The sequence below is a fragment of the Pholis gunnellus genome (genome assembly GCF_910591455.1).
Source record: "Pholis gunnellus genome assembly, chromosome: 21".
In the NCBI taxonomy this organism is placed as follows: Eukaryota; Metazoa; Chordata; class Actinopteri; order Perciformes; family Pholidae; genus Pholis; species Pholis gunnellus.
The window spans coordinates 14560610-14703493 of NC_136548.1; the positions used below are offsets into that span (position 1 = coordinate 14560610).

Here is a 142884-nt window from a genome sequence, read left to right on the forward strand (position 1 = left end):
GACCACGAAAGCTACTGAGACCGAAGCCTGCAGGTCTGAACTTCAAAGTTCAAGCCGAACCATTCGCACTTAAGTGAACTACAATTTACCATAGCGGTGCACCCGTGTGCTTCTCAGTATGTGTTTCCAGCAGCTGTTTCTCCCTCAAATCAATATCTGGACTCCTGAGTGAATGCCCTGTAATTTGTTTTCATGCTCTGTACAGATGTGGATACACCACTGTATTGGTTTACACATCTGTATAAAAGAATTCCCTGAAGGCTATGCGTAAACTATTCCCACTCTCAGAGAGAGAGAGAGATGGAGTCCCTTACATCCGTGAGGCTTGGTTATGAAAACATTCTCAACACACATCCTTCCAGGTGTAAAAATGTGTAAACAAGGCTGCAGGGGGAATGGGAGTGATGTAAGAGTTGGCATGAATACACAGCTTTAGATTGAATAAAGCATGTATTGTGACTTACAAACAGCAATTCAAATCAGCATCCAAACCAGTTATATGTCTTTATGCTGCTTTGCTGCAAATGTAATTTCCTCTTATGGGACCTGAACTGAATTGAACCTGCAGCCAGCAGTAAATTAAGATACACACATACAGTATATAGGGTTTATATGAGATTATTAGAGCACATTGTGATTCAATTAATCTATACAAACGCTATTTTGTGCAAAACAAGGTTCCAAAAGGCACATTTGTGCACAAAGCAGTCCTCTGGAATACAACAGGAATTCTGACATGAGGTAAGGTCACTAAACTCACCACAATTTCAGATAATTATGAACAATTCTGTCACATAAACTCGTGAATGTCATTTTTCACATGTGCACATGCTGGTACAAAAAAAAAAAGAAGCAACGTGCACTTTCACCACAGAGCTGAAAAAATATCTGCAGCAGCTTTTTACAACCATTTCCTACAAGTTGTGGAAACCCCAGAGATGACTGCAGTTGCGTTGTTTACGCCTGCTCTCATTCAGCTCCGGTCGTGAATGAACGGAGCGCAGAAGCGCGGGAGAGGGTGGTGCGAATCCTTCATTCACAGAGTTAAAGTCAAGCTCACTCACACCTGCATCGCTCAAAATGATACGGCGGAGGAATGAACACAGCCATATCATATTAACCTGACAGTTTCTGTCTGATGTGGCGAGTTGGTATTGAGGCACTCTGGGTCGGATCTTGATGCGGTTACGCATCGCAAGCTCTCCAGTCACACCGAGGGGTATCCCTTCAAGCAAAACAAAACAAACAAACGAATAAAAGAAGAGGGGGTGGCGGATACTCACAGCTGTCGAGACAGGAGACATTTCCATGAGCCGGTGAGGACCGATGGAGCTGATGTTCCAGGGCGCCCGTGCGGTCGGGTCCGATGTGGGGACCAATGGTCCAATCAGGAGACTAGAATCCATTCCCGGACCGGTGGTTAATGAAAAGTGGTTGTCTGTGTGTGTGTGTGTGTGTGTGTGTGTGTGTGTGTGTGTGTGTGTGTGTGTGTTAGAAGTGGACCAGAGAGATGCGGAGTCTATGAGGTGGTCTAGGAGTGCAAGTGGCCAGTCATCATCGCCACCCTGCTCTCTTACCCACTCTGACAGGGCTACTGGGAGTACAGCAGCTGTGGAGGGATGGAAAAGAAATGTTCTCTGTCTCTCGTCCAATCTCTGCCCCGGGGATGCCTTTGAGTGTGTCATATGCGTGCGTGCACTGCAGAACTGGAAATGTTTCTGTTTGTTTGTTTGTTTAACTTCAAGGAATCAATGGAGCAGTTATTCCTCTCATATCAATACTCCCTTTTTATTGTGTTTTATGTGCTCTCTCCACAGACACAACTAAGTATAGGTCAGTCATTAATAATACAATTCATGTAATCACAACAATATTTCTCCCCCCCCCCCCTGGCTTGTGATCCATTTACAGTGTCTTTTCGTCCCCTTGTGCAGCAGCAGAGAACAACATTTTCAGGTATAGCTTACAGAAGTATTGCTCACATCTTCTATGGAATCTGTATTTATTGTATTGCAGCAACATGACTCAGACAACTTAGACAACAGACCACATAAGGGCAGAGGGCTTTGGGTTTTTAGTACATCTGGGGAAAGGTCGAGGTCGCAGTAGAACATGCTGCTACAAAGACTGGAGAAGGAGATAGGATTAAAAAGGAATTTGTTGTTCAGGGTTGATTTGGACAGAGTATGTAATGTTTTAATCCTACAAAAAGGAAAGAAGGATTGAGTGAAGAAGTAAGAATTCAGACAAAAAATGGAGGGATGTACTGAAAGGAAACATGACAAATTCATGGGAAATTATCTGCGTCCATTCTGACAACTGGTCTCTGTAACTTTGTGTATTTATTATTACTGCAGACGCATTGTTAGGATCCCAATGCAGTTGGTAAAACTCAGACTCAGAAACAAGTGTTTCAAAAGATGAATGTGACACTTAAGTTAATTGGGAAAACTTCAGGAGGCTGGCGCTGCTTGTCCTAACCAATGGAATACGGAGCAGTTCAAATGAAAAATACCATCATATTCTTTTAAATCAATCGGTTTACTCCTACAATAACTGTTTTTTTTTGCTCTTTGGGGCATGTAAGCAATGTTCTAGCAAACGGTTTCTTTTTTACACATCCAGCAGGTAATAGAAACATATTGATTTGTGTTTCTGGCCATGATAAAGGGAAGTCCAATATTCACTCTCTTTTTGATCCGTCTTTGTTCTCCACCAACTCCTGAGGGAAATCAATGGGGTTTAGCTAATGCTCCACTATATTAACCAGCTCGTCGTTAACTCTGTATGTCTATCATTTGAAGCTGAGCAGGTAGCGTATAGGTGGATTTGTCAGAGATTCCTCACTGAACACTGAACAACCGCTGCCTGTTCGACGCTATAAGAGTAGTGAGAGTGAATCAGAACAGTAAAGTTTCAGGCTGAGCAGCTGAAAGATGCTATGAGCTTCAGAGCTGAGGGGAACTGTAGAGCCGAGAGTCTCACGACCCCATTCATATATATAAGTAGTTGTGTGATGCATTGTATATATATATATTTATTATATCAGTTTTAAATCTAGAAGCATGAAGATATTTCCCGAAGCCATTTCTTTTCTCGGTACAACTGTAAAAAAATCCCATTTGTGTGTGAATGCTTTGCACAATTTATTAAAGGGGTAGCTCAAAGAAAGCAATCTGATTGGTTCATAGCGTATAGTAACCAGATACCACGGCTTTGAGGAATAATTATGATAATCAGTATCACTCCGTGTCTGATTATTGATTATTAATTAGATTAATGAAATGTCATCGTTGCTTTGCGACAGGGTCACTTCCACCAACATGGAACCGTTACATAAAGACACAAAACACCCGTTACAAAATGATAACATTTAAGGTCAACTTTGACCTCCAGGGTGGTCTCATCATGGGGAGTGGTCTGAGCAGGCTCCAGAAATAAAATCGCTAAATGACAAGCAGAGCTGCTTCAAGCTGGGTTCACACCGGACACAGAAGCGCCACAAAGCGCAATGATTAATTAATGTAACTGTCATTATTGATTACCATTAATGGCCCTGTAATTGTCGCCTGAAGACAACAATGTACTCACTGGCATTGTGAAAACCCTTAGAAAAGTAAGGCCTCAACACCACAACATCATCATGCTTTACTATCAGAAGATGACTTCACAGCGATAAAGAAGGTGCTGGACCGCAACACACACCCGAGGGGCTGCTAAATAAAATGTGCTTTGACGTCTAACTGGCCCTTTGGGCGCAGGCTAAAGTATTCAACACTGCCCTTCAACAAAGAACCAAAGAAATAAAGAGAGCACAGGGGGAATCCAGTATGAACAGCCTGACGATCCCCTTTTGCACCGTTCCATTAACGGAGACATATATTTACCACCTACCTCAGACGCAGCAGCCATTCTAGCTCCACCCACTAAGAAATCAGATCCATACTGCAAAGGATAAATGTAAAAAGTGTCATTTTCTGTTTGGTTACAGGTATACACACCAGACTCAATGGCCACAAGTGTGAAACATCACTCCAGAGCTTTTGGCAAATGAAACTCTGGCACCGCAGAACGTGGAGAAACATCCCCGCAACGCCAAGCAACACACCTCCACGAAAGGTCTACACATATCGCTATACTTGATGATCTGGTCAAACCACGCCCCTTAGCTTCTATATAACAACAACATACCATGCCCTGTTGTGAGCTACCGCTTGAGAATACAGCATGATGCAAATTATTATTCAGTGTCGTCACAGGACAGGCAGCATGATTACACATTGAAGATGCACTAAAGTGTGTGTATGCTGCATGAATTTCTCTCATGTCTCATGACCTCTGGGGAAGGTATAATGGATGGCTGTGCTGCAGTAGAGGGCGAGGAAGAGAGAACTGTACTAGAGCATGCTTACTTGTGACTCTCACTGCTGCTGTGAACAATAAAGCGTGCCTTTAATGACATTCAGCCAAACAGCAGAAAGGATGAAAGGCTGAATAATTGATTGGAAATATTTTCAGATGTTGAGGAATTTCAGCGTGACAGTTTGTGTTCCTTCTGGAGGGAAGAGGTCTTGTGACGCCTCGCTTTCATGATGTCGTATCCCTTAAACCTCCTTTCCTTCTTCTTGCTGCAGCCCTCTCTGTTAGCCTTTGTGCTTGCTTTTGGTTTTTGCAGACTAACCCATGCCCCCATAACCCAATTCACCGCTTATAGAACGCCCTACTCCGTGGTCAACAATAATATTTTGCTAATGCTCTCTAATGCTGTTTAATACTCATACACAGCACAATACAGCATAACGGAAATTCTGGGACACAGCGGATCGAAGTTAACTCTGGGATTTACGCTTTTTTGGCCTGTAGAAAGATGTGATTGGTTCCAGGAAAGATGAGTGACAGGAAAAAGTATCTAGTGCCTTTTCCGGGCTTGACCCCTGTGCACAGGGTCACCATGCTCTCTGCACATCTGCCTCTTTCATAGCACCGCACTAAATCATTTAATTTTAACAACTTCTCTGCCACAAAATATCCACAAGCACACACACAGACATGTGAGTTTAGGGTTGCACCATGTCTGACCGTTTCTAATCTTCTTGCCTTCTCACTGAACTCTCTAACAAACATCTTTCCTGAATAGGGGTTGTGTATTTTGATTTTGTGTGTAAAGCGTGTCCATGCGTGTGTATCTTGTATCTGCAAGCAACGCGGCCCTCTGGGAGCTGCAAGACCCACAAAATAACTGGTCCCATGACGGGGAGTTCTGGCTGATATTAAGAGGATCACAATCTGGGTCTGGACTTACATAACATTATATAAACAAAGCAACTAATACAAAAACCAAAACAATACCACTTTGTCTGGCAAGACCCCCCCCCCCCCCCTCGAACTTCCTTCCTTCCTTCCTCCATTCCTTATCCCTGTTCAGGTCAGGTGACGTTATTTAATGACCCAATTTATGTTTGTTTGTTGTCAGAAAAACACAATGTGTCTACCAGATTAGTCTATTAAGCAACATTCAGAGAAACTAAATAGTAAGTAAGTCCTACAGAAACATATACAGCAGAATCAATGAAAGCCTGTAGCAATGACTCCGCTGTTTGCGGAGTCATTTAATTTAATAGCAATTAAAAGTAAAGAACTGTTATCAATTGTAACAACCAGATTCCTCTACTTGCATGCCCACTCACTCCGGTGAAGGGCAGAGGAAATTGGATGAACTAGTAAAAATAAAATGTGTTTTTCATGATGGGAAAAGCACAGCTAATAGTATATATATATATATATATATATATATATATATATATATATATATATATATATATATATATATATATATATATATATGAATAATGGCTCCATCCCTGTTAAAACATATCAAATATGAAAAATAAAGATATGAGGAATGCAGACGTCGTTAGCAGATAAACTTCAGTCAGAGAGGGGACTTGGGCATTTGCTTTTTTCGCTATAATTAAATGTCAATACGCAACAAAAAGTTCTGTCGGGCTGAGCAACCCAAAGAGCACCTGAGCGGACACCATCCCTTTATTACTAGCGCCATCTGCTGTTACCCTCCATCATCGCAGCTCCAGTTACAAAGTGTCATACCCCATAGCTCCCATTGGGACCCCATCTAAGCCTTCATTTAAAAGCCTTGGTGTACTCCTGTGTAAGTACACAGTGATATCAGCCTGGCTACTGTATATGCCTCAGACAAAACTGTTTCGCTAGGTGTAGTTCTGCATATAAAACGACAGGGTTTTTGTGCGACAGGGGGGCTGCCAGAATGATTGGTATATGAAGAGAAGAGCCATCAGATGGGGAAATGAAAGAGCTTTTAGATGACCACAGGGGGCATTGATCCACTTCAGTCTGACTGATGATGTCTAGTGGCGTTCTGCTTCTACACATGTTCTTGGAGCTGGTGTTTCAATGCAGGGTATGTGGAGCGATTTAGGACATCCAACTGTCCTTCCTCACCAACACATCCTTGCTGCTAAAGAGATTCTGTGTGTTGAGGTAAACCAGTTTCCCAGCTGCACTCCCTCTAGCTTTTTCAGTGCGTGCATCCAAAGGGGCACACAGGCAATGCACGAGTGAATGTAGGTTCGATACGTGACTCATATATCTGACTTTAAATTCCAGGAAATGAAATGAATAGAGCCCTTTCTCCCTGTTCTCACAGGAGCTGATAAATAGTTCCCTTGAGCAATGATTTCTGTCCTCCATTGCTCTTTTTTACACTATCAGGGGTCGTGGATCAGTGAGATAAAGACACAGCTCTGGAAAGGGCTGAAAGCAACCACTCACACTCTTACCATGACGCAGGCATATAGGTGAAGACACTTCAGGGCATCCGGTCCAGCAGACACTATAGGTGTAATGTGAGTCAGTGTTCGGATCACTGCAGCTTTTGTTTTATTGTTCTTTCATCTTTCTCATTCTCGCTCAGGGTCAGCAGCTCTCCTCTGGAGTCATATATACACACACATATATATATATATATATATATATATATATATATATATATATATATATATATATATATATATATATATACACACACACTGTATATGTGCACTTGTGAGAGGGCTGGAAGGCTGTGCAGGTGTCACACTGCAGGGATAAACAAAGCTGACAAATAAACACGCATATGCACAGATGATGTTAACATGAATGCACACATACACACACAATCTACATGCATTATATTTACCAAACAGCCAAACAAATTGAAAACATAATAACCTCTGTTTCAAACAATAGCAGCTTCCCCTTTAAATCCCAGAGATTACAAAGGAATTTCCAACGGGACAATGCAAATTGCAATTTACTCTCAGCGCTGAAACTTTAAGCTTCTTTCAACAAAACACCTTTCAAGGTACAGATGAATCATTAGACAGTAGGATTTTTGTTAAACCACATTAGGACCCATTTTGAAGTAATACTGTGTTGAGCTACTCAATCAGCTAAGAACTCTTAAAATGAAATAGAATACCTCCTGATGACATACAACGCGTTGCATTCTTCTACATCAACCCCCACAGCTGTTCATTCAAATTATAAGAAGAGTGATCTGATTAAAGTATCGTACAAATTCTGCTAATGTCTAATTTGCAACCCAGCGTTAGAGAGAACTATCATAAAGCAACAACTGTGGTTTGCTAATGTCCAATAAGCGCGGCAGTGTTTGACTCCAGAGAGCTGGATTAACATGACTAATTACTCGGACTGTTGAAATGGTATTACAAGGGCCGGTCATGTTGACAAGCTGCCTGTGTCCCACTTCTGGCATATTATATGTACAAGCTATTAAAAAACTAGTAATCTGCTCAAATTGATTAGATCGATTAAATGTTCAACTTAAGTTAAAAACCAAATGATTGTTTAATGACATATGTTAACCATATTGCCTTTAAAATAGAAGGTTAGCATACCGCATCAACTCATATTTATGGGACATTAACGACCATCTGTCTGTGTGTTTGGTGATGTAAGAGAGCTGGCCGAGGCTGTCGGTAGAAGCTGGGACTGGTAAGCTGCTCTGGGACCTGGAATCGCTCCAGAAGAACCAGTTTAACAACCGACCCAGAGGGGTTTGTCAGAGTTTCTAGGATGCAACAGACTGACAGGCTTATCATATTATCTCTTCTTCTGGCTGTCCACATGGTAGCTCTATCTCAAACGTGACTAGAAAATGCTTCTCCTGCAGAAAATGCATGCGAAGATGGAAGACAATAAAATGATATCGTGTAATAAAACAGAATCAGCGATATTTTGCAGGTGAACCATTCTTCTGCAGCGCTGCGGTTTGTTGAGAACGTTATTATTTTGTTCATGCTTGAGGTCAGTTAGTGTGTAAATCCTGTTAAGACCGTCCTGCAACAGATGACACTCTTTATATAATAGAAAATACTATCGGACACTACACAAAATACTGTAGAAAACAATTACTTTATGCAGAGCTATTCTTGTGTAAGATGTATATCTAAACCACTTCACTAAATTTAAATTTAAATTCTAAATTCAAGACTGCAACTCACCCTAATTTGATGAGTAATGACGACCAGGAAGAAACAGGATGAAAAACAGGTGTCTTCCCATTATATTACAGGGGGATAGTTACATTGTTTCCCTTCGTTTTGAACTATGAATCGCCAAAATACACCTCTCTGATCGCTAAGGGAACATTACTGCACACACAGGGTGATGCTAACGCATGTTACCACGGTGAACAAATGATTTGCATGAATGTACAGTATAAAACGCACCAAACAAGGTGAAAGCGGCCTTCACATCCAAAGACAACGCTCCTGTGCCTCAAACCGGCGACACAACGCAGCAAAATGGCTGCATGTGACAGATTTCTTCCTCCCCCCGCCACGGCATGCATTAATAACCTCAGCTCGGCACTATAAAGATATGATTCCAATTGGTGGATTAAAACTGCGATAAAGCAACAAAGAGAGGAGCACAGGATTCTGTACGGTGGGCACTGTGCGTTATCCACTTCAGAGTTCAGAGTGTACTTTTAAGAATTATCACATAAAATGAACCATTCATGCACATCACAGATGGGAAAAGAGGGCGATGAATGAGACAGAAGTGTTGGAGACAGCAGAGATGTGGAGAGGAGCATCAGATGACGAGTGACGAAGAGTTGGAAATGTGTTCTTAAATCCTGCTGAGACCCCCGAGCTCGTCAGCAGGACCGTCAGAGGGGATCTGGAGGCGCAGGGATTACCAGTGAAATGGAAAAAAGCAGGATCTCTCTGTTTTATCACAATAAACGCTGATCCAGAGCCAAAACCTCCACATCTCTGAAATAGACAAATAGATATAACACATAGTACACAGTCGCAGCAGTGATGTGTACGATAACATGCAGCAACATCCACTTGATACCACTTACTTCTTACACACACACACACACACACACACACACACACACACACACACACACACACACACACACACATAAAATACCAACAGGTGTGTTTTAAAAAAAGAGGGGAGGAAATAAGAGGCGGGAGGATATTAAACAAAGGAGGCAAAGGTAAAAGCTGTTCAGTCTGAAGCTTCAGACTACGTCATGATGCCATGAATGACCCCCAGTGCTCAGAGTGGCAGAAAAACAAGTGCGGTACTCACATTATCAGCTGGAATCAGCAAATAAATAATTAAATAAATCATAGGTTTACTTACAGAAGGCTCCAAGAGGTCTTGGGGTCGGATGAGCTTCCGTCTCTTGGGCCAAATGTCTGCAGAACATCACATCAGTGTGAGAAAAGTAAATTAAATGGCACAGCTTGAGTTCAGAGTATAATAAAAAGCCTTTAATATTGCACGACATCTACATGTTTCAGCCAATGTCCAGGTCAGGCTCGAGAAGGCTTTTCCTGCTTTGCTTTGGCCCCTTGACTCTAGAGTGAGACTTTCTAAATGACTTTCCCCCTAGACACACAACAGTTCTCTTTCTTCTGATGCATGTGAGTGACACTTCAGGATGGTACAAAGATGAGAGGAAAGTAACATAACGAAAACTAGAAAAGTGCTCTCAGTAGAGAGCAGATCTCCGCCAGGTGTGTCTGCAACGACCGCTGCTGTCATGTTTCATTGAATAAACACAACCCACGATTGGACATAGACTGCAAGTGTCTCAGACGTGTTTTTCACTCGCATGTCTCGCACAACAGATATGCTCTCATTTTAGCTCTCAGCTCCGTCTTGGGGGTAATCCCGATTTGAAGCATTTATTTAGGCTTGTAAATATACGTGTAAAAAACGAGGTTGAATGCCCAATAAAAAGGCATGTAATATCTGTCTCTGGGCACAGAGTAGCAGGTTAAGAGTAGTGAGTGAGGAGTCAGCAGGCAGTCAAAGGAAGCATCAAACAATAAAAAGGCAATAAAAAGCGTTTCGAGAAAGTGTGAGTCACCGCAACCATGACAAGTCCTTGAGGATGCAGCCACAACTGGCCACGCAAAAATATTGTGCAGTTTGGTGCAGAAGTAGACAACGATGAACCATGGACAGACACAGAGATGCACACTTAGCACAACACGCACGACCGATTTAATTATCTCCTGGCAGAGATGCTAACAATAAAACAGAAGTGGAGTTTTTTTTTATAAATTATATAGATCAGTTTAATACACACACATAATCGGTGGCTTTCATCAGAATATCACGAACATTTCTAGAGTTCTGAACGCAACATGAGACAAAATGATTTGTAAGTGTTTGTGAGTCCATCTCCTTCCTTCTGGTCACTACCCAAAGCTTGTGACCACAGGTCAGGTCAGACGATTATCCCCCGTCACAAGTTAATTATCAAAGTGGTTTTCTTGTGATAACAGGTTCATTTATTATTGATTTAGTCATCTTTAGAGAAAACAAGATAGTTTTCCCCAAGAGTTAATTATCCGGTTCTCTGATTAAATACATAAATTATCTTGAGATATTTTAAAAAGAAGTAACTGACCCTTCGCTAAGTCCAGCCCCTCAAAAGCATATTGGCCAATCATAGCGTGGCATCGGCAAGCTCCGATCAGGGTCGGACAACTATCCGACTCTTCTCCATAGACTCTCATGCAATTGTTTCAGATTTGTTTTCCATTCTCAGTATGGTTTAGTGGATTTGAAGCTATTCATGCTAGAACGTTGTGTAATAGTGATACTAGTTACCCGAAGAGGTTGGAAGAAGATTTACGTTTCTAAAACGTTACATTTGTACGTAAAAACCTGTGGCGCTAACGTCAGCAGAGTACGTTAGCACATCATTAACAATCATAAGCACTTCTAGGCTACGCTAGTGACGCAGAGACGCCGAATACGGCTCTTTTTAGGAAAAAAACAACATGGCGACGGCTGTAATTCAAGATGGCGACGACGAACTCAAGGCTTCATAACGGCAGTCCACAAATGTGCGAAGTCACGATGATACGTCCACTTCTTATATACAGTCTATGTCTGTAGCTTTAGCTTCTATCTGACGATGACGATGGGTTTCTCAGCTCTCTCCTCACCTTCTTACTCTCACATGTGAATAAAAGCCAAACTTCCCCCCAACGGTTTGAAGCAATCTGCCTTTTTCTGAAGCCGTCCGTGGGAAGACATAATAAAAGCTGTTCTACTTTCCTGTCGTCTGCAAAGCTGCTCTGAAAAAAAGTATATTGGCTGAAGTTTCCTTTCTCCTTGGCAAGCAATCATAGAGACGCTCTGCAAGTGTGCGATTCCACAGTCGCAAAAACAAGCTGTGAACACAACACTGAGATATTATCACTTTTTCAGTTGATGTGGTGAACTTGTTAGCAAGTAGTTGTTTATTTACACAGATACAGAGTCATATCAGCATGCATTTGGAGTCATGCCTCTGTCCACATTGTGAATGGAAATTCAACATTCACTCTCTTTTAGCTCTGTAGTTAGTCTCCACCAATTCCTGAGGGAAATATCTAGCTCATCAGTTGCTAAATGTTCACCAGCTAGACATCCTTTTGGCCAAATAATGCCTTCTAAACAATAATCAGCAACAGCTGATTTTTGTAAATAAGTTGAATTGTTGGTCTCTTTAGGTCCGAGAATTAAACAACAAAAGACGTAGTTTGCCGATGCGCTCTACGATGTCACATAAATCGTTTACTGATCCGAGCCCGTATCGGCAGGATGGTATAAAAACTACTTGGTTAGGTTAAAGGAATCTTGGTTTGGGTTAATGGTTTAGATAAAGGGAGCTTTGTCGTGATAATTACAATAACAGAACACGTGTCTAAGGATTTGCAACCACCTTGGTCATGGTTAAAAGAAACCAACATTGTCTGTCTGGAAGAAAAAGGAGATGAAAAGTGAGCTCCCACTTTTAAAATCCCAAGGTTGTTTTGAGCCATTTGTTGCTCTGAAACAACGTCCCCGACTTCTCCTTTGACCCCGTCATGATTATTACAGCTATGAGCAGGTGGAAAATCCTACTAAGAGCTCGTCTATGGCTTATGTTTTGTTGTCTAGCTCTCTATGTCTAAAACTAATGTTTGGACGCAGCTGTGCTGTCCAGCCACCCCTGCTCCACCATTATGCTTTCTACCCACAATGCCACGGCTACGTTGTCTACCCCAGAATGCTTCACTTCAAGGATCAGTCAGAAGCAGAGCGGCTTATCCGGCACAGCCTCTTTAGCCAAAATCTGTGTACCCTTTGACTTATTATCTTTTTTTTTTTTTTTTTTTAAGTCGCTGAGAGTCACTTCTTACTGTTGTGTTTTTTCACTTTTATTCCACATTGAAAATCCCCCCTTCCCACACACTCTTCAACCCCCTCTACGCTCTCAAAAACCTGATGATGAATGTCATTCTCTCCCCCGTACTCAGTCTCACCTAATCTCTTCTTTTTATACACGAACGTACACGCAGAGAAAGAGTCCAACTGGCTGTTTGTCAGTTTTTGACATGCCCTCGTTCATCTCGTCTGCCAGTATGAAATCTCTTCACCCGCTGTGCCATCATAATCTCTTGGATGCCATTTTAATCTAATCTCTTTGCCTTTTCATGTGTGGAGTAGAGGGATGCTCCCTTTTGGGGCAGATGCTTCTTTTTTTGTGGTAACCCCATCAAACTCAGAGACGTCAGCCATAAATTGTGATTAAGTGATGTCCTCCCGTTCATTCGCCGTCATCCTCTCGTGTGTCATCATGAAAGATGTGAACACGTACAAGATTCTGTTTAATCGTCTGCACTCCTTGTCAGTGTAGGAAAGGACTTGATGAGCATCAGTGCTGCAATTAGTTACATGCACACTGGACACGCTTCAACCAACCAGATGATCCATCTTTTTTTATTGCAGATATCCTCTGCTCTGCCCATCGGGTTTGTTGAGATGATCAAAGCAGTTCAAAGTCAAGCGGTCCATCTCTGCTTGTTAGGATCTGCTCTGGGATTGCAGCGTTACTGTACATCTCTCCCCTCGCATATAAATTAATGTTTCCAACGAAGCAAATCAATCCTCTTCCAAAGCATGACCTCTAATTTGCTCTGAAAGAATAATTTATTTGCTCGAATGCAGCTTTGACAGAGGCAGATCCTTATTTAGTCTTCAATCACACAGATGTATTAAAGAATAACTGATTGCTTCCTTCACATCTGTGGCACATATTTGATTTCCACACACTCCAGACAGACAAATTGACTTCACTAACACAACGTTTCGCTGCCGCCAAATGAAAACTCGGAATCTTTATAAACCTGAACTATGAAAAGACAGTTGTTTTTTTTAAAGAAAGAACAATTCAAACAGTCATTTCAAGAAGTGCCCCAAGACTAAAAACTGTATGTTTGTGTTCAAATGACAAAGCCCTCTAAATACATACACGCTTAACCACACACAACAATGTTTACAGTGCAGTGCTGCCAGGTGTGCCCACATTCAAACGCATACATTCAAATCCCCTTCTCACTCTGAACATACATTGCACTGTGCCTCTAATCTAACGTTGCATCAAGCGATTATTGGTGAGATTGGTGAGATAGTTGCTCATCTGCATGGAGATCATGAAGGGATGTAAACATGTTAAACTGGTTCACAGGAGGCTGCGCTTAAGTCCTCGTGGAAACAAACATCTTTTAAGCGAACTAGGTTTAAATTCAATTTGTCCAGTATATGGTGGCAAGCACACACACACACACACTCTGTATGATGTCCAGCTGCTCATCCAATTATAACTGTGCCATGGGGGTTCGGGCTGAGGGCCAATTAGCTGGTCAGCAGAGATGAATGGAAGATAGAGGCACTACGGAGGAGAGATAAATCTCTCTCTGGGAATCGGAAATGACAACCTAGCGATGAGGATTAAAATAGACAGCAGCGTCAGTCACTCAGATTTAGCCAGTATTTGTCACAGAGCACCAGATTGCCTGTGAGTCCAAAAGAACTTATGACACCCCTTTGACAAAACCTGGAAAAAGTGGCACCACAGATGACAGAAAACATCCGCCCAAGTTGGATGATCCTGCTGAACACGATTGACATCTAGAGCCAACTTTCGGTGCACGTGCAGTAAGTGATGCGTTGGTTATGTAGCGTGGAGAAGAAAAAAAATTGGATTTAGCCAGACCGAATGCGACAAGCTACACAAAACAGCCAGCTTCCATTTACTTCTTCTGAGATGCAATGAATCCCTCCGAGGAGGAGTGGAGTTCTGCAATTTATATGGGCTTAAACTGAAATCAATGAAACATGGACGTGTCCTATTTTAGACCAACAATAAATCCTGTTTTCTTCTCTTTCTTTATCTTTTACCGCCACGATAATCTCTCCCTAACCTTAACCATGTGCATCTAATTGCCTGTTGGCACTGAACATCGAACTGGTGAGTCACTTTGCTTGTTTTGTCTGACATTAAGAACGCAATACCCCCCCCCCCCCTTCAGGTAATGTTTCAATAGATTTTTTTCAGTATATTATTATTAATGTGTCCTCTGGCTGGAGCTGCCATGAGTGACAGGGAACAGTTAAGCCACCTGATCTGGAGGGATGAAGCGAGGAGATATGAGAGACTTTGGGGGGTGAGAGACGGAGAGGATGACTGAAAGGGAACAGAAACGTGGAGACAAATAAGGAGGGTTGTAAATGCACAGCAGAGTCAGGGAGAATGAGAGAAAGGATGACTTAAGAGGCAGAGTGAAAATAAAGTCGCAGAAAAAGATACAGAGATAGGCAACGGAAAAAAGGGTCCATTATGCCTGGAGAGAGTGGATGGCATTGGTTTCAACCATTACTGTGATGGATTAAGAGTTAATGAACCAACTGGAGGCCTTTTAATAGAAGAGTGGAATACTTCCATCCCCCCCCCCCCCCCCCCCCACACACACACACATGCACACACACACACACACGCAGAGGACTGTGCTGCTGTGCGTCCGAGGCCTGAAATAAAAGGCGGCGATAATGAGAATAATAATTGCAGTGATTACTGCTTGTTCGCATTTCTCCCAGCCATTACTCAGATGTTTTTTTTTTAATTTTTCTTTCTCTACTCAGATGTGTAGCATTCATTAAATATTGATATCTGGCGCTGTCAGCAAACACAGCTGGGGAGGAGATTTAACAAAGAAAAATGCTCCGGAATCACAGATATACTGCGGAACAAAATGTCATCAGTTCTGACTTTTATTCAATATGGAAATAAAGGCAGGTTGATGTCTTTGTATGTGTGTGTGTGTGTGTACACTGTTGTTGTGAAGACATTTTGGCAGATCAAGTTTATACTACAGGACTGTTGTATTGGATTTCATCACAGTGCCCAATGGTTTCTGTTCCTCTGTCAACGCAGTGTCCTCACGAGTATACCGAAAACTTCAATGTGCGAGGGAGCGAGACAAAGAAAGAACACAACAGAAAACACATTGCGTCGAGGAGTGACTGAGTGAATGAATTGCTTAACTTGAATGTTGGAGGGAAATTAATGACCCGGTCTGCACATGTGCACTGTGATACGCTGCCGGGAAAGTCACGGTTGCTAAGGTAACAGTGATGTCTGTCTGTCTGGGATGTACGAGCTGGAGCTCTATGTTTATGTGCTTTGCAAACATTCACACCAGCTCTGTGTGTTTTAAAGTAAAGTGCAGTGATTTGACCAAAAAGTTGAACAGTCTGAATAAAGATGGCGCTGTGTGTGTGTGTGTGTGTCTGTTAATGAGGGAAGCAACATGCCAGATTTTACTTTATGACCCTGAGTCATAGTCAACTGAACAAAGATGAAAGTGGGGGTGCACACAGACAAAAACAGACCAATAGATGAAAAAGGCAAAAAGGGTTTTTTTACAGAGAGGAAGCCACGGTGGGAGACAGCAGAGGGACGCATGGGGTAAAAATAACCCCAAAGTTTCTATTTCAGTTGTCTTCTCCAGCTCATCTCCCTCCGCCGCTGCTGCGCTATTTTTAGCCCGCGATGACTCCCCCACAGAGAGCGTGAGCGTCTGTCTGCCGCCACACCGCACGTGAGCCCCCCGCACGTGCGGAGACACGACCCACACCGCCGACGGTACCAACCGCAGCGGAAGGAGAGAAGAAGAAGAAAAGACGTGTGACTGCATGTGGTCTCATCTGCTTTTGTGCTGCAGGAATGTGCTCTCTGAACACCTTCCTAAATGTAGCTGAGCTGCATTTCATTGGTTAAAAAAAAGGCATGTGAGGGATACCATCCGCACGTGTTTTCTTCAGCGAATGTGACATTTGAAACTTAATGTGGCTGCAGGAACTCTGGGCTTTATGTGAAATGGCAAAAACTAATTCAGAGGATTTTCAGCCACACTAGCAGCACTGACGTTTTGTCCATAGCACCACAAGCAGGTTGACATTTTTGGCTAATGGACGGATCGCCATGACATTTTGATACAGACAGTCATGATGAATTATAACAACTTGCCCCTGACTTCTCCTCTAGCGCAATAATTAGGTTAAAATATCATTTTATGACCAAATGTTAAACGAACTGGTAAATATTACATCTGCCTAACATCAGCATGTGAACGTGCTCATGCACAAAGCATCGCTGTGCATGAGCCTCACAGAGCACAGCTGTAGCTTGGTTCATACTAGCACATGGCACCATATGTGAGCACACACAAGGACGTTCATGCTCAGCCCGCTAATTGTTGCATTATTCTTGAGTTTAACTGGCAAAACGCCATAAATCAACCTCCACAAGTTTTGATTAACTGTTATTTTAATTATAAATAACAATAAATTTATATCTGTTTTTCTGCATAAAAGAATGACCCCAGTCACTTTTACAAAGTGAGGTACACATCTTAATAATTTATCGGATTGGTTCTCGGTATCGGCTGAAACCCAAAGCCCAGGTATCCGTATCAGGACTGAAAAAGTCATATTGGTGCATCCTTATGATTAATGCTAACGTGCTGAATTTAGCATTAATAAAATCCAGACCAAATAAAGTTCTGCTGAAGTTGGCAAGCCGCAGCTGAAGATGATGAAGGACATCTGAAGGGGAAGAAATAAGCTGACAAAGCTAACGGAAGTTGAGCTATAGAGTCATGCAGTGAAGCTAAAATGTATGAAAGTTGAGCCAAGCTTGAAAAGGTGAGACTGAGACATCCTTCGTATTTAAATCAGGGGTTTTTTTGGCGTGTTTTCAGCATTAACCTCTTCTGAGTGTCAACATGTGGTTTATGATCAGATTCCAAATGTTTTCCACTGAAAAACTAATTGAATCCGTCTTCACATGCTGCTCACAGCTTCTCCTTCCTGGAGGCGGACCGCTCCTAATCCACTCCTGGAAGCATCCACTGACAATTTCACAGGCAGGTTGACGCCACCGTGTTTTAAGTACAAATGTTGCAGTGATTAGTTTTCACTCCATGCTTATTCTCACAGTGCCACATCACACCTTCCTGCCTGAGCTCTTGGAGCCGTGCGCGTTCAGATAGGATGGGAATAAAGTTTCAATTACAAAGTACCTGTTTTTGCATTAACATGTTCATGATAACCTCACCTTGTCTGATTTGCATCCCAACATTAGTTTCTGCATAGCCTTGGCTTCCAGGTACTCCGACAATCTATGTCCGTCTTTAAATTAAGCCGATATTTGCAAATTTGCATTTTAACAATCAACTGCAAACACCTCACTTCTGATATCAAGGAAGAAGGTTGTTTCCAAGCACCAAAGATGTGAAAAGTACATTAGCCTACACACATTCCAGCCCTTGGAGAAGCGAGGAGAGAAGACCAATTACAACGACTGCACTTAGCAACAACATCCAGTGTCTCTGAATTCAGGTGACTGGATCTCAACGCACCGACATAAAAGAACCATTAAATGTACTCTCCCAGTTCCCACTTCTCCCAGGAGAGAGGTGTATGTGAAAGGTAATGGCTATTCATTTATCACATTTTCCTCTGCTCTGTTCTGCAGGGATTCCTGAGATTTCTTCTTCTTCCTGTTTCCTCAGCAAGAATTCTGGCAAACTCTGCATGTCACCTTGAATTAAAACAGAAGACGTTGACAACAAAAGGCTGTTTGTGTGAGCGTGTTCGTCAGTGATGACAGTGTGTCGATACTTCTGTGAATGAGTGGGAGTGATTGAATTTGTGAATGCATGTTGGAGGCCAGTGTATCGCTGCTTACATCTAGTGGCAGAGGCACAGACTGCAGACCGGCCAACTCTGGCTCTTTACTCCATGTTAAATTTAAAATATGTTGCATCTTCCATTGTATGAAGCCACTACTACAAGAGTGCAGAAGTTGCTTTTATTGAAGAAAAACCAAAACTTGAATTATGTCAAAAAAGTACAAAACTATAAGCAAATTAGAATGTCCCATTTCAGAAGTATGTAGGATATGTACATCACTTTCATGTTGCAGCTGGAAACGTTCTGGATCATTTTAACTAATTATACTTACATTTTTTTATAAATTCAGTGGAGTCAATTAATTGAATACCCTCCAAAATGTAGTGAAGTAGAAGTATAAAGTAGCCAAACAGATGAGGGAAATATTCAAGTAGGCTTAAGTATCTTGAGTAAATTACTTTTAAACACTTTCAGAGTTCTATACAGGGCCACACACCACACATAGTGTACATTTGTATAGCATTAGTATTTAAAAAGCATTTTTACCCCCAGTGATTTTTTTCCATCTGACTTGAGTTGCAATTAGCGTCAAAATAATGGCGTTACTCCTCGTCGGTGTCATAACTCTGTCAAATATGAACATGCAGACATTCATTTTTAGATTCAGTGTGACTAACACTTACCGATAACGATGTCCGCTGCAAACAACAGTCCACAAATCCGCTTAGAAATCCTAGAAATAAGACGCTCCATACTCCAACTCCAGAACTTGGCCGAGAATCTTCACGTTTACGTTTTCTTCGGTGTCATAGAAACGTAGTGATAGTTGTCTGCAAGGCAATGACTGAAATACAAACATGAACCGCTAATAGCTAATTCGGCATATTTTTAATTGTGCTAATTTGCCAAAATGTTAACAAATATAGGCTAAAACAAAAAATGTTATGCCAGCTAAGTGGCCCCATGTCAACATTCTTCTTCCTGTTTACACCCGTAAATCAATCAGCCCGACTGCAAATAGCCCAAGAGAAATATCTTCATCTTAATTTGAATGCACAAAAGAATACCAAATATTGTTAATATTAAGTGTTCTGTGTTGTGATTGTTTCGGTGTCAAGATAAATTACATTATATTAATTTTACATGAGCTTATGTCTAAGTATTGGAATAAAGAAAAGGACTCAGTATGTTACAAGTTTGCATTTTTTTCCAATTAAAAGAATAAATAACTTGTATCATGAAAACTATGTAATTCAATTAGAATTTCATGTCTTCACTTCCCGAATACAATAGGAGATAAGTATAATAGCTAATTAAAAATACATCTGGATAATTTGTGTGCAAGTGTGCATTTTTCAAAGATATGATTGATATTTTTTCTTATCATGACACTGGGCCCTTGAGACAGTCAGCAACCTAGCACTTCCTTTCATTTTACATTTCTAACACCTGCCATTTCTAATAAACTATTTCTACAGAAATGAGTGCTGTGACATGTAATTTAGGTCATCTTTCATGTGTAAGAGCTGACACCTGTTAAAATATTTAGGTAGGAGCTTTTTTTTCTGAGCTCTAAAATTAAAGTAACCTGTGTGGTGTGAAATGACCATTACAATGTATTAAAGGATTCCTCAGAGAATAAACGAAATGCAGTATTATAAACATTCCATGCAGAAATGAAATCATAGATTTGTGGAATAAATTAATACAAACAGAAAGTGGAAGATGTTTTTTTTATCTTGTACTCGGTCACTGCAGTTCTCAGGCGGAGTTGTCAGGTTGACATCATCTTTACTCCTGATCGTTCAACAAATGATGACACAGTTGTACGGTGGTTACGCCCCCTGTGGGAGTGCATTGGTAATAACTTTATTGCAAAAATACAGGTTCCCTCTTTCCCCGAGCAACACCACCCCAGAACTGACACACAGTCTACACACACCCACATACAGTGAACCGTCTGCATTCTCCAAACCTCTCTCTCGTCTCTGACCACCACATCATTCGCAAACACACACTTTCATCCTTTAGTTTACATTCATTCGCTCTCTTTCTCCCTTTTTTTGCTCTCTCCCTACTTGTTGCTCTCTTTTTGCATTCCGTCGGTTGAAACATAGCAGTTAGATTGCAGAACAACAAAGTTCACCAGCAGCATTAAACATGAGATCTCCTCCACCTCTGCGTGCCATTGCCAGAGTCCATGAGAGCGCCCGTGGTGTGGGTGTGTCTGCCTCCTGACTTGTCTCTGATACAGGATCGTGAGGGAAGGTTGATTTGCATAGCGGACTCATGCGCTACAATTGGCTACATTCTCCCACATCCAGAACCCAAAAACAAACAAACAAACCAAAAAAAAAACACAACAACAACAACAAAATCTGAACCTAAATTTAAAATAAAAACAGCAATGTTAAATACGCTCTCTGAGTTAAGTGCCAACCTTTGGTTTAGTTACAACGATCGATCAACATCATTAAAATTCGTAAAGAACTTTATATTGGCCAGTTGTTGTATAAGGACTCTGTTATTTCATGTCATATTAATTAGAATAAAGTATATAATAAATGTACTCTACACATGTCAAAATGCTCCTCAGTAAAGGGGGTGAATTAAGTTATAACTGTTCGACACTTTATAATAACTGTTCATACAACTGAGGAATGGTTGACATCTCTGAAGAAGATAGCTCACTGGCTGAAAATATACCTCTAATACATATATATCATATAAAGCATATTCATATTAGACATGTCACTGTCTCAGGCTGAAGATGAGCATTTTTCTATTCACATCTGAGGTCTCAAAACCAGTTTCAGTTTGAGGGAGAAATAATAAAGTGTGAATTGATAAGTGCCACTAAAGTTCACCTGAGGCCTTTAAGTAAAACAAACGCCATCGACTTCTCTCCAGCTGCTTCTCAGTCAAATAGCCTTCGGAAAGTGCACTTCTGCCGAGTAACCTTGTAAAGCGCACTTGAGTCATCTCTTTTATTCATTGATAAAGCCTAAGAGAAGGGTTTCCTAACCTACATACGTCTCATTCCTTCATGACTTTCCTCCCCTGTTGGCCTATTTCTAGTGCTACCGTTTCCTGTTTGGAAGTAAGAAAGAAAGCGCGAATAAACGACAGCAAGAAAGAGGGGAATAAAGGAACGAGGAGAGAAGCAGAGAAAAAGGAAGCGCTTTTCATTGTTTAATCTCCCGGTAGAAACGGGAGAGCTGTCATTAGGTCGGCGAGCGGTTTGGGGAGGGGGGAGGGGGGGCGGAAACTCCTGCTAGACACTTGTGAAGTGCACTCCACTCCTATTTGAAATGCAGACATGAGGAAGTACCACTTTAAGTTTATCAATATTTGTTAATTATCATTATCAACATTCCATAAGGTCTTATTAATTAACATACAGGTTTCATACATGAGTGTTTCTGTACATGACTTTTAGTAATTAGTGAGTTCGGTCTCGGGCGGGTTTACTGTGCGCGCACACAGGAAGAAAACAAAACAAAACAAAGAGAGACAAAATATGGCTGTCCATCTGAAATAGACCCAGTTCTGCTATGTGTGCGTCCAACAGGAAAGGCCCGTGAAGAAAGAGGAAGAGGCGTAGCTACTTGGTAAGAGTCCCCCCCCTGAGCTGAGGGTCCCATAGGATGGAGGACAAGACTGCCGAGAGCTCAGGTCCCCGTCGGACCCGGCCAAGTGAGCGGCCAAGCCAACGACACCGCTGAAAGCGGCGTGCTCGCCAGGCTGACTGCATAGGGAAGCCCTCTAAAAACCCAGGGGGGAGACAAGAAACAACAGTCCCGGGGGAGTAAGGGGGGAAAGGTTGAGGTTGTAGTTGGGGGTCAGAGTGACTGCATAGACAGAATAGTAGGTCAAGAGAGGGAGGGAGGGAAGAAGGCAAGGAGAGGCTAAGCGGGGTGCTGCAGGCGCTGAGGGAGGCTCTACGTCAGTGCAGATGTGCATGTGTGCGTGCATGTGTTTGCGTGTGCATGTTGTTTGCGGGGACAAGGAGGAGGAACAGGATAGGAGTCGAGCCGGATCCTCCCGAGCCGATTCCAGGTCCGTCAAAGGCGAGGCCCCGTCCAGGACGCCGGCGCTGCTGCCCCACCCACCCCCCCGCCCCTCCAGCGCAGAGGTTGGCCGCTTGTGAGACATTAGTGAAGCAGAGCGGGACTCTGGTCAGAAGACAGCTTGACGCCCGTCAGACACAGCCAGAAGCTCCCCGCACCGCCCGGCAGCTCCTGAGACGAGACAGGAGACAACGGGTCGGATCAGCATGAAGGCGCACCTCAAATTCAACCATTTTGAGAGGTTTAAGGGTTAAACTACTTGAGCCTCTCTGAAAACACAAACCCACTGGTGTTCTAAACAGCATGCGGTGCCGCTCTTTGGTGGAAGCTTTTCACTACTTAAACACTGACGTTCTATTTAAATCTGCCCCTAAGTAGAACATGTTGTCCCAAAGCGTTTCACAACTTAAATGTACTGAATATAAACCCTTCGCCGGATCAATACACTCATTGAGTGAACTGCTTAAACACAAGACGTCATGTTTATTGCTGCACCATTTCAGTTTAATTAATTAAATGTCTTTTATTCTATATCATTTTAAAGGCATTTCCTCAGATGTGTATGTGCAAACTTTTACATTTAGCTAGAATTTAACGTAAAGTTCTTAGTAAAGTGATTTCACATCACATCAAAACAGGACTGGAACGCTAAATATATGTGATATGACAAGAATCTATCTTTTGCACATACAGTGAATTCTATTAAAAGAGGGATGTTTTCCAGGTGTTATTTATTCAATTAAAATGTAACTATATACAAATTTAGGTTTAAAGAGCAGTGAAGGTTATTTTGTACTGAACAGGATTCAACCATCCCAATAATGGATGAAAACGTGATCTTTTATTTTGTAAAAGAAAGACCTGTATGGTTTTAATGTTTAGTATTTATGGTCATTTATGTTCCTCTTGTCTAGCCTTCTCCAGTCATATGGCTAATTGATGGACTGTGAAAAGTCAACCAGAAACCGCCTCAAATGCCACACCGCAGCATTTACATGCACATTATCATCCGTTTCTGGCCGTGACCTTTACATGGAACATCAGAAACATGGATCAGGTTGTCAAGTTTCCTGGTTTCTCTCAGAATACTCGAGCTGTTTTACAGAGGTGTCTGAGAACAAGGATGTAACGTTTACATGCACAGAACGAAAGCAAGGCAGCCGAAAAACAAATGGGGGAATAAAGCCTTGTGTTTTAGAGACCAGTTGTGCGGCTTCACATCCAAAACAGACAGAAAACAAATGCGACAGGTTTTATGAGTCAGGGTCTACTCGCTGTTTCTTATTCTTCTGTTTCGTATTTGTAATATCACTGTTTTTCCGGGTTTGTTTATTATTTAGGTGCCTCAGGCAGCTTCCCCCACAGGAGTTTCAGTTTGATGTACATATCTGTTTGGGATAAAAAAAAAAAAGTATTTTCTGTTGTCAGTGTTTCCTCTACAAAAGGAAGCGCTGAAGAGAACTGACATGTTCAGTGATATATCAAGACTTTCTTCTTCAAACCAGCAGTGCCTTCATTAGGGCTAGAGCCAGTTGTTCCAAGCTGTCGCTCAGGGCAAAATAATGGAATTATTACTAATTATAGTATTCAACAGTTTTTCTACTATAGAGAACAACAATATTTGGAAAAATATTTCAGATTGATGCGCGTTGGTCTGAGCTCCCACAGCGATATTCGCACACTGAAACTGAAGAAGCGTAAAGACGTGGCAGATGCCGCAGACTGTAAAAAGTATCTAAAAAGAGAGACCTTAATTGACTCAAACAAACAGCTCAGCAGTTTTTCAATGCGTCATGCACGGAGTAAAGCTACAAAAGGAAATAACCGGCGTTGTTTCTGAAGGTGGATCGGATTAAAGAGATGTTGTTGGTGATCCTCAAAGAAGAATGACGGTACAGATAGATAATGTTTTTCTTTTGGAAAGTTGAACTAAATTTGACACATGACACATTTGCACAGGGGTGAAAATAACCTTTGGGTCTCCACAGTTATGAAATGAATGCACATCCCATCCCCAGGATATAGCTTTGTGCAAATAGGGGCTTAATTAACCTACTTCTGTGCCAGATGAGTTTGCCAAAAATTAAAATGTTCACCAAAATATTAATAACATACCAAGAAAAGAATCTCTCTCCCACACACACACACACACACACACACACACTCTCCTCTAGCACTCAGAGTAGCTCAACCAAGGAAATAAGTACACTCTTCCAAGTCCTAAGATCAAAAGAGTAACGTCACACGTGCCCAGCGCAGTGTTTACCTGTGAAGCGGTGGAGGGAGGTGGTGATGAGAAGGTGTTGGTGATGAGGATGATGGAGGAGATGATAGTGGTGGAATAGCAACAGGGACTCAGAAGAGAGGAAGTAAGCAAGGAGAGGCACTGACATCAGCCTGCTTCACCTTTGAGAGAGAAAGAGCAGGAGGAGAAGCAGAGAGAGAGAGGGGGACAGATTGGAAGTCGAAAAAGCAGCACAAAAGGGAGAAATGAGACAGACAGCGGGGGAGAGGAGCCCGGGGAAAAGCTATGTGTAAAGTTCAACGGCCACGGGAGGTCGGGGCGGGTGTAGTTTAACGGCACGGCCACAGAGAGGCGGCAGAGCACAGGAAGTCACACTCACAAAGCTGCGCGTTGCAGTCAGGCGGCTGCGGCGCGAGGTCACCACTGTGCCGCTCAGACTGCGTCCGATTCGTCTCAGGTTTTCCCCATCGTCAGGCTCCACCCCGAAACGCAGATCCTGCAACATCATTGGCTGCAGAGGGAGAAAACGTTTGTCAGACGCTGGGAAATGGATCAGATGACCCGTGAGGGGCTTCTGTTGAAGAGACGTGGACGTTACCTTGTTGAGGTAGGTGGGGGGGCAGTCCGTCCCGTACACACTCCTCTCCATGTCTGCGTTGGGGGTCTTGGAGCGAGCCTGGCCTCCCACCCTTGATATGAGCCTCTCTGACGGGCTGCAGCCTGAAAACACACACAAAGCAGGGCTGGAGGTCAAAACACGAACATACAAGGGTGGTCTCTAAAACATGTTGTCTGCCATTTTAGTGGAAGCTTTCAAAAAACCCTAATGGTCCCTATGTTCATAAATCTACACCCTTACATTAAAACATTATTTATTTATTCAACATGAATTCTGTAGCAGCCCTTTACTGAACCAATACATCACATTTATCGACTAAACTGAGGGTGTTTTTTATGGTTGCAACATCTCAGCAAATTAAAAAGTCTCTAAAAGAATTTTTAAATATTTTAGTGTAATTGCTATTTGGAAACGTTGTAATTTTGGCTACAATTGAATATAAAGTTCTGTGATTTCATAAAGTAACGTGTCAGCACACCAAAAGGCCTCTTAAAGGACTCGCTGTTTAGCAAGAAAAACAACATTGAAATTTCCCAGAATCCATTGCAACAACCTGCAGAAACATGCTGCCATTCTATGTACTAACTGTGTACAGAAAATACTACTTATCTACACTATACTATACTTATATTTACAGTTTACTGTCTTTTGCAGTTGGTATATAAGAAATCAACATACATCAGTTTTATACTATTTATACTATCAGGTAGTGAGACAATGCAATACACCAATTAAACTTGAAATGACATTTTGACATTGACTTTAATGCTCTTACTATTTTGAAGGGTTTTTTTTGGCAGCCGTGAGCAGCTCATCCATTTCCTATGTATAACTCCGTCACATTTACAGTGTGAACACGATGCACACTCACAAACATTCTCACAATCAGCATGCAGAGTAGTATAGAACTGAGACAAAGTGAGGGATTTTAGCTTGTTTTCAATTTCTATTCATTCAGATATTCTCTATTAACGATGTTAATAATGAAAGGTAACGCTGATAAATTGCTGTTACAATTAATTGATAATGTAATTTGTTGATCAATGTTCTGACAATTGACTAATTAATTAATTAATTAATAGACTAATCGTTTCAGCTCTACTATAAATGTATTTTTAGTGATTCATATTCAAATGAAACTATAATGTAATAATATATGTCATTGTAATATATTTTAGAAGTTGTACTGTGGTAGCTCTTAGTTATGTTGGTTTTGTACCTGACTGTGTGTGTGTGTGCGTGCGTGTAAGTGTGTGTGTGTGTGTGTACCTGTCTTTCCAGCCTGCAGACTGGCCTGGTAAAGGGAGTCAAGCTCAGACAGCTCAGCCTCTTCGCAGTCACAGCAGGGATCCCCGTGTTGCCCTGGGGCATGCTGGGAGATGTAGTGCCCTGGAGAAGCCTGGCAACTGTAGCTGTAGTGCTGACTGGTCGTCTGCGGCCTGATGGGGACACATCGGTCGGGGGGCGTGTCATACGGCGTCACCACGGCGTCGGGGCGGTCCAGACTCCAGGAGGACCAATGGCGCGTGCCGCTGTCGCCGGCAGCTTCGTGCCTCGGCCAATGCTGAGCGGCACCGGCGGTGGAATGGGGCTGGGGGGGCTGCCAGAGAGGCGTGAGAGGTTTCCTTTGCCCAGAAGCTTCCAGGGGGGAAGATGGGGGAGGAGGAGAGGGCCGAGGGGGAGGGTGTGTGCGTGTGGGTTCAAGGTGTGTGGAGTGTGCGGTGTGTGTGGTGTGTGTATCCCAGAGACGCAGAGGAAGCGAGGGCAGAGAGATGGCTAAGTGCTTCCCCAGGGGTCTGACACTCACCCCCCCTGCCTGCAGCAACTCGCACAGCCTCACTCCCGTCCCCTCCCTCCCATCCTCGCCTTCCTCCCCTCTCCTCCCCGCGCACGCACCCTCTCCCCCCCCCCCCTTGGCTGGAAGGGGCGCAAGGGTGAGGGATGCTGAGGGTGAGCGGGGGTCGAGGGGGAGCGGGCCGATAGGGTGGAGGGGGCGGGTCCGGGCCCAGCGCAGCGTCCTGGTTGGGCGTTGCCTGGTCCTCTTCCTCCTCCTGATTGGGCGTCAGCAGTACTTGGACCGGGCCAGGCTGTTCACTGGAGGACACAAGGGAAGGAGGGTGTCAGTCAGCCAGCAGCACGGAATAAACCCCCCCCCCCCCCCCCCCCCACCCCAAAAAAACAAAAAACAGAGCTGCTCTGACGTCAGGTGAGTTACTGCATAGAGGGAAGGTCACAACAGCACATCAGGATAAACAAGCAGAAAACAGACGCACACACACACACAAGCTCACTTTCATACAGAGCGAACAGCTACAAACACATGATGCAGCTTTGTGTGTGGGATCTCACAGCCATGCTGTTCATGAGTGAGGCACAAGCTCAGCTTCTGGAGACTGACAGCTCGCTGCAGATTCACCAAACTTCACCCTCTGATCCGAACACATACACATCCCCAAACAACCAAAGACTTGGAGAATTTAATCTCATTATCAAAACAGCAATCTAGCCGCTGCTGCGCTGATGCAGTAGATCAACACTGAGCATAAATGTGGCCTCTACAGTCTGGAGTAATTCAGTCTCGGCGGGCCACTATATTACGTTATTGATTTACATACATTGATATGTGGAGGACATGATATATGTTGACCATTAGTGGATCCTCTCTGCAGAGATTCTGTACTCTATCAGTGTAGCAGTGTGTGTGTGTGTGTGTGTGTGTGTGTGTGTGTGTGTGTGTGTGTGGTAAACTAATGTGTGTTGGTATGTGTGAACAACAAGTCTGTAAATGTGTGGGTCTATTTTTAAAGAGTGTGTGCACTAACCTGTCTGTGTCTACGTGAGTGTCAGACCCCATCCCCCACACTAAACTCTCCCGTCTCTTTTCAGCCTTCGTAATTACCCAGCAGCCTTTGCAGCAGCAAGCTATAAATCTGAGGCTTGTGTTGATCAATAGAGGAGAGGAGGAAGGTAATAAAAGAAGCTGAGCGCTGAGCTTCACCTCCTCCTTCTTCCCTCCATCCTGCTGTTGGATTTACAATTCATTATTTTTTTACAAATTTCGCTGCAGTTTTAATTGAGTTCTAATGAAACAAAGACTTAACCCAACATTAACATGACTAATGAAGTAAATCAATCATTGTCTTACCTTACCTTATCACCATAACTTCTGTCTATATTTCTAACTTGCTATCGTCATATGAGTTTAACCCGAGATCCTCTGTGAGGATAGCTTTTAAATAGTTTTTATTCTGTGTCTCTCTGTGTTTTATTGCATTAGTACTTTTATTAATCACATTTTTATTCTATTTAATCTCCTTTTTAAAATTTTATTATTATTATTATTTTCTATGATCAATGCATTTTATTTTTCGAGTATTTTGTTTAATTCATTTATAATAATTTGGTCAATAAAACCGTTACAATGTCCACAGCTGACATCTTTAAATAGCTTGTATTGTGTGACCAACAGTCCAAAACCCAAAGGTATAAATACATAAATAATTAAATCCATGGGATGCTTGGGCCCGATACTTGCCTGCAAATAACTATTATTATTGAACTATATTAAATATGATTTATTCTTTATATCAGCTTCTAGATACTCTGCCTCACTCTATTTAAATATTAAATATAACCCTTATCATGAGAACTTCACTGCTGAAGCTCTCATTCCCCTCCTCACACAGCCAAACTAACACATCAGGTGGGTAGCGGACTGACTTACTGTAACACACAAACACAGCAACAAAGAGCAAAAAAAAAAAAAAAAAAAAACAAAACAACAAACCACAGCACAGGATCTGTGACCACAATCGCACGGCAGCACACGGGACAGAAACACAGAGACGGACTGCAGCTTTGCAGTGTGCAGAGGGACACAAAGAGCAGAGGGAAGCCTTGGCAGCACACGGCTACAAAGAGCAGCACAACAGCAGCGCAGGGAAGCAGTGAAGCACGGAAAAGCAGAGAGCGACTCTGTCTCCCTCTTTTTACTCTCGATGGCTACACAGAGCCGAGCAAAGCAGGTTTTTACTGCACTGCAACAAACACACAAACACAAAGGGGATAAGAAGTTACTATATATAGTCAAGTGTGTGTGCTTGAGAACGCACACACATTCAGACACACGTACACACACACACACACACACAGCAGGATGGGAGAGTGCAGTGCTTGGATTTACAAAAAAAAAAAAGGGGTTCTGGGATTTTGTTGCAGCCAGAGCTGAAGACACAAACATGAGGGTGTTGAGGTGTTTTTAGACAGCCAATACCCAGAGGACACACACAGAGGAGTCCTGGGCTGGGTTTAAGGACAGCTTGAGCCGAGGACACACACCAAGTGAGGGAGGGAGGTAGGGAGGAAGGGGGTCTGAGGTGGTTTTGAGACAGGCACCGCTGCGGACACATAAGGGGGGACAGTGGTGGTACCTGCGAGGCCCCTGTGGGTGGGTGCTTCCTGTCTCCCGTTCCATTTCCTGTTCCTGCCTGCGTTTGATTGGGCCCCCAGTGCTCCTCATGCACGCAGCTACAACCAATCCGCTATGAGCGTTAGCCTCATGCAGGGGTCTGAGCACAGCTGAGGATGTTAACAACAGAGTGGGAGATAAAAAAGAGAAAAAGACAGGAAGATATAACGACAGGGTGGCAGAGAGAAAGAAAGAGTGAGGGAACGCGAAAGGAGAGAAAACAACAAGAAGAATACCAGAAGGAGAGAGAGAGTAAAAAGATAAAGACAGAGACAAAGTATGAGGATGAAAGAACAGCTGAGACAGAAGGAGACAGAGAAAATAGAAGCAGAGCAGAAGGAGTGGTTATGAGGGGGCCGGCATGCAATACGCTCCTCTACTGTAAGTCAATGCGCGTCTATTTTATACATGTTTAGAGTTGCAGAGTGGGAGGATTTATCGTCGGGCGTCCTCTTTATTTTACAGTTGGAGAACTTCTTTGGATTGGTTAAACAATACATACAAAATACCATGATATTGATACACTAATGATCCACTTTAAAACTAGATCATGTCACTTTTTAGATATTTATACTCTTACAAATTAAAAGTTACATCCATAAGAAATATAACATAATAATGCTCAATTTAATACACGCAGGTATTTTACACCCAAAGCCTGGTCTGGTAAGACCTGCTTATGATGGCTAATGTCAGCTAATGTTGGCATATTCAATATTTCTGTCCAGTATAACAAACAGCACTCAGTCTGTTCTCTGAGTTTGTGACTCTTCTCTACTTGTGCGACTGTACTGTTACACTTAATTTAACCAAATGTGTTGACCAACATTGAGGATAACATTATAAGGAAACTTAGACTTTACAGGGTGGAAAAATATTCCCAAACCCAGCATCTCTTGCCACTTTGCAACTCTACAGTAAATGCATCAATCTGTAAACTTGGACTGTAGTTAGTCAAAAAGTCAAGATTAGATACACGAGGAGCAACGTAAAGGCTACGTTCATGAAGCCACAGACACCAGACAGGGTGTCTACAGAAGTACAAAGCTTTCTATGGTGCGTAGACTTTTGAACGCACCCTGAATGGTGTTAGTTTGTTGTAAGAAAAGATGCAGAAGAGGACAACAAAAGAGCAGCCATCATCCATCCTGGCTTGAGTTTACAGACTTTTGATTGATAGAGACAGAATAAAGGACGGTTGACGGCAGCTCTGTTGTTGCCATTGGCTGTAACATCCTCGAAAACACTGAGGCAGATTGTTTAGAGTCCGGCTGAAACCATCGATACGGATGTGGGAAACCAAATTCTGTTACGTAATGGCACTGATAGTGATGCCATCTGTTCATTCGCAAGTCGTCCTTTCACTTCATCAAGGTTGAGTGTACTCACAGGGGTGTGTGTGTGTGTGAGTGTGTGTCAGGTACGTGAGGCTGAACACACTGAAGCACACACAGTAGGACAGACAGGACACAACATGATAATCCCTGATATAGATTTAGTAAGTGCTGAGCTGGAGGGGAAAACCTGCACACCTGCAGTTCAGACGAGGCTCTCTCACACACGAACACGTATTTTCTTAAAATAGTAACACAGGCACAGAAACATATAATGTGTGGATGCAAGAACCAAATATGCATGAAAACACACGCATACAGGAATGTGGACCACACCAGAGCCACGTGGCAAGTCCGTCAGAGTAAGTCTTAGTAAAGGTCTCGTGTCATTTAGGTCATGTCAACGTCAAGGCACAAGTCTGCAAATTGCAAAAGTGTCATGCTACCCATGAAAATGTTGCTGTTGAAGTGTTTTTGTATCTTAATGTTTTGTCTGAAATAAGTCAGCTCACAGCAATCAAGTCTCAAGTCCTGATTGTGTATTTAGGACTGCAAATCCACAAAGTTGGGGGACTTGCCAGAGACAGATTAAACGAGACTAAGAGTCTACAGCCATGCTGGCGTCTCTCTGACTATCTGTACTTAGGCCCAGCGGCGCTTCGAGCTAAATGCTAATGTCAGCATGCTAAAAATAATTACCAGGTATATCGTTCAGCATTTTTGTTTAGCGTGTTAGCATGTTAGCACATGGCAAAAACACAAAGTACTGCTGAGGTTGATGGGAAACTCATTAGTTTGGACAAATTCTATTGTTGAGGCGCTACAGGAAAAGTCAGGAGATCAACAGAGTCAGGGAGGATTCATCCTCTTCAAACCACAAATGTCTGAACAAAATATCCAAGCAATCCAACCAATAGGTGTTGAGATATTTCAGTCGAGACCAAATTGGTGCACCAACAGAGCTGCTAGCGTGGCTGAAGAAGAAATTGATGCAACTACCAGCTTCTAGTCTCTAGTATGAGTCAAGCTCCAAAAACAATGGATTTCCCATAATGCACCACTACATGTTTTTCGTTAGACCCTCCATTCCTGGTATGTGACTAAATATTTCAGTACTCCGTGGCCCCAGTTTGTAATGTAAATGAGGAGTCCCAAAGCCCAAAATGAGATTACTCATCTGATGTAAATTGAGTAATTATGTAAGAAGCTCCTCCAGAGCCACAGAAGACATTACAGTCTCATTATTCTAGTTAGTAAATTGACTTTGACATGTATCCCTTTAAGTTTGACTTAAGTCTCACATCTAAAGCTCTGAAAAACACAACCCTACACACACACTCACACACACATACGTAAAGACACACCGATACACACATGACTACATGAACACAGGGAGACACGAACATACACGGTGTACACACACACACACACACACACACACACACACACACTCAGAATATGCAAACTAAGAAACTCACGTGCATTGTTAACTCCCTAGAGCTCTGAACTTGGACTGGGTTTGTGACTCTGAATGGAAATTACCCTGAAAAGTTTCCAACTCCTATTGTTGGTCAGTAAACGTCCCACAGGAGTCATGTCGGTAAAACCTGATCTGACCACGATTTGCTCCCTGAACTTTGCTAGCTGGAAATGTCAAACACACACACACACACACACACACACACACACACACACTTATTCTGACATAAAAGACTCATGGATTACACACACAAAAAAAAAATATATATATATATATACACAGTACAACTAAGAGTCACACACACTAAACTAATAGACAAATAAAACATTCCGCCGGAGGGAGACAGATGGAGAGACAGACGAACAGATGGGAATGAGGACAAAGAGGAGGTCAGACAGAACGTATAAGTCACTGTGACTGCTAAACTAGACAACAGGTGATAATGTGACCTTGAATCTGCACCGGGCCAGATTTTAACATAAAAATACACTTTATTATTCCGGATCCTAAAACAGCCTCACAACCCTTCAACTGAAAGTGCCATCAATTTGCCCTGTTTTTACTGTTTGTGAGTGAAAATTGAGATTGAAACTGACCAATAAGTCGGTGGTTCTTCTTCTTTAAACATAAAGAGTTTCCCTGTGCAGCTTTTAATGCAGCTGTTTAAGGGCCAGTTCACACAAATATACAAAAACATATTTTCACTTGCTGATTCTGGTATTGCGGCATGCAGACAGTTTGCATCGGAACTAATTTCCAGAAAAGAAATTGTCCATATGAACTGCTGTAAGAATCAAAAATGTAATTCTATTCCCATCAATTGTGTGGAAAAAGAGACAGAAATCTCAAAGACGAATATTATAAAACTTTAGGAATTATCTGCATCGTTAGATACCACTAGAGGTAAGTGAGAGAAGATGTTTTCTGTAAGTCGGGTGAACCGTTCTTTTTCGCTCTCCTTAAATAACTTCTAACCTCCCATCTCTTCTTTCTGCTCCACCCTCTCTCCCTCCCAATGGTCTCTTTCTGTCTCTCTCTTCGTCCCTCTTTCCGTTTCCATACCCTGGTGTTGGAGCTGGTCCAGGTCCATGAATTTGCTGGGTTTGGGGTTGAATCCCATGGCAGCCTCCCGCTCTGCCTCCCTCCGCTTCTGCTGCTCCTGCTGGCGGGCTCTCCTCGCCACCTCCTCCTGCAGTTCGTCCAGCTCACTGCGCCCTGGGCCACCTGAGCAAACACCAAAAAAATAAGATGGAAACGATCAATCGGGTCAAATCCAAGTTGCAGTAGATTTAATGAAAACACATGCAGTAATACACACCTGTGTTGGTGCCGCCGCCGCCCCAGCTGGGCGAGGGCAGCTCCTGCAGTATGGCACCGCTGCTCTTTGACTTGGGCACCGAACGCCATGAGGGTCCTGACATCAGCACCCGTTTCTGTTGCCCCACCTCCCTGTGGAGGGAAAGAGAGCAAGAAAAAAAGAGACAAAAGAGGAAGAAATGTTGAGAGTGCAGATCATATGTCTCTTGACAAATCTGTCCATTGATTGATTCGTTGCTATGAATTGTTGGACATGTTGTTGTTGTTAATTTTCACATTCGTATTTCAAGCTGATGAAGTGAAATTGAATGTGACAGAGAAACCCTGAGAGGGAAAGACAATGAATGACGGAGACGGAGAGGAAGGGACAGTAATTGTTATTGGTGAGTCTCCTACCTGTCGGGGCTGCTGCTGTTCCTCTCGCTGCTCTCGTAGCCACTTTCCATCCTCTGAATCAGACGTGGCTGGTGCTCCACCCCTCTCAGAGGTGGAGGGGGAGGGGGACCCATTGTCCGCCCGCTGCCCAGAGACCTGGGCTGTCCGACCAGCCCAAACCCCGCCTCCAACTCCCCAGCCTCCCTCCCTTCCGCCTCTTGCAGCCCCGGCTGTGAGGGCGGAGCGGGTCCCGCCAAGGGAAAGAAGTCCTGGGTCTCCGGAGGGAGGGAGGGACCAGGCAGGGTGTTGTAGCCCAGAGAGGAGCCTTTCGGTCGGGTGAAGATGCTGTCGATGTTCAGGGCCTCTCTTCTGGGCCTCCAGGTCGGCCTGTAGCGTCCTCCAGAAGAACTACAAAGCAACGGAGGAAGATGTTACACGAGATGTTACACGGCCTCAGGAGAGGAAAGAATGATGTTATGTCCTAGCCAAATATAAGTTGCTTGACTGGTGAAAAATACTCAAAAGGTGCACATGCATCTCTCAGTAAAATCTTCTTAAAAGAAAGTAGGACACTCATTTTAGAAGGTAGTCAGAAGTAAGAAATACATGACCTACAAATTAAAGTAATCACAGTTCAGTCACATGGAGCTTTAAACCATTTATTCCATCAACAAAACTGCAGTGTGGTTCTGCTCATGTGATGCTCTGGAACTAATCTTTTGATACTTTAAAGTACATTTTATTTATAGTACACTAACTTAAGTAAGATTTTGAGAGCAGGACTTTTGCATAAGGTAGAGGACTTATCACTTATTAACTGCAAGGTGTACGGATCTTTGCGCATGTAAATAGTCAGAAAATAAAATCCTAAAAAAATATATATGAAATGCAACTTTACACGGTTTGAATGGGAATTCAAAAGGCAGGGTGCCTAAAGTTGATGTGTTTGTGTCTCAGTGGCGCAGTACCTGGACTTGCTCTCACTGCTGGTGCTTTCATCCTCCCAGTGGGGTCCCCCAGCCCCGCCCTCACAGCCCCCGACTCCTGACGAAGAGGAGGAGGACAGGGGACGAGAGGAGGAGGAGGAGGAGGTGAGTGGCCGGCGGGAGGAGAGGAGAAAGACGGCCGTCTCCTGCAGAGGAGGAGAGGGAGGGCGGGGAGGACCCTCCACTGCTGACTCTGAACGTGGGAGAGAAAGACAGAAAAAGTAAACCCAATAACATTTTCATTTATCCCACAGGGGCCAATTATGTAGGCAGCAGTGCAAGTAAACATGCGAATAACCAGTAACAAGGCGGATAACCTAAAGAGTCTGCAGGGATGAAGCACAAACAACTCACTTCATTACCATTGTTTGCTCTTACTTGTTCCTCGAACAAGTTCCGCAGTTTAGTACTTTCTCTGAAAACACTGCAGTCACTTGTGTATTTGCAGTTTTTCGAAGCTGTCAGGGTGTTTTTACCAAAGGTGCAGCTTTACTGTGTGAGCTTTAGGTAACTTGTATCGGTAACTTTGCGCCGGGACATAAAAATGCAGTATTACCTCCGGCGTCAGCACCGTGCGGCGGTGTGCCGATGTCGTGATTACAGACCACCGTGGTCTGGGATTCGCTGGAGAGGTGGCTGCCCGTGGACTGGTGGAGGGATCGGCTGCGGGAGGCGCGGTGACTCGAGCTCTCTGTCGAAGAGTCGGTACGAGTATCGCTGGATATGGACGGCTCCCGACCTGAACAAGAGAAAGGGAGATGACCTTTCAGTTAATCCTCCATCCCCATATGGTTACAGTCAAAGGCAGGAAAATAAGTTCAGGCTCTGCAGTATACAGAGGCTGAAGTTGGATTATAGGGTTGAAGGTCAGAGCTTTAAAGCTGAAACAATGCCTGCCCCCCCTAAACACTCAGTAATCTGATCCGTAGCAGAGTGTGGCATCTTTGCTGTACCGGAGTCTTCGCTGTCGTAACCAGCCTTGCTGCTGCAGTGCTGGAGCTCCAGCTGCGGGTTGGAGCTGGTACAGGGGTTGGCGCTCTCCTGCAGTATCACCGGCGTCCCACGGGGGTCAGCGTAGAGCAGCAGCAGGGGCTGATAGTGGCCTTTGATACAGCGAGACACCACGTCCTTCCACTTAGGGCCGATCTGGAGGGGCAGCAGGGCAACACACACACACACACACACACACAAAGACACGCATGAACATACATATAACCCCCCCCACACACACACACAAACACACACACACACAAAGAGAAAGTAAATCTATCCATATTGAGATACAACATATCCCACGATAACTAGAAGGTCAAACACACATTGTGCTGCTGTAGGTGCTTCTTGATATCATATTATCACATTCTTCCATTCGCTCAATGGCCTAATATGACCGACAGTGTGCACAGTGCCTGATAAAAGTGTCAAGGACATATTGTATTACTATAAATCACAGTTTCGGCACAAACAAACCCGGCCTCCGTCGGCTCAGTCACCGCAAAATGTATATCCTTTCCCAGCCTTATGGAGGATAGCTCCTGTTTGAATCATGAAGTATCACAACATAAGACGCGCTACGATTAAACAAAGACGAGGATTAAACCTCCAGCGCACAATCGATCTCAAGCCGCCCCCGCTGACCATGACATCACATGAACTCACATGCACAGCGTAGTTCTTGTCACTGCTGCTCTCACAGGGCACAACTGGGAGATGCAGCGGATACTGTGCAGCACCGCACACCCTCCCCGCGTTGCAGCATGCAGACTCCACACTGTGTCTCACCTCTTTGACGTGGGCGTCGTCGAAGTACATCCACTTGCGTATCTTGGTCTGGAAGAAGAAGGTGGAGTAGTGCTTGCCGTAGTAGCACACCATGCCCACCAAGTAGAGCTCCGCCTGGCGAGCCCTCTCCTCTGTCACACGGTAGAACAACTACAGAGAGAGAGAGAGGGGGGGAGAGAGAGGGAGAGAGGGGAGGGAGAGGAGACAGGAAGGGAGGGAGGGTTGCAGGGAAGAGAGGTAGGGGAGGGAGGTAGAGATAGGGGGAGTTAATGTGAATACAAGCACATTTTTGGTCACCTATACAGTATGCTGCATGCAGTAATCCTTCACACACTGTACTCTCTCACTGTATGCAGCACATACTGCACAGTGATGCACATATACTGCAGCTTTTCGTGCCGATGGGATGCACAAATCTCACAGTAATACAATGTGCACGTGTTACATACACAGATCAATACAATCTAAAGTACTGAGGGTGTTGGTTTAAGAAAGTAATGGCGGTCCACGGCTAATCCCGCGCACTGCTGGACCCGTCAGCCTAATATTTTTCTGCGACTGTATGCTCAAGGACCTCTCGGTTACACTGACTCACACTTTTTGAAGAACATCTATAATTTGCTGTTTTATACCATACCGTCACTGACTCAAATTAGTGATGAACAACTGCTTCAGTTTGGACTAGTTTGGTGTCACGATATACCCGTATTTACGATAACCTTGACATTTAAAAATGAGATATTGATATCATGTTAACGATACACTCGCGCTTTATTGTTATTGTTACAGACTCTCTCTCCACCTTCCTACATGCGTATTTTGAGTGGAAATACTTTCCCCAAAAAAGGGACAAAATGCACAATAAACTAATTTAGATGAATTTGAGAGATAGCATTGTTGTTGTTTTTCTTTCATTTTTTCATAGAATTTGCGATAATATCATTTTCATGAATTATTTTGGCAATCTGATACCATGACAGCCCTCGTTTGAACCCCTGTTTCTGTATGTATGTATTTAACTATCACTCAGCACTGACTACAACCGAGGCTGTCTTCTTGTGTCGGTAGGAGGAGAGCTACTGAGACGTTAGCAGCCGGTGGGAGTAATACAGTGTGTTTGGCTGACAGAGCTAACAGCTAACCGGGCTAATACACAGTGAACTGCAGTTTAGCTGCACGGAGCCGGTGCAGACAGCTGCGTTGATTAAAGTGAGAGTGAATCTGTTGTGTGAGACGTGCAAGTTCTTCTCTAGTTGATAACTGCTTTTAATCAATTAGTCTTTTGTCTACAAAATAGCAGTAAATAAAATGGATGTCTTTTTTTGTCAGACCAACAATCCAAAAAAAGATATTCAATTTACGATACCAAAAAAAAGAGCAAATCCTCATATCTGATCAGTTTGAACCAGCAAGTTTCCAGCATTTCTGCTTGATAAAAGACATGATGTCATCTATTAATTGCAATAGACTAATCGTTTCAGCACTAAAATGATCTAATCTAAGGAGAGAAAGAACATAAAAGAGTAACGGGGAAGCAAACGGGAGAGAAAGCAGATGCAGAGGACAGACAAAGAGAGAAAGTGAAAGCAGTGGAAGAGGAGGAGAGATACAGGAGGCAGATGGATTCACTTTGTCTGATTTGAACGACTAAACAAAAGCAGAGAATGCGATAGATTGTGCCTCAGATTCGTATCTGACAACTAGCTTCATCTCACAGGAGCGGGATGAAAAGGAGGGAAACGGCAGCAGGCGGAGACAGAAGATAGAGGAAAGGACTTGACTCACTGTAACACATATTCACTTATCCATTATTCATAGATATCGCTTCAGAATGTGGCTGGAGATGTTACAGTTGTCTTGGAAAGCATCAACATTACTCAGTAGCGACACGGAGTATCTGGGGTCGGACACGTGTGAGGTGTGAAAGCAGCGGCTACATGAGAATAATGGAAGTCAGGTGGTGAAATGTGTTATAATTTGTTGTTTTTCAGAGTGAGCTGGAATGGTATTGGTTGAGTTTACTGGGCTCTAAAGCACATGTCGAGAGTGTATTTGAGTGTTGCACAGCATTGCATTCAGACGTGTCTTTCTGGTATCGTTTATTTAATATTTCAGTTTTTTATTGGTCTTTGACATCGCGGCGAAACAAAGGAGCCGAGTCGAGGGGCACGGATGAATCATGAGAACAGATGAGTCTTTATTAACGTTCTAGAAGTTTTGGACAGAAAAGATTACAGCAAAAGATTTGGAAGAAATGACTGTAGTTCTCAAAGTAATTGTAGAATCTTTGTTAGAATCACATAGATTTCAGTCTCTAATAGCAACTGCTAAAGTTATGCTAATGTGACATCAGAGACGCCATGAGCCTATAAACCTATAAATTAAGGGATCAAGAAGTTAAAGGATTTCTTGAAATTTCAAGAACCAATTGAATGTGACGTCATTGGGACTCATGTTCCATGAAAATAATGAATGAAACTAAATGGGAATTCAGTCTGATTATCAGGCTAGAATCTTGCCAATTTTGTCATAAATTATAATCCTTATTTGATTGAAAATTTAGCTGGCCTGATGGGGATGCTGTATTAAAAGTCAGAGGATCGTCAAAGTCAGTAGGATTCAACCACGAATGTTTGTACCAAATTTCATGGCAATCCATCCGGTGTTTATTATTCTATATTATTATTTATTATTTAACACCTCCGTAAATATTGTAAACATGAGTTTATTATCTCAATCGTTAGTTTCAAGTCTTCTTCAACACAACATGATGTTCATTTCATAATTTAGTAAAATAGACAATAAAGCGGAGCATGCTTTAGTGTGTGGCTACCTAGAGATTGGCATGCCGCTACGATTATATTGTACTATATTATTATACACATATATATATATATATATATATATATATATATATATATATATGTTACTCTATTAACATTTTGGGCACTTAAAAATGTCTTGTTTAGCATTCTGTTGTTTCATCCTCTCGTGTCACGTCTGGTTCCAAAAAACCAAGATGGTGACGGCCAAAATGACGAACTCGAGGCTTCACATTCGTAGTCCACCAACCAATGGGCGAAGTAATGACTACGTCCACCTATTCTATACAGTCTATGGTAGTAGTTTGGCAGGTATTTTGGCATAAACCATTTTCATTTGGCCTGATGGTGGCGCAAACTTAAAAGTCAGAGGATCACCGAAGTCAGGAGGATTCATCCTCTGGAAACATGAACAAATTTAATGGCAATCCATCCAATATGTGTTGAAACATTTCAATCTCGACCAAAGTGGTGGACCACACGACCGCCCCACAATCCTGCCACCAGAGAAGCTATAAATCTGGCACATCCATGGGAAGTCTCATGAGCTCCCCGAGGCACTGACGGTGCAATCACCACCATAAATATCTCATTGGCACGTGCTCTACAAAAAGTAGAGTCTTGCGTCTGTATTCATGTGGGCGTGCGCGCTTGGCTCACATAGGCGTACATAACATATGTTAATGTGTTGTAATGACAGCAGTAATGTGCGTGTGTAATGTGTGTGTGATCCCCTTACATCTCCCAGACGCAGGCAGGTCCCCAGGCTGTGTATGACGTCCTCCGCCAGGTCAGAGTGGTCCGAGTCCCACACCAGCCCGATGGACACGATCTCCGGTGAGTTCATCAGCACCCGGCGGATACGCAACACCTCCCCACAGTTACTCTGGGATGGAGGTAAAAAAAAAAGGGAGAGCGTGTGATCAAACAGGTTTATTCATCCTGCGTTATCATCGCTAAAACCATCCCTTTATTTGGCAGTGAGGAATACATGGGCACGCACGCAGTTACACACAGGGATAAACTGAACAGTAGGAGAACGAGAGGCAGAGATAAAAGGCAGGAGGAAAAAAAACAAGATGATGGGGGGGGATTGTAAGAGAGAACGACAGGGGAAGAAGCGCTGTGCTGAGTTTTATTTGTCTCTTGAGCCTTCTGTTGAGTTCAGAACCGCCTGTTCTGAATCCTTCCTTTGAGTCATGACCCACCGCAGAGCTGGCCGCACACACACACACACGCACACTCAAAAGAGCACACACATGCTGCACACACATGCACACACTCGAGCATGCACGCAGCGCTGGCAGAGCGGGCTCGGAAACAGCCTGAGAACACCCTGGCAACCAGACACTCTGCCAAACACAACACTCGCGCGCACACACACACACACACACACACATATGCACAAGCACACACAGAGCTCTCCCCTTTTGTGGGCGGCGTGCTGTCTCGCGCTGGCACCGGAGACGGCAGGAAGGTATTTTGCCAGGGTCCGCTTCTAAATTCTCAGGAAGGGACACAAACATAAAGCCAGGGAGCAGCAGCCAAACGGCACAGACACCGGGGCTGCGTGTTAGCTCAGGACACATCGACGGGACACACACACAGCCTCGGTTGGCTCTCTGCGCCGCACTCACTGCTGGGAACAGCCGCTGACAACATCATTCATCAAATGATCGTACAAACAGATTCGCTCTGCTTCACAGTGCAACATTGATCGGTGCGGTCTCATCTCTGAATGTGATATGCAAAGATTTCTTTCTTTTTGTTGTTGTTGTTGTTGTTGCTGTGGCTATGCAGACCTTTCCAGGAGAGAGTGAGTTATATAACAGTGCTGCTGGTCAAAGGATAGGGTTTGCAGAATGCTGATCGTGGCATTCTTCAGAACAAAATGAAACAACTTCAGGGGAATGTCTGCGCTTGTGCTTCCTCTTAGACTCGGTACTGCACCGAAACAAAGAGACAATCCCACTTTTATCAGTGACTTGACAGCTGAGGAGGCAGACGTGGGATTGGTGAACAAAAGACATCCACACATTCACTATACTTCAAAGTTAATCCCAGTTTATTACAACTCGGGTGTTATTTTTCTAGTTTTGCCCATCATTTCCATCAGTCATGATAACATGGCATCTGGGAAAATGCCAACATGGCAACAACAACGTCTGATGGGGCAAGAAACAAAAGCAGTTAATGATACACGCTGTAAACAAGCCAGCGGTTTAGCCTGATGATCAATCGTTTGATATTTTGATATTTTTTAACATGGGAAAAGATTTGAAAAATGATTCGACTGCACCTTCTATATATTCAATTAATTTTAGCATTTTTCAAATCACTAAAAATAGTCTATTCAGGACTTCAATTAATCATCCTCTGTCAACTCTTTGGCACCAAGCAAACATCCTCTCCTATCATCAGTCTGGCACCTAAAGCTTCCTCCAGCAGCCTCGCTCCCGTCCAAATACCATCACTTTGTTTGAGCTAAGCCCGGCGTGGTATTAACAAAAGATCAGCGCTGCAAGTGATGGAAGATAAACAGAAGGTAGGTTCGTGTGACTCCCGCAGGACTGCACACACACACACACACACACACGACGTCAACGCTTGGGCCGAGAATAAGCTAACGGTATGTGTGAGCCGCGGCGGAGGTTGTGGTGGTGCCGCTGTGTGGAGAGAGGGGCAGCTGAGAAGGCTCTTTGTGCGGACACTCTGGCAGAGAGCGGGGCCAAGCTGGATCTATTCAGCAGCAGCATTTTCCCATGTGGCAGCACAACACACAAACCTGCAGAACAAAAGGCATCATACACGTTCCCCTCTCCCTCTCTCTCTCTCTCTCTCTTACTGTAATCTCTCTTCAATGCAGCAGACAACAACACATTTGAGGCTCGTCTTTTTCTTTTTTTTTCCCACCCCAAAATACCCACATTTTTCTCATTCTTAAATGAGCATTTTAAAATGACTTTTTTCCCGCACGACAAACCAATCTCTTGCGTTCATCTGCGAGGCGATGATGATCATTACCTTTTACTGTAAAGGAGGTCATGAGGAGAAGTCATGAAATGCTTTCGGTTATAGAAAGCGGGGAGAAAAATGGGACGAAAATGCAAAACGAGCTGCTGCTTATGTAACGTAGACCCACCAAGAAAAATAAAGGGGAAAAGCAAGCAAGAAGTGATGAAACCACCAAAGTGGTTACGCTGCGAATTATATCTTTATAATCTGATTTTCACCCTGATTTTCACATCATTATTTGTTTTTTCCCCCCTCTTCTTTTAATATACAAAAAAATACTTTTTACACTCTCATTCTGAAGTTAACAGTATGAAGTTGCTGAGTGTACTGTGTGTGCATCGAAATGTGCGTCTGTGTGTTACGTGTGTGTGTGTGTGTGTGTGTGTGCTCTCACAGGGCAGTTGCGCAGGTCTCCCATGTTGCTGGCGTTGCGGAGCAGTTCTCCAAACATGTCCGGTGTGGCTTTCTCTCTGCACTCCAGCATCCTCACCGCCTGGTTACTGCAGCATTGGATCACACACAACAACAACAACAGAACGATGAACGCAGTGAATGTGCATGCTCCCGGGAGGAGAGCTTTTGTGAACAGAAGAAAACATCTATTGTGAAGCCCAAATGTGACTTGTGGCCACCAGAAACACTGTTTCCATTCTTTAAACGCGTCGAGTTTGTCTGCTTTGTGGTTCTGTGCGGTAATTTGCAGGCGATTGTTTTATTTTCTCTGGTGTTTTTGGTAGAAAATCTGTCGAAAATCTATTAATTCCACAGTGTATTGTTCAACTGGCCCTGGGTATTGCTAAGGCAGCCATTCACACACACACACACACACACACACACACACACACACACACACACACACACATCTACATTGACTCTGAGTCAGTCCCGCAGGGTTTTTCTCATTTGCTTTAATAAAGAAAAGAAAATCAAGAGTCTCGAGTAAACAGTCATTAAGACTGCGAAAAAGATTCACTCTGACTCCCCGGTGACAGATTATGATCTTTGACCTTCCTAATGTAGTCGTGCTAAAAGTTAATTTCCCTACAGGGGGCAATAACAGTACCGAAGCATTATTATATAGTTTATCTACAACTATCATAATAGCTTTCATATTGAGCTGCATTTATCCCCTTTTCTAAGTACAATTGTCCTCTGAAGGACAAACTCAAATATACATTATTATCATCCGTGAACACCAAAAGGACTTGTGTAGCTCAGTACCACATGTGGGATTATGTGTGCAATGAATCAGAATTGTTTTGTCTTTTTACTGGTGAGTTTTCCTTTAAGAATAACGATTTTTTTTAAAACATCCAAATCTCTCCTCCTTCTCCTCCCATCCTCCCATCCTCTCACCCCTTCCATTTGCCCGAAATGAACTCAACTTCTTCTATACTCTCTTTCTCTCTCCCTCGATTTCAAGCTCTCGCTCGTCCTCTCCTCTTTAAATGCCCGGGAAGATGCTAGGCTAAAAGAAGGCAAAAGAAGAAGAACAACAACAACAACACACCAGCGACAAACACACTTCTGTGTACTTTTGTCTGAATGTGCTTGAACTAGAAATGTTGGTTTGTCTTTTTGCTTGCCCTCTTACTCATGTTGGCTTTTGTATGTTTGTCTATCTCGGCTGTAAACAACAGGCTCCACTAAGGGTAAAAATAGCTTGGCAGTGCTAACAGGCACAAACACAGAGCGCTGGCACCGCTGCGCCCCACAACTACCTTGACACACAGTGTTTATTTGTACTTTTGCCCCCCATTCACCCCTCTATTTCCTCTGCCGCGTTCCATTTCCAAAAGGCATATGGAGTGATATATCCTCTTATTTCCCTCTCGTTCGCCTTTCCGACCCACTGTTCCACTTATAGATTTATGTGGCCCCCTGGGTCTACTGAATCAAAGAGCTGATTGATTACTTCCCCCCGTTTCCTTATTTCATTGACTCGGAGCGTGTGGGAGTTTTGTGTATAGCTCGGAGGATGCTTCTCCTGTGTGTGGATTTACCTGCGCTGACATCCACATGAACATGGGAGAGACATTATGCACGAGCTCACCTGCTCTTGCATATATATGAACATACACGTGTGTGTGTGTGTGTGTGTGTATGTGTGTGTGTGTGTGTGTGTGTGTGTGTGTGTGTGTGTGTGTGCATAATGTGTGCATGCGCATGTGTGTGCTCACAGTTCAGTGTTCAGCAGGGACCCGTGCGAGGAAGAAGAGAACACGCTGTACCTTCCCTTACTGCCACCCAGCCTCAGCTTGCTGCCAGATTTACTGCAGTGTGTGTGTGTGTGTGTGTGTGTGTGTGTGTGTGTGTGTGTGTGTGTGTGTGTGTGTGTGTGTGTGTGTGTGTGTGTGTGCGTGTGCGTGTGCGTGTGCGTGTCTGGTCTTACCAGAGGGATGTAGTGGAGATGTAATGAACCATCTGAATGAAGGGCAAGGGGTCCGACGTGGCGCCACAGCTGTTACACACACACTGCAGACACAAACACATCCTCAGCTTTTCAAATGTGTGTGTGGACAGTTCTTAATTTTTTTAAACTACAGCCACAAATGTGAACCATGCGGCAGCTATTAGAAGTGACAGCGGGACCGAACGACGTCCTACCTGTTCGAACAGAGTCATGGCAAACTTCTGGTGTGGTATACAGTGTTTGGCTGTGCAGATGTCCTCTCTACTCTCCGCGCTGATGTGGAAGTGGATACGCATCAGAAGATTCTCCTGAGACACACATAAAGCAAAATAGACATCAATTCATGTGTGTGTGTTGTGTGGTTAGTTGGCATAGTTGCTTGTTTGTATTGTATACATATGAACAGTGTGTGTGTGTGTGTGTGTGCTTGATCGTTCCTCTCTGTTGGTGCTCCTGTTAATCTGACCGTGGGAGCAGCATCTATATTTCATAAGAAGCAGACGGATTCCCTGACTGAACACATTTACTACCAATCGATCAGACAGCGCAGACCATGCACACACATAAAACACACACACACTCACACACTCACACATACACACATACACACACAGTGGAGGGCTTTAGGTGTAAAGAAAGAGACAGAGAAAGTGGTGAGAGAGAGCTAAGCTGAAGAGAGGAAGACGATGAGGAAGTGCAAAGACATAATACAATAATAGAACTGTGACTAATGGCGCTTTATTGTCTTGATTTCCCCCTTCTACAAATGAGAAGAATTATTCCAAAATGAGACACCTGCTATTTGAAAAATGCAGCACTCAGTGTTGAATAAAACTAATGTGAAGATCTTTGCTTGTGAAGTCACAGTGTGGAAACTATTGTAATCAGTGCCACCGGGTCGGATTCCGATGAAATCGCAGGGAATCGTTCAACAGAAAGTCCTTCATCTCGGACCCCAGCAGGACCTCCGGGCAGCAACCGACCGACCGTGGACAAACCCAGATCAAGCGTCGCTGCCGCCTTTGACCTGCAGGAGCAGAGCTTCCCACCGCTGGGAGTCAACGCCGGCACCACTCTGCTGGAGGGAAGGGAGTTACGGGGGAGCCAGAACCAGAATCAGAACCAGGACTGAGCAGGGAAAATTGTCAGACACCTGCTGCATTAAAACAAGAGCTTTCCTAAAGGGACTCTTTTGTCCACAGGGACCACCAAAATCCACACAAAATGAGAGTTCCTCATAGTAGCTTTAAAATAGAGCCTGTGCTCTGCACCAGCTCAAAGGAACAAGCGGTGGACAATCTAACAAGGAACACCTCGCACCATAAAACAGTGGAATAAACCTTCAAACTAAAATTGCTGCCTAACAAACACACAGAGTCACACACAAAAAGGAGCTTGGCAGGCTGCTGAACTGGGTATCCCCCGAACATTTCTGACTGCAGTGAAGATGGGAGTTCCTCAGACACTCACTCAGATGAGCCTTGAGGCAACTCCTCACCTTGTCCTCGTATATGCGCGTGTGTGTGTGTGTGTGTGTGTGTGTGTGTGTGTGTGGTGTATCAGACTCACGAAGCACTCCGCGGCGTCGTCCATGATACCCAGCTGAAAGCGTTGTTCGTCTTGGAAAGTCTTGGCCAGAGCGCTCCGCAGTGCATCTGATGGCAGCACACGCTCACTGCTGAACTGAAACTGAGCAAAGATACTCTGCAAACACACACACACACACACACACACACGTATAGAAACATATTAATTCTTTATTCCACTGATGCCATAAATGCTTTTCCTGTAAAATAAATTGTTAGAGTCTGTGCACTCATGTTTATTTATGTGCATTTACTTCTCTCAGACTGAAACGAATCCCTCTTAACACATTTCTCCTGTATTCCGTGTTCTGTCAACTGACCCGTAAAACAGAACCAGTGGAGCCAGTTGTCAACTTGTCAGGAGCCAAAGTGCTGCACAACAAACCCAGACCGGACCAATACAAACACCGCGGCCGAGCCTCACATCACAGCTGGCCTCAATATCAGACCATATCAATAATAGATGCCATTTGTAGTGCACTTTTCTCCGGCAAAAAAACAGCTCTCGGAGTGCTTTGTAGCAGCAAAGTAGAAACCGAATCCAACTGTTGCAGGGGGCTCGGAGAGAAAGCTAGGCCACTGAAGTGTGTTTCGAGGGCAGAGCCGTGAGAGGAGGATCAGTCAGTTTGGAGAGGACAGAGCTGCTTCACACTGTTTGCCTCCATGCAGGTCCAGATGACTGACAGCCTTACAGCAAGTGTTATTATAATGACCCTTGTCGAGAAGGACGTGATGTCGGTCCTATTTGCATCTCCTGTTTGAGAACAGGGCTTTAAAAACTTCATGACACACATTTGTGAAATTTGGTCTGCGCAGTACTTACATGTGCTTATTTAAAAAGCATTTCACATTTCTGCTCATATTTCCAAAACCGCTGGTTCCCAACGTTTTTTTGACCTATTAGAATGAAGCAACGTCTGCTGGTAAACCGATTGGCTCAGGTGTTAGAGGTTTTTGCGCCTGAGGAGGTAAAACTATCCACAAAAAAGATAACAAACCAGGAACAGCAACATCCCTGGCTCAGGGGATCGGGTTCAAATATAAAAAGCATTGTGCAACTAGAATTAAATTAGTTTGACAGGTGCAGATATCTACCCAAAGCAAAATAAGTAACACACTTCAAATTCTCACAAATCATTCTGGTAAAGAAGTCTAATATTCCTGCAAAGGGTTAAGAATTTCTCCAAAAGAGCAGGACTTTCACTTTGTGCACTTTCATCTAAAATTGTTATAAAAATGACACCATTAGGTTATTGTGTTGTCTTCCTAGAGGAGGCATGAGCTAAATACTTTTTAGTTATCATTACTGTCATAAATAGTCGCAGTAATAGCGGTAGTAACCTTTAGTAGTACTGAAGTACCAGACAACACAGTCTTGTAAATTACTCTGTGGCTCATGGGGGTTGATCAGTGTTTTAAATGCAGTAAACGTGATTATAAAAAGTAGCACTGAGTTCAAGCAGCAGCAGTGAGAGAAACTTATGGACTGAAGAGAGCTGCAGACGTCTAAAGAGGGAGAGATAGAAGCAGGGACAACTTTCTCTAGAATGCCAATGGACCAAAAATGACCTAATTATTTTTTGGGTAAAAATTCTCCGCTGGAAAAAAGCAAAACTCGAGCGACTATTTTTGACCCACACTAAAAACAGCCCAAAACAGAAATGAACACAAGCCAGCTTGGCGTGTCGGAGCAGTGGTTGGTGCTCGGCTGGTTCTCCGTCCCAGCGGTAATTCAATCACTGATTAGATGGCTGCACTGAAAACCAGGAGTCGCTCTGTGTCCTGAAGACGGAGAAAGCTTCTCTGCATTCGTCCACAGACAGTTCAGTGGGAGATGTGCGTGTGCTATGCTAGTAACAGCTAATGTAGCCTCGAATCGCTAGCATCAAGCAGAGATGAGGAGCGGGCAGCAGATATCTAGTAAGCTCACTTATTACAAACTCCACCGATTTTTTTCGAGTTTGAAAAAAATGTTTGGCATATATACGCTGAATGTCAATGTTTTTGCAGAGCAGGTAACGTAGTATAATAAGTACAACAAGCAAGAAAGTCCACTAAGAGTGGGTGGGAGGGGACAGTCAAACAAACACAGGACTTTCACTTAGGAGATCGCTGTTCTTGTCCTTATTTAGGAAAATATTTTTGGTTCAGAAACGTCAACAATCAACGTATCCCGCGGTTTGCAGAAACGTACAAAGTCAAAGTCCTTTTCTTTGTACACTCAGCTATCTTCCTCGACCTCTTCACTATGAACTCCGATGGAGACGAGGTTGAAGCACCTGTTGTGGCTGCTTGGACTTAACCTCTTCTTCTGTCTACCGAACCCATCTGCCAAACCCTTTGCTTTGCTCAACCAAAAACCAAAGTTTCCAAACACACGAGTTCACTATCTCAGAATAACAAGATCATACAGCCAATCAATTCATCCCAAGTCGAGCTTCAATAACTGGAGCTGTTCCTAGTTTTATTTCCTCTCCTTACGTTTTTGGTTATTTCCAAAAAAATGTAGAACCCATAAGTGATATTTTCGAGGCAAGACAGCCGTGATCAGATGGGGTAGAACATTTTATAAAGCAATAGAATGAGTGTGTGCAAGCTGAGATTTGGCAATGGGAAAGGTAATGCAGTCACACTGGCAGGGAGTGTGTGTAGGTGTGTGTGTGAGGGAGAGCGGGAGGAAGGGGGAAGAGAGGGAGGAAGAAAGAGAAACAGAGAAAGAGAGAAGAGGAAAAAGAGACCGTACAAGCAATAGGGTGTGTGTGTCTATGTGTGTGTGTGTGTGCGTGTGTGTGTGTTATGGCTGTGCTGACTGCAGCAATGCGCCAAGGAGAATGGAGGGGGAATATACCCTACAGAGAGAGAAGGAGGGAGGGAGGGAGGGAGGGGAGGAAGGAGGGAGGGAGGAGAGGAAGGAGGGAGGGAGGCAGCAGGCAGAGTGAATAAGAGAGGGAGGTGTGAGTGTGTGTGCATGCACTGGTCCAAGTGTGAAGACAAGAACAATCTACACCAACTCCCACCTTCATTCATCTTTCTCTTTTCTTCTGTCCCACTTCCTCCTCACTCCCTTTCCTTTCTCTCTCTTCCTATTTCTTGTGTGTGTGTGTGTGTGTGTGTGTGTGTGTGTGTGTGTGTGTGTGTGTGTGTGTGTGTGTGTGTGTGTGTGTGTGTGTGTGTGTGCGTGCTTTGCTGTTGAGAGAGATAAAGTGTTGCAGTGATTTCTAGAGGGATAGCCGCAGGCAGCCTCTGAACTTATGTTTACTACAAAGGCGGGTGTCTTTATCTGCTGCAGATAAACCCAAATCCACACACAATCCCTCCAAAATAAAAGAACCCACGATCATCATTCATCTCTTTAGGTTATCTAAAACGGATGTTTGAAAACTTAACACGCCGTTAAAGTTCATTTGGTGCGTGTCTCGCCCAGTTATTCACAGACTTTTATCTGCTTTGCCGCTGGGACCGCGGCTCCGAACAGACTGTAAGGACAACGTTACATCTGTTTCTGACAAAGGAGAGGCGGCGGCAGGACGGTTAATGAAAACTGACAGGAAAGTGTGAACAACATGGTGACAATACCTTTGATTTGTACACCAACGGCCGACGCACACACAACACACCCACATGCCTCTGTCTGTGTGTGTGTGTGTGTGTGTGGTATCCCAGCGGGCATGCATCAAGGTGCATGTGTGTAGCAGCCTAACATGTGCAGCATTCAAGTAAGATTTATATGCATGCGTAGGGGTGTGTGTGTGTGTGTGTGTGTGTGTGTGTGTGTGTGTGTGTGTGTGTGTGTGTGTGTGTGTGTGTGTGTGGGGCATACCAGCGTGGGCTGTGCTAGCTCAGCGCTTTCAGTCAGCCAATTAATTACAGAGAAGCGCTGGAGACAGAACAGCGTGTAGAACACACACAACGACGCTGCTACACACAGACACACACACACACACACACACACACTACTACACTACAGCACATTACACACAACACTTCCCTTCACTCAGACACCTATTTGTCATCATTGATGCAACAAATGGCTGGAGCAGAGCTGCATAAGGCTCGTTCATTACGAGGGTTTCACGATGTTCATCCTCTGTTCGGTTACTTTCTATCAGCAGCCGCAGGAAACACAACAGTGATTCAACCCAAAACTACGTTATAAAAGCTATATTGCTGTGTTTCTAAACTTTTACTGTAAGGCAGCTCTTTATTTGGAAAAAAGCATCTGGTGCAAAGTACGTGATGTGTTTTACACGAAGGAGGACGACGAAGAAGAAGCAACACTGCAGAGAAAAAACGACGGTATTACAAGTTAAAGTCCTGCATTCAAAGTGTTTAAAAGTAAACAAGTCATTTATCAAGTAATTAGAAAAAAAAGTACTCATTGTGAAGAAGAGAAGAGTCATTTGACAAAGGAAAGGAAAGTATACAGTGATGGGAAAGAAGGACAAAAAGAAGGAAGCAAGAATGGAAGGACAGAAAAAAGGGGAAAATAGAAGGAGAGATGTTAAGAAATGATGAAACGAGGTTACAAAGTAAAGCACAGAACAAAGAGGGAGGGAATACAGTAAAAAAGTAACGTCACAGGTATCATTATAGTTCTATATTTACTGTTGGAAGTGTATAAATGAAGCTGGTCTTCATTTTGTTTGCAAAAGCTCTTTTGTCGCTCCTTTTTTCGAAACAAGTAATACAAAGTATTGCGGTGGTTACATAACCCCCTGCAAGAATCTCCAGTGCTGTGTTTATTAGGGGATAGGTCTCTCCTACAGCCAGGTATAACCACAAAATAATAGACAGAAGAGAAGAGAAAACGTGTGTCATATGAGTTCACGAGGTTTTATATCATGTTATTCTAGTCTGATGAATGCAGCACTCTGTCTCCCTCTGAAAGACTGAAAGTCTCCCAAAGGGGAAACACTCAAGCAAAGTACTTGTACCTCACATAAGTACATCACTTCAGTAAACGTACCTCAGCCCTGACCTCTGGTTTACATTTCAGGCAAAGTCTGTGTATTAAGCAGAAGGAAAGAAAACAGCACGGCCAACACACCAGAGTAATTGTTCGCTGCTTAAAACCTAAGACCTCCACAAGCCATTAGAGTACAAAGCAGAGTGTTTTTACCTTTAAAGCGCAGAAGATACACGAGTCCTCCATGCACTTGTGTGTGGTCAGCTGGCGAAAGCTTCTGCGGAAGATGTCGAGATGCCACAGAACCTGAGAGACAGAACACGCGTTTACAGACAGAGGAAAGGGAGATAAAGCAACTGAATGATTCTGAATGGGATGTACTGTATATCGTAGTTAGCCACAAAGGCAATGCATCGCAATATCATGTTTTGGTGATACTTCATCGATTGAGATTAGAGGCAAACAGTTGCTCTGATTGCGTAAAAAAGTTACAGGAATGCAAATGCAGATTGCAATTTGGTGGTGACTGCATTTAAAAAGTCCAGGGTCTACTTGTAAACAGTTCATATTTTAACTTTCTTAATAGTTTCACAAGATGCTGCTTTTTTTTTTTTTGGAATACCAGGATCTTGCTTGAGTTATCAGTATCTTTTTCACTGGCAAACTAATCAAAAAGTCTCATTTACACATTAAAAAAAAAGCGATCTGTATCTAGATCAGTGGTTCCTAAAATGGGTGTCACGGCGCCGTGGGGTGCCTTAAACACGGGGCCAAGGGGGCCACATGATTTGCTCATTCCTGTCTTTTTATATCGCTGTAATAATGTTTCACTAAACAAAAACAAGGCAATATGCACTTTCTTTAGCTACACTTCTATATCGTGTTTTTATTAAACACAACAAGCACTAAACACTGTAATCACCAATTTAAAAAAACACCGTTAAATATGCAATTATGCCGCAGCGAAGATTATTGACATGACAGCTCATGGTTGGATGTTGGTGGGCAGCTCACGAAACATGCTTTCTGGGTGACCAGCAGTCAGGAATAGCGACTGACGGATGGAAAGATTTGGAAGGAAAAGTTATTTTTGCCGAGGTTCAAAAAAAGGTTTGTGAACCACTGATCTAGATTATCTGGTTGTCGGATGTCAGACGTTACTGTCAAAATAACTGGTGAAGCTGCTGCTTTCAGTTCAGTTCTTGATTGAGTTCATTTGCATATGTGAGAAATGATGCTGCAATCCTTTATTCATGACTTTATTCTGATGCGTTGTCTGACTTTGGATGCTCAGTAACTCGCATGTGTAGATTTAGGGTAAAAAACAAAGCTAGATTTCTTAAAACTCTCATTGAATCAAATGACTCCCTGAAATGTGAGATGGTTGCACAGAATCAAAACTCAAGTCCGCAGCTCTGTGTGGCTTTCAGCCACATCCAGCTAATCGTTTTTCCCAGCAGCTCCCACCGAGTGCGTACTTTGTATATTTCCAGCAACTAAAAGAGTCAGAGGGAGGGATTCAGTGGGACAGACGGACAGAAAAACGACCAGCGCAAAGCAGAAAGAAACGAGGAGGAAACCATGAGAACTAGTAGAGAAGTGGTCTGCATGATTCAGGTCTCTCTCTCTCTCTCTCTCTCTCTCTCTCTCTTAATTAGAGGAAAGAGCTCTTAGTGCATTCATTCAGCATCCTGAAAGAAAATATTGACACAACACTGTCCCTTAGGCATCGACTGCAGCGCACACACACCTACAGAATGCACATACAGTTGTAGATCTACATGCACGCACACAAAAACCATAATAATACAAGTCTGCACCGTGTGTGTGTGTGTGTTAAGGATAGAGTGATAGGTGGAGGAAAAAGGGGGAGGAGGATGACAGGCTGCATGCTGACGCTAGTGTATGCGTTCTACCTTTTTTTCCCCCCTCTCTCTTTCTCCTCCTCTCTCTGTAGTTTATTTGGTCGTGATGAATCGGCTCCCTGCACAGCACTGCAGCAGCCACAAGGAGGGCACACTACTGTCCATGCCCATCTCTCCTCATCCGTATCTATCTATCTGTCTCTTTATCCTCCTCCAAACACACCCCCTCTATCTCTTCCTCTGCTCGTCTTCCATTTGTGTCATTTGGTTTTCCCTCCCCTCCCCTTTTTAACTTCTCTCGGTTTATCTGCAGAAGCATCACAGAGAAAAGAAACTACAGTATAAACTAACGAACATACAAAGTGATGGAAACATACACGGGATAGAAGTTAGCCGCATCAGCCCGTGTTTTTAAGCTGCTCGTTGACAATGTAATCAAAGTCACAGACAAATCTGAGCAATGAAGCCGGAGGCAGAAACGCCCGTATTTGATTGGCCGAGGTGGATATGTTGGCCCGAGGCGGGGTGTCTCTAAAATACCAGAGTTTTGAGCTCATTTCTGTGCTTTCATTTAGAAGGCCGTGCTATCTAAGCTGCCAAGATATTTAAAGTTTCAATCCTTCAGATTTTCGTGAAACCAAACCCCATTTTTAATGCGATATATAGGCTGCTTTTTTGTGCTATAGTAATTCAAGTCTGACGTTCATTATTTGTGCTTTTATGTGGGAAACTGTTATGCTGCTGTCTTGGCCATAGGTATTTTAAATATCAATGGGACTATGTTTGAAAAAGTTGGATGAATGAAATCTAAAATAAATAAAAAATTCCCTTGCAGGCATGAAATCCAGCTCATTTAATTTAATATCCGCCTTTACTGTTCATTGTCTTTACACCATAAAATTACTGCTAATGCAAACAGACATACCTGCTGCTCTGCATTAAAATCGTTCAACTGTTAAAACACAGGGTGGCTTTTATTGTGAAGGAGCAACAGGAAATGCAATGTGTTTGTCCCCCCCCAGTAAGCGCCAAACAGGATCCGTAAAGTAGGTGCTCAATAAATGTGTTTGCTGTAATACTGCACCTTGATTCGTCACCAAATCCACCAGGCCAACTTTAACATCCTTTGTTGAGTTTAAAGTAAATCACCTTAAACACACACGCGACACGGTAAAAAAGGAATGTGTTAATTGATATTTCAAAAGTGACAAAGTCTCACTTTAAAGTTCTTCTTAAATACATATGCATACAGTAACAATACACAGTATTTCTGAGTTGTTGTGTGTTGTATATATGTTTTTAGGACTTCTCTAGGACCCCCTGAATAATTAAAGCTGAACTAACATGTAGCCTCAGTGTTGTTTAGTTCATGTGACTGATTTGTAAATTCTTCACATTTTTGTTCCAAAATGCATCAGTTATAAAGAGTTATTAAGTATTAATTAGTAGCTTTTTTTTAATGGTCTGAAGTTGCAAAAGCCAATTATTTTTGTTAATAAATGGATTTTTTTCTTCCCGATAAACAGCTCTATTTAACATGTATTTGAATGAACGTCTCTCTGAACAGTAAGCATAAATAAATAAGTTATTACACATACAGAAATCAATCAGTTATGACTTGTAAACCACTTAATATGCAGCCTCATTAAACTGGAATCCATTATTTGTAATAGCTGCTGTTGCAAAAATGGTATCCGTGCACAAATACAACCAGTAAATTGGCACATTTCTTTGCCAGCAATTGTATTAAATTGAAACAATAAAGGTATCTTTCTGTTCCAACAAGCTCTCCTTCTCATAATCTGCTCAGTCTCCTATTACCTCCTTTTCCTGCTAAATCCTGCACCGCTGCTGGAACTCACTGGGAGGCCGAACAGACGAGTGAAACAATCCAAGCAGCACACGGTCCTGTATCCTCTAATGTAAAGAACACCATCAGCAGAAATACTTCAATAAGGTATTTGGCTGGAAAATGTCAATCAGTGTTTTATTGGCGTTCCTCCAGCTGCAGCGCAATCCGGTCTCCTACAAATTACGTCTCTATATTACTCAATAGTTTTCCTAATTACACTGTGATGGTAAACGTAATCGCTGACTGGATTATTCTCAAAGGGAATGTTGTTGTTTTTAACTTTTAATAATTAAACGCTTCATTAATGAGGCAGGCCTTAACCCAAGTGCTGATAGTGTCTGAATATAATCATGAAAGGTTGCATTGCATGATCGGACGTGTCAGTGGAAAACAATCTACCTTTTACTGATACGTTCAGTGGCAACATTTTTGTGACTTTAGATACTTTAAGTAACTACATTTCCTCATGATTGGTTAGCCCGATAGCCCAAAACATCAGAAGTTGTTCTTTGTTTGATTTGTAGTTTCTGTGATACTACATGTAGCATCATGAATGTATATTTGGGTCTCTTTTGCTTTGTCAAATAATTGAGACGTTTGCTTTTTTCTACATTGCGAGAGATGGTAGCTTTGTATGAAGCAGACTGTGACCCTCCGCCCAAGACCGTCCAACCATAAGATTCAGTAACATTTCATTAAAAGCGCATGATACAAAAAAAAAAATGTAATATACACGGCTGTTTAACTTACAAATAAGTTTTTGTATCCTTTACCATGGCAAAATGCGAGTACAAATGTACGAGGAATTCTTGCTGATAATAAATATTTCTTCCTTACTGTGCATCTCACACACACACACACACACACACACTGCTGGACGAGTGAACCCATGTGTTTCTGCTTTATCAAAGCCTCTAACTCCTTTAACTATTTTATTTTTACACCGTGTTTACACAGAGAAAAGTTGCTGATACAGATGCTGATAGATGTTCGTACACTTTACCTCACAGCACCTTCCTTCTCGCTCATTAAATTTCACACATGCACACAAAATAACCACCGCTGCTGCTGCTGCTGCTGCTGCTGCTGCTGCTGCTGCTGCTGCTGCTGCTGCTGCTGCTGCTGCTGCTGCTCTTGCTGCCCAGCAGCTCCACTGCAGCAGCGGGGGGTTAAGTGCCTTGCCCACGGGGCCCATGGGGTGCCAGAAGGCAGCAAAAGAGTATTTCACTATCAATGAGTGCAATGAACAGCAAACAGCAGCACATTCGTTGAGAGCAATTTTGAACTGATTAACGAGTAATTCTGTATCATTTTATATTGAAAATCTTTGGGTTTCGGACTGTTGGCCACACATTTCAAGACATCACCGTGAGCTCTGGGAAAATGTGCTGGATGTTCACTATTTAAGACCAAAGAAACAAATTGGTAAATGATTAAAAAAACTAACGATCAATCATTCCTAGATGAGGCTGAACTGCCAGTGTCGTTGTGAACCTAAACTTTGACCCCTTATTCTTCACCTACGCACGCTTTAAATCTATTAAGATAATATGAGCAAACGTGAACACACACACACACCAATACACAGTGAAACAGCCAACGAGCATCTCTTAACGTTCAGCTTATCCTCACTTATCTGTGTCCTGTTAAAACATCCCTCTCCCCTCTTTGTGCACTTGTGTGTGTCCTTGAAATGGCCCACTTCTCTCCCCATTGAAGCAGCTTTTGCATGTCTTTGTTGAGACATTTTCTCACAGAAATATACCTTGTGTCCTTCACGATGTCTTTTCATCTATCTCTTCTCCTTTCACCACAAACACTGGGTTTTTTTCCCTTCTTGCCCCCTACCTTATCAGACTCTTTAGTTCCACTCTTTCTCCCGACAGTATCCCCTTTAGTCTTCTCCTCAGTCTTTTCATACTGCACACTCCTCATCCCTCTTTCTTCTCTTCTCGTCCTTCAGCAACTTTTCTTCTTCTAGTCTATCCCTCTGCTCTCTTCAACTCTCCCTAAGCTTCTGCCCCATCATCCCCCTCCCTGCTCAGCTTACTCCTGCCTCTCTCTCTCTTTCAAGCCAGTAGTCAAGAGACATTTATGTGTGTGTGTGTGTGTGTGTGTGTGTGTGTATGTACAGAAGGTAAGTTTGTGCCAGCTGGAGGTCTTGGGAGGAGGGAGGAGAGTTGTGTGTGTGTGTGTGTGTGTGTAAAGAGAGAGCGAGAGGAGATGCAGCAGTAGCAGCGCAGTGTAAGCATCTCCACACAGACTGGATGTCCACACTGAAGCCAGACCGGCAGCGCTGCCAAAACCCGCCGACACACGCAAACAACCCGTTAATGTGGCCCCTGATCTCATCCCTGTCAGGCTTAAATATCTATTTACTGCATAAAAAAAACAAATTCTACATTGAGAAGATGAAATAACAACTTTTTAAAATCGTCTTAGTATGCAAGTGTGAAGAGTATCAAGGACACAGCTTCTGTCATTAATGCCACTTCACAGGAAATATTATTGCGGTCACTATAAAGCACCATAATTCTGGCAGAGCACTGACATTGTGCATTTTTATCTGAAAAAGCCGGCGTTTTTATGTATATATTTCATGGCGGGTGCATTATTAAGTGCCACTAAAGTTACACATTTTTCCAGTACGTTGAATTTGAAATGACACACTGATACAACATTAAAATGGCAATTTTCAGGTTTAACATAAGAGTATTCACACGCTCATCAGCTAATGAGTCTAAAAATTGTGCCCTTTTTTTACCACATCTGTCCAGTTTTAGGAGATAGATTATAATAAGTAATAATAATAAGTAATTGGTTAAAGTTAAAGGGACATCAAATCTAATTAAGTCATCATATTCAATATTTAATTTCTCTAAAAATGGACTGGTTTCTTCATCTTTGTATTGTTTTAATTTCGTTTTCAGGGTTTTTGCTATTTTAGTTTAATTTAACTTTTTCAGAAAAGTTTAGTTTAGTTTTTATGTATCATAATGTTTTGCTAACAATAATAATAAAACATGCCAAAATATTTGTGGCCTTTGGACCAGTCGCTTTTCTGATAATTGGTTTGGTTGAGGCCAGAGCGCTACAGTCATAAAATACCCCATGAAAAACATGTTACTCCCCTAGTACTTGTGTATTGTGTTCATCCGACTGACCTGCAGAGCGCTGTTGAGGAAGCAGCTGTTCTGTCCCGGCTCGTTGCTCAGGCCTTTGCTGGGTGCGATAGAGGTCATGGTTCTCGGGGTCACCAGCCCCTGCACCCCGCCTACTGCTCCGCCACCCGACGCAAAGTAGTTCCTCTTCCACGACATCACTACCTGGACGCCCCCGTGTCCACGGTGAGGCGGGGAAGGGGCGGGGCGGCAGACCAAGCGAAGGCCTCTATGTCACTCCCATGAGAGAGACCGAGGGAGAATAAGAGAAAAACAGAGGAGGAGGACGAGGAGATGGAGCGAGGAAGAGGAGGGAGGAGGCGGCGGCGGCGGCTGTAGGTCGAGGAGATGCGGTGTGTGTTGGATGGGGATTTGGCACCCATACAACCCTCCCCCTCTCCAGCCGTGTTTTTACTTTAAAATCTGTCCACTTTCTGGAGCCAGAGGTTGGCTTTTTCTTTTTTTAGCTCCTTGGATTTAGCAGTTTGTGTTTGAGGACATGAGAGTTTGTCCAAAATCTTGATTAGGCAGCACTTCTTCTCCCATGTGGGGACCCCGTCAATGCTTTCTTCACTTCTTTCACTTTGCCTGTAAGACACAAAGACCAACATGTTAGTACTTCACACACAAAACAGCTGGTAACACACACTCAAAAACGTGTTTTTTAAGCTGTTAACTGTATTCTGCATAAAATACCCTACTGTGTATGGAGAGTCCCATCAGTAGTGTAAACATTGTCAGCAAAACTGGTAAAAACTGAAAAGATCAAAACTGTTTTGGGGGTTAGACTCCTTCTCCTGGTTTGAAAATGTAACCTCTGCTGCTAAGCTTATCTCATCGCAATTGATGACACACTGACAATGTCGAATTACTTAATAAATGGCCAAAAAATGTCTACAGCCTACCCTTAACTTGCGACAGGTGAGTTTAGCTCCATAGTGTTAGCTAGCTAGCTAATCATCATTTTTAATACCAGGCAGACACAGCTAGCGACTAGCTCTTGGAGATGGTTGAACATTTCGCTGCTAACGTTAAACAAGCAGATACATTTCTCAGAGGTTGGTTGAGACCAAAACAGAGCTAAAAGGAAAGTGAATGTTAGATTTAGTTTTGTCAGTTATGCTGAAACACTATATGAATGCTAATGCTGCTCCCTGGATGATATTTAAGCAGGTAACTGTGTGCTAACACCTTAGCCATGACAGTTATTAAAGCTAAGGAAGTGTCTGTGTGCTTGTCAGCTTGTTTTGATGTTCTTCTGCCCCTTAGTGGCCAGAAATCTTACGCACCATGAGTCATGAAAATTACCACATTGAACAGAGAAGCACTGCATCAGTGATATGACACAGGGGCCGCTTGGAGAAATCTGTTATGTCATTTTCATAATCGGTACTTAGGGACATTATCTGGAGCTTATACTGGCTCCAGCATCGCTATCCACAGCTTCCGATATGTGTGAGTGAGGGAGAAAAAATAGGCAGTTTGTGTGTGTTTGTCACCCTACATTAAGTGTGCTTGGGTGTGTGTGTGTGTGTGTGTGTGTGTGTGTGTGTGTGTGTACATGAAGTTGCATAACACCACAGGGCAGTATAACAGATCCGCAGTGCCCCCCCTCCCCTCTTCCACCCTCCCTCCCATTTCCCCTATAGCTTCCCCACTTTTGGCAAAGCTCCCTCGCCCGATTGCCGGCTTGCGTTGCCGCCACAGCATCCCCCTTGGCCAAAGGCCAGAGGGCGCAGGGATGCTGCGGCGAGCAGCGTGGGCTGTCGCTATGGAGATGACCGCATGGGATTTGGGGTGGCGTACAGCGGGGGGGCGATGAGGGGGTGATGTCGTGACAAGGAGGGCAAGCGAAACGCATCAGAGCGAATATAGAAGGAAACATTATGCAACATTGCAATGTCACATAGTCTTACTGCATACTGACAGATTCTCACACAAATCTTTCTATCCATCCGCCTATCTAACTATCCATCTCCATAAAAACAAAAACACAGAAATTCACATTCGATACATTCATCCATAAACAAACACTTCTAAATTGCCAGAGGATTTATAAAGGGATTTGGCTAGCATGCCCCTGTGTGCCATTTTTTCTCTACAGCACAGCATCCTGAGCTTCTGTCTCAGCATACAGTGTTGTGTACGCGTGTTTGTGAGTGTGTGTGTGTGTGTGTGCGTCTGCGAGAGTGTGTGTGTGTGTGTGTGTGTGTGTGTGTCTCCCGCTGAGCCTGTGTGATCACACATCCTCTCTCTGACTGCACCCTACAGCCACACACAACCGAGATTGCTCTGGCAAGCCCTGCGCTGTTTATGTGGCCTGTGTGTGTGTGCACGTGTGTGTGTGCATGTGTGTGTGCACGTGTGTGTGCATGTGCACGTGTGTGTGCGTCCCCACATCTTCGGCTAGTTACCATGGAAATAGGCCAAGCAGCAGGCACGCGGGGGAAAAGCCGAACCATGTGATTTAACTGAGAGACACACTGTGCTGCACTGGTTGAGAAAGCACACACACAGGCACACACACACACACACACACACACACACACACACTGAGACACACTGAGACACACAGGGCTGGCTAGTGATGATGATGTGTATTGATGGTGGAGAGTTCCTGGAAGCCAAAGTGAGTCAAGGCACAAGTCAATCAAACTCCCTGACCCGGCGCTGGCAAGCATACGGAAACCAGGACCTGTGGTCGCAGCCCAGACGGCGACCATACATGGAAGACCTTTTCCATGTGAGACATAGAGGTGAGGACGCTGCCTGTAAATCCAGACACAGATGCAGCATGTGTGTGTGTGTGTGTCTGTGTTGGCTGTGAAGCTTCATCTTCTGACCTTAATGAAAACAGCTTGGAGCCGGGGGAGCAATGTTCCCAAAGTGAGGCTTCTTCGAGGGTCAGCATGTGGATTCAGGGTCAGGTGTTGAATTGAGACCACATTTAGGTTTGATTTAAAGTTTTTTGGCACACTCAAATTACACTTAATTAGCTTAAGTGTTGAGAATCTATTTCCAAGATTTCTGCCGCCACCCCAATACAATTAAGGTGAATTGAATTTTGTTTGTGGTGACACCATGTGAAAAATGACATTTGAAGTGTGTCTTTCCAGAAACAATGTCCTGGTCACTCTGTATTGGAATGGAGGCAGACACTCGAAACATGGGCTAAAATGATTTGCATGATTAGAAAATATGCTTTTTATTATAATTTTGATGAACCGACCCTTTAACCTCGACCGTAACCTTCAACTGCACTGAAGGCCGGCATCATTCAAACCCACAGAACTTTATTTTACAGGTTTCTAAATTTACCAAGCAGGTCAGACTGAATTAGGAGATGCACTGTATACAACCATATTATGTAATGCTGCAGCCCTTAATGCAGAGTGACCAGAAAAGCAGAAACAGGGCTCTTGTGACGCAACACCAGTTGAATGATTTGCGTGCGGACTCAATTCTTTGATACGTTTTGAGGCCGCACTTTGTGACGTCGTCGCTTTAGCACGCAATATATTGTCGGGCGTTTCTAATATTTTGTCCACTTCGTTACATACTGTACATAATACGAATGAGGAAAATACAACAAGCGCCTGACAATTAAATGGTATTAAGACACCGCAAAACACAGCCTCAGAATCACCACGAAGGTGACAAAGTAATTAAAGGATACGTCTGGTGATATTCTGTGTTTTTTCTTGTTGTGAACAAATCTCATGAAAATACCAAAACCAACAATGAACTGATCCGACTAACTCGTATCGTGTGTAGGCCCTCGGCGTCTCGATACCGACGCACATGCCACTCTTTAGCGTCTGAATGAGACACATCCGGCTGTTAACTATAACTCCAATGTAAACCCATCCCCGTTATTGTTAGCAGAGAGCAACTGAAGTAGTATTAAGAGCGAGGAAGTCCTCTAAGGGCGGGGTGGAGGGGTGGTCAATGGGTCAAACCATCGTGTGACTTTCACTCACCAAAAAAAAAAAGTTGAGTGATTTGTACTGTTGACATTATGTCACTGTGTCACGGTCAAGCTACCCAACAAGCGTACTTGTTTTAGGACAAACCCTGATATTTCTTTCTCACCCTAAACGGATGGTTTGTGTCCTAAACCTAACTGCCGCCAATGTTGACCTCGTTTTACAACTTTCTGCGTCAAGATACTACGCAAAACGCTGGCCCCCGGCGTTAAAGTCATTAAAGCTTCTGCCCAGGCGGTAGAATATGATGAGTAGGGGGGGAAATCACATTGGAACCAAAAACTATTAAAATCAATGAGACACGCTGTGGTATGTTCCCTCATTCTGATGAACTCAGTGACTTTTTTGAGTCGACCCCGCATGCACCGGCCTGCTGCTGTAAATATTCACTAGAGTGTCAAAATGTGTATTAATCCGCCCGCTGACTAAAGCAATATATTACTCATGTTTGAGTTACGTTTGCTAGAAACGAGAGTGGCCAGATTTTAGGAAAATACTTTCTTTAAGCATGTATTTGTCACAACTTTTTAATGATTTACGTCTTCAGTAGGAATGAGTCGGGCACACACAGGGTAGGGAGGTATTGAGAGAGATGGACATGATTCGTTTGGGTGTTTTTGTCGGAATTGTTGACAATAAGAAAAATATAAAACATACTGCCGACCTTGTGCTTTCAGAAGTTACAAAAAGGTAAGATATTTTACAAGTGGAGCTTCTTTCTTGCCTGGTCACTCAGGTTGCTTTCCTCACAATAATATTGCAGGAACAAGATACCGAATGTACAATATTGTATCTGACTCATATCAAGTTAATGACCGGGAGTAGCCGAGGTTGTAAGGTGGGTTTATATGTTGAGTCAAATGTCAAAGGGCTGTTCAAACGGCCTCTTTCCGTTTGTATCTAAGTGGATGTGTGTGTCAGTGTGACAGCAGATGATTACTTGTGGATCGATAACAGCCAGCGAGGGCACAGCTGGGAGTATTGAGGGCAGACAGACGTTTTCATGGATCCACTATACTGTCACCACCGCTGTTACTACGACTACTCAATAATGTTTACTTCACCCTTTTTTTCTCTTCCTCAGATTTAGCCCCGTCTTTTGTACGGTTTCCTCTTCACCTCTGCCTTCCCTCCATCTCTTCTTTTCTCTGAGCTCATCGAGCGACGAGCAGAACTTCAGACGTTTGCAGGAGTTCAATAATACTCGACGCCCGTCTGATCCCCGTTGCACTTTGATCAAATCAATATATATATATTTTTTTCCATCTCTCTGTGCTTTGGAAAGAACATAAGAAGAGTGTTTTGGTGAAGAATTCTTCAGTAAATGTGAGGTCATTTTATTTCTCCTGTTTCACTGTGGTTTCTACTGGAACAGCTGGGATTCCATCCAAGTATGTAGAGTATGATGCACGATATCGGATATTTCCAAACATCTCCTCCACCTCAACGGATTTTATACTCACTTATACTAATATGAATCAAGAATAAAATCAGTATGAGAATATTGGGTACCAACACTTTTGACCCTTTAAAAGCAAAGCAGTGTCTAATTTCAACCCCTCATCACTTGTTGCATGTGAGTTTCACTTCAACAGCTGAAAAGGTCAAACTAGTATTTCACAATAAACAAAGAAAAGCTCAAAAAAGGAAAAGGAAAACACATTTTGTGAAGCAGAAAGACTCCCGAGCCCCAAGGTTAGGAACCCGTTGTCTAAAATAAACTATATGGCCAAAAGTAAGTCGACACTCAAACAAAGTATATGTCAAGTGTATGTGATTGTTGAACATCTCATTAAAAAAAACACAGTCATTATCGTGCTGCTATTGCGACCGCTATTCTGGTTCCAGGCATTCCAGGTTTTGGAATCTGTCTGCAGGGACTTCCAGCCACAGGCGCATTAGCGAGGTCAGGCATTGATGTTGAGGCCTGACTCACCGTCACCTTTTCAGTTCGTCCCAAAGGAGTGTGATGGGGTTGAGGTCAGACCTCTTTAGTCTGGGGAAAGCATTTCTTTATGGATCCGACTTTGTGCACGACGGGACAGAAGACGGCCTTGCCTAAACTGTTGCTACTAAGTTGCTAAGCACATACAAATATCATTCGGCCTCGTGAAGGAACAGATTCGTTCTCAAGGGGCTTGAAGTGGATTTTGGAGAACTTTCACCAATTTCCTCATATTTTAAATTTTCTGCGATAGACATTTTTCCAAATCTGACCATTTCTTCTTTATTTTAGTTTACAGTACGACCCACAGGTGACACAGCATTAGCAGCTGTCGTTATTTTTCTCCAATGCTTGGCTTTAGCAGGTCTCTAAATTTCGTTGCCTTTGCTGTTAAAAATAATAGACTTTCCTTTATGAATCTCAGAAAGCAGGACTTCAATATAGGACATCAGGGGCCTAATATGGTATTATTGGGGTCTTAATTACGCCAATTTACAACTCTTCATGTTACTAGTCATTTACACAGTTATCTGAAGTTAAGAGCGTCTGATGGATCTGATGTGACTCGTACAAGAAAAGTAAGAGAAAGTCAAGACAAGAATACGAACGCGTTCTTGCGTGAGGTCCGTTGTATCCATTCTATCCAGTAGCTGTTATGGAGCTTTTGATTGTATCACACAATCTTCTTCAGCAGACAGAGTTTATAAGTGTCGAGTGTCAAGAGGTCAAGAATAAACATTGGATCTCGAATAATTTCATGCTGTACTGTAGCAATAAAACTTCCCTTTGGCAATCAGAGCTAAAGGCCAAACCATGAAAGAACAGGGCCAGAACAAAAGCACAGAAAAATATGTGTTCGTATACTTTTGTCCAACTTCTGAAATATGACCTCCCAGATAGGTCACGTATTTCTTTGTTTTCATCTTAAGACCCTGCATGTCCAAACTTTGTCTACAGCATTACAAAGAATCAGCATCTTGCGCTTTAGTCTAATTTATTCTCCATTTCATGATCCTGTTTATTTCCTTCTGCCGGAGGGAAAAACATTTCTGAAATATAAAATCTGGCGTCGGACATGAAATGCTGTCAATGCCAATGTTTCCTAATCTGAATTTCCTGCCACTGCTTCTCTGTCTCCGTGCTGGGGGTAGTGTTGCTTTGTGACAGCGACACTGGCGTCATGCAACCTGAACAAAGAGCTGATACTGTCCCCGAGGACAATAGCCTGTCTCTCACATTGTCCTCCTCCCACTGGGGCAAATATAAAAAGGCGAAGGCGTGTATTTATATATCCCCGTAAAAAAGAGTCTTGATCTTCTCTTTCACAAACATGTGCTCCGCCTTTCCTTCTCCTTTGGCTACACTCTCCCCTCTCTCCCCTTCTCTCCCCCTCTCACCCCTTCTCTTCCCCTCTCTCCTCCCATTCACTTCATTCCTGCTCTGTCCCTCACTTTCTTCCGCTGACCTCTATTTTCCATTCTCATTCACTCTCTCCACTTCTTCCTCCATTCATCTCTGCCTCTTTCCTTTCCCAAAGAACTTAACATGCATGTGCCCCCCCCCCATTAACACACACACACACACACACACACACACACACACACACACACACACAGTGGTTTCCCTAACTGGGTTATGTGTAACTTCAAATAGCCTTAGTTGACAATAGGGGGGCCCAGAGTTCATCCTCTGTGCTTCTCTTTCTCCTCCTATTTCCACTTTAAATCTAAAGGAAAGTTATGTATGTGTATGTGTGTGTATGTGTGTGTGTGTGTGTGTGTGTGTGTGTGTGTGTGTGTGTGTGTGTGTGTGTGTGTGTGTGTGTGTGTGTGTGTGTGTGTGTGTGTGTGTGTGTGTGTAGGTGCGTGTGTGTGTGTGTGAACATACAGTAGACACACGTGCCGCTCAATGTGTGAGCATATTAGCGAGACTGCTTCAAGGTCATTTTCCCGCTCAGACTCTGTAACATTAAAGTATTCATGTGAAAAACACACACGTTTATCACGTGCACACGCACTAAACACACACACACACACACACACACACACACGTATATACACATGCACGCTATAACCTAGATGCAACCCATTATCGCCGTGGCACACGTGCACAACCAATCCTATTAGTATGAAGAGGGGTGAATATTTGCTTAATATTTAGGCTATTACATAACCATTCTTATTTATGATGCATGCTGGGAATCGTGTGGGGATTTCACTGTTTAAGTCAGAAAGGAGAGGAGAACAAAGGAAAGGTGAAGAAAAAGGAAGGGAGAAAGTGGAGAGGAGGAGATGAAAAGAAAGCAAGGGAGAAAAGGAAAAGGAGAGGAAAGAAAAAGGGCGACAGGAAACGAAAAAGAATAGAGAAGAAGAAAAATAAGAGAAAAGAGGTGAACAGGGGAATGAGAGGAGAGGAACGGAACGGAATGAAAAGGAGACAAGGAGATAAAAGACGAGAGGAGAACAGGTGTGTGTGAAGGAGGAGAGGAGAGGAACAAGTGGAACATTAGATTGAATAACCAACCACATGCCAAAAAGAGAGAGAAAGAGCACTCCAGTGGATGGTAAAGGAGACATATGAGCATGCCATGACTTAATCTGCTCCTCCGTTTACCTCAAACCTCTTATAATCCCACACATGTGGACCCAACCCTGACCACCAAGGCAGGAAGACTTTAAACCGACAACCTCAACAATAGATGGATTCCTCGGGAAACCGTCCCGAGACACGAGCCGAGGTTTCAAACCATACTGCGTGAGTTTAAACAGACGTTTCTTCTCACTTGAATCACCGCATGATGTCTGCAAACACATGCAATAAGTCAATGAGGACTTGAGACTGATTGTTCCTCAAAGATCAACACAATGTTGCCCAGACATGCAGGATGGAGGCTGTGTGTTTGGATCCTGAAACAAAAATTACACTCGCAGTCAACAAAACTGCATTGGGAATAACGTTTCGAGGGAAACTTGTTTTGTTGTCTCTCACCCGGGGGACTGCTGCTCGTGTCCCGCTTCCTCCGATTTCTAAACCTTAACAAGTTTTTTTTTTTTGTTGTTTCGTTTAAATTTACAATGCAACCATGTGTTTGTGTTTAAAACTGCGACCGTAAATCCGGGAGAGATTATGTTTCTCTCAAAATGTAATTGAGAGTGCAGTTTAGTTGCACGGTAACTTAATTTTGAAGGAGACAGGGTTGATCCTGGAGATGTTTCTCTCAACAGATTGATGATTCCGAAAAACAGGAAAATGAACACGAAAGTATAAACAATCACATAGTCAGAGAACTAAGAAATAAAAACAACCTAAAAATAGATCCTGAGATCTTCCTCCTCTGCTCTGAGGGTGTTGGCCACAAATTGTCCACCATAGCGAAAAATACGACCTCACACGTATGATCGTTTTGAGTGTTTCAATAATGCCGGAGGAAACACCCCACACAAGTAAAATGACTCTGAGCGAGAGGAGGGAAGCCAGGCTTTTCTGGCAGTGTGGTCAGTTGGACTAAGGACAAACTCATTTTGTAGATAAAAGGTAAAGTGAGCTTCCCTTCCAGGACATCCCTACTATTCATACAGGATAAAAGGCTCAAGGCTGTGAGACCAGAACACTGTACCGAAGCTACAGTGACAGCTCATAAAATATGGAAACAGCAGAGTACATAAAGGACATGTCTGATTAAATAAAGTACAAATATGGGCATTGAGCCAGTGTTTTTCAACTAAGCTATAGGCAGCAGATAAACACACGCACACACACACACATACACACTAATGGACACACCATATTATGCAAAACTCCACTGCCTTCCAGAGTGTTTCATCTCCAAAAAATGGAAATTGATGATGAGTCCAACTTAAATGTCAAGGCCACATTTCGTCTCAGTTTGGAGGGTGAAGGTGTGCTGCTGAAGCTGCTTGTGTGTAGTCTGTATTCCTCATGTTATGGGGACATAAACCTGTTCAACCAGCAACATGTAATTTTTGATAAAATGCTTGTCTCTGCAAGGTTTAGCCTTTATTTTAGGGTTAAGACTTAGGTTATAGGCCGGGTTTGAGTCTAAGCTACTGGTTATGGTTAGAATAAGACTTCACTGTAAGTCAATGTCCTCACAAGTAGCCAAAACAAAAGTACTCCCGATTAATTAATGATGGGAGTATTTAAGGTGGGGGGGGGTTAAGTAGCCTAATTGCGTGTGTGAGCGCACGTGAGGCAGACAGCGGAGGTCTGTGTCCCCATGCTAATGTAACGTCACTATGGGCTGACGATGATGCGGGCCCGGCAGGGGGGCCAAAGTCATCAATCACGCAGATCGAAACTGCAACGTTAAATCAATACCACCCCCCCCCCCCCCCCCCCCCCCCGGGAGCGATGACAGCGGAGAGTGAATCCGCCTCGGTAAAAGGCTGCGGTCTCTCGGCCGTCCATCAACAAGTCCACACAGTCCACCGAACACCAAAAACCACGCAGCACAGGACAGGAGCCACGCGCGCAGTAGTGGCATGCACCCGGAGTAGACGCAACAACACCTGTAACTGTGTGGAAACGAACCCGATGCTGCGTGGAAACCGGTACGAACTTGAGGGAAAGGGACGCGTGTTGTCCGCTATAGAGCAGCACGAGGGAGAGTTGCTGCGTAGAGGGGAATCACCGACCCAAGACCACCTGATAACACAATACAACAAAGCTACAGAGGAGAACACAAAGATGCGAGTGCTGCTGATGAGAGTAACAATGGTAATGATGGAGAAAGATGATGACATCCTCTGAGACTGTCACAAGAACACATCTGTTGAGGATCACATCTGGCTGACACGCTGACTCCCCCCCACCACCCTCCCACATAACCGCACACTCACAGAGACTCACACACCTACTGATGGTGTATTCTGTCCGGTCACATGCGCGTGCCCCCCGGCCTCTCTTGCAGTGATGGAGCCCATGCAGTGCGTAGTGTGCAGGGTTGGTTTTTAGTTTTTAGTTTGTGTTACTCACCCCCGGTGCTGTCGCCGCCAGTCTCCGTCCGCTCGCGTGTCCTACCGTGTGATTTAACGGGAGAGAGGGCGAGCCGTGGGCGCATCCAGCCCCCACCAGCGCCATCCAGCGCTGCGGTCGCGGCACGCCGCTCTCGCGATACCGTGCCATCTTCCAGCTCTCCTCCTGGAGTGTGTGTGACGTAGCGGTTTTTTTGTTTTTTTTTCATTATTATTATCAGGCGGTTAGCTCAGCCCGATGCCGCCGTCTTCTGGGCACGAGGCGAAAGGAGCGCGAGGAGGGGTGATGATGTCATCCCGTAGCTGAACGTGTGGCCTTACCTGTTGGAGCATCGCACTTTTTTTTTTTTTCTCAGATGTAGCCCGCTGCCAGTAACGTGCAGAACATCTGTTTAATTTCTATCATTCTGCCAGCACCAGTTTAAAGTCGCAGCCTGAACACACTATGAACAGAACAGGTGAGAGGTCAGGGGTGGGGGGGGGTGGGGGGGGGGTATCCTGAGGGTTTAGGCGCCTATTTAAATGTAGAAAGTTTTGAGTGTAGGGCTTCTTTGAGTTTCCAGAGCAGAGGGTGTCACTGCTGGTTGCTGCTGCTGGAGCATCTTGTCTGACCAGAGCAAAAGCTTTCAACAACTTAAAGCAGAACTCTTAAATACAGGAAGTGGCCAATCAGAATGTACCAAGTGCGCACCACATACAGGGGGATATGGGATGTATGGTTCATATATTTTGTTTATTTTCTTATTATTTTCTTGTTTCTTTTGTTTGGGTTAAATACTAATATTCATACTGATAGCTGTCCTGTTTTCTTTATTGAGGTAGTGTTTGTTACCTCTTTGTTTCATTAATGGTCTGATCAGCCATTATGCATATACGTGGTCAGTTTGTGTCATTCTCAGGTGAGTTTAGTTTGCTCAGATCTATTCAGTTTGTGTTGACTTATTAAAGTCTGAGCCTAGTTCAGTTCTTTCATGGGTCAAGAACTTTGTTACATATTTTGTAACTTGAATTGCTTAATTTTTAAGTAAAATAAAACCCTCCTTTTGAAAACCCACCTGTGACTCCTCATGGCCACCAGCTCGGCCCCTCACAGTTCCTCTCTTATACTGAAATGATGACACAAATAAACAGAGACCCTTACTTGTTTATTGGTGGCTGTATATATGGCACTAAGAAGCTACTTCATTCATTTGGACCTTGTGAATAGTACACAAAATAGTTCTTTTCTCCTCAATAATCAGATTTTGTCCTTTTGAATAACACTTCTCCGAGACTTGCACATGCAGTGTTAACATCAGAAGCACACAGACATTCTGTAAAGGGGAACTTTATTGCATAAGTACATTGTCTTAAGAGTGCAGAGTGCTCATCTGTATCTATTTGTACAGTTTGCAAAATCGTAGTAGGACTCAGACACAGTTGGGGATGAAAAGACTAGAAAGCACACAGGAGACGAGGGATGCTGTCCATCTCCATCAAGTCGGGTTTAAATCGTTTTTTTGTTTGTCAACAGTGCTTATGTTGTCAGTGTATGTGGTCTACATTATGACATGTGCCTAATGCTCCCATATATTGCTATTCTTGTGTGTGTTTGTGAGTTCCAGTGCATGCACTGCTTGTGTGTGTGTGTTCACAGGTCGTCCGTCTCTCCATCGAAGGGGATGTCGTCCAGGTCCATGTGGATGTTCGGGTTGTCCTCACTGCAGATCCAGCCGATGGGCGTGCGGTTGAACGAGGGGCGTGAGCGGATGTCGGCATGCATGCCGGGCAGAGGCTCCGGCTCCTCGGAGGTGCCGTTGAGCTCCTGGAGCTCGAAGGTCAGCGTCCTGGGAACCTTGTCGCAGCCGCCGAATGGCAGCGCCGTCCTGGAGAGAGGAGAGGAAGACATAGGAAGCTCAAGGTAAACATTGCCCGCGACACACTGCATGTATAATAAGTTCCTACAAATTACCAAAAGATTGAGTTTGACCTAAAGTGAAATCAAAAGAACTTGAGAAAAGATTGTGGTGTCGGTTAAAATGAGTTGAAATAACTACAGAAGTGACGTTACTTAAGTATGGAAATTACTTCTGGTTTTAACCTGGACACAAACTGCGGTTTCCTGGATGAGTCTGGTATTTTTAGACCCATCACCCCGCCCCCTACCTTCTGCTTATGTGGAATTTGTCGCTCTAAATCTATGTTGCAATGCTTTTTGTAGCCACGAACAGTGTATGAGAAAAGCCTGACCTGTTGAAGCTCTTGTACAGAGGCAGTTCTAGGTGCATCTGGATGGGTCCCGGCATGGAGGACTTCATGGTGGCTGTCAGCTCCTCGTTGCCCTTCATGGCCCGTTCCCATGGAGATATATAGGTGGGTCCATACTTCTTCTTCTCCGCCTCCTCATCTATCGTCTCCTCCACCACTGAGACACACAGGCAAGTGTTGGACCAGGGAGATTAAATGCAAACAGAAAGAAATACTGCAAAGGGATCAAATAAAAAGTACATCCGTGACCCCACCTCCTTCCTTTGCCTTCTCGGGCTTTGGTGCGACAGGGGGAGGGCACATGAGCAGGTTCTCGAGGTTCTGCTGGAGGACAAATACAGGAAGATGTAGTCTGATCAGTACACACATATAAACACAACCTTTACACGCACACTCGCTCGCTCTTACCTTGTTCTCGTTGGTGACGATGAACCTCTCCACTCTCTGCTGCCTCTTCCTGAACATCTTGGAGCCCTTGTTCGTGTTCAGGGAGAGCTCCTCCAGCATGGTGTCCTTTGGCGTCTTGATCTTGGTGCCCAGGTCAAACTCAGAGGCCTCGGGGTCGGAGTCATCGTCTGGCGCGGAAAAAAGGAGGAGGACAAAATGAAGGGACTGAATATGGAATGGGTATATGTCCCAGAGAGAAGGTAGAGGGGGAATTTATATGTTTTCATATGGGAAGCGATGCGAATTTGTGTCAGTTGCGACACTTTTTTAAATACAAGGTTTGAATAGATCCGTGCAGGCAGAGGACCAACCACCAGGATTCTATTGATGCAGAGCAGCGTCTGGCCGTCTGGTAAACAGATACGCAGTGTATATGTCTCATATCGTGAAAGGTAAAAACATAAGAAGTGGATCTGGTCTGCGCTGCTTTTTTTGAAAGGAGTATTAAAGTTTTGTGTCTTGGTTTGGATTATGGAGCCTCCGTGTTGTTGTGCACTTTAGTGTGCGTTTTAAATAGGTCCATTCCTCACAAAGTGGTTGGTTGACGCCTTTACTCACAGTGAGAAAGCTCAGAAAAATCTACCCCAGAAAAAAAATATATATATTCACTGTGTGAAAGTCTTCATGGCAAAAACTACATTTCGGAAAAATATATTCAAGTGTGATTAAATTGCACCAATAAAAAAATAAGCTGTGCTCTCTCTTACCAGCTAAACCCATTTTGTAAATTAAAAGGTGGGTTTACCGTCCGCTATATATCTGATATCAACTGAGGGAGAGATACGACTGTAAAGGGCGAATTTATATCCTCTGGCTTCCATGTCGTCCTTGTTGAGATGAATTAGAGATGAAACCTAACGGCGTTTGAGGATGTGTGTGTGTGTGTGTGTGAAACCAGGGGAGTTGTGGGGGTTACTAGGCCAAAGCAATATGGAAGTAAAGGGCACTGGGGAATGTCACGGCAGGTTTTCTGGTAGAACTGTTTATGGAGGGAAATCCTCATAACACACTACCTCTCTCTCTCTCTCTGTCTGTCTCTCTCTGGCTCTCTCTCTCTCTCCTCTTTCAGTGATGGAGAGATCTGATGGATTTTACTGCTCCACAGAGCTCCTCATAAAACACTCTCCTCATCCACCATATACACTCTGATATCACTCATAACACCTGGAGTCCAGCCATAAACCAACACACACACACACACACACACACACACACACACACACACACACACACACACACACACACAAACACATCTATAAAGCAGGGAGTTGGCATTGCAATGCTGCGGAGAGCTGTTAGCGGTACCTCGTAAATCAGACTTGTTCAAGTGTGTGTGTGTGTGTGTGTGTGTGTGAGAGAGAGAGAATAATTGAGGCTGCTGAGCAGAGCGAACTCTCCCATGGGGATATTGATTAGAGTGTTAATTCGGAAGAATGTGAAACCGGAGCTGGCTGCTGCTGACTGGGAGGAAACTGGACAGACGGACAGAGGCAGGGGGGTGGACAGACGGACAGCACACAGGCGTGGGACAACTGTCAGTGGCAGGGATGATGGATAGATGAGTGGGCATTAACTGGAGAAAAAAATAAGGGATAAGCAGGGCAAGCTCCTGACTGACTGACATCAAACTGGTGGAAAGATACAGATGTGGCTGCAGATGTGAGGGCAGAGGGAGCGGTGTGGAAAACGGCAAAGGACACAAATGGGGGAGGACGTCAACAGATTGTTGAATGGCGGATACAAACTGGCGCACAGACACTCACAGCCTGCTCAGATTGCACATAGCATGCTCAAGGATTGGCAGAGAATATTTTGTGGTTGGTAATACATGCAGCAAGTAAACGGTAGACGAACAAAACAAAGTGTCGCCATGCTCGCGGTTCTGAGGCACTAGTGTTTAGGCACAGTGGTGCTTTTGAGCTAAATGCTGATGTCAGCATGCTAATATGCTGATGTCAAACAGGTATAAAGTTTGCTATGGTAACCATGTTTAAAGTTCTTTATTTTTTTCTGCACAAGGCTCATTGGTGGAAGAAATATCTAGATACAAAATTAACACCGTTATGTAAAATTACTCCATTAAAACGGTAAAAGTGTTAAATATTATCAACATATAGTACTTCAAGTTTTAAATGCTCACTATACTACTATATGAGAGTTATATTGTATTTGAATATTATGTTATAATTATATTGGATCATGTATGCATTGATGTATGAGCAGTATTTATTTAACTAACCAATGCCAAGATATGAAACATTTGCCACTTCAGACGCCTCAAACTAATATGCTGAGAGCAGAATCACCGGCTGGTATTTTGTGTTGCGTCCAATGGTGACAGATTTGTGGCTGCTCTGCCATCTGATAATGACCCACATCCCTCCAGGAGATGCCGCATGCATGTTAGATATTTTGTTACTGCTTGGAAGAAGTGTGTGTGTGTGTGTGTGTGTGTGTGCGTGCGTGTGTGTGTCTGTGTGTGTGTGAGTGTGTGCATGCATTTAATTGCAGGATCATAAGACCACATGCAACGATTTTCAACCAGGCAGTTCAATTTAGACACACGTGTAACACGACTGTGCAGATGGCAGACACCGCGGAGCGAAACCTACAAATGGATTTGACATTTACTGGACTGGATAATCAGATCACAAGGGAGATGGAGGAAGGTCTTCAAGCAATGAGGATGAACCGGAAAATTGTTTCATTTAAATGCTGTGTGTGAATATGTGTTTGGTACGCTGTGTGTAGGTGTGTGTGTGTGTGTGTGTGTCTGTGTGTGTGTGTGTGTGTGTGTGTGTTTGTGTGTGTTTTACCATTCTGGCTGATGCTGGACAGGTCAGTGATGATCTTGGTGGCCTTCTTCCTCTTGTTAGAAGGGGCAGGAGTGGTGATCGGCATGGCTAAAGGACAGAAAAGAGAAATGAGGACTTCTTTAGAAAAATAATTGTCCAAATACGGTCCAAAAAGGCCCCAAAATATCACAATTCTTAATTTAGGCTCACTATTTCTGGATCTTTCAACTACATCTCACAGTCTTCATCAACAGACTGTGTACTAATAAACCTCAATCCTGGAGAGAGAAGGATCTTTTTGTCAAACTGCTACTTCCATGGTCAGAAATGAACTTTCACCTTCACCAGAAAAAGAAGAGTTTTAATTAAAGTTTCGATTTATTTCGATTTTAAGATTTAAAGCTGCACTAGTCAGAATATTTATTTTGATATTCGATCAATTGACTATATTTAATGTGAAAGGTTTAGCTTGAAGTGAAAAACCTCCAAAGAATTATCCCCTGACTCTGCAGTTTTCCCTCAGCTCTACAGAGCGGTTTAGCGTCTTTCAGCTCATTGTTTTGGTTTTACGGCCAACAATGCTGCAACTTGCTGCTCATCACCAAACAGCAGACAGACAAAGTTAGCGACTAGCTGGGTAACAAAGTTGAACGTTTAGCAGCAAAAGCTATATACAGATATTTCAGGAATTGGTGGAGACCAAAAATAGAGATAAAAGAGAGGGAATGTTGGATTTACAACCCCCCCCCCAGTTTAACACTGTTAGCTCTGTCAGCACTATTGTCGTTGTTTGCCATCTTCATGCCTTTAGCACCTACAGCTGCTAGCCGTTCAGCCCTTGCCATTTTGAGAGCCGTGTTGAGGCAATCCCTCAAACATAGATGTGTTCTCAATTTTTAATTTAGCCCCTTTAAATGAGAATGTCCTCTGAAGAAGATAGACACCATCAGTTGTTGGACAGCAGGTGCCACAAAACAACATATGCTATCGGTCAAATGACAAAAATGCCGACGTAGGAATTGTGAAGGTGAGGTGGACGGATGGAGCAACAAAACATCGGACGTTAACGCTGGAGACTGCTGTTTGTTTTCTGTTTCCAACCAAGAATCAATATGTGTTTTGTAGTCATCGTGACCGGGATTGTTCCCAAACCACAACCACGTTTATTAATGTAACCATGAAAACCTAGTTTTCCTGTTTTTGTGCCAAAACCTAAAACCAAACTTTAACCGATGCGTCGTCACATCATAAAAGAGATTTATTTTTAACAGAGATGTTTGGGAAGGCACTGCAAGATAGTCTTGCCGATTAGTTCTTCAGATCAGAAAACGCTTCTATGTGTCGTCCTAGAGGGCAGCTACAATATTTTATCGTTTGAACTTTAGCATTATTTTTTGCTTCTCCATGTGGTCAGTGTCCTGAAATCCAGATTGAGTCTATTCAAAGCGTTTCGAAAACGTTGGTGCACTAAGCAGCAACGAATACACCAGCTCCGTCACATTATCAGTCCCACAGGTTGAGTTTATGGCACTCATTCATTATTAAAATGATAAACGCTTTTACTTTTTGTATTACACATGTATTTAATTGTATCTCTTTCATTTTCCATAAAGCATTTTGTTTGTTTTTTTAAATGTGCTCTTTCAACAAATGGACTTTGATTGATCTTAAACTATAAAACTGACTTAATCGAACATTCAGAATGATTCCCCAAACTCTTAAATGTATTTGGTCTCTCAGGAGTCCAGCAGAGAGCATGACGAAATTAGCAGCAGTGAAATGTGATACAAACAAAACTTAACCATAAATATTTCAGGAAAAAACTCCAAGATATTTGTCTGTCTGATGGAGTTGCACATCACGTCCCAAATTCTAGCAAGCTCCAGCAGGAACCTCGCTGGGTTCCCTAATTAACTTAAGCACACTTTGAACATTGTGTATAGCCCCCCCGCATGCCCTCAAGGACACTAATTCCCATTGGCAGCCCGTGTCTCTCTTGACTAACCACTGAAATGGGGGCCGGCAGTATGTCGCTGCCTATTGCACAGGTCGAAAGCAATTATGCAAGGCTTGAGGTGAGTCCCAGTACAAGAGGAAAAGCTGGAGGGCTCGTCTACAGGGAGACAGTTAATGTAATTGCTTTTCATCTGCTGTAATTGAAGCCCATTTCCTAGCCAGGGATTCAGTCCTGTGCGAGCTATTTTTATGTATGTTCTATAGTCGCTGCAGTGACTGGGACTGTTCATACATATGAATGCACCAGCACACAAACCCAGATTTTCACTCAAATAGCTTTTCTTCTTGTGATTAATGGGAGTCAGTGGCCGTGGATTGGTTGTTCTGGGAAAAGGCAAGATGGAGGCACACTAATGTGCCGATGGCCAGCACAGGATCGGCGCCGAGGGCCTGGGTCCTGTTACCGCCTCTGTGAGTGAAGAGGCGCTCCTGTGCCCCCTACGACCAGCCTGTTTTAGCTCCTGATAAATCTTGAGGGGACAGCTGGGAAGGAAGGGCATCAGTAAGCACATTCCCAAATACACACATGCATCCATACTGGCGGACTAAAAACTCCACTGCAGAGGGCCACATTCCTCCCCTACCACAGTGTTGGGTACAGTAAGAGCTGGTGGAAGAACAGGAAAGTCATCTACCAGCTGGCTCTCATGATTCAGATTTAGTTTAACTGATATTTCAATTAATTTACTCAAGAAATTGTAAATGTAAAGCCTTTCTCGAGCAAGTTCTGGGACTTCAAACGAAACAAACAGTCAAATATATAATATGAAGTTCAGCATCTGCTTCTGATTGCCTCATCCATTAATTCATTAAGTTACAGAGGCCTACACAGGCTACAGATGGGGGCTTCTCCTGCAGCCAGAACCGGCCCGACCACAGGAATTAAATCCAACTGTAATCGTCTCCTTGTACTTAGCCCGAAACATTTCACCACTCACTGACCAGCAGTGCAAGATAACCCACAAGCACTCAAGGCACGTGTGAGAGAGATCTCTTCATCGACGCTGTCACGCTTGATCCCTTCACTAATGTCTTACCTAAGACCAGGTATCCACAGGAAGACACAGGTCCCAGAAGGTCCCAGAAAAGATGTGGCTCAGAGGAAGAGGAATATAGATTCACAGGTAAGTTTATGTCCTAGAGCTTGTATTGTACTGTCTGTCCTCTTCGCCCTGGAGTGAGTGAAACCCTATCAGCAGGGCTGCTCTGGTGCTGTGGAACTGGCTTCAGGGGGAGGGAGAGGGAGAGAGAGAGAGAGAGAGAGAGGGGGGGGGGGGGGGGTTCAAGTTCAGAGATCGGTAAGATGAGTAACAACAGGAAGCTTCCCACCTCTTCCAATCACGGGGAACAGGGGCTTTTGATAGCATGACAAACAACAACAGGCAAGAATAGAAAACATCTTTCCAGCAGTTACTCTCTTCCCGTCACTCAGTTTTACGTGCTTAAGGGCATTTATGCTTTTGCTGAGGTGTTTTCCTCCCCCTCTTTATACATCCTCCTTGAACTCAACAAACCTTTGCAACTTCACACCTTGTTTGTGCCTGGCAGCTGTATCGTCATGTCAGTCACAGTTCCTCGTCAGTCTTCTGCTTTTTAGATTCAGCTAGTTTTGTAAGTCACCGTCTGACTCAATTTGACTTTTGTGCAATAGTGTGGGGAGGGGGGGAAAGGCTATGAAGGCTCTATATTTCAGTCAGTAAACAAAGATTTGTTCAGCTAACTGCGAAGTATTGATCATCAGTAAAAACAAGAATCGCTTCAATGGGCTGGATGATGACTCTGACGAGAAACTGCATCTTTAAAGCATCTATAATCTATATTTTTTTACAATAACAATTTATCAAATGACAATGTGAAAGGGGTGGCTCAAGAGCTTGTAGAGGCAAAAAAGAGAGCTAACAGAGATGTTAGCTAATGTCCATTTCTATCTGCTGGATGTGTAAATAAACAAATACTTGCTAACAAGTTTGCCATATCCCCTTAATTAAAAAACAAAGTCAAATATTGGAGCTAGCATGCTAACATCCTCACAATATCTGATGTTCATCGACTTAGTTTAGTGTGTTAGCATCCAACCATCTGTTATTTAACACTAAACAAAGGACAGCTGAGGCAGATGGGAATGTCTTAAGTTATTTGCAGGTGGTGGTAGAATGGTGCAAAGTCAACGGGTTTCTTGAATGGGTTTTTGGTTAGACCCCTAAAATCGAGCTTTTATGTGCGGCGGTGGCTAACAAGTGGCTAAATAAGAGCTACAAAAGGTCATCATATCGATTAGTCCACCTTTAGAGCCTTTATTTTTTTTTTTAATCACTTAAATTTCTATTCATTTAACTATATTAACATTATACATATATAAAGAAATTAGGTTTGTCAGGCAGTACAATTTTAAAAATAAATAAGAACATTTTTGTAAAGAATTTAAGAAAATACATTCATCACTTAACTTAAAGGTTACAAGAGCCACATGTAGCTACATATACACATACAGTACATGCACATATACTGTACCTACACATACATACATACACGCAAATCCCATCCGCAAGCACTCCGCACCTCGTCTCAGATTGTGGATCTGTAATATAAGCCATCAGATTTCCCCATGCTTGGTCACTTCTGCTTGGAATGTTCTTTACCCTGGCAATCAGATTTTCAAATGCAGCTGTCTCTGTCACGAGTTTGAGCCATTCTGTGAACACGGGTGTATGTAGGATCTTCCAGTTTCCTTTAGAGCCTTTAGTTTAAGCTCGCTCATGCACATGTGGTGAAATTCATTTATAGCTCACGTTAGCCGCTGCATTGCAGCAGCATGGTAGTCCTGAAACTGAGCGGGCCAGGTGACCTTGATACAGATGTGTGTGTAGCTGGATTATAAATCAATCAGGGAATCTAACTCCCATTTGAAGGTTTATCACAAAGCTGGCTGGTTATTACAAATAAGTCACATTTTATTAAACCAAACCGATTAGTTAATAACAAATTTTAAAAAAACAAGAAACTCCTTTTCAAATATCCTTTTGAAATAATCAATGCACATGAGAGTGATAACGATCATTATTTGTCCAACCCTGACCCTTGACCCCAAACACTTAACTCTGTTGACCCAGAAACACGATGTGAGACTGTGGCTAAAGAGCCTCTTTGGCAGAGCAGCGGGAGGAGACAGGATGTACGAGGTAACGCTTCCCCTCCACTCTCAATAAAAAAAATCCATCAGAATTAAGAGTTTAGCACCGGGCCAAATAGGTGGAGATTAACTGCTCCGAAAATAGGGGAAATGGTGTGTGTGTGTGTGTGTGTGTGTGTGTGTCTGTGTGTGTGTGCGTGCGTGCAATTGATTGAGGGAGGAATTAACAGAGAGGAGGAGAGAGACCTAAAGAGGGAGGATTGTGGAACTAATTTGTTAAATTTGGCCAAAAGTTGAAAGAGCCACTTCAGTCATTACTCTAAGTGCAGTTCCATCTTTTATGTATTTGTGAAATCCAGTGACCTAGTTTGCAGAAAAATGAATCAGAATGTGAGTTTTGTACCTTCCACTGAACAGGACTCAAGTTAGCAGCTAAAGTTAGCCCCGTCTGTCACCTGATCCCATCCAAGGGTCAGAGGTTAGATCCCTTTCCGTGGCCATGGTTGGGTTTCACAGCTCCAAGGCCATCAGGTGGCTGTCATGTAACTGCTCTGAAATGGAGGGCAACAATCCTGCGAGGACGTTTTCAACTACAATTATCAGACACTGAGTCTAAAATAGAAGAATTAGAAAAGGGATGCATGTATTTTAATTTTTTTTATTTCATTATTTCGTCGGATTACTAAATAGACAATATGTTAGCAGTTAGCATCTAGAAAATGTAATTCAAGATTATAAAAAGACAGGATATAAAATTATTTTTGTTTTACCGTTACCTTAAATGTTCTCACTTTCTCATTAAGTAAAATCTGTGATGAAGGGAGGAGACCTTTAACTGGTGGTGCAGCATGCCTGGATGGCAAATCCTACAGTGCCTCCATGTGGTGAAGGTTTAAAGTAACATTTTCTTGACGCCTTAACTATCGCTTCACAGACTGAGTCCTGAGAGAGCAATGAAGCTGTTAGACTAGTCAGAAAAATGCCTGAAAGAGGGAAAAAGGGGAAAAACTAATAGAAGGAGGAGATACTGGAGCGGCGTGGGAGCATGTGACACACGGAGAAACAGAGTGACAGCTGAGGTGAGTCATGTCTATTTTTATTCAGCCGCATGTCTCTGGAAAACAGCGAAACAGACATGTTATACATCTCTTGTTTCATATCAACAGATCACAAATCAACGCTACTGTAAAAGGCTTCCCTTCTTCCTGGCAGCTGTGCTCTTCGCCCTTTCAAAATCTACAGAAAACAAAGCACACACTCGCTGCAGAGTGCAACTGAAAAAAAGGCACTCATCAAACGCAAATCAGTAGAATAAATTTAACAAGGGAAATCACAGTAGTAGTAGCTACTTCAAATGTGTTAGTAAATCAACTTTATATGATATTGCTGGATGCAACAGGTGCTGTAGGATGTTAACAGATTGTGAAGTTTTGAGTCTAATCTGCACCTTTTACACTCATCAGACATTGTTTCTATTATGTCACTTCATCTGTGCTTTCCTTTTCATCTTTTTCCTATCCTCGACCACATCTCTCTTACAACAGTCTTGTTTTTTCACATCCTCTGTTCTTCTTTTTTTATGTTTGAACTTAATTCTTCATCATTCAATATAATATTTACAGAACTTTATTTCAGTTTTCTCCAACATCTCTTTCTGTCCTTTCAATCTGCTGTTGATCTCTAATTTTTTTTTTTCCTTTGCAAAACACAGTGTTTCCTCTAACTACAGCCAAATGCGTTGGATAAACGAGTCAACAAGATTAAATGTAAGTGATAAAATGTGCTACATGGGTGACCGATCAAAGCAGATCTTGTGATGAAACGTGGCCGGTAGAAACCCCAAGCTGCAGCCCTGAATAACAATGTTACGATACTAAAAACACATGGACCTATTTAAAAAATGTTGCTCTACGTTCCCATAGAGCCATGGTTTATTATGTCCACACCAGAGTCTGTTCAGTGCGCTGTGGATCCAGGGCGCCAGACACAAGGCTGCAGACCCAGGTTGGAAGTGCTGAACCTGGGCCTGGGGACCCTGTTGGGTAGAGTGCTGCTGGATGCCGGCCGACCCAGGGGACTCAGATCTGGGGCACTCTTAAACTGCCTGTTGGCCTGCGCAGTGTTGGAGGGCTGAAGGTGGGAGAAAGTCGGGGATTGGAGTGGATGTGAAGTAGGAGCAGCGGAGAAGGTGGGAAGCTGAGGGAGAGGAGCGGTAGGGGCAGGAGGAGGTGGGGGAGACAGAGGGGAGGTTTCCCACTGAGATTGGAAGGGTTGGGGTTGAGGCTGATAGGGTTGGTGGTGGGCGTGGCCAACTGTGGGCGGAGGAGAAGTGACATCAGAGCGCCACAGTGGTTCTCCGAGTGTCGTAGCTGATCGAGGTACAATGACTTTGAGCGCCGGCCCCGTGGATGTCGGTGGGGGCGTGGAGAAGCGCTTCACCTCATATACTCGCGCCGTCTTCTGAGGCCCACTTGTCATTCCTTTCTGCTGCTGATAGGTGGAGGTGTTCATGGGAACCCCGCCCCCATAGCTGAACAAAGAAGAGTTGAGCTGGTAGGGCTGGTGGCTCATAATGTCCACAGCCTTGAGGGCCGCTTTCTGCTTTTTAGATCCAGCTGGCCCAGACTTTGTCACCGCAGACTTCTTCTGGGCCTTCAGAGGGCAGGAGGGAGAGAGAAGGGGGTTGTAGTTGATGGGAGGAGGAGCACGGATGTTGGATGAGTACTTCCAGGTGGAAGGGAGAGAAGGAGTAGGTGATGACTCCCTCGTCTGGGCGGGAGAGTAAGGCACTGCAGCGACAGAAGGAGATCGCTCCACAATGTACCGCTCCATCCTGCTCTGCCGGCGGGCAAACAGCTCCCCTCCCTTCCCCGCCAGCTGTGGCACCTGAGGGGTTTGGGGTTTGGGAGCTACAGGAGGTGGCCTGGGTCTCCGCTGGGCCTGCATGAAGTTACAGGCCTCTGCCCCCAGCCTCAGCCAGTCCTCCTCGGGCCCTGACTCATGTCCGGTCTCCCCACTTGGTGCAACTCCAGTTTCAGCAACTGGAGTCACCGGGGGGCCCCTGGAGACACCCCCAAAGTGGTCATCCATGTTCTGGACCATCGACAGCAAGTCCGGGTTTGGAGAAACATCTTTGTTCTGGACTGAGCAGAACATTGGCTTATTGTTGCCACGACGTCGGGCATCGCGCAGAATGCCGGTGCGAGCGGCAGGGACCGCGATGCGATCCTCTCGAGTTGCCAGTGAATCCTGGGGTGGTGATGCATTTGCCATGGCAGCATGGGGGCCAGGAGTCACTTCACCTGTCATGTTGGTGTAGGGGTGGACTGATGGAGATGGAGATGGTTGGGTGGGAGGAGGAAGAGGAGGAGGAGGGGTGGACTGGGCTTGGAAGGAGACCTGAGTCAGAGCAGGGAGATGAGGGGGGGAGATGGGAGAAGCAGCAACGTAGGTGGAGGGAGGTGGATACGGAGCAGGAGGAGAGGAAAAGGCCTGTGGAGCTGGAGGGGAGAAGGGTTGAGCAGGTGATGGACAGGACAAGGTACCTTGAGTTGCAGGAGGAGAGAACGGGACGGAGGGGGAAGCATACATTGCGGCCTGAGGGGAATATGTGGGTGGATTTGTGGCGGGTTGGGAGAAAGAGGGAGGCGAGAGAGCCGAGGGGGGAGAGTTGCCGTTGTTATTTCTGGGAGCGATGTACAGCGAGGTGCTAGACACAGATCTCCTCGCATCCGGCCCTGATGGATTAAAAGTAGGTTGGATAGTCACCATGGAGACGGCCGCTACTGGTTTGGTCGTCATGGCCACGGCTGTGGGTTTGGGTTGGGGGGGGCGGAACATCACAGAGGTTACAGATGCGCGAGAGGAAGGGCCTGGGGTGAAGGGGCGTGCAGTGCGGTTCAGAACACTTGGATTCAGGTCTGAGTCTGTGGTTGGGCTAGGACTAGGATGAGGGTTGCCATGTTGCCCATTTTGACTTGAAAGGGGCATCTGAGAGGGCGGGTTCAGAACAACACTAGCCCGACTTATAGCCACCGACCCCCCATTGGTCAGAGCCACAGCTGGAGGAGACATGTGTGCAGGGTGGTTACTGATAGACTGCTTCCCGATGCTGCTCTCCGGCTCTGAGACCTCCAACCCCGGGCTTTGATTGACAGAAGTCAACAGTCCTGGTGTCTGATAGGCTGAGATGTTCAGCCCTGAGCTGTGATTGGTTGTTGGCGTTGTTGGAGTAGCTGGTGTGCTTGATGGGCAGGCAGAGCTCTTCCTGTCCAGCAGGTCTAGATAACCGGTGTCCCACGTAGAGTCAAACGATGCTGAGAATCCCTCTTCATCAACTTCTGAGCCACTCGGGACGGAGCTTCCTCCTTCCTCTTCCGTCTCCCCTCCTGTGTCTCCTTCTGTCTCGCCTCCCCTATCTCCCTCTGCTTTGCCGAAGCAGGTCAGTGTGTACTTCTTGGCCCTCTGCCGGCGTTTCTTGAACATAAGCACCCCCTTCGAGTTGGGGTTGGGAGCATCAGTCAGCAAAGAGGCGATAGAGCGGCATTTAGTACGAGCTTCTTTCACCTGTTTCTCCACCACACTCTCCCCACGCTGCAACTCTGCAAGACAGGAAGAGAGAGAGAGAGAGACCAAAATAAATGTGCTGAAGGTGAGAGGAAACAAAGGTAATGGGATTTGTTATCATTACATAACGAGGCCCAGGCGACAAATAACGGAAACAACAGTGTGGTAGCCCTCACTGACTGCGAGCAGTGGCTGATTTGTACAGTATTATCACAGCGAGGAGCTGCTGTGAGGAGTTCAGTGACAGACAGGAGAATGTTGTGGATTTAGAACAAAGAATTCCTGCTGCTCTCCAGAGTTGAGTCACACTCCACGGGAAGTTCAGATCACAGTGTCTCTCCACCACAAATGCTTGTTTGTGTGTGTGTGTGTGTGTGTGTGTGTGTGTGTGTGTGTGTGTGTGCACGCCAGCATGCGCATGTGTGTATCTCTGTTAGTCGAAGGTCTATTTCAGTCTTTTTAATATCTTGGCTCACCTCACATGAATGTCCTCACTACATAACTATAGTCTGATGCAGCCTCCATATTCTACATCACGTTCATACAGTCAAGCTAACAGAGACATAACAAACACACACACACACGATCCCAAAATCAAACGTGATATATCAGTTGCAAAGTTGCGATGTTTAGATATTTCTGCAAAGACTTAACAGAGACATAACAAGGTATTAAGGAGAACAGTCTACAGCAATGCTAGGTGCTCTGTTAGACTTATTATGCAGAGTGGTACAGGGAGCTAAATGCTAACACAACTTTGTTCAGTATATTGGCATTTGCTAATTAGCACTGAACACAAACAGCATGTGAAGCTGTAAGGGCTGCCCTCAACTCAAGAAATGGACTAACAGTCCTCAATGTTGTCGACTAATTCATGAGTTGATTCTAATCAACAGAGTTTCTCCTCAAAGAATCATTCAAAAGCACCACATTCAATCTTGTGTTTCCCAGAGATGCTTTTTGAAAGTTAATCTTTCAGCATTAAAAAAAGCATAAAAAAAGACGAAAGAAATCTTGGTCAACTAAGACCAAAATGACTCGTCGTTAAGAGGTGGGCGGCCCTGGAGGCTGGTGAGAATGCCATTAGTTTTTTACAGCTATTTGGTTTGATCCAATGATGGCTTTAGAGGAAAGATTAAGATTAACAATTCATCCTGAGGGGAACATGAATGTCCATACCAGATTCTATGATCATCCTTCCAAAATATATTTTTTTATTGTATTTATTTTATTTACCAGGGACAGTTCACATTAATCAACATTTCAGTTTCCTCCTCAATGTAAATGTGCCAGAGTAAACTACAGAGCTAATTTCCGTCCGTAGTCTGGTTATTACAATCTAGTGGCCTAATATTATCAGTACAATTCAACAGAAAACACTATAGTACAACACTAGGGGGTCACCAAAGTCATTCAATTATATCCCTCTCCATCCAATAGTCGTTGGAATATTTTAGTCTCCCCAACCGACCGACCGTTGTTGTCAGCCCCAGAAAGCAACGGCCAATATCAAGTATTTTTTTTTACTTTTGTATCATTAATTGTTTTTCATTATGTATTCAACCCACAATAAACAACAAAGCTTCATCAAGTTGATAAAGCACTACAGTATAAACACATCGGCTATTAGCTTTTAGCCTCACATCTAAATAAAGAACATCAGTCAGGTCCATTACAGTAAAACAATCACAAATAATATTCACATTAATGGTCAACTTTCTAAGGTGCTGACATAGAATAGAAATTAAGCAAAAAAAAAAGAATAAAAACACTTCATTTGAAACCGATATGCAAATAAAGGGGTTGTAATGTGTCTTACCTGCGTACACGGTGTGTGGGACTGTATGTCCACTGACATCTGAACCTGAAGAAGATGTGAGGTCCCTCATCTCACAAGTGTGAGTGTGAGTGTGTGTACTTAAACTCCCTCAGACCCTCCCACACACACACACACACACACACACACCTAACAGAGAGTACAGTTCTGGTCCTATAGTGGGGCACCGTTTAGCCTCTGTCTTCCAGCTCTTCTCTCAGGACACGGCCCATGTAAAGACCTTTGTCTGTGGCCAGCAACCCAAACCAAAGCATGATGTCAACCCTATTCCTGTCTGTCTGACAGGCATCAAACACCTGTCCAGTCTCTGTCTCACACACAGAGAGAGAGAGAGAGAGAGAGAGAGAGAGAGAGAGAGAGAGAGAGAGAGAGAGAGAGAGAGAGAGAGAGAGAGAGAGACAAGGACGGAAGACCCCTCACCAGAGAGTATTTAGACGGCAGTGTCATTCAGTGTGTGTGCGTATGTGTGTGTGTGTGTGTGTATGAGTTCATAAAGCCAATTATAGTTTATAGAGCAACGTTTGGTCATAACGCTTTACTGATGTGCTGCTCTCTGCTGTTAACACTTCAGCCCTAACAACCACTGCACACAGAGACACACAGTTCCAATGCAGCAGAGCTAGCCCTCCCACATCCAAAGCAAATGTGTGTGTGTGTGTGTGTGTGTGTGTGTGTGTGTGTGTGTGTGTGTGTGTGTGTGTGTGTGTGTGTGTGTGTGCGTGTGTTTGTGAGTAACGTGAGAAAGGGCAGGTCCCTGAACACCTCAGTCATCATTCATTCTATAGTATTGAAGTCAAACTTGTGTCCACATAGTTTCAGTAATTTTTTTAGCTCATAAAATGCCAGAATCATGACGTTCCACACATAAAGGGGACTTCAGTTAGTCAAAACCCAAAAATATATAATTTACAATAATAGAGAAAAGCAGTACATCCTCACACTAGAGAAGCTGGAGCCGGCGGATGTTTGGCATTTCTCTTGATAAGATTCTCTTGACCAATTAATCGACTAATCGCGTCAGGACTAGAAGACATTTTACTGATACAGTATCTAGTCTACTGTGCACAAATGTGGCAAGAAACACACACACACACACACACACTTATACAACACATATTTAGCTGTGTGGCTTGTAAGTCAGCGTCGCGTCCAGACTGTCGATCAGAAGCGTCAACACCTATAAATACAGCGAGTGAGAGAAACGCTCCGAATAGTGACAGAAAAGATGGACTGCTGTTTCAGGGGACAGAAGAGGGGAGGAAGGGGGGAGGTGGAATACCTCTGCCGGTATCTGGTATATACCCCATCACCACCAGCCTGTAAATGTAACTGGATGCTCCAGTTGTGGAAAATAACCACTAGAGGGTGATCTAGCTATTGATAAGATTCAAGACTGCACGGCTGACGCCTTCGGAGACACCGAGGGAATCTTTGGTGTTTAAATTTAACGGAAAAAAACACTGCGTCAAGACTGAAATAGGTGCATCACCATGAGAAACCAGCATGGTTCCTGTTTTTGGTCGACAGCTGGTGTATCATCCTCAAACAGGACGTCTGAACTTCTTGTCATGACCTTTCTGGTGTTTCTTTCTGTGTGTTTGTGTTTTCTTCAGCCTAACTAAACAGAGTAAACATGTTGGAAAGGCCTTTACCATCATCCTTTAAATTATTCCAAGATTGTAATGACATACTGTAAGAAGACGGCCGTGCTCTCAGTAATCAGGTGGTGATGATTATTGATGCATGAAACTGTTATGCCACCTCGTCTCTGGAACGACCTGACTCTTTTAGATTGCATGCATGTACTTATTTGTGCATGCAGGCTAGCATATGTTTGTATACATAGATATATATGTATATAATAATAACATGTATTAACAACACTCTCCCTCTTTTGCTTTTACGGTGAAATGTTTGGTGTGAGGATAAACACTCACTTGCTTGCCGTGCTTTGTCCTTGTAAGTGGTGGAGAGGTCGTCGCTGACCGGGGTCTGCTGTGGTCCCACCATGGGCACCAGTTGTTTACCAGAGGCCGACAGCAGAGCCTCTTTGGCCCGTTCAGGGGACACGAGCGGCGGGCAGGTCAGCACGCTGCAGCTCCCGGCCTCCTGGAAGCCACTGTCCCCTTCGCCCTCCATCTCCATCGACCCCTGATCAGGGGTCGGTGCGAGCGTGTAAGGGGTCAGAGTGTGTGGGGTGTGTGCTGGAGTGGTCCACTCGGTCTGGAGACTCTGGTAGATTTCTCTGCGAGGGACGCCAGGCAGAGACTGACCTTCCCATTGCCCCTGCATGGAAACCCCTGCATCTGTGGCGCTCTCATACCTAAGAGGAAAGACGGAACACAACAAAGATTAGACACGGCAGTGGTGGATAGGAACCCCCAGTATGATGTTGCAGCTTTTTGGAAAGACTGATTCAAGAAGCCTTCTATGACAGACTACTTTGAGAACAGGAGGTATACGTCTGTAGTGGCCATTTGTCCGAAAAATCTAAAAAACATAAATCAAAGGGGCCACTGACGCACCGTGGGTTTGTGGTCTACGCAGGCAAAAGAATGCATTGTCCATACAGGATTACATTTTTCTCATGATTTATTTAGCAAAACAAAACAAAAGAACAAAGAAACTCCTGTCGCTGCCTCTCCAGCTGTGGTAAAAAAACATAGGCCCACGCTGGTGCATGCTGGTCCTGTACCTGCCTACTCCTATATATAACTTCAGGTGCCCACAGTGTTAACCAATTCATAAACAAACGAACAAACCAAAAAACTAAGTGTACTTAAACAACAAAATAATTATACTAAATACTAAACAAATGACTATCAAAAGAAAAGGCTATCTTAATATATCAAAAAATCTAACCTAAATATATATATAAAGAATCTAGAATAATTAAACAATACTACTTGTGAATAAAATAACTAAATAGTAACATCAAATGAATAGCTCCTACAACGTCCCTTACCCGCTCATCTCTGAGGTCTCCTCCTCCTCTTGGTTGCCGTGGCGCGCAGGTGAGCGCGTGTGAGGAGGTGTGCGCCGTTGGCGACGGTGCGTGATCGACTGCGTGTCTGCGTCACTGTCTGTCTCTCCGTAGTAAGCCTCGCTGTCTGGAGGGGAAGTGATGCCCTTGGGTATCCCGGTAGGGGAGAGGATGGAGGCACGGTGGGAGGGCAAGGGAGCCGCGGGGGGAGACGGGGCCCTCATGGAGGAGCGGGGCGATGCGGAGCAAACGGAGTAAGATGAGGAGTGCAGGAGTCCAGAAGGGGCTCTGGAAACATACAGATGACAGGTTGTTAAAAATGCAAAATGTGCATCTGTTTGTTTGAAACGTCTTCATGTAACAAAGGCTGTGCGTGCTCTGACCTTTTCACCCTCAGGTGGAGGGTAGCGCTCTCCATATCTATGAGGCTCATGGCCTGAGCATGACTGAGCTCTGCACACATCTGGTCCCCAATGGCAACAAGCTCATCGTGCTCCTTCAGTCCAGCTTTGCACGCTTTGCTGCGCCGGCGAACCTGAGAGGGATAGAGTTAATAACACATGTTAATACTTGTGGCTGAGGTAAGAGCACAGTAAACGTTTTCCACCTGATCTTCACGTTCCATTATTTATTAGACAGACAACAAGTCTGTCATCGTCAGGAACAGTTTGGAACGTAATGCTCCGATGTTTAATATGAACATTTGATGACTTTGGTAACTCATTGTCGTAGTATTTATCCCCCGACATCTTGCCCGACATCTTCCCCAACATCTTGTTCCTGCATGAAACCACCATTTTCCCGCAAAGTTTGAACAGTTTCTTGAACAGCTGTTTCACAGAGATATTTCAGATTTAATCTGTGATGTTCTCACTGGTTTTAAGGTGGAAGAGCTACGCTGGAAAATGGTGATAATTCCATCAACCAATTAGGATGCAATATTTTAATTAATAAACAAACTATATTTGAATCGTTACAGACATGTATGTCTGCATTTTACTTTAGTCCGGGGAGCAACTTGGGATTCTGAGTAAAACACTTAAGGACATATTGGCATGTGGACAGGAGGAGCTGGGGATCCTTGTGGCTAAAGCAAGACCCGCTCCAACCCCTGAGCCTTGAACCTCCTCATACTGCACCTGCACAGTCCTGATGAAGCATATTAACACTTTTTTTGTGTAAAACGCTTAATTAATATAAAGTAAGTTTTTTCAAAACTTTAACCTTATGTAATCATGAATATTTATCTTTTCTCACTTTGTAAATAATTGCACCTGCTGCACAGCAATTTCCTTTGGGACAAATAGAGTTGAATGTTTGTATTTTTAATGTACTTTTCATGGGCTTTAAACCATCTCAGTGGTCATATTGTGAGCGGTCATCCTGATTGTTTTCAGCATACTTCCTAAGTTAGTGAGAGCATTATTTGGTGAAATGGCCTGACGCATCTCTGACAAACTGATGAACAGTGTTCAGCAACAGGCAGTTCTCCTCCACTGCCAGCCATCTTTGTCCCCGTATCAGAATAACTCGTGAAGTCAGGCAGCTGTTTCTAGAGGTCGCCAAGAGATGATGTCATAGGATCCTTCAGGAAGTATGTCTGCGGGGGGTTGGTTGGGGGGGGGCTGGGTGATAGATGGGAAGGCGAGTATTCTCGTCCGCCAGATTGCAGTTTCCTCTACAAGAAGAAGATAAGGCCCTCAACTCTGTCTCCTCACGTATACACAGTCTAATACACACACCGTATCACTGTAGCAATGTTGAGGGGAGGAAAGTGTGTTCCCGCACCTACTTGGAGTCTCAAGTATTTGCCTTTGTCAGTATCTCTTGACCCGATGATCCCAACGCGGCTTCCACACAAACACACGTAAGGCGAGGCTGTCTCGTACTTTCCCAGCCAGACAAATGTACACACACACACACACATATAGACACATCGTGAAAGAGAGGGTTTGAACAGCTGCATCACCGGTCTGGACCAGGAGGGATGCCTGTCATTCACCATATGTTCCCTGCATACCCAAAATAAAACCTCGCAGGTCAACCACATTCCTAGACAGATGAAGAAAGACAGGGACTGTGATGGGAGGCAAAACCACAGACGATACTAGAACTTTACGAGACAGGAATGTGTACGAGAGTGTGTGTGTGAACAAAAGGCCTTTTTCCATGCTCAGCTTCCAAGCGCCTCTTAAATGAGCTATTCTGATCCTCTACTTTGTGCTCCAGTCCCAACCGGGCTTATCTGAGGTATGCCCAACCACACAAACGACAGGCCACACACATACACCAACATTCGGAAGCACACACTGATCAAACTCTATTCAAAGGTGACCTTATCTGCTTGAAAACCCTGGATGAAGAGAGGCCTTTGGTGTCACTCCGCTGTCACTTTTTAAATCAGAGGTTATGACAGTTTATTAGTGACCGGCCAGCTCTAAACGTCAGTGTGAGCGAGTTCGCATTCCACCTCTCCAGAATAGATGTTCTTATTAGAGACAACATTCTGGACTGTCAACAAATATAAACGCAGACACAAAAGGCTTTCGGAGAAACCAAACTGAAAAAAAGAAGAATATTCCTGGGGCTTTCAATTGGATTATTGTGTCCACTAAATGTGTGCTGGTGACTAATCTGAAATAAATGTATCGTCGACCACTACACAGACACGCAATGTGTGTGTGTGTGTGTCGTTGTGCACTTAAGATAAAAGTAATAATATAGAATGTATGGACACATATGCACTGTAGACTAACCTACAAGTCTCTAATACCGTACAATCGCTATCAGGATGCAGTGATGAAACCCGAGTCGAGATCAACCCCGAGACATGTGTTCACACTGTTCTGTGACCCACAAACGCAATCACAGCAGGGGGGATTTAAATTGAGTGCGGCCAAAAGAGCATGGGAAAGCTGTGGTATATCATGGAGGCACTGATGTAGAGGGGGGGAAAGTAACAGTGTAAAAGTAGCATTTTTCTGAGTAACAATACTTTGATAGAGAAGTTTAATGTGAAAAGACATCCTGATTAATATATCTTAATTATAAGCATTTCAATAAGACTTTGCCCATCAAACTCCTCCCTCTCCAATTCAGTGATGCTCTCCAAAGTAAGGTAATGCATGCCTTTCAAAAAGTACTCGTATTAAGTGGATATATACCCCTATAAATACCAGAAATACCAATAAGCGAATTACAAACAGCAAACCACAAGACTCACCATCAAGGCCTCAGACCGCAATTAACAGCTGCAGTCTCTATTAAACCCATCGACTCATGTTACCACCTTGGCAGTAAGTCTTTGTGATACATACTGTATGCACACACACACACACACACACACACACACACACACACACACACACACACACACACACAAATGTATAGGTTCCACTGTACCTTAGCCACCTGTAGAGGTTTTTGTTGCTCTGCTCCTCCCTGCAGTCTGAAGCCCCACGGGGAACCTCCCAAGAGGGAGACCACAATCTCCTCGGCTACCATCCCCGCTCACAGCTCACAGCCTGCTGTGTGTGTGACTGTGTACAAGTTGATCTCCCCTTCTTCAGTTCCTCACACTCTGTGAGTATCAATGAGAGAGAGTGAGGCTTCTGCCTCCCCGCTCCACTTCACGGCAAATCACTCCACCCATGAGGAGACAGGGGGTGGCTGGCTTTCATCCGCTTACACTGGAATGCTGTGACGGAGGGGTGGGCACTCGGGAGGGTGAGAAGGGGAGTGTGTGTGTGTGTGTGTTCATCCTCTATACAGCATTCAACACTTGCCATGTCACTCTCAAGCACTCTGTACAGGATGGGATGCTTGCTGATACAGCCTCCCGAAATAACCACGAGCACCACTCCCTCTTTGACCCCCGGCTCAGCCGTTCTGGCCAGCAGCCGGTCTGCTGAGGCGGCTCACAGATTTGTCTTCATCTACCAACAGCACCCCGACCTTAAAGGACAGACGGGGGGAGGGGGGTTCAGTTGGTTTTCTGTCAATACAATTCCTCGTCATTACAGCGAGTACTAGAGGGAGTTGATCTCCAAGGAAATATAATTGTTGATCCTTCAGCTGTCAAGTGTTTTAGTAAAGCACTGTTGGGGGAGATGGTGCATACTGGCTCTCGTGCTGCTGTTCATCAGCTTCAACATCTCTGATCCTGCAGAGGATTGCAGAATTTATTAGCCAAAATGACTTGGCCCAACAACCACTTAAATCTTATCATCTAATACAACTGCATGCCAGGTTTGTGTTGTAATTCCAAATTGTACCTGATTGCAAGGGGAGCTGGGCCCAAATTTGGCCAAAGTGGAGCAGTTTACAGCCCAAAAACGTACTTTGGCCTATCCAGATGGCCGCCTCTTGTCACATTATAATAATTTGATAGATGAGAGGATAACCAAAGTCATATTGGCACTTAGCCTAAGGGAAAATTAAAAGAGCCAACAAAGTATATGTTTATGGCAAATGTAGTTTTAAATTAAACATAGGCCCTTGCATAATTTATTCAATACGTTTCAAATGTTAAAGATGTGGACTGCCTACTTAACATTGCACCAGCTACACAATTACTTTAACAAAAGCTAGAGTTGTAATTATTATTATTTTTTTGTAACTATTATTTTAAACGTCAATACCTGAGTTTACAGTACCCTCACACATACAGTACCTGCTCCTAGTAAACAGTGTGGTGCTCTCGCTACAGTAAATGAGGTGCGCGTGGGGGGGGGAGTCTCTCTGCGGTGCCCGGATGTGGACGTGGCACAGCGCTGCAGCAGTTCCGCTGAATGTCCGCTTCTGATACCAAGAAGGGATTAGTGAGAAACACCTCGGGACGACATCGGCTCCAGTTTGTCGGCCGCCGGGTACCACATCACAGTTTCCCCCCCGAGCAGAGAATAGCTATTCACAACACATCGGAGGTACGTTTCTATTTGAAACTAGTTAACGCGTGACATCGCTGCCCGGCTTTGACAGGAGAGTTTAGACTTTCGCTTCGTTTGCTAATGCTAGCTAAATGCTACGGCTCTGCTAGCAGTGCTCTGCGGAATAGCTGGAGGTTACTAGCTTAGCTAAGCTAGTAGCTTAAGCTAGTAGGCTAACGTTAGCTACATTTGGTCACAGCTGATTCAGCCACTGCTGCTGTCACCGGTGATTCAAGTTGTATGGATGCTACCGTTAGCGATCCAACGGTTACTTAGCTGTCGTGCATGAGAAGTTTGTTGAATTAAACATTAACTGTTAGCCACAACACGACAACCAGGCTCTGTGTTTTGAGCTTTTGCTTTGACATGTCAACGTAAAGCTAAGCTAGCGAGCTAACTGTAATGCGGCACGGGGGGCTGCTCTCGTTAGCACACCGCTACGCTCCCTAGCTTTCCATACTTCACCTCTACCAGGCTGGCGTTGACTTCTATGACCTACGTTTGCCATTCTCAAATAGTCAGTTTCTTCACCAGTTTTGAATAGTTGTCTAGTGTTTGACTGAGACTGCTAACCCGGTCCCTTAACCCAGATGTGGGTCACTCAGTAGGCCCGACATACTAATTAGCTGTACGGCTCCAGCGATTGTATTTCTCGTTGTGGCACCTGCACCGCTGAATTATTCAAAAGGCCCGTGTTTGTCTGCTATGTGATACTCATCACTCTGTCATAGCGGTTATGCCCGGTCTCCAGACGCGAAGTAAACACAAGCCACGCCAGTGGTGAACTTCTGTTAGCGACGTTGAAGTTGACATGAGATATCATGCGCGTAAAGTTGACTTCCACCACTGAGTTACCTTCTGGGGGTCTTCTCATGGCCCGTAAACATTGTGGCACATGCAGAAGTCCAGTATGGCACACTGTCTTCACGGTGTCAGACAGTTGTACTCACCCTCACAGCTGAGAGCACTAACATCTGTCACTGCTCTTGTGGTTTGTGTCTATTAAGCTTCATATTAGTCTCGGTCCACTTTGAGTGACTTGTACTCATTTCAGCGTGTGTGTGTGTGTGTGTGTGTGTGCATTGAATAGTCAAAGATGGTAGGTCTTAGGTGTGGCCAAGTCAAACATAAAAAGTCATTAAGGGTGTTGTCACCGAACCAGGAAATATAAACGTCACTAGAAAGCTTTTATTTGTGTCCGACTGTTGAAACTTGTGGAGCCCGACAGGCTTTTAGTGTTTTCCATTACTCTTCCTGTTTGTTGCTTCAGATGCAATGTGACAGCACACTCGGTTGGGGTCATGTATGTTTTCGTGGGACTGCCTTCAATTCTCTCCGCTCTGTCTCGTTAGACGATAACAGAAATGATTCCCCTGTATATCGGAGAATATTACAACTGAATTTCTCAATTATTTTTCTTAATAGAGAGAGAAAGATTAGTTGTTTACACTCCGGACATCGTGGTGATGAAATCTCTGAAAACAGGCTTAACGAGTTTAGTCTTTTGATTGTGTCACAATTGTATCCAGATTTAGGGATGATCTGAGGATGAATGTAAACCAGCACACTCCAATGGCCTCTCCGTATGGCCAGCCCCAGCCTGGCTACGGCCAACCTGGCTACGCACCCCTGGACGGGGGATACCCCGCGCCCTATGCTCCCTACAACGGCCCTGCTTCAGCCTACCAGCCCGGGGCCCCACCACAAGGTAAACACTGCTTCTGAACACGTTTGCATATGAGTTAGTTCAGAGTAAGAGAGAGAGAGAGAGAGACACACCAGGTCAGCTTTGATGCTCTGCAAGATCTCATAGAGGAGTCTCCTACCTACCTACCTACCTGCCTGCCTGCTTCTCGTCATGTGATTGTTCATACATGTGTGAGAACAGCACTGTGCCTCTGCAAACTAATCTGAATCTTGACTGCCCTCTCGTATCTTCACGTTGCTTTAAGCTTTTCCCTACATCTTTCTGTGTTTGCCCTCTTTCCCCCTTTTCTTGTATTTCAGGTTATTCTCCTTTCTCAAGCTTTCCCTCTAAGGCTGTGGCTGCCAACCCAGTCTCTGATCTCTCCTCTCCTCTCGACTTAGGTAACTGCCTCCTCTCTGTTTCTTACTCCATTCATTTCACACTCCACATGCTCTGCAAACATGGGATCCTCCGTACCCGCGGGCATTGTTCTCCCTGCCATGTTCTTTACATAAAGTACAATAGAGGAGGATCATTTGAGTCTACTCAAAGCCAGCGGTTAAGCATAGCAGCCGAGCAGTTGCTATCCTTTTTATTACCAGACGTTTGTATTTCCTACAAATGTGAGCCACGCTTTTAATATGTCAGTTCGATATCTGCTGGTCGTATTGATTTTCTATTTGTCAACATTGCATTTTTACCCATATTGTTGTTATTTCAGTGGTTTATTGTGCCCCACCCTCTCAGTATGGACATCACTTTTTTTTAATCAGCAAACTACTAGGCTGACAGTTTCTCATGACTGCAATTTTAAAACGGTAAAAACAAAGACAAGTTGACAACCTGACAGTCGCTCGGCTGGGTTTTACATCCTAAAATTATCCTCTGGTGTTTATTTCCAGCCTTCTTCAGAGAATCGTGCTGTTTTCGGTCTAGTCTGTGCTCCCGACCCCAGAGCCAAAATCTGGAAATGTAATCAGTTGGTTCTAAAAATGTATTTGGGCACCGCAGTGGCCTATAGCCACGTTTAGCCTCTTCTGCTAATCTCGTCACATTAGAAAGATTGGTATCGGAATGAATTTAGGATTAGTTGTCTCCGGGTGGAATGTGGTTTTTGCAGGTATAGGTGTAATCTTCTGTCCCTGCATTTCAGGTCCTGCCAGGGGTCCTCCCACCTCTGGCGCGCCTCCAGTCTCAGCACCTCAACCGTATAATCAGTACAGTCACAGTCAAGGGGACATGCAGAACGGACCCCCGCCTATGACACAGGCACCACCCAGGTAATTACGTGTGGATTGTTATTCCCTGAAATATATTTAGACCGTGGGTTTTATCAAACATTGTACACACAACTCCAATTTCATCAGACAACTTGTGTCTTTAACGCAGCGTAGAATGACCTGTTTGTACGCACTTAAACATTTCATTTCCTACGTGAGTTTCACTTGTAGCAGGTTATTCAAACTCCGCAGGTTTCACTTCATAAATTCATCTCATTCAAGCAGGCGACAGAATCAATTAAACCAGATAACTGCACCGAGACGGTCTAAAACCTCAGGACTCGGTGCTCCTCCAAGAAGACTGTCATGTGGTTAGTTTGGAGTGAAAGTGGACTCCAAAGCAAATTATTCAAAAATGCACTCAATACGATGTGTGTTGAGAGAAATTATGACTCGTAATAGACAGCAGGGGCTCGTGCTTGAAACGCCCTCCTAGCGTGTCTGAATTATACAAATGTTCAGTTGTGGAACTTTGGCTACTTTGTGTTTGTTTCTGTTCACTAGTCCTTCTGCTGCTACAAGACTCATGCGAGGTCTTTGCACAAGCGTACGCGTAAAAATACGATGCAAAACAAAACAGGGTTACTCATAAACACGGCCGCGAAATAGCTTGAAAACCAGATTTCTCTAATCCGCTACCCCGATTACAGAAACCAGATTTTAGCATTTACGTGCCAGTTAATCAGCTTACTGTAGAACACCGACTGCACTTAAGTGCGTGTGCATACACACATTGAAATATGTTCGTGTTTCCAGGCCTGCTGCGTCTCAGCAATACAACCAGGGAGCTGTGAACCTGTCGGGGCCACAACCCTCCTATCCCCAACACTACGGGCCCCAGCCCTCAATGCAGCAGGTCACCAACCAGATGACTGGGATGCAGATCACCTCTGGACCGCCAACACCTGCGGGCCCCGGATACGGTAAATTTGGCTGGATTTATATTTCGTGATGTGATGTGGACGTAACAAAGGTTTAAATGTCGCCCGGTGATAATCACGCTGCCTGTCGCTCTCTCCTTAGCTCCGCCTCACAGCTCCCAGCCTCCTGTCAACACCGCCTATTCAGCTGCGCCTCCACACTCTTACACCCAAGCCCCTCCCCCCGCGTCCTCTGCCCCGACCCAACCGCCACCTCCAAGCGGCCCTGCAGCTTCCCAGCAATACTATGGAGGCCCACCACCTCCTTCTCAACAGCCATTCAACTCTTCTCTTCCGCCTACGTCTCAACAGCCGTTCGCCTCTCCCGCGCCACCGCCTCCTTCCTCTCAGCAAACCTTTCCTCCCTCCTCCTCCTCCTACTCGGGTCCTGCGCCTACACCCGGCCAAGCTCCCGCTCCCCCCGTGTCCCCGCCACAGCAGTCCTTCCCTCCGACCCAGCCCCCCTTCTCCTCAGCACCTCCACCTGCCAGCCATCCTGCCTTCGTCTCCGGCCCGCCTCCCCCAGCCCAGGGCTCCTTCCCGCCTAGAGCCGCCCCTCCTTCCTCTCAGCCTGGGTCTTTTCCGCCTCCTGGTCCTCCTCCAATCTCGATGCCCCCTGGCCAGTACCAAGGCCCCATGCCGCCCCAACAGCAGCCCCCTCCATCCCAGCCATCTCCGTACCACTCAGGTCCACCTCCTCCCAGAGTTCAGATGCCTCCCACCTCCATGGCCCAGAGCAACCACCTACCTCCCGGACCACAGGGCCCACCGGGCCCTCTTGGGCCCATGCAGCAGCCTCCATCTCAGCCCGGCATGCAGGGAGGATACCCTCCTCAGCAGAACGGTGAGCAGACTGCCACAAAGTGGAAGCTAGATGGATTTGTGTTGTCGTCTCCATCACTAAGCCTTTTTCTTGTTGTGTTCAGGTGCGTTTGGGCAGGTGAGAGGCCCTCAGCCCGGCTATGCAGGCCCGTATCCCGGTCAACCAAACTACGGGGCCCCTGCAACAGCACCGGCTCCTGCTCCCGCTGCACAGAAAAGACTTGATCCAGATTCCATTCCTAGCCCGGTAAGCACACGCAAACATGTACTTTCATAATTTCTCAGTTTGGAAGTAGTTGTGAGGAAAGATGACTTTGATTTTACACTCAGTGTCCAGTTTATTAGTTACACTGAGCTGTTGTGTTGAATTGGTGTGTCTAATATGAGTGTATATGATTTTGCATGTACCTCTGGGGGGCTGGGCAATAAACCATCCTTACATTGAATTGGATTTCTTATCATATTATCACATTGTTGTATCATGATAACCAATTCTGTCATCTCAATGTATGACACCAGGTATTTAGCATTCAGTATTTTTTGACCAAATCATAGAACATTCACAGTATTTGTTCAATATTACAATTGACTTTACTCTGCAGTCTAATAACAATTCAAATATCTGCTATCGGCAGGTTTTCATGGCTTGCTCCTGTTGTATTTGTTGTCATAATGCTGGTTTCAAAGCTGCCTTAGAGGGCAGATCTCTATTGAAAATGATGTTTCTTGAAATTCAGAAAGATATAAGTTTAAAAACAAATGAGTTAACTCCTCGTGGGGCCTCACATCCACTACTGGATATCACACAACATGAGAATGACCCGATGGTTACCTTGACATCGCCCAGCTCTAGCGCCACAGAAGTCTAACCTTGTCATATTGTCTCACGCGTCTTTTACTCACACGTCTCATGTATTTATACCTTTGTAACCTTCTGTTGTGGTCTTTACATTTACAGCTGCTTAGCATGTGTGTCAAACAGGCCACTGGTATATGAGTCAGTATCTACCTGCGCTTGACTGTGATAGTCTGCAAAACAACTAATCTACAATCAAAACTACTGATCAGTTTCTGTCTGAATAACAACGGTGCTGCCTGCTACTCAGCGTAGTCTTGCTGATTTTTCTCTTCTCACACTTTTTTTTTTTTTTTTAATTATATTTCCACTCTTTGTATTGATTTATTTTGTCCTGTTTTGCACAATTTTTGCTGGACAAACTTTTGAATGTAAAGCAAGCGTCTGACATGCCGGCTGTGCAGAAATCAAGACATAGAATAGATCCAGACGCTATCCCCAGCCCAGTAAGTTTCCTGTGTGCCTGCCTCTTCCTCTGCTTCATCCTGTCCTCTCTGCCCGCTCGCACTAACCCACAGCTTCCACCTCCTGTTCTGTCCTGCTGGCCCCTTAAAGTCAGTAATAGTCACAATGGGGAAAGATGGGCTCCTGTGGGCAAAGAAGAAGTTAGTTATATTGTGTTATGTTTATGGCTCAGTCATGCCTGCTGATTAATGTTTCGCCAGGAAATATACGCTGATCTGACACAATCTGGCATCTTTTATATTCCAGCGCTAATGCCCAAATAAAACTGTCACAGTCCAAAGGAAACGCCAGTGTAAATGATTGTTTAAAGGAATGGAAGTAGTGAGACATTTTGGGGGAAAATTCCTTTTTGCTTTCTTGCTGAGAGGAAAACAAAAAGATAGTTGATACCACTCACATGTATGTACACAAAATGCATGCTAAATTAGCTTAGCACAAAGGCTGGAAACAAGGGGGTAAGTGTAAAAAGGACAAATGTTTCTCAGCTATCTCTCGGCAAGAAAGTACTTTTCCCAAAATGTTCCTTTAATGATCATATTTGTGTTTTAGAGATTATGAGTAATATTTTGGCCTTTTCTCAGAATACTTCTAATCTTAATCCCACTACCCATCACCATATGCGCTGCATCATACCCATGTGTTGGTCACTCCTACTACCTCACACCCATCGCACTGATTCTGTGTTTAATCGGGACTCTGAGAACGCCTGTCTTAAGTTAACTTGAGAGTAGTGTTAAAGGTTTGACCGCCACGTCTTCAAAAACCTCTCTGTGCCTTGCATGCTAGCCTGCGATGTTTTTGACTTACCCACAATTCCTTGCATTAATGGCATGCCTTGATAAATCCTGCGCTTTTTTCAAGGAGAAACGTCACCGCAGTCATGACTCGGCTGTGATTTCTTTTCATCCACAGATGTTGACTGGTTTTGAGTGTGCTTTAGTAGCTGCTGATGTGTGCGGGTTGGGGTTGTGTGAAAGTCATCTCCTGCATGTCTGTTCAGTGTTCCTCTTTTTTGACTTTGTGGGACTCGGGGGGGGACAATGTATCGTGACCTCACATGTGTGTTTGTGCCGGAAACCTGTATGAATTATTTTGTCCCCATCTTTCCTTTTTTAGATCCAGGTAATAGAGGATGACAAGGTCAAGACCACCGAGCCGTTCACCACAGGGGTCAGAGGTCAGGCCCCACCGCTGGTCACCACCAACTTCCAGGTTAAAGACCAAGGTAGGTTCAAACCCTCCGTGTGCAACGGGTTTGTGGATCGAGTAACGATTGTAATATTGACGGACACTCTGTGTTTTTAGGGAATGCCAGTCCCCGGTTTGTCCGCTGTACGGCGTACAACATGCCGTGCACAGCCGACATGGCCAAGCAGTCTCAGGTGCCGCTGGCCGCCGTCATCAAGCCCCTCGCCACGCTACCGCCGGATGAGGTGAGCGATGACTCCTCCTCTCTCCTGTTCTGGAAATGTTGTGAGCCCTTTGTAGACGGGGCTCTTTGATAATTGATTAAATATTTTAGTCATTTTGCAAGCAAACACGTGCTCTTTTATCATGTGTGCTGAATATCTTTTGCCATTTGACCCGTTGACCAATGAAAATATAAATCTATTATAAATGAAAGCAGCCCTTTTTCACTATTTAGTTTTAGATAGTTGTGTTAATCTGTTGCTTTTCACTCATCTGTACGTTCCACACTGCTTCCACTGTGATACTACTTTTTCTTTCTTTTAGCCTTAACCTGATTTGATAAAAAGATTAATGTGTGTAGTATTTAAGACGGGATGATATGTCAGCGGGATAATCTGTCTGAAAAACAAAAAGGTGGGAGTGGCTTCATGACCTTGTTTCATGCACTCACCACATGCGTAATGAATATGCATCTGGACTAGTTTTACGTTACATCACTTTGGCAGGAAAGACAACGTTATATAAAACGGGGTATTACGTTACCTCCTGTATCAGTAATTCTGTTTTTCGATGAAGTCGCCCTCGTAGCTAAATTGTAGCTTATTTATTCAGATATTTGGATGAGGCTTCTCTCACTCCTTTCATTGGCTCTCTTGTCAGACGCCTCCATACCTGGTGGACCACGGCGAGGGGGGTCCAATCCGCTGCAACCGCTGCAAGGCCTACATGTGTCCGTACATGCAGTTCATAGAGGGAGGTCGGCGCTTCCAGTGTGGCTTTTGCAGCTGCGTCACAGAGGGTGAGTTTCCATCTCGGACCACATAATAAAATATGTATTTTTCTTTTTATTCAACTCACTGTTCTGATGTTCCTGCTCCTCTCCTTCAGTGCCTCCACATTACTTCCAGCATCTGGACCACACCGGTAAGAGGGTGGACTGCTACGACAGGCCGGAGCTTTCGCTGGGCAGCTACGAGTTCATGGCCACTGTCGACTACTGTAAGGTGAGTCCTCTCTGCAAGACAACACACCTTCTGCTCACTGGACTCACAGATTACTCAACCGCCATCATTGTTCTAAGAGCTCTGTTTTGGTACTGTAATGAAATTCTGAGTTTACCCATAAAACCCCTCAAGGATCTGCAAATGTCTCTGTAGCAGCTTGTTTAATGCATTTGATCACAATAATGAACAAAGCCATCATCAACTATTTACAAAAACAAGCCTCAGTCAGTTATTACCCATTTAACTAATAAAATCAAAGCCTGCAGGCTACTCTCTTAATTCAGTCTGGCTGAAATTGGGTTGGTCTACATTTTATTTTAATCTGTTTGGAAATGATTCTGTGCAGCGCAGATAACAATACTGGAATGGAAGAATTGCAGAATCTGTGTGTACGGTTGATGCGTCACTATTCTTTACACATGACTTCACACACGTGTATGGGCTCGTCTCTAACAGAACAACAAGATTCCTCAGCCTCCGGCCTTCATCTTCCTTATCGACGTGTCCTACAACGCTGTGAAGAGCGGCATGGTCAACATCGTCTGCGAGGAACTCAAGACCCTCCTAGACTACCTGCCCAGGTACGCACTCGCATAAACACATGGAGAGAAGAGGAAAGGGAGAAAAAGGGAAGCAGTAAATGATGAAGTGAGGCGATAAAGAGAAAGGGAAGTAAAAAGGATCAGAGATGGAAAAGAAGAAGGAACATTTCCTCTTAAGAGTGCGGATTTTAAAAGTGTCAGTTTAAACACTCCTTTCTAACTCGTGTCAGGAAATGCAAAGTTTACCATTCTCCCATTTCATCCTCTGCTTATATAGTAAAATATGATACTTGAACTGATGAAGGCACTTGCAAGTGACAGTGTAGTACAAAATGTAAACCATACGTTGGTGTTTCATTTTTACTTTTATGCTTCCTTACTTTACCACAGGGAGAACCCAGAAATGGACTCCGTGGTGCGGGTGGGTTTCGTCACCTACAACAAGGTTTTGCACTTCTACAACGTCAAGGCCAGCCTGGCCCAGCCCCAGATGTTGGTGGTGTCGGACGTATCGGACATGTTCGTACCGCTGCTCGACGGCTTCCTGGTCAACGTAAATGAGAGCCGGCTAGTTATCGAGAGGTGGGAGAACAACGAAAACCAAAACACAAGTTAACAAATACATGAGGTGTGTGTAAGGACGGATAGATTGATCCATTTTAATGACACGTTGTTTGTGTTTTCCAGTTTGCTGGACCAGATCCCTGAGATGTTTGCAGAAACCAGGGAGACGGAGACGGTCTTTGGACCCGTCATCCAGGCAGGACTGGAGGCCCTCAAGGTAACCGCGTATTACATCACGAGCCTGTTTACATCTAGTGTCACTCACCAAAACACACTGCGGGCATCTTTGAGGTCTAACAACGTGTTGAATACATATCCGATGAATCTTTACCCGGTCTTAATACATGTCACGATGTTAATTTTCCACTTTTAATTCCCAATCCGCTGACATGCCTGATGACTTGTATGTTGCTGTGTCACTTTCTCAGGCTGCAGACTGCTCAGGGAAGCTGTTTGTGTTTCACTCCTCTCTGCCCATCGCAGAGGCTCCTGGAAAACTAAAGAACAGAGAAGACAAGAAGCTGATCGGGACGGATAAGGAGAAGGTAAACACCAGTGTAACAAGTTTATTGTGTACTTAGCATCTTAATAGGTATCTCTCACTGACTTACCATCCTCTTCTGTCCTCTTCAGTCTCTGTTTCAGCCCCAGGTGGCTTTCTACAACACGCTGGCGAAGGAGTGTGTAGCGCAGGGCTGTTGTGTGGACCTCTTCCTCTTCCCCAACCAGTATGTGGACGTAGCCACGTTAGGGGTGGTTCCCGTCTCCACTGGAGGGTCCGTCTACAAATACACCTACTTCCAGGTGAGAGAAAGTCACTCTTTTCCTCTTTTTGTGGATTATATTTGTGCTACCTGAGCTGTATGATATAACGTAGCCCCTGTAGCTATTTCTCTATGTATTGCTCTGTTGAAATGCCACCTGGGTCATTCGCCATTGTGTAACATGTTCTCATTGTGTGTGAGACTCATTGTGTGTTTTCTTTATCCCAGGCTCAGTCGGACACGGAGCGATTCTTGAACGACCTCAGACGAGACGTTCAGAAACTAGTGGGCTTTGATGCCGTCATGAGGGTGCGAACCAGCACAGGTGAGGCTGAAAACAACCACAACAACAACAAAAACACCGGCCGAGAGATATGCGACGACTAAATTCATGATCCTTCCTCTCCTGCCTCCTCCTCCCCTCAGGTATCCGGGCGACGGACTTCTTCGGCTCCTTCTTCATGAGTAACACCACAGACGTGGAGCTGGCGGGCCTGGACTGTGACAAGGCCGTCACCGTCGAGTTCAAACACGACGACAAGCTCAGCGAGGAGACGGGGGCGCTCATGCAGGTTTGTGTGCGCAACAAAGTCCTTTCAGGAGAGGAGACGCATTCTATCTGTAGTTTCCGAATCAGCCAATTTAAGCCAGTTCATTTAGTGAGAAATGCCCGTCCTGTTTGTTTCAGTGCGCCGTGCTGTACACCAGCTGCAGCGGCCAGCGGCGTCTCCGCGTCCACAACATGGCGGTCAACTGCTGCTCCCAGTTGGCTGACCTCTACCGCAATTGTGAGACCGACACAATCATCAACTTCCTCTCCAAATACGGTGAGGAGCAGCTCTCTTTATACACTACAAATGTACACATTCAGCATTGTGCTCTCAAAGTCTGAATAAGGTGCGACTGGAGAAACGAGTTACATTTTCTAAAAATACTATCGAGCAAAGCCCAGCTGCTCCAGTTCGCCAACAGTAGAAAGCCGCACCTGTTCCCGATAGCTTGCTGCTATGAATGTTTGCAGCTTTGTAAGTTTGAAGCTGGGCCGTGTTCAGAAAGGTGGGAGATGGCAGATTGTAATTGGTTCCAGTGTAAAACAGCTTATTTTGTTTCTGTGTTGTTGCAGCTTTCCGAGGCCTCCTGAGCAACCCCACTAAAGCGGTGAGAGACACTCTGATCAACCAGTGTGCTCAGATTCTGGCCTGCTACCGGAAGAACTGTGCAAGCCCCTCATCAGCTGGTCAGGTACTAAATATTGTATTTGTGCCCAGCAGAGTTGTTGTTATTGATGTTATGTTACACTTAAGTTCAGGATCACATTTTGCATCACACTAAATATCAGAGATTTCTCAGGCTGATGTTTTGTTTCATTAAAAATTAAATAGATTCAGAGCACAATCCATGCACTTACAAACAATATAATTACCATAGCAGACAAAGTTATGAAACTCTACCTTCACACATATTTACTCATTGTGTGTGTGTGTGTGTGTGTGTGTGTGTGTGTGTGTGTGTGTGTGTGTGTGTGTGTGTGTGTGTGTGTGTGTGTGTGTGTGTGTGTGTGTGTGTGTGTGTGTGTGTGTGTGTGTGTGTGTGTGTGTGTGTGTGTGTGTGTGCGCTTAGCTGATCCTCCCGGAGTGCATGAAGCTGCTGCCGGTCTACCTGAACTGTGTGCTGAAGAGTGACGTTCTGATGCCGGGAGCCGACGTGTCGTTGGACGACCGGGCTTACCTGAGGCAGCTGATCAGCTGCATGGACGTCGCAGAGAGCCACGTCTTCTTCTACCCCCGCCTGCTGCCGCTGGTGAGGCCACACAGCAACACAGAGCCATGAATTATTTGGCCCGGTACCAAAGCCCAACGTGTGCTGACTAACGTAAAATAGCATCAGCTGTGAGAATAATCACATTTTAGATCGGGCAGAAGCATTTCTGTGTTGGTCAAACAGGCGAGCCTCATATGAATCATAAAATCAAGAGTTTGCTGCCCTCTATTATCATACTCAGCCTGTGTGTTATTCATAATACAGTATTCAAACCAGATGAAAATACATCTGCATAATTATGCTCTCATAGAACAAAGAACCAGACACGGGGCTTTCTTTTTGATGATGATGATGCTTTTGAACTTCCTCCATCACAACTATTTTTATCATGAGAATGCTCCACAGTGTGTGATTCTCTCATGCTAAGTCTGGAGCATTGTAGACTTAACAAGCTCTGTGGTGTTATGCATCACACTTGTAGACTTTGGGAGCATGTCTGCTCGTGTCTTTACAGTACAGTAGTGGTGTGCTCAGCTAAAGACCTGCACGCTTTGCACACTCTAGTGTTCAAACTGTGAATACAAGAAAAGACCGTTAAGAGAAGATGCTGCTTTGGTGCTTTACTCCCTCAAGTCTCTGTTCATCTCCGCCATTAAAACAGTCCTCATGTTTGCAGGGGAGGACGATGAAGCTTCCTTTGATTAGAAGAAGGCAACACTAACATGTTCGTCTACTGTTGGACTTTCAGACGAAGTTTGAGAGTGGCTCGTTGCCGGTGGCGGTGAGGGACTCGGAGGAGAGGCTCTCTAAAGGCGGACTTTACGTCCTGGAGACGGGGCTCCACCTCTTCCTGTGGGTGGGAGCCAGCGTTCAGCAGGAGCTGCTGGTCAACATCTTCGGCACGCCGAGCTTCAGCCAGATAGACCCGAGCTTGGTGAGATGCTTGTTGACCGTAGCTGACTGAGCCACAGCCACTCTTTGCTTCCAGTTTCTGTCCGTGCATCAACTAGTCATGTGATAGAATGAATACCAAATGTTTAAAATATTCAATTTCTGTTTCAGACAAGTCTGCCAGTGCTGGACAACCCCTTCTCTCAGAGACTGAGGGAGATCATCGAATCCTTCAGAGCACAGAGATCACGATACATGAAGGTAAGCGTTCTCTTTTCTTTACCTCTCTGATGTCTTTCAGTCCGACCGCTTTGTGTCCCGCTTCCGTTTTGTCTCTTATTTGATGCCTCATTTAGAATAACACTTTCTAGAAATCACGTTTCAACACTTGGAAATAATAATTGTTAGTTTCTGCCTTACTTGCCAGTTCTTCATACTCTACTGTACGGACACATTAAGGTTTGATTCCCTCCTTTAACTCACACGAGCTCGCTCTCACACCCGTCTCCTCTTCTGTTTGCAGCTGATGGTGGTGAAACAGGAAGACAAATCCGAGCTGATATTCAGGCACTTCCTGGTCGAGGACAAGAGCGCCAGCGGGGGAGCGTCATACGTGGACTTCTTGTGTCACATGCACAAGGAGATCCGCCAGCTTCTAAGCTAGGCCTACAGACCTCCACCCCCACCTCCACCTGTATGATCCCCCCCCCCCCTCCCCCCTCGGTTCACCCTTCCTTGTGAAAGAAAGCGCTTTATCTTTTTTTTTTTTTTTAACCTTATAAACTAAAGCTCTCCTAGCTGTCTGTCAGCTGAGAGACCAGCTGGCAGATCACGGTGTGCGTGTGTGTGTGTGTGTGTGTGTGTGTTAGAGTGTGTGTGTGTGTGTGTTAGAGAGTGTGTGTGTGTGTGTGTGTGTGTGTGTGAGTAAGAGAGTCTGATGTTAATAGAGCTTTACTCTGCCTCAATTCTACTGCTCCAATACAGCAGGAGCAAAATAACTGGCGAGGGAGGGTAATGTACATACACAAGTGAACCGATATGTATGTATGTATGTGAGTGAGTGAGTGAGTGAGTGAAGGAGACGGCTGATGCTGGTGAGTGAGTGAAGGAGACGGCTGATGCTAGTGAGTGAGTGAAGGAGACGGCTGGTGTGTAGTCGGTGTACTGTCTGTATTACGAGCACTGAAAGTCTGTTTTGAGTGCATTAATGACCCTCGGATAGCAAACACTTTTTATATGATTGAATCCCAATAGAGTGAAGGAGATTTACATACCAACACATAAATATTAAGTATATGCTGGTCGTTCTGTCTCTTCTCCCCTTTAATCATGGCCTTAGTACCCCCCCCCCCCCTTCCCCATGCTGCTCCAATCATCCACAGTGTGTGTGTGTGTGTGTGTTTCCAGTTATAGGATTAGTCGCCTACTGACCAATTCTTATTTCCGGGTGTGAGCATCCAAATTGAAGGCAAAGTTAACCGCTCAGTCTGGAGTCTGATGACCTGTTTACCTGCAGAGGTATCTCCAAATATCAAATCTGGTTCCGGTGTCCACGAGGGAAGTGAGACACCTGGCTGCTGTGTTATTACAGTAATTGGTATAATCCAGATTTGTTTCAAATCGGCTTCAGTTGAGTTTCTGTTGACGCAAACATCTGGCCCAGATGTTTGCGTCACCGATGAAGCCGACGTGCATTTCAAGTTGCTGTCATGATTCTCTTGTGAGAGGAAGCTTTCATTAGTTCAAAGTCTATGCAGCAAAGATGAAGAGGCCTGACACACAATATAGAAAAAAGGAAATGGACGGGTGTGAACTTTTGATCTCAGCATCACAGTGATGGGAAATTCTTCCGTGATTAGTGTCTGTGGACGATTCTGCCTGTTGACGTGTGTGTAGTGCTGCAGACTTTGTATAAATCAGACGTTCTGACGTCCAAAAATATATTTAAACACAATATGGAAAGAAGAAAAGAGCAATTTCCAGCAGACAGAACGACGGCAGGTAAATGGACATAAGTTAATGTTTGCAAATTTTGAGTTGTCGTCGCACTGACTATGTTCAGTGTGTAAATAAAATATATAATCTGTACAGAATTAATAGAAAATAACCATTTTAAAGACCTGCCTGAACAGCTGTGGTTCGTTGATGGTTGGTTCCGCTGTCACAAATAGCCGAAATATAAAATCATGGCTGTTACTGAAGAGGAAGACGCCTTGACTGGCTTTTTGATATGAGTGTGTGTGTGTGTGTGTGCGTGTGTGTGTGTGTGTGTGTGTGTGTGTGTGTGTGTGTGTGTGTGTGTGTGTGTGTGTGTGAGAGAGAGAGAATGTTTGGTCGGTCCTGGTGAATTTCTGCTGAGGAACAGAGGGATCAGCCAACACACACACGCATACATAAACACACACACATACACTACCCGGGAGATTAAATTCAGTCTTCTTCATTTATCACTTTCTGTTCCTTTTTTAACAGTGTGTGTGTGTGTGTAGCCCTCTGTTCCGTCTTTACGTTCACTGACTTTGATTGGTCCAACCTCTCTACTGTAATCTTAGTTTCTGTTCCTTTTTTGTTTTGAATTATTTTTTTTTCATTGCCTCTTGGGACTGCTAATAAAATGATTGTTAAAAGTGAAACTCCACGTGCTTCAACCTTCTCTGGTGGTTCTTGTGTCAAAATATATGTATACATGTTTTACATTTCATCAAAATTACATTCTATTAAAATTGCCTCCGTGTTTCCCAAAATACAAAGCATTATTTTCACTTCCTCTTCAAATGTAGCCATGCGGATGAATTTGGTTTTATAAGTTCAGGTTTAGGAGAATATTTTCTCTATTTCTGCTTCAACACAAATACAAATGTTGGAGTTTTGTTGCTACAAAGTGTCCCGGTATTCCATCTAATAGTTGTTCAGACATTTCAACCAAATCGATCCTTTATGTCAGTAGGATTCATCCTCTGGGAACCATGAACCTCAAAATTGTCAACAATCCATCCAATACTAGTTGAGATATCTGTCTGGACCAAAGAGGTGGACAGACATGATCATACAACACCGCCAGCAAACTAATTGATCCTCGTCAAAAATAGTTCTGTGTATTCCATGTTTATGTAAAGAGAAGTTTATTGTATTATATATCCGATTTTTAAAACTATCAGTATTGATCTCAGTCTTTAAAAAATCCAGTACCAGTTGGAATTCTGAGCAAATAAACCCCAAACTGTCTGCATGACGATACAACTAGAGGTGGAATCTTGTTCTTGAGTTATCTGATGAACCAACCCTTTAAGTTTAAAGCTCAAGAACGGGGAGAAAGAAAACACTACATTACGCTACATGTCAACAGTGTCCCTATGTAACCGTAATACTCGAGATGGGTCTTCATCTCAAGACCGCTTTCTGAAGGTCTCGCATTTTTACTCGGTAATGTCTCGGTCTCAGAAAGACTTTTATTTCAAGCAATTAAAAAATGACAGTAGGCTACAATATACAGTGATAAAATACAGTAAAAAATGTTTACAAAATACAGTAAAATGCTGTTTAGTAGAAGCACACTAATGTTCCATTAATGTTAATAGCGTTACACTACAATTACAGTAGTTTATTGTAAATAGAAATACAGCAACTGTGCTGCCAGTAACGTACTGTAAATATACAAGGAAGTGGTTTACAGTGACTTGGTTTCGGGTTTAGGTGGTTTTGACCACCATAACACTGCCAGGTAATATCTAGCACAAGAACACTGTGGAGTCAACCCAGCCAAGTCGAAACCCTGGGTAGACGGGCTCAGTGAAGGTGGTGTGGAAGGTATGGAGGAGGGTCAGTGCACCACAGGACGCCCTGAAGAAGGACACTTCCCCCGCTGACCAGTCCAGATAGACTCCTACTTTACTGGAGTTGGGTGGGCTGGTTACAGCAGTGTTCGTGTCCTTGTGCCAGGCCCTGTAGCCATCTTTGGTGCAGTTTAGTCCCCAGGAACAGTCGTTTTTGCCTAACCAGCTGTCCTGACCCTCTCCCTTCCTGCACATCCTTCTGTAGGCGACTCCTATGAAAGCTCTCCCACTCCATTCTGTCTCCCAGTAGCAGCGGCCAGTCAGCCCCTCCGTGCACAACACCTGAGTCCAGAAATCAAACCTTTCTGGGTGATCAGGGTATGGCTGCTTGGTCCAACGCACCGCTTTCCTGTTTCCCTCGGACAGAGACAGGTCCCTGTGTGCTGTGTTTGGGTCCAGGGTGAGTTTGTTGGTGTCTGATGAGGGAACGGGTCAAAGACGTCAGTATTATACATTACTCAATGCTGTTTTATGAAGTGCCGGTTACTCACATTTCTTTGGAGCTGGCTGTGCTCTGGATTCATCACACTGCTCCACACTAAAACATGACAGAAGACCAGTTTTCTGACACTTGTATCATTATTGGGGTTAAAAGTAATCCACCAATTTAGCGTTTCACTCAGTGGGCATGTTTTTTAAAGGATCAAAGTCAATGCAGCAGAGATATGAAATGAAATGATATGGAGTAGATCATCTTGGGGATTTAGCTTAAAAAGCTAACTTCTAACATGAAGATAGAAATTTCTTAAGACTGTTGACAATACAGCCCGAACGATGCTGCATTTTGAGTCTGATACTGATTTTAAAGGTAAAAAAAGAGAGTCTGAAAACAATTAATCAATATTGCCTTTTTTTAAATGAAATTTAGATTTTTTTATGAGAATTTCCCAGGTTTAGTATTAAATAACTATGACCCAGATACTGTCTGCACTGAGATGGATGGAAAAATCAACAAGTATTTCAGTACTTAAGCATCTTCTTACTTATCAACATTTGTCGATACCAATGTATCAGTACGGCGCCTACCTGAGTTCCTGCAGGCTGCATTGTGGGTCATTCTGCAGAGCAGACAGCAGCTGCAGGCCCGACTCTCCCGGGTGGTTGTAGCTCAGGTCCAGCTCTCTCAGGCGGGATGAGTTCAAAGCAGATGCCAGGAAAGTGCAGCCTTCCTCTGTCACTCTGCACAGGGACACACTTCAAAAACACCAAGACGTTTCATCCAATTTATCTCCATAACAACAGTCCTGCTGTGAGATAATTCATCTGACACTCACGTGAGTTTTTCCAGTTTACAGTGAGGACTCCCCAGTCCACAGGAGAGATTTCTGACTCCTTCGTCCTGAAAGTCATTGTCGGAGAGGTCCAATTCTTTCAGCTGGCAGGAGGCTGAGCTGATAACAGAGGCCAGAGCATCGGAGCTGTGCTCTGTGAGGTTGCAGCTCCTCAGACTTAACAAACACAGAATACAGAAAAAATGGTTTTAAAATACACTTACTCAAACATCTTTACTTGACCTTGTGGGGTGCTTGTTGGGTTTCGACCTGAGTGTCTCCAATTTGCTGTTCTTCAGTCCTTCAGACAGCAGTTTTATTCCGTCATCTGTCAGGTTGTTGTTACCCAGGTCCAGCTCTGTAACTTGTGATGGGTTGATGCCCTTCGCCAGGTTTTCACAGCAACTCAAAGTGAGGTTGCATGCATGTAGACTGCAGGAGGAAAGAACGTATGAGAAAGGTAAGTCGTAAAGAAATATCCCTCTCTTTTGAGACTAGACTGACTGCACATGATTCACCCCTGCTTACTGGCAATATGAGCTAAGTGTCTGGAGTCTCATGCAAACACAACTGTCCAAATGTTAGGCAACTGCAATTATGCAGATTCAAAATTCATTACCACTCATATAACAAGGATGATGGCAAAGTACTTGATGTTTGAGGTAAAACACCTAAACTTTCAACCTAAATCAATGATTTTGGTCCACTTGGGGGAAGCAGAAACAAGCTGTGAACAAAACATTTTCATATCAATTTTTAAAATGTATATACACACAGCAAACAGTTGCTTATTTATTCAGCAGCAACATTAGCTTTCATGGTATCGTGTTTACCTCCGTTTTGGTCTCCTCCTGTGGAAGCTATCTGGCTCTTTGGTTGCTAAATACTTCATGTTTACCAGCTAGTTACTAACTTTATCTATCTGCCGTTTTGTGCCGGGCAGGTGGTGTAAAGTGAAAGCAATGAGAGTAAACCATAAAAGTTCAATTGAAAGGCTATAAACCCAAAACAATGAATTAAAAGACCCTGAAATGCTTCTTAAGCTGAGAGGGACCTGCAGAGTCAGGTGATCAGTCATTTGATGAATCTCAGCTCCGCATATTTAACTTTCTACACTGACAACTGGAATTAATTTGTTCTTTCTTACCTACCTAACCTTTTGTTTCCTATTATATTATATATCAACTGTACCCAGGCAAATAATCTTTCCACATATTGCAAGTTTCTTTGATCACTTATTCTTCATGCCAAAAATAATCCGAGCACTGAAGCTGGCCATCTTTAATTAACTTCGGGGGCAAAAAAGAAAATGTTTTAGAAGTGCTATCTGCTTTTAGAAATCACTTACTTTGCCACTCTGGCTGTTTTAATGACAGGCAGCAGCCGAAGAAGACCTTCCTCTGACCTGGTGTAGTTGCTCAGGTCAAACACACTCAGCTCCTCTTCTGATGTCAGCAATACAAAGACCAGAGTGGCCCACTGGGCAGGGGAAAGTTTGGTTTTGTTGAGACTGCCCTCGCTGAGGTAGATCTGAATCTCCTTCACGAGAGAGTGGTCGTTCAGCTCATTGAGACAGTGAAAGAGATTTAGGCATCTGTCTGGGGACGGACTTTCCTGGATTCTCCCCTTTATGTGTTTAATGATCTCCGTTCTTGTTCTTTGGTGTGTTCTGTTGCTGGTCATTAGATGCTTCAGCAGAGTCTGATTTGATTCCATAGACAAGCCCAAAAGGAAGCGCAGAAAGATGTCAAAATGTCCATTTTCACATCGCAAAGCCTTTTCTACTGCTTCTTTGTAGAGGATGAGCTCTGATGGAGCTCTGAACAGGAAACGTCTGGTAGCGGACGGCTTCTTGACCAAGACGTTGTTGTTTTCGTTGTTGAACGTGAGGTAGACGTACAGCGCAGCAAAGAATTCCTGCACGCTCAGGTGCACAAAGCAGAACATCTTCTCCTCGCACAGTGCCAGCTCCTCATTGAAGATCTGCGTGTAGAGTCCTGAGAACATGGACGCCTGCTTGACTTCTATACCGTTCCGGATGAGGTCGCTCTCATAGAAGATTTGGTGGCCCTTCTCCAGCTCCTTGAAGGCCAGTTTACCCAGCGAGATGAGGTTATTTCTCATGTAGTCAGTGTTTGACTCTCTTCTCCCAGGAAGCCTCTTCTTCATGCTGTCCTCGCACCTTGACAAGAAGTGTATGTACATTTGAGTGAGGGTCTTTGGCGTCTCTTTACTGTCTGCCGTGGACAACATCTTCTCAAGAACACTCGCCGCCATCCTGCAGAAGATTGGTATGTGGCACATGATGTGAAGACTCCTGTAGGATTTCACATGCGCGATCACCCTGTTTGCTAAGCTCTCGTCACTGATTTTCCTCCTGAAGTACTCGTCTTTCTGGGGGTTGTTGAACCCTCGCACCTCTGTCACTAGATCGACGTACTCCAGAGGGATCTGAACAGAAGCTACCGGGCGAGATGTTATCCAAACAAGAGCCCAATGAAGCAGGCTTCCCCTGATGAGGTTGATCAGAAGCACCGCAATCGTGGTCGTCTGCGTCACATCAGACAGTATTTCACAGTTGTGGAAGTTCAAAGACAGGCGGCTCTCGTCCAGCCCGTCCAGGATGAAGAGCATTTCGTTTTTACCGTGAGTGAAGATTCCTGTGTCTTTTGTTTCGGGGAAAATGACACCGAGAAGCTCCACTAGACTGAAGGTTTTCTTCCTCATCAGATTCAGCTCACGGAAAGAGAGAGGAAAAACAAACGCCAGGTTGGTGTTTGCTTCCCCCTCAGCCCAATCTAGAGTGAATTTATTGGCAGATACGGTTTTTCCGATGCCGGCGACTCCCCTCGTGATCACAGTTCTTATGTAGTGGTCCCGTCCAGGTGGAGGATCAAAGAGGTGATTGCACTGGATGGATCTCTCCTGGGCCAGATGTGTCCTGGATGCCGTCTCAATCAGTCTCACCTCGTGCTCCTTGTTGACCTCACCACTTCCTCCCTCAGTGATGTAGAGCTCTGTGTAGATCTTTTTGAGCAGTATCCTGTTTGCGTCCTTTGTCATCCCCTCATACAGGTGGCTGAACTTTCTCTTCAGAGTAGCTTTTAGTTTCTCTTGACATTCTGCAATCTTATCGTCTAAAGGTGGAAATGCATTCAAAGGTTATTCAGGGCTTTTCTTATTTTTAAGAATCAAAAATATTAAACAAGGTATCACTGACTTTGGGGCTGCAGGTCACCACAGTTGTCTGCAGTGTCATGGTTCAATTCTTCTTTCGATGAAACGATCGACCCTGCAATAGAAGAAACAAGATCAGCAGAGCCCAACCCCCAGTATCAGATACTCCCACGTCTTATATATCTACCTCGGCTCGTTGTGTAGATATTGATGTTTATGTTGCCAACGCTAGAACCAATGATGGAGGGAGCGACCACACTGCCTCCGGTCTGAGCGGTGTAGCTGGGTTGAAAATGATGAACCGTGGCTTGAATAGAGGGAACTAACTCTGAGAGAAGAACCACAAAACTCAGTTTCAGCAGCTGGTTACGAAAATACCGTGTAGTAAATGATCAGCGGAGCAAAAATTATTATTACAGCTAGATTTGAAGATGTTTCTGGTGCTTTTTAAGTTATCAATTGACAAATGATATATTCATGATTTGGGATTTGAACTCTTCCTCTTTACCCTCATAACTTGTAGGTCTAATTCATTGGCATAGGGACTTCTTATTCTTAATTTGACGTCCTTACCTTGAGAAACGTCGTCTGTTTTATCAGCAACAATCTTTTCCTCCATGTTTTTCTCATCTGCTCCTTTGTAGCCCAGGTGATTGTTGTGGATTGATACGTCTCATAGTTGTCTTGGGCTTGGGCACAAGACGGAGACTTTCCTGTACAGTTCCTTTAATTTACTTCCAGTGGATCAAATGACATTACATTAAAATAAAACATTCTTTCAGATACAGACAAAATACATACAAATACATACAAAATTCAGTCAGGGATTTTAATGAAATCTAATAGATCAAAAATGTAACATAACGCTTACCTGCTTCAATCTCAGTTTGCCATCTGATTCACTCACTGACAGCGGAGTGTTATGTGTGTGTTAAACAAAAAACGTGTTTTGCTTCCTTCCTGGTTGAAGGTGAAGAAAACAGGAAGCTGGTGTTTCTCGTCTGCACAGTCTGGCGCTATGTAAAGGCTCCTCGAATAAACCGCAGCTCTTAACAGAGCTAACAGTTTCATTTACTAGAAAATGTCAGTTTAATTAATAAAAACAGCTGCAACACGTTTTTAGCTTTATTGGAAATGATGAGGATTTTTCTTTCTTTTTGTCAGTATTCTTATCATGAACATGTATCATTTTACATTAGTTTATCACAACAACAATTGCTTGAGAGTTTTAAATCACGTAACATCTGCAAATTTATACAAAATGGTCTGAGAGCAGAAATTGAAGATAAACATACACTCCTTATTTGATATCATTACTTCAGTTCATTAACAGACGAGAGTCTACAGTCGTGCTAGCAGCTGTGTGAGGCCCTGAAACACAAGCAATTAGACAAAACAAGACTAAGTGTTAGTATTGTGTAGAGTGATTTGAGATAAATGCTAATATCAGCATGCTAACATGCCCAAAATGCAAAATTGCTGAAATTAAGCAGGTGTGTTTATCATGTTCACCATCACAACATTTTATAATTAGCACTAAACACAAAGTACAGCTGAGGCTGATGGGAATGTCATTAGGGTTTGCAGGAATTTGGTGCTATATGTGAAAAATTGGGGCATCACTAAAGTCATTAGGATTCATCCTCCAATGAACATATATATATGTACAACATGTCACCGTATTTCATCTTACAGTTGCTGAGGTATTTTAGTCTGAACCAAAGCGGCGCACCGACAGACGGACCGACATTATCATCCCGAGAGCCACGCGAGAGCCACAGGTAATATATGTTCTTGAATCTGAAGCAGCCATTTTCTGTCATTACATCACAGTGAGAGAAATCTTTGACTCACAGATCTGTATAGAGGCTCCACTGATATTTTCTTTCTTCTTCTTTCTTTTGACCCCCTCATCATCATCATCATCATCATCGATTTCAACAAAAGCTAAATATTGGGGTGTTTTGGGGGTGAATAAACAAGAAAATTCTGTTAATTAATCCTCCATCCATTATCTTTAATCGCTTATCCTGTTCAGGGTTGCAGGGGACTGGAGCCGACATCCCAGCTGACATTGGGCGGAGGTAAGGTACAGACGGGTCTCCAGACTATCACAGGGCCGACACACATAGGGACAGACGACCGTTCACACTCACATTCACACCTACGGGCAATTTTAGAGTAATCAATTCAGCTGAGCTGCATGTCTTTGTTGGACTGTGGGAGGAAGAAGGCAACAGTGCTGCACTACACCACCATGCAGCCCCTGTTTAGTTGATCAATTTCTCTCAAAAATAAGTTTTACTTACTGTCTCTAAAAGACAAAATCTGAAAAAATGATTTTTTTAAAAATCCACCCCAACACAAGATCGTAACTTTAATGAGCAATTGCTGTTTGTGTTTCATTCCATTTCTGTTTTCACACTCAGGTCGTCTCCATCGAGCGACATGTAATCATTCCACCCGCGCAGTGAAGAACTGCTTTCTTTATTGGTCACAGTTCCTGTTTTTACAGTGACAGTTTCTACATGCTGCATCTTTGCCTGTTGAACAGATGGTGGAAGCAAAGTGCAAGTTGTGCCGTTTTACTTCCTCCATGTGCAGTACCTGCTGTGACTGATATGAGTTCATCAGGCAGATAGTGATGCCAACAATAGTTTGGGCCGAGGCTGTTTTGTAGGTTTTTTTTGGAATCCTTCCAAAAATTGCGAGTAAAAAAATATCTAAGTATCTACATTACCTCAAGTAAATTATGTTATACAGCAAATGTTGTATGTAACATTAAAGGATAAGTTTACAATTTTTCAAGTCCTTCAAATATTCTTGTTTTGAACATTTCTCCTGTTAACACAGAAACTGTTCACTCCTAAAAATGAACTTGTCCAATTGATTTGTCTAACTCAGACTGCCAAAGGCTCATATTTGATTTAGAAAAAACTTTGGAATATATATTTGACAGAACGAGGACTGTAGACTTTGTTCTACATCACTTGTATTGAAAGAACACTGAAGAAGGGACCTTTTATTGGCCAGTATGAACAGTAATCGCCACCATTTGCTGCTCACCTTTGGGTTTTTTTGGGCTGCATGCAATATTTTCACAAAGATTTTGCTACTAGGAGCTGCTCCTTCCTCTGCGCGTCCTTGTGCAGGTTTTATACAAACAATGAGTGAAAGTAGTTTCACTTTTTCTGGTCTCAGCTGCTTTTGTTCGCCGCTGCAACGGACCGACCAGTGATGAACAGAACCTACATTACATCACATTAGATTACCTCGACACTGCCTGTCTTAAAATAGCTACGATATTTATATTATTGAATTGAAGATGAACAAAAAGAAGATTTTTATGCTGCCCAAGTTTAAAGGATATCTTCACATTTTTTCAAGTTTGTCTCAATACAATATTCACATGCTCATATGTACATTTAAAAACGTTTGGCTTGCTGTGATCATCCATACCGTTCACATTTTATAAAGTTGTCTGATGTTAATGTGCAGCATCCGCTTCTGAGTTAAGTGGGGATGAAAAGTTGCTGTGATTTTAAAGTGAAACTCTCTCTTTGTGTTTACCTCAACCGTGTTGCTGAGCCGAGGTGGCGTGATATTAACACAAAGTGTGGAGTTTGTGCTAAAAATACTTTAACTTTGAAATGTATTTTTGCACAGAGAAGGCGAAGGCGGCGGATTTTGTTTCCCATCACTTACATTGACAGGAAGTGACCTCTGAACGAAGGGGTTCTATCCAGCAACAATATGTGACCAAATCATTTGATAGATTTAACTTTCTCTCATTTATTAATTTACAAAACTGAACTACAAACTGGCCACAACTGAATTTTGTTGAGCATCCCCGTGTTGCATAATGTTAATAAATTATCCTTGAATCCTTGAACCCTTGAATCAGGAACGGGGGCTGACTGCATGTCACCTCTGATTTTTGCTGCGATGTTCAAAAACGTACCGTTATTTATTTACACTGGCAGAGCTGACTGAGCACGCTGGCGTTTCATCAGCGACACCCTCCTTTTCACCCAGACAGCCACTCACACACACACACACACACACACACACACTGACGCCGAGGCCGGCGCTGTCCAAACGCGACCACGACCGTCCACAACTGAGCAGTTGGAGGTCAGCAGCTTCTTGCTCCGGGGCATCACGAAGGCATCTATTGAAGGAAAGGGAAAAATAATAGTTACCCCCCCCCCCCCCCAGTCAGATTACGTCTCCAAAGCAGTGCAGAACAGGAGTGTCATGACTCAGCTCTTGGCCTCGTCCACTCTCTCAGTTGTGATGATGTAACAGATGGCATATTCACCCTCATTAGTCACAACAAAGAAACGAAAGTCATGCCTACATGTTTCGCAGCTACTGGAGCTCTGATTGCACAATTAGTCTATTCTGGATTTCAAGCAGAGCTTCAGTTAGCCATGGGATGTCTGCTACAAACACAAACGTGATGATTTGGCTCATGCAGATCATACCACAGGACTGTTTTAGCTCCAAGAAAAGAACGACACGTCAGCATGAATGCTGCACGCTTCAAATGGCCCCATGCAATAAGACAAGTGACACGAAGCTGGATGGAGAACGTACACAGTGCGAGATGTCTCCATTGAAGCACTACTCAGTTTACATGAAAAATACGGCCGGAAAAAAAAAGTCAGTCATTTTCAAAAGTGCTGAGTCTGTTTTTTTTACAGCAGGGTTTTTTTTTTATGAGAACACGAAGTGATGTCAAAGGACATCGCTGCCATCGTCATGTGACCTTTTCCACTGCAAAATGAAGAGGGAGGTTTGACATAAAGGGGGCTGGACAGCTTTCTCGTGTCAGGGTAAAGTCAGAGTCAGCTGGTGTTCTCCAGTCTTAGTAGTAACACGCGCATTAAGTGCATATAGTGGAGAATGGGGCTGCTCAAGATGAGAATGGATATAGGTCTGACTGCAGTAATACTACAATAATAATACTACAATATGGAAAATGGCACGCAGACTTTCTTTCTTTCTTTCCCTCGACCGAGTGCCAATTTTCTGCTGGAACCATCCTACTTTCTCTTCTCTCGGCCTCCCGTGCTCTCACTCCTCTTCCCTCCTCTGCTCCTCTGTCTCTCATCAAGCGGGCAAGGCGTAGTGTGTGGTTGGTGTGAGATAACAAAGGCTGAGGAGTTCACCATTATATAACTTCTGTGGAGGCTGAGGAGGTGGAGGAAGAGGAGGAGAGGCAGCAGGGTTAGCACGTAGGAAAAGGAGGGCATGGAGAGGGCTAGTAGCCTACGTTGCAGTGCTCATTTGTCTTCCACATAACACACACACACACACACACACACACACACATGCTGGCCTCCTTTTGCTGCTCTCCATCGCGCATTCAGTAGGCTGCCTCATATTATTTGAACTTTTTCAGCTTTTGTGTTCCTACGCTGGCAACCGCACATAAAGATTTTTGAGTGAAATCACCATTTTTCTCTCTCTGACAGTGTATATGTGCTGTTCGTTGTCCCACATCTGAGCCAGAGTGAGGAGCAGGCTGTCGCACACACACACACACATAACCACGCACAATCACAGGGCCTCTCAAGCTCTATGGCTCCCTCCAGCCCCACCCGCCTGTCCTCTGATGGCCTCCCACTCATGCCACATTAAACATTTAGTGAGCCACTCTGGATCGGTGTGACACCATCTTTTAGCACCGCCATGCTAGCAGCCCTCACACTGTGGGAGAACATAGGTGCACGCTCGTCGGTGGAAACCCGATACAGCTCACTATATTCCCTCTACTCATCCGCATCTCTATTATGCACACACACCAACGCAAAGGCAAAATCAGTGGTTCAGAAAGGCCTACTGTGTTCAGAACAAGACCTGCATTAATCAATATTGATCTCTGGAGAGAGTGTTTGTCCGTGCATGTGCATGCACTTATGCAATGTGTGTGTGTGTGTCATAGTTTGCATCTCTGCTGCAGTGAGGTGTGACCCAGGGTAGGGTGTATCCCAACCAGTGCAGTAAAATGCTGCTGTGATGTTCTCTGCAATATTTTGAAGATATGAGAAGGGACAGCGGACTAGATGTCAGTCAGTCAAACATGCACCATCGCGATGTTTATTAACGGCATGTCTCCTGATTATGATCCACTGCCCACTAAATGTATTTACACTAACTGAGGCAAAATAATTCAGCATCACCTCTTCACAATTTGTGTGACTTCATTGAACTAGAGGCCCTAGTCTCATGCTACACGAGCCTATTCTCGCGAGGATTCCTCCCCTCTACACACACACACACACACACCATCATCACTCCTCCTCCTCCTCCTCCTCCTCTCCCCAGCCCCTCCCTTTCCGTCTCTGCTCGCCTCTATCCTCTTCAGCTCTGCCTGCCTGTCAGATAGGTACTCCAGTGTTGGAGGCTAGGCTACCCTCCTCCCGGACCACGTACAAGAGAGAGAGAGAGAGAGAGAGCCAGCCACCGTCGTACCCCAAGGCTCGGGCTCCCCCAAACTCACGGTTTTCAACCATGGCAACCACCGGTACTTCCACCCGGTTTACCGACGAGTACCAGCTGTACGAGGAGCTCGGGAAGTAAGCAGCAGTCGTAACGTCACAGTGTGCATCGTGTTTGTCTCGTCGTCTTGTCCCCCACCCCCGCAACCTCGCCTCACATTATTTCTGGTTAGCTTAAGCTAGCAGTGCGGTAGCTAGCTGACATGTTGGTCACGTTGTGTGCCTTAAAGCTTCGTCAGTGTGTGCGTTAACTGGCGGCTGTTACTGCCGTGGTGCAGACATGCTAAATACCCGATGCTATCGGCTAGGCTAGCTGCTCCCGCAGTAACGGGGAGAGAGAGCAGCGCGCCAACCAGCTACCACGCTGATATTGATAAACTAGCCGAGTTTTAGCCCACTCGCGCTGCGTCTTTTTTTTTTAGTCGCTAACGGGGGGATGAATACACCGCACGGAGGTTTTTTTTTGGTGCACTAACAGCTGTTAGCTCTTCCGTGTTGGCTAGTTTCTGATCTGCTAGACTCTCCAGCGGGGCCCCGGGAGACGCCGGAGACGTGTGACATTTCACCGGCCCAGGGGTCTGACAGCTCCGCGCTGGCTCGATTAGACCAGAGGCTGTGGTCGCGAGCTAACTAGGCCGACCACTTTTTTTTTTTTTCTTCCCCTCTCTCTCTCTCTCGCGCGCTCTCTTAGCAGCTGCAGATGATTTGTGTAACGTTAACCATGTTGAACAACGTTACGTATACCGCTGGATCACGTAAAGAGGAAGTCATTCGGTGCAGGCTGCGTAATGTTTGCACAGTATTGCCCACATCCATCCATCCGCGCACCAGCTGGCACGATGATCAAGTTATCAATAAGCGCATTGTCGTTGTGGGTCTTTTAAAGCTGAGGGCAGTTTGACGTTTTACTGTGTAAGAGGCAGTGACGTTATTTCTCGGTATTTTGATGACTGCAAGAAAAGCTGTTTCATCAGCAGCAGCAGCATCTGTTGTTCTTTTCTTTGCCTCCTGTTGTACCCAAACCAGCAGCCCTGATCCTATAAAGATACACCAGCCTTAATTTCCAGCTGCCATTTCCACTCTCTGCCTAATAATTGAGTAATCGATGGCACTGATTGCACAGCCACTGCACTGGCACACACACACCTACACATCCTCCATAGTGGATGCACCGCTCCCCGATTCCTTCTGCAGACTGACCACTTACCTCGGCTTCTGTTCCTGCGCCCGTCTGTTAATGCATTTTTTTTTTTTTTGCCCCGTCACAGGTTATTAACGTCAAGGCACTGCCTCGTACGTCTGTCACCTCTCATTTACTGGTGAATAATTGAAACTAAGAGAGCAGAGTGCAGCGGGAAAGTAGCAGCCCTCCTCCGTATACATCATCCGGAGGAGTGCAAAGGCAGCCTTCCTCTTTCAAGAAAACTGCGTAGGGCCAGATACTGCAGGTAGTCCAGGCTGTGAGATAGACGACGCAAAGGAAAACGATGCATAATTCTTGTTCTGTGATGCTCAAAGTTGAACAATCACCACAGCAGCTAGCAGGTGAAAAATAGGTCAATACGAGAGTCCTCAGAGAATGTCTTATTGTGCACTTCCTCTTCTCCTGGAGCATGTTAATACCTGAACATTGTTACCTCGTGAATGTATTAATTATTACCCGTTGTTGTGTGCAAGCACGTTCGTTGTGCTGGCTGTAGGTTACGTTGGATGGTGTGCCGATCAAAGATTAGCAAAAACACTTGGCCATTCATTTCTAATCCAAGTCCTAAGCTGATATCAGCGCTCGCCCTTGACAAGCTTGTTATATCGATGCTGAATTACTTGATTGTTGCCCACCTTTTCAGCTTCTACACACTGATGCTGCGATAGTAATGACTGTACACTCAGTGTGTGTGTGTGTGTGTGTGTGTGTGTGTGTGTGTGTGTGTGTGTGTGTGTGTGTGTGTGTGTGTGTGTGTGTGTGTGTGTGTGTGTGTGTGTGTGTGTGTGTGTGTGTGTGTGACCAAGGTTGTTGGCACACACAAAAAACAAAACTGCTGCACACGAGTGGATGCAGTTTGAAATGTCACGTGTGTGTGTGTGTGTGTGAGCGAGAGGGAGGGAGCATGTGAAATGGAACTGATTTTTGGCTGTTTGTGTTCTTTCTTCTTAGGGGAGCTTTTTCAGTGGTGCGTAGGTGTGTAAAGAAGTCATCAGGACAGGAATATGCTGCAAAAATCATCAACACTAAGAAGCTGTCTGCAAGAGGTATGGTAACACCACGCACACACTCACACACACTGACTCTGACATGTTTGCCTTATTTGTGGTGAATACTGGAAAGTCTATTATATTTTGATGGCTGTCATTACTGGTATTCATACCGGAGAAACGGTTTATAGATAAAACCACAAGCGGAGATGTCTTTTTGTGGTTAATCCAGTGAAAGGAGTGCAGCAGGAGGTCAGGAAACTGTGATTCTTAAAGTAAAAATGAGCTCTTCAAGGATTGGGCCGATAGTGAAGTACAAATAAACATCGTCTGTCCAGTTTCCTCTTTGAAGGAAGTCCTTGGTCTTAGTTGGCAGTCTGAATTTAAGTTAATTATCCTTTATTAAAGCATTGATGACTAATGTGTTTCCACTCAACAAGTCTTCATCAGGTAATCGTCAGGTGTTCAAATTAAAAAAAAACTCAACAGGTCATGTGACCTGTGTCACATGGCTCGGAGTACTGCCCACTCAAACAGTGAAAATATCAAACAAGTAGTGGAACTGACTCGCACACACATAGCGGCTAAAAGACAAGAAAACATATTAAATCACAAATTAAGGTCAATTACTTTAAAACTATCGGTATGAAATGACAGAGTGTGTAATCTGTAATGCAAACCGTAATACTCCCACGTACACTGGCCTCCTTTTGATGCATTGCATCATGCAGATCATTAAATGTAACTTTGCCTGCCGTGGCTTCCCAGAGATATTGAAGCGATAACTAATCTCCACTGATCCACGCCTTCCGTCTCCATATATATATATATATATATATCGTCATATCGCCCAGCCTTATTGGAAAGTATGCGCACAAACCACGAGTCCCATCATTCCAATGGCAGAGGAAGTCTGTTATTCAATCCTTGTGTCTGTGGGGAGTTCTTATCTGCAGCCTTTTGATGGTTTAATGACCCTCTTTATAAACACTGCATTGAGTAACTCTCAATCGCTCCTCTGTGGTATCATTAGACAACCGCTGTACAATGAATTGATCCAAATTTCTAAGACGCTCTCCGTGGAAAAGGGCACACGGAGGCCGGGCCTGAGATGGAACGATAAGAACTGACAGGATATGAAAGATGTTTCTCAGCTGATATCTTGTTAATTATCGGTAGCGTTGACGTAGCGCCACAGTCCACTCCCGAAATTTTGTATTTGTTGCGCTGGTTTGCTGCGCCTGCAATAGATCCACACCCACGTGCACATGCCTGGTGTGGCGTGCCATGTTGTAATGATGACGTGAGCTCATGGCGGTGTGTCAGAACCTCCCCCTGGCTTACGACTGAGATATTTAATTGCTTTCTCCTTTTTCTTTTTTTTTTTGTATCTGACACATTAGACCTGCACTCCTTCCTGACATTCACACACACACCTGGCTTCCTTTGTTCTCCTTTGCTGCACACACTCTCTCTCTCTCTCTCTACCTCTACCTCTACCTCCGTGCCGATCGCTCTCTGCTAGCTTCTGTCACTCATTGCCTTTCTCTTGTCTCTCTGCAACGGGGGATTGGTTCGTATCGAGGCTAATCCACTTATGCTAAATGTATCTCATCAACCACTAAGACCCCACAGATTCTATAGGCGCCCCCCCTGTTTGCCCTGTTGTTGTCGTCGTCTGTGTCTGATGGCATTCGTGTGTGTGTGTGTGAGGGAGAGAGCAGGGAGTCACACTAATAGCATGTCTTCATTGTGAGGCATCTGCGAGTGTGTTGTAATACCCTTATTGTTCTATCCCTGCCTTGGAGTGTCCACATAGGGCAGCTCCTGGTATTAATGTCCCACCAAGGAAAAGTAAGGGCTCAGCAGAAAACGGTTGGCTCTTCGCGGAGGCACAATGTAGGCCTGTGCATGTGTGCATGTGTGCTAGGAGAGGAAGGAGGTTTTTAACAATATAGTCCTGCAAGGAGGTCAGCGACACTCCACACCGGGGAGTCCAGGTGGAATGAGATCGAGAGCGACTGGGTTAGCGAAGAGGATTTTGTGCTAAGAGGAGAATTGCGGAAGGCCGCATGGCTGACGCAACTTTGCGCCTACACGCACACAAAACACGACGTACACACACACACTCAGAGGCAGCCAGTGCGTGAGCAGGCAGCTTGCCTGGTAGGATTTGGAGTGGGTTGTTTTTAGCCCGACGGGGCGAGTGTGACCTCACGCGTGGCCTGGTGGGTAAGTCTCTCAAAGCTCTGGTAAACACTGCAGTAATCTGAGGAGTGGGGGGGAGGGGTGAAAGGCAGGGAGGGAAAGGAAGGAAGGAAGGAAGGAAGGAAGGAAATGAGAGGAGGAAGGAAGGGAAGGAGGCCGGGATGTCAGGGATGGATGTAGGCCGTTGGCTGTGGGATAGTCCAGCCTACAGGCAGGTGGGGGTGGATGCGAGTGGGTAGCAGGGTTCAGAATATACTCGCGAAAAACATCAACCTGATTCTCACCCCAGAGAATCAAGCGTCTTTAATGCAAACCTCATTTATAGTGTGTCAGTGCAATTAATTGAAATGAGCCAAAGAACAAGATACAGCCCCAAAAAAAACAACGTAATGCATTTAAATCAGAGAAGAAAATGAGACTGATGTATTAGATGTGATGCAAATTGAAATCGCTCAAAAGAACTCATGAGATTAAATCAAGAAATTGGTTTCTAATAGAAATTCTATTAATCGTATTAGTTTTACACGGCAGCGCACAGTGTGTTGCGATGCTGTGATGCAAGATCCATCGCGCAGAAGGAATGTTTTGTTTTGTTTTGTTGTTGTTGACGAGTGAAGTGACTGAAAAGTGGACGGCTGCTGCATTGTCTGCTGCAACACAGTCAGAGTGAAACACACTATCCATTTTAATGCACCACCCTGAAAGCTTTCCTCCATGTTCTTTTAAGTGTCGTTGGGCCGCATTATTGTCCGAGAGAAAATGATTTAACTTGTTACTTTACTATTATTATTGAATGCTCAGCAATGTCCCACATTTCCACCTCAGTCCAGTTGGTTTCTGTAGCAAAAATCTCATTAATTAACAGCTAACCTCTGGGATTCAGCAGGGGATTTATTGCCAACAAAACCTATATTTACTGCTCTTTCTGCTGAAAATGAGCTTGCATTTTTCTGTTTGGTTCAGTCGAACCTCCCTAACCGCGGCCGTATATCCAAGACTTGTATCTCAAGTACAAACAGCAGAACGTTGGCCGACTGTAGCCCCAGTTAGCCGTAGCAAGCCTTCTAAACGCGGGTGGAGAAACATCGTGAATGTGCGAGATTTATTCCTCTGCAGTGGCAGTAAACGCAACACATCGGCCAGTCGGTAACTGTACTATATTAACCAGATATTTAGGCAGACTAACATTAATGTTAACGGCAACACGCAGCAGAGCTACGGACTCGCTGGGAGATCCTCTCGTAGTGTGAGCTCATCTAAAGCAACAGGAGCCCACGTAGTGATTGTAAATGGCTGAACATGAACACAACGTCGGGCTGAATGATGAAGTGAAACAGTCGCGTGTTTTTGGACGTAGTGACCACAAAACTTGCTTGTGCATAGCGAAGAGGCAGATAAATGCCGACATAATATAGACATGCTTTTGCTATGTTAACATATCTCACTGCCAGATAGGTGTGTGTGTGTGTGGCAACTTCTCCAATTAGCCAGTTACATACATATATTTCTCAATGTGTATGTAATGAAACTAGAGTGTCCTCTGTCACAACACACAGTCCTACGCTACCGTAGCAGGTGAGCTACCTACTGGCCAAACAGCATAAACAGGTTTGTTTAATGGCTACCTTAACTTGCATATGAAAAACCACGAGATATTAAAGTTAGAAAACAGATTATTGCACTGCTATTGGTAGATATTTAATGCTGCGTTTGGGGCCACACTCGTTAGACATGCTCTGCAAATTCCTGTAAAGAAATACCGTCACATTGTCAACATTGAGGTACTGCATAATGAAGTGCTGATGTGATTTTGTCAGAACAGTTTGGACGTAAACTCGTCTACAACAGTCTGATCTGGAGCCTTCAATCAGATTGTCAAGTGTGGCAGACAGAGGTGTGTGTGTGTGTGTGTGTGTGTGTGTGTGTGTGTGAGGCCCTCTCCATCCTCCTCAGCTGATGTAAGATGGCTGTGGGCCCGCCCCGTGGCAAAGCAGATGGCCAATTAGAGAGCAGCAGGAAGTGCCAGTAATTGCCCTCCAGCCCTCTCTTTCCTGTCTTCTTCTACCACACACACTCTCGCACCAACAAATAAGGAGATTGAATGAATTAGTGAGTGCTGCAGTGACACTGCACCAGGGTAGACGGCCACACACACACACACAGGAGCTGTGATCCTCCTGTAGCAAATGGACGTTCCATGTAATCCTCCCTCCTTCTCTCAGTCCTGCGTCACCGATGTAATTAGAAGGAGGTTCGTGTCTCTCCGTTATTCACTCGCTTCCTCTCAGATGAGGGGAATCTCTACCTGTAGACGTGGAGAGTGTCGCACCGCGTTAGACTGCAGCTTTAAAACTATTCCAAGTCAGCAACAAGTTGGAGGAAAGTCGGGCGGAGGAGGACGCAGAGGGGTTGCAGAAAGTGACGCTGCTTTTTTAAATGCTAACGTGCTGTTATATTGTGCCTGTACATGCTGTGTGGTAGATGAACAGTTGGCTACGTTGATAGATGGCTGCTCAGCAGCGGCATGTGAGTTTTATCTGAGGCTGTTGCTGCTCTGGGGAAATGAATGCAAATCTTAGTGAGGCTGCCTCTGTGTGGTGTAATCGCTGTAGAGCTGTGTGGGGTTGAGTCGGCCTCGCCGCAGTGGTAACACACACACACACACACACACACACACACACACACACACACACACACACACACACACACACACACACACACACACACACACACACACACACACACACACACACACACACACACACACACACACACACACACACACACACACACACACACACACACACACACACACACACACACTGAGTCATACTGGATCATCACTGCAGTTACACCAAGTCACCTCTGACCTCAGCTGCATGGCTCCCAAAAACGATGGGAGGGAGTCGTTTTAACAGTCATGTGGATGACACCCAGACGTCTTGTATAAACACGTGCATGTGTGTGTACACACACACGCGCACACTGCAACAGGATTCAGTAAAATCTCAAACAAGGATGTTGGTTTACACATGAGGTGTGTGTTCTTGCTAGCATCCTCTCCCAGCAGAAATGCAAACACTCTTTACACACACACACACACACACACACACACACACACACACACACGTGCACTCATTGTAATTGCTTCACACAGGCTCGTTAATTTCCACAAACAGTTTGATAGCCTTAAATAAAACGTGTGGTCAGTGGAGCTTTGACTAAATGCACCATGTGACTGTTACCTTTTAGAGGCAGATGCAGCCACGTAGTGCTCCACTCATAGGTTTGTGCCTAAAACGTGACACAAACCTTTTTAAATGTTTGCATTCGTGTGTTTCTCTTTACTGGATAATGTTATGTTTGTGACTTATGCTCTTCTGTAAATCATTATTACAAAGGACATTTCTGCAGTGAGTCAAATTTTGAGTTTATTGCCGATGAGTATTCGCAAGCAAGAACTGTCTCGGTCTCATTGTGCATCAGGTGTCGTGACCACAGACTCTACAGTATGGCGACCATACTGAGAAGTAAAAGTGGAGCCTGGGTCACCGGTAGAGCTTCTCCTCTGGCTCAAAGACATTGTTGGGAATGGGAACACGTCTGATGCCACCGATTAAAAAGCAATTGCTACCAACTTATCTTATCGTCTCATTATTGTGCTTTTTAAAACAGCTACTGAACGCGATGGTTTGACGCACAAACAATCCGCTGCTCTGTGATTTAACTTCGCTTTATCCGTTTCTCTCCTCAGACCACCAGAAGCTGGAGAGAGAGGCTCGTATCTGTCGTCTGCTGAAGCACCCCAACATCGGTGAGTTTCTGTGCACGTGACCTAATGTGTGATGTGTCGTTGCTCACAGGATAAGATCCTTCAGTGCAGCGTAACATTCTCGGATAGTGCTGTGCTGTTTCCCCCAAATATTGTTAATCAAAATGAATATGTTGAGCGTGCACGCTGGTGGATTTCTGGTTTTCTCTTGGTAGATAATTGCTTTGCAGGTGTTTCTATAAGTTCAGTAAATCAGAAAAGAAATAAGCTGCATGATTTCATGTTCTACATGGAAGATGATCAGAAACTGTTCAGAAGCTTGAATTATGTAATCCTGTAAACTGGCATAAAAATAACCAGAAGATTATGTCACAAAGTAAGTCCGGCTCTCTGGTATCATTGAAGTTTATCGACTCTGGTTTCTATCCACATACGAGCGTGTTCAGGTGAAAGAGGCCGATGAGTTAATTACAAACCAGTCACGTGTTGCGTTATCAGAACCACAGATGGGAGTATTTAATAAGAGAGTTAGTCGACGCAGAAAAAGGCTGAATAAAATATCTTATTGTTTAACTGACCAGGATGTTTAATTTACTGAGCTGATTAACAGCGTGTGGTTATACATTTTACGTGCATCTAAAAAGATTCAATACCTTTCTTTGTGATCACTCATTTGACATTTCAATATAGCCAACTTTTATTTAGAATATTTATAATTTAGTCAACTATAAACAATGTTGAACAGAGCAAAGCGTACGGAGAATGGAGATGCACGGTTTTATCAGATTGCACAAAGGGGTTGTTTTTTAATTTAAGGTTTTATGGGTCACTTCTGCTGTTTATCAGTGATCGTCTCCTGTAGATGCACAGTGTGGAGCAGACTTTGGATAAAACGTTCTACAACAATTGAGTTCCTTAATATCAGATTCGGCGCGGGACAAAAACAAGTTGCGATCATCGTTTAGAGACGACTAATGTCCAAACGTTTCTACTTTGCATTGACGTATCAAGATGCTAACGGTTCAGCGCCGCTACCGGCGGTTATCATCTTTTTTTATGAGTCTTGTGCAAATCAGTTGTGCAGTTGTCATGGCAACAGAAACAAAGGGTTAACCAGCGCTCCAGCTCGGAGCGAGGTGACGGCAGGTTATCTTCCTCTGACTCCAGATCTGCCGAGATGAGACGGTTTCTGTGTCTCCGCTTTCTATGACAAAGTCAATGACTCCTTTCCCGCTTCACTCCTTATTCCCTTATTTCTCTCGTGTCCTAGTTTCCTCCCCCCCACAGGCACTCGTTCGCCCCCTTGCCTACTTTTCCTTGTTCCCTTCCCCTCTCTCTCTCTCTCCTGCCCTCTTCTCCTCGTCTTGACATATTCTGGCATTGTCTGCGTTCAAACTTTAGAGAAAAGAGGGCACAAAAAAAAAAGAGACAGATGGAGAGACGAAAGCAGGAGGAGTAGAAGACAGATGGAGGGAGAGCGAGAAGATGGGAGGAGGAGGAAGAAAGAGCAGTCGGTCTTGTTTCTTGCTGCAGGGCCATCCTACTTCATCTTATTATACAACTGATATTCATTTTACGTAACGATAACCGTGGCTCCTCGTCACTGAACCTAAGATGCGTCTCAGGCCCGTTCTTCGAAGCCTCCGTCCTGCTTCGTCATGCTGCTGCTGCTGCTGCTGCTGCTCTGGTGCGTTTGACGGTCGGGCCGGGATGGTTACAGCACAGCGGCAGCATCGTGGTAATATGAGCTCGTTACCGTAATCGCTCTCGACCAAACACTCACTTATCTCCAGTAATCAAGACACATTTCTGGTAATAAGCACTTATGTTTTTATTGAATCGTCTTTCTTTCTTTTCTAAACATTTCCTCCTCACCTCTTAATCGCTGCCCACATCTGCAATGTTCAGTTATTCCCACAGGTCTTGGGTTGCGCTCTTTGATGGCTATTTCCCTGGTAGACAACCAGACTTCTGAACAAGAAATTAAGAATATGGACGTGATCTTCTTCTTCCAGAGCCTGAACAAAATCTATTGCTTTGATCAACTTGACTGTTAACTCCTCAGCAACTCTTAACATTAGCTTTCGTGTCCACTGAAAATAATGTCAACATGACAGATACTCTGTAGTAAAAACCTCCCAGCGGCTGACGTGTTTGCTGTTAGCTGCCTCCGCTATGTGGTCTCACAGCCACAGTTTAACCGTCAAACACAGCAGCAGTTCCTTCTCTCTGCCTCACCGCCCTCGTTCTCTCTCTTGCTGTCAACTAATGTCAAAACACACCCAAAATTAATATCTAAATAAAGTGTGCACTTTTTCTGTCAGCACAAGGACAGGTAGAAGAAGAACCCGCTATAATAAGCTCGTTGTGATGAAGTTGTGCGTTTGACTGTTGCTCCAGTTTGAAGAACATCAAACCTTCAACACAACATTAAAAGGTTCGACACCTTTTTCCTCATGTAAGGAATATCGCTCATGTTGAGCCAGATCACAAGCGACCAGCACAGTAACTCGACGGTTGGCTACAGGGCAGCTATCCCAGTAGTATTGACATGTGCCGTATAAAGCGTGTTCAATATAAAGATGTGTTTTTAAACTCGCGTTTGATCCATCAGCCGATACTCATCGGGTGTTATTTGGTTGTTTTTAAGCATCTGGAGTTCAAGGCTCCGGACACCAAACATTTAAACTGTCAAAAACTCGACCAGATTACGTCTGAACATGTGATCATGTTATAATTCTACCTTCAAGTCCTTTTTTACCGAGTAGAGCTTGAACTCGGCGTAATGCAACTTCCGCTTTGTTGCTGCAGCTCCGTTATTTAGCCGAGCAGGACCGTGCGATCTCATTGAATATTGGTCGACGAAATCAATCGGGGGAATTATTAAAGAATTATTAAAGAAAATGCATTGCTGACATTGAGATGCGCTCTCAATAATCCTAGTGTGTGGGGGGGTAATTAAATAGGACTTAATTAACCACTAGATGTGCTGTCACATCACTGCGGTGGAAAATAAAACAGCGTTCCTTTGGTCCATCTCTTGCTTCAAATATGTTTGCAATTAGTCGTAGCCTCGGTTTACGGGACGGTTTAACAGTCAAAACACTGCAGCGGTTCTTCTTCTCTTGTCTCACTGCCCACCCTCTCTGTTGCAGTGAGACTCCATGACAGCATTTCAGAGGAAGGCTTTCATTACCTCGTCTTTGACCTGTGAGTATATTCTGAACACACACGCGGTGACATTTCATCCGTGGCTGCAGCTGCGGTTGCTTTGTGTATGCTAACAGATTTCTCTCTCTCTCTCTCGCCTCTCTCTTTGTCTTTGTGTCTTGTTTTCCTCCCCCTTTTTCTTTATTCCTTCTTCCTTTCCCTCCCTTTTCCAGTGTGACAGGAGGAGAGCTCTTTGAAGACATTGTAGCCAGGGAGTACTACAGTGAGGCTGATGCCAGGTAAGCACTCCATACATGCACTGTGCTGCCTATAGTTAATGATAATGGTGTAACTGGTTTGCTTGCATTCTTGTCAGCAAAATCCCCCCACCCCCCCGTCAACAAGTGCAAAAACATACTTGTCTCTCCTTCGCCTCATGCGTCGCTCTTCTTCCTGCCGCTACATTGAAGTAATACTGAAACAATATAGATTTATTCTCATCATAACTTGCATATCTTATAATTTCAGCTTCCTTAAAGCGTCCTGTGCAGTTTATGAAGTCTGCTGTACGATTGGATTAGGAGTCTTTGTCTGGGGGGGGGGGGGGGGGCTTTGGAAAGGAATAAAGCCTCTCTACCTTTTGACCCGTTAACCTTTCCCGAGACGGGACATGAACATGAGACTTAAATAGCGGCGTCGTGGAGCCTGACACCAGTGTTGAGGTGGTCAGGTAGTGGCTTTAACCAGACCCATCATGAGCCAACACACTCACCAGGCCGCTGTAAAGACGCGCTCACCATCCAGTATTTAGAAACGATGGTATTAGTAGCAGCTGAATTAATGCCCCCATTATTAAAATTGCTACCGGGACAGAAGCGTATTGACCGTAAGTCACGTGTTCCTCAGTATTGATTGTTTGAACCGTCTGGATTATGTCTTTGTAAATGTTTGTAATGCGACTTGAGTTGAACCTCTACCGTCTTAGAAGTTAATAGAGGTTAGTTTTAGTGAAAATAATTATTTTCATTATTGATTAATCCACTAATTATTTTTATTGTCTGGTCGATAAAATGTCCGAAAACTGCAAACGATGCTCGTCCCGATCTCCTAAAAGCCTGCAGTGACGTTGTCATTATGCGTTTATTTTTTTGTTGCCCGACCAACATATAAAACCCAAAAGATATTCATTTTACAATTATTTAAAACCGAGAAATCAGCAAAACCTCACATTCAAGGAGCTGTGAGGCGTTTCCATGATCCAAACATGTCAGATAAAGATACATGTTTTTAATTTAACTTCATAATATGCTTCAATATACTTTACTCTCCCGCTTTACCGCAACTGACGAGTTATAATCATTAAAGAAAGTTGATTTTAGACATTCGATACGGCTCTAAAAATGTAAGAGAGATATATTAATTAATGCAGTCCCTTGTCACATCCCAGTATTCGAGCCTTCTTACCTTAAACAACCATTTTTTAAAATGTACATTTCTAGTTTCATGTCATTTGTCCTGTAGTGGAAAAGAATGACGTCATGCCCCCCCCCCCCATGAAATGCATGAGTTTTATAACCTAAACACACTCTCAGATCATGTTGCAGTAAATGTGACGTTGCTGTTTAATGAAAGGCATCAACTGACGTCTCTCTCTCTCTCTCTCTCTCGTAGTCATTGCATTAGTCAGATCTTGGAGAGCGTCAATCATATCCACCAGCACGATATTGTGCACAGAGACCTCAAGGTGAGTGGCTGCCCCGTTGCCGTGACAACCACACACACACACACACACACACACACACACACCTCTGCTCGTGGCCATGGCAACACACAGATGGCTCTCGGTTGCTCCATCTCTCTCTCTCTGCATTTCTGCTTCTATCTCTTTTATTTATTTTTTTACCCTGCGTCTCTCTCTCTCACATCGACTGGTTTTAACCCTCTGATCTGTTCTCAGATCTGTTAGCGTGTGTGTGCGTACACGTACCCACATGCATGTATGTTCTTGTTGAGTCACGATCAGGTGGAGGGGAGTGTCTCTCACACCTATGTCAACGAAAAGACGAGGACACACACACACACGCACACTGTGTAGTACTGTTGTGTACTGTTGGTCTATTATGAGAGAGGAGGCGAAGGCATAGCTGAACCTCCAGAGTTGCCAGGACAACCCGTGTGATGTCACTTCTACCCATGGAGCAGCGGGGGGAGGCGGGGCTTGAGTCGTCCTAAAATTGCCGATCGGCTCCGATGCAGAAAAGAGTAGAGGAGGAGAGGAGAGCGTCTCTGCCACCTCCAGTTTCCTCTCCTTAACCCGGTTTAAGGAGGTGATTAAAGTCCTGGTAGGAAGGACGACTGTGTGTGTGTGTGTGTGTGTGTGTGTGTGTGTGTGAATAACACTATTATCTCGAGCGCTGCCCGTCTGATTTGTTGGCCTTTTATCCTGAGTGGGCTTTTTACGGTGGCCATTTATGTCCTACGGCCTCAAACAACGGCCATTTAGAACGCTGCCACACACACACACACACACGTCGCCGCTCGCTAAGTACACTTTCTATTTAGCATGCGGTCTGCAGCGCTGCCCGAATGACTCCCCGAGTGGTTTCCATGGCTACGAACACATGCCCATATAAGGGCGTCTGTGGAGATTCACAACCACTCGTCCTCTCTCCACATCCTCCGTCTTTTCCATCGCTTTCTCACACCTTTACCCCCCCCCCCCCCCCCCCCCCACCACCACCACCACACACGAGCTGTGTCGAATACATCAAATGTAAATATTTCTGAGAAAGAGCTTTGCTGACGATCGCCTGTCACTATCCGTCTCTCACTGTCGCGATCTCTTGTCATACATTCTGCTTCACCATGTGTGTGTGTGTCTGTCTCTCTCGCAGCCTGAGAACCTGTTGTTGGCCAGTAAGATGAAGGGAGCTGCAGTGAAGCTGGCAGACTTTGGCCTCGCTATTGAAGTGCAAGGAGACCAGCAGGCTTGGTTTGGTAAGAAAACATAAACAGTGACACACACACACACACACACACACACACACACACACACACACACACACACACACACACACACACACACACACACACACACACACACACACACACACACACACACACACACACACACACACACACACACACACACACGTGTGCTGGACCATCACCTGATCTGTTATTCTATCTGGGTGTTTAGCCCTCGATAGTTCATGTTTAAACATACGAGTCTTTCATACAGTAGATCTGTGCAGCTAAACCTCCACTTGGAAGCCAAAGAATATTTGACACACACACACCGTCCAGTTCATGCTCAGTCCATTGTGTCTTGGCTAACGGCCGAGCTGCTGGCATTTTGGCCGACTCTCCGGGATGATTAACGAGCATTTGCTTGTGACTCTACGATGTCATAATCTGATCTTGCGTTGGAGTCCAATAGGCCTCTCTCATCTGAACCGTTCACATGCAGCTGCACAAAGGCCTCGGTTAATCGTGTCCTCTGGTTCTTCCGGCGGGCAGGGTTTGCGGGCACCCCTGGCTATCTCTCCCCTGAAGTCCTGAGGAAGGACCCCTACGGCAAGCCGGTGGACATTTGGGCTTGCGGTGAGTGTTGGGAAATAAACTTATTGCAAGCTGATTGTTAAATGTGCTGAATGAATAAAGTGTACCATGATGTCTTTTTCTCTCTTTGTGTTCTGTCAGGTGTTATTCTCTATATCTTGTTAGTGGGATATCCTCCATTCTGGGATGAAGATCAACACAAACTCTATCAGCAGATCAAAGCTGGGGCATATGATGTAAGTGCGTGTTTGGTGTATACTTGTGAAGGGTGCAGTGCAGGGCTTTGCTAAGCAGTTTTTGAATGTTTAATAGTGTCCAATTGAGAGCTGGTCCAGAGCTATTGATCCTATCAGGGCCTCCCTGACGCATTGCAGAGGTGTGTGTGTGTGTGTGTGTGTGAGGGAGAGAGAGACTGTATGAGAGAGACGGAGAACCAGAGAGGGGGTATCCTCCTCTCTGTCTCTGGATAATCAAGTCACATTGCCGTTTCCAGAGAGACTCGGGGAGAACGTGGTTTAAAGAACTGGAACAGAAGCTCGAGTCCTGTTGATTCAAAAACACCTCGTTTTGTTTTCATGTCTGCTTCATTTTGACAAATAAACTCGAGACTTGATGCTGTGGACTCTCAACAAGTCCTTCAGGAAACATGTATTGTCTCCAAATCCCCCTTCCTTCCTTTCCAACCGTCACACCTACTTTATTCATTTTTCCCCAGTTCCCGTCGCCTGAGTGGGACACGGTGACTCCAGAGGCAAAAAACCTGATCAACCAGATGTTGACCATTAACCCAGCCAAGAGGATCACTTCCGAACAGGCCCTCAAGCACCCCTGGATCTGCGTAAGGATTCACAGAAAACACCATAGAGATTTATTTATTTAGGTAATTACTGTATCATAACCATGTGTTTTAATTGTTTGTTGTTTCCCTCCTGCAGCACCGTTCTACAGTGGCATCCATGATGCACAGACAGGAAACTGTCGAGTGTCTCCGCAAGTTCAACGCTCGTCGAAAACTCAAGGTGCTCATCTTAAACTTTGATTTGACACGTTTCTGTGTTCAGAAATCTTCTTTTATTAAACCTGCTTTTTAGCCGTTTAGAAACTAGTCTCCCGACTCACGAGGCTTTTTGATTTCCTAGCATTGAGTATCAAAACCTGCCGAGTACGTGAAATGTCAATTCTATGAGTTGGTAGTTCATGATTTGCACCTATTTTATTTTATTCAGAAAGTATTTTTTAACTGCTTCGGCGTGGGTACAGAAACCGTTTCAGTATTGAAACATTGAAACGATACCCGACTCGAGTTTGCATTCACAGCCGTACATGCAAACTCATTTATCAAATCTGTTTGCATAGAAGAAACAAATGCGACTTGAAGAGATGTGAAGACTCGCAGTTAACGAAGCATCTCACCAATAATACAATACATCAGAATGTGTTTTGATAAATTAGATACGGTTAGACAGAACAAACAAAGACTCGGCTGTAGAAAAGAACTGTGCTGAGATAAAAATATGACTGTCCCATTAGAGATGAAGACGGAGCAGTGAAGAAAAGCTGAAATCCTGTTAAATAAAACAACTCCTTGCACTCATTATTCCACCTCCTTTCTCCTCCTCTAGGGAGCCATTCTCACCACCATGCTGGTGTCCAGAAACTTCTCAGGTGGGTGTGCCCTTCGCCCTCAGCCTCCCACGCAGCACATGCGGAGGGAGAGGCGGAAGGAGAATGGATAGAGTCCTCTGCACCTCTTTTAACCCCCTCACCACACACACACACACACACACACACTCACCCACTCATCCTTAAAATAACAATATGTTTTTGCGTGTGCAAAGGAGTTTACTTGCTTACAACATTAAAATGGATTTTAAAGTTCCTTGAAATCATGGTAGAAACAGTGTATTGGTAATGATGAGTGCATTTCATCCTGATATATGTGAGCAGGCCAATGTGTGATATTATTTCATGTACCAGATAATATGTGGGCGACAGTTATGTTCATGCTAATGTATCTCTCCCTTTGTGTGTGTGTGTGTGTGCGTGTGTGTGTGTTTGTGTGTGTCCCTCTTCTCTGCTGCCCGTGGAGCTTTTGCATGTTTGAGATTGAAGCCTAGACGTTTTATAGAGATTATGTTGGGGGCAAGGTGACTGCTAAGATTCTGTGTTTGTATCTCAAGTCTGCTGAGAGTGACTTGTTTCCGTTGAAGCTTTGTTCTCATCCTCTAAGTAATTGGCCAGTCGATGGCTAATGATTTCAACCCTGGGCCTAGAAAACCACAGGGGTGCACGTCTTTGCTTCAGCCCTTTTTCTATCAAACCTTGTGATGCGTCTGGGCTGCAGCCAGCACACCCTGTAGCCTTCTAGGCCCACGATTTGAACAGCGTGAGATCGAGCTGCCTTAATTTTGTATAGCGTCTCCCAACTGTAGCATTTCTGTCCAATAGTGGGCCGGCAGCATACCAACTCTGCTGCTGCCGCCTCCTCCACGGCCTCACTGGCTCAGGAAGGTACGTCCCAGAGACACGCCCATCCACTTCCTCTCCACACACAGCTCACTTCTTTGGTTCATAAGACGGGGCGGGACCCCATTATCACCCACAAACTCCTGCATGCAGCCTCTGCCAGCATCTTCATTGATATTCCCACACACACACACATGCATGCTCACACACATTTTTATTAATTTAGGGTCATATAGATTCGGTCGTCTTTGCTGTTGTGCAAAGATATCACGTTTTATACACACAATCATGCACATCAGCATCACTTAATGCTAATCGATTCCGTTCAACCTGCACTCCAAAGTGCTTTTTACATTCACACCTCACCACCACTCAGCCTCCACCTTGTAACGCCCATTTCATCTAGTTATGTAATCACTTCTAGCAAGCTCCATCCTGACTTCCAGCTGACCCCGTACGCCTCTGTGCTCTCCCCCCCGGCCGAGCACAGAGGCGGACCGGGGCAGGGGATGAGGAGGGGCATGTATTTCTGGGGCAGGGAACTGACACAGCAGGGGGCCGGCAAGAGCTGGGTTGGCGTGCTGCCATTGTCGAACCTGGGTCTGGTGGGGAGGGGAGGGAAGGGGCGGATGTTGAGAAGCTGGGGGAGAGGTTTAGACTTGAGGTGGAGGATGGGGGGGGTGCTGCCTTTGTTGCTGCTGCTGCTGCTGCCGGAGCCAACTGTTGAAACCATCGCCATTGCGCAGCCTTCCTGATGGATACGGTGAGGTAAAAGGCACCCCAAGTCTCCTCTCCCCCCCTCCTGAGGACTGGTTTTAGTACTTTCAAAAAAAGCCTCAATGTCATGTCTCAATGTGACGTATTCTCTTAATTCTCCACGAACAGAAGGATGGTTTCCTTTTTGTTTTGAAAGTACTAAAATCAGGCTCTGCTCTCAATCTGCCGGGTGGTGAAGGTCGGCGATTCCGATGGTGGCTCCATGGATACTTTAGAAACAGACGCTGTGGAGCAGACTGGATTTCCTGTCATCCTTTTCTTCAGACGTGAAAATCTTGTCTGCTCTACAGTGTACATTAATCTCTCCATAGGTAACTAGGACCTGTGCTTAGGTAGGATTAAGGTGAGATGAATCCGTGCTGGTATGTGTGATTGGTGCGCTGAGAGTCGGGGTGTCTGTGGTGGTTTGATTGTCGGCTAGAGTCCTCCGAACGCGGGGCTTCCTCACAGGGACGGGACCACGGTGACCGCTTCGTAAGTTTCCGTGAATCTCATGTGTGACGTCATCATTCCAGATTGGACTCCTCGGCTCTCCTCCTGTTTAACCCTCTTTTTTTTTTTTACTGTATCTGCTTTCTTTCACATCTCTGTAGAGTAAACCTGAAACAAGGCGTGGCAGTTTGCTCATGATGTTCCCTTTTTTATAAAATGACATTACAGTAAATATGTGACAGGAAATGTGCATTTCTGTAGGTTTCTAGTGAGCCTCGCATGTGTGGTTTTAACTCGTAAAATGTGCTCGAGGAGATAAAACTTCAGATGCTCTCTAATCCGTCCTCACCTGTGGTGCACCCCTCCCACTGAGGGTCATCTTGACTTTTACCCGTCATGTCACGTGAAATTGGTGATCATTCTCTCGAGGAGGAAGTGAAGGGCGGATTTAAAGAGAGCGTGTGAAAGTGGTGTTCCCATGCTGTCCCAATTACCACCCTGATGGCTGTTGGGTCGAAGATTTAGCCGTATTAAGAGCAGATGTTTGCACCCTGAACAATCGGCTCTTTTTACAGAGTAAAGGAATGAAAATGTTTCTTTTTTTAATATACATTTTCTTTGAATGCTGCATGACCAGGCCAAGATAGAAGCATCGACGCAACAGCCCAGATTAAAGAGCACGGGTTGTCACATGATATTATTTGTAAATGCTGTGCCCCGTATCTCCTCTCTCTTGTATTGAAATACTAAGACCTCTCTTTCAACCCCTCCCCCCTCTCTCCCCCCATCTTTCCCTCTTCCACTTCCTTTTGGAAGGTAAGAAACACAAGATAAGACTTTTGGAACGTGTGTGTGTGTGTCAGTAGAAAAATTAGAGAAAAGGAAGCGACCGACAGTTGAGAGCTTTAGACTGAGAGAACCGGGGCCCTTTAAAGGAAATCAATGATTTACATTAACCCTGCTCATCGCCGTCAGTCCTGGCGGCAGTTTGAGTCTGACCATCACTCTCTTTTGAGATCTACTGGGGGTCTTTCAGACAGGAAATGGATTTAGGAAGTTTACTTTGCTCTCAGGTTACTCTTCCCCCCCCCCCCCCCCCAGATGGCAATGAATGGATTATGATGAGAATGGGTTTTGCAGAGTGTAGCAGCTTGTAGAGCCAAGAGAGGGGAAAAAAATGCCCGAGAAATCCATTAAATGCATGTTATTCTTTGGGAGCATCTAGACTCACTCTGCCTTAAAAGCTCTACTATTGTTGTTTCACAGATGTGACAAATTGTAGATCCAGGTTTTTGCTGAAGTGGCGGATTTCAAAAAGAGCTGTATGGATTGGCACACGGGTGCTGTCGTCAACAGTAAACCGTTTCTCTTCCGTTCTGTCCTCTTTCTCTTCTTTTTTACAGCATGCAAAAGTTTACTCAACAAGAAGTCAGATTCTGCTAAGGTAAGGACGCGTCGGCCCTCTTTTCTTCTTCTGTATTGTGTCTCTCCTCGATTAGCTCACCCCCTTCTGTTCTTTAGTCTCAAGCTCACATTATCTTCCTAGTATTATGTTGAGGAATATCCTTTTCATACACCAATTGTTTTAATAAGAAGTTTGGGTTTTTTTTGGCTTAAATGGCCGATTTATTTCTATTGGGGATTATGGGACGCCGCAGGGTTTCTCAACCGTTCTTTGACCTGTTTCTAGATCCCACAATTCCCGTCATCTCATCCAAGTTTGAGAAACTCTGTTCAACTGTTATTATTTTCTCTCAATTTCAATCACAATCTTTATCAGTTATCTTTTTATTCATTCACCTTTAGTCTTAGTCAGA

The 142884-nt window shown here is 44.3% G+C and overlaps 7 protein-coding genes across 11 annotated transcripts in view; 2 read left to right on the plus strand and 5 right to left on the minus strand.

Annotated features, from left to right (window-relative positions):
* Window positions 1–1406, minus strand: part of LOC306713278 (melanopsin-A-like) — a gene marked incomplete at both ends in the record, with an annotated part of 13800 nt that extends 12394 nt beyond the window's left edge. The window contains one exon of the mRNA XM_079182931.1: window positions 1284–1406. Within this exon, the coding sequence (XP_079039057.1) occupies window positions 1284–1406 (123 nt within the window). The remainder of the gene's footprint in view (window positions 1–1283) is intronic.
* Window positions 1407–22739: 21333 nt separating this feature from the next.
* On the minus strand, window positions 22740–59040 carry usp54b (ubiquitin specific peptidase 54b; the record flags this gene model as incomplete). The annotated part of the gene is made up of 21 exons (XM_079182932.1): window positions 22740–22826; window positions 25280–25411; window positions 25499–25620; window positions 26789–27157; window positions 27327–27613; window positions 29950–30097; window positions 33777–34025; window positions 34120–34250; window positions 34515–34901; window positions 35462–35562; window positions 35858–35937; window positions 36036–36218; window positions 36433–36625; window positions 37262–37411; window positions 40823–40969; window positions 43493–43598; window positions 45491–45573; window positions 45706–45819; window positions 47081–47215; window positions 52217–52309; window positions 58885–59040. The coding sequence occupies 21 exons, from the start codon at window positions 59038–59040 to the stop codon at window positions 22740–22742; spliced, it is 3453 nt and encodes a 1150-aa protein (XP_079039058.1).
* An 11923-nt stretch (window positions 59041–70963) lies between these two features.
* Window positions 70964–78505, minus strand: myoz1b (myozenin 1b). Of its 2 annotated transcripts, none has more exons than XM_079183126.1 (6): window positions 78349–78505; window positions 75317–75403; window positions 72462–72628; window positions 72308–72374; window positions 72036–72210; window positions 70964–71671 (listed from the first exon to the last, which is right to left on the minus strand). In XM_079183126.1, exons 2-6 carry the CDS (start codon window positions 75399–75401, stop codon window positions 71437–71439), a joined length of 729 nt encoding a protein of 242 aa, XP_079039252.1. In that variant the 5' UTR covers window positions 75402–75403; window positions 78349–78505; the 3' UTR covers window positions 70964–71436. The 2 variants fall into 2 exon arrangements, with proteins under 2 accessions (XP_079039252.1, XP_079039251.1); XM_079183125.1 differs by having other exon boundaries at window positions 70965–71671; window positions 72308–72377.
* Window positions 78506–81520: 3015 nt separating this feature from the next.
* synpo2lb (synaptopodin 2-like b) lies at window positions 81521–93465 on the minus strand. The gene is made up of 5 exons (XM_079183299.1): window positions 93230–93465; window positions 90211–90362; window positions 89810–90115; window positions 88782–89167; window positions 81521–85042 (listed from the first exon to the last, which is right to left on the minus strand). The coding sequence occupies exons 1-5, from the start codon at window positions 93329–93331 to the stop codon at window positions 82398–82400; spliced, it is 3591 nt and encodes a 1196-aa protein (XP_079039425.1). The 5' UTR covers window positions 93332–93465; the 3' UTR covers window positions 81521–82397.
* A 1158-nt stretch (window positions 93466–94623) lies between these two features.
* Window positions 94624–110417, plus strand: sec24c (SEC24 homolog C, COPII coat complex component). Its single transcript, XM_079182105.1, has 23 exons — window positions 94624–94752; window positions 96285–96463; window positions 97596–97722; window positions 98479–98645; window positions 98746–99486; window positions 99569–99711; window positions 101902–102010; window positions 102091–102218; window positions 102856–102994; window positions 103084–103199; window positions 103656–103780; window positions 104132–104323; window positions 104429–104522; window positions 104734–104850; window positions 104939–105109; window positions 105298–105394; window positions 105496–105641; window positions 105758–105896; window positions 106193–106311; window positions 106690–106869; window positions 107579–107764; window positions 107893–107982; window positions 108245–110417. The coding sequence occupies exons 2-23, from the start codon at window positions 96304–96306 to the stop codon at window positions 108383–108385; spliced, it is 3627 nt and encodes a 1208-aa protein (XP_079038231.1). The 5' UTR covers window positions 94624–94752; window positions 96285–96303; the 3' UTR covers window positions 108386–110417.
* A 741-nt stretch (window positions 110418–111158) lies between these two features.
* LOC306712640 (NACHT, LRR and PYD domains-containing protein 3-like) lies at window positions 111159–116911 on the minus strand. Of its 2 annotated transcripts, none has more exons than XM_079182023.1 (10): window positions 116874–116911; window positions 116576–116736; window positions 116190–116330; window positions 116046–116117; window positions 114174–115962; window positions 113096–113257; window positions 112829–113002; window positions 112581–112733; window positions 112046–112092; window positions 111159–111970 (listed from the first exon to the last, which is right to left on the minus strand). In XM_079182023.1, the coding sequence occupies exons 2-10, from the start codon at window positions 116619–116621 to the stop codon at window positions 111450–111452; spliced, it is 3105 nt and encodes a 1034-aa protein (XP_079038149.1). In that variant the 5' UTR covers window positions 116622–116736; window positions 116874–116911; the 3' UTR covers window positions 111159–111449. The 2 variants fall into 2 exon arrangements, with proteins under 2 accessions (XP_079038149.1, XP_079038148.1); XM_079182022.1 differs by having other exon boundaries at window positions 112581–112748.
* A 5482-nt stretch (window positions 116912–122393) lies between these two features.
* The window catches only part of LOC306713335 (calcium/calmodulin-dependent protein kinase type II subunit gamma-like), a 31012-nt gene continuing 10521 nt past the window's right edge, over window positions 122394–142884 (plus strand). For all 3 annotated transcript variants that reach the window (XM_079182996.1, XM_079182997.1, XM_079182998.1), the window contains exons 1-14: window positions 122394–122586; window positions 124664–124758; window positions 130664–130723; window positions 133837–133891; window positions 134065–134130; window positions 135503–135575; window positions 136726–136828; window positions 137351–137434; window positions 137534–137628; window positions 138108–138230; window positions 138328–138411; window positions 139015–139057; window positions 139841–139903; window positions 142471–142511. In XM_079182996.1, coding sequence (XP_079039122.1) covers window positions 122522–122586; window positions 124664–124758; window positions 130664–130723; window positions 133837–133891; window positions 134065–134130; window positions 135503–135575; window positions 136726–136828; window positions 137351–137434; window positions 137534–137628; window positions 138108–138230; window positions 138328–138411; window positions 139015–139057; window positions 139841–139903; window positions 142471–142511 — 1050 coding nt within the window. In that variant the 5' untranslated portion in view covers window positions 122394–122521. The remainder of the gene's footprint in view (window positions 122587–124663; window positions 124759–130663; window positions 130724–133836; window positions 133892–134064; window positions 134131–135502; window positions 135576–136725; window positions 136829–137350; window positions 137435–137533; window positions 137629–138107; window positions 138231–138327; window positions 138412–139014; window positions 139058–139840; window positions 139904–142470; window positions 142512–142884) is intronic.

What these genes read in the sequence shown, in the direction of transcription:
- myoz1b (XM_079183125.1), bottom strand. Translation starts at nt 75,401, where the DNA reads ATGCCGATCACCACTCCTGCCCCTTCTAACAAGAGGAAGAAGGCCACC. An exon ending in GTCCAGCATCAGCCAGAATG is followed by an intron (nt 72,629 to 75,316) that starts GTAAAACACACA and finishes TTTCCGCGCCAG; the next exon opens with ACGATGACTCCGACCCCGAG. An exon ending in TCGTCACCAACGAGAACAAG is followed by an intron (nt 72,378 to 72,461) that starts GTAAGAGCGAGC and finishes TTTGTCCTCCAG; the next exon opens with CAGAACCTCGAGAACCTGCT.
- synpo2lb (XM_079183299.1), bottom strand. Translation starts at nt 93,331, where the DNA reads ATGGTAGCCGAGGAGATTGTGGTCTCCCTCTTGGGAGGTTCCCCGTGG. An exon ending in AACCTCTACAGGTGGCTAAG is followed by an intron (nt 90,363 to 93,229) that starts GTACAGTGGAAC and finishes TATCCCTCTCAG; the next exon opens with GTTCGCCGGCGCAGCAAAGC. An exon ending in GAGACCTCAGAGATGAGCGG is followed by an intron (nt 89,168 to 89,809) that starts GTAAGGGACGTT and finishes CTTTCCTCTTAG; the next exon opens with GTATGAGAGCGCCACAGATG.
- sec24c (XM_079182105.1), top strand. Translation starts at nt 96,304, where the DNA reads ATGAATGTAAACCAGCACACTCCAATGGCCTCTCCGTATGGCCAGCCC. An exon ending in CCACTGTCGACTACTGTAAG is followed by an intron (nt 103,200 to 103,655) that starts GTGAGTCCTCTC and finishes CGTCTCTAACAG; the next exon opens with AACAACAAGATTCCTCAGCC. An exon ending in AGAGATCACGATACATGAAG is followed by an intron (nt 107,983 to 108,244) that starts GTAAGCGTTCTC and finishes TTCTGTTTGCAG; the next exon opens with CTGATGGTGGTGAAACAGGA.
- LOC306712640 (XM_079182022.1), bottom strand. Translation starts at nt 116,621, where the DNA reads ATGGAGGAAAAGATTGTTGCTGATAAAACAGACGACGTTTCTCAAG. An exon ending in TGCAGCCTGCAGGAACTCAG is followed by an intron (nt 112,093 to 112,580) that starts GTAGGCGCCGTA and finishes GTCATGTTTTAG; the next exon opens with TGTGGAGCAGTGTGATGAAT. An exon ending in ACAGCCAGCTCCAAAGAAAT is followed by an intron (nt 111,971 to 112,045) that starts GTGAGTAACCGG and finishes TTCCCTCATCAG; the next exon opens with ACACCAACAAACTCACCCTG.